Source organism: Monodelphis domestica, chromosome 6, assembly GCF_027887165.1.
Source record: "Monodelphis domestica isolate mMonDom1 chromosome 6, mMonDom1.pri, whole genome shotgun sequence".
NCBI lineage: Eukaryota > Metazoa > Chordata > Mammalia > Didelphimorphia > Didelphidae > Monodelphis > Monodelphis domestica.
Genome location: NC_077232.1, coordinates 191,936,332 through 192,080,510, shown reverse-complemented (window position 1 = coordinate 192,080,510; position 144,179 = coordinate 191,936,332). Strand labels below are relative to the sequence as shown.

General features: G+C 36.9%; 1 protein-coding gene across 1 annotated transcript; it reads left to right on the top strand.

Moving 5' to 3' along the window:
• Window positions 1-76,853: 76,853 nt before the first annotated feature.
• Window positions 76,854-138,823, top strand: CTSO (cathepsin O). Its single transcript, XM_001375224.3, has 8 exons — window positions 76,854-77,267; window positions 97,049-97,157; window positions 106,664-106,803; window positions 119,113-119,280; window positions 128,455-128,576; window positions 130,943-131,106; window positions 134,103-134,195; window positions 136,631-138,823. Exons 1-8 carry the CDS (start codon window positions 76,854-76,856, stop codon window positions 136,663-136,665), a joined length of 1,245 nt encoding a protein of 414 aa, XP_001375261.1. The 3' UTR covers window positions 136,666-138,823.
• Window positions 138,824-144,179: the final 5,356 nt, after the last annotated feature.

The window sequence follows — 144,179 nt, the reverse complement described above, 5'->3', positions numbered from 1 at the left end:
TTTCTCATTTTTTTTCATTCTTTTGATTTTGTTTTATAGTTTCCTGCTGCCTTGTGAAGTTGTCTGCTTCTAGTTGTTGGATTCTAGTTTTTAAAGACTGAATTTCATCCCTGGCTTTTTGATCATCCTTCTCCTTCTGATCTTTCATCTCCTTTGCCTCATTTTTAACCTTTTGGCTTTCATGACACTATTTTCTTTTCCAGATGATTTATTTTGCTTTTTAAGTTCTTTGCCCAGTTGTCTTCAGCCTTTCTTAATTGTTTTTTGAATTGTGTTTTGAGTTCTTCCAAAGCCTGTGTCCAATTCACTGGAGTTTCTATGTTTTTGCTTGGTGTTCCTTGATCTTCCTCTGATCCATTTGCTTTTTGTTTATTGCCTGGATAAAAGCTGTTGATTATAATTTCTTTTTTCTTTTTCTGTTGTTTGCTCATATTTGCCTCCTTTCTCCCCCTTGAAGTTGCCTGTAGAATTACTCCTCTCATATGTGCTGGATCTGTGGATTTGGGCTGTTCTGTACTGAAGGGGCTTCTTTTCTGTTCTGCTGATTGATCAGGTTATCATATATTCCCAGGCTGACAGCCGAAGTTAAAAAGGAGCTGGGCTTCCCATCCTGATATCAAGGTTGTTGCCTGTAGTTTGTTGAAGTCTTTGCCCTTGAAGCCTAGTCAGCAAGACTCTCAGATCAGTCTGTGGGGTAGGGATGTTGGAACTCCTGCTCTACAATTTTAAGGAAGATTCCAACTCTTTCTTGTCTAGGGACCAGTCTGAAATTAGGATGATTCACGTTCAAACCTTTTCTATGAGTAATCATGTTAACAGTAGGTAAGTCATTTATGTATTTGCCTCAGTTTACTCATCTATAAAATGTGAATAGCAATAGCACTTGCCACCCAGGGTTGTTGTGAAAATCAAATGAATTAGCTTTAAAGTGATTAGCAGAGTGCCTGACATATAATAGGTGCTTTATACATGTTAGTTATTATTATTATGTTTAAGTAGCTCTAGAAGAGATCATACAGACTCACTTTGAAACACAGCATCATGTTTGTAATTCTCTTATGCTTCACAGCTACATGGAAGATTTTTTAATTTTAACTTTTCAACTGTTACATAAGAAGACAATTCTGAAAATTTCAAAAACAAACTCAAAATCTAGTGATGAATAGAATTTAAATAACAATATGATATTGTATAAGTGATTTAACCTTGTAAGGCCTCATTTTTCTCATCTATTAAATGAAAGAGCTAGATGGTATCATCCACAAAGTTCTTTTTGTATAACATTTTAAAATTCTAGACTTCTAAATTCCATTGTATAAATCAATCAATTTGCACCAACAAAGATTTAGTAAACACATGTCAGGGCACTGTGAAAGGTATTGAATTCACAAAGACAAAAATTAAATATTTTCCCTCAAAGGAGTTTGCTTTCCAGTAATCATCTCCCTGATCCTCACACATACTTTTTTATTCCAAAATTTACCTCTAAATAATTGTACTTCTATTAACTATGAATGCAATTATCACTGAATCAAACCATTTGGGATGTGTAATACATATTCCTCAAAAATCTTATCATTGTATATTAGATAACTCTTGCTCCAGTTCTCCCTATAGACAAATGATGAAGTTCCTTTGCTAGAAAATAAGATTGAAACTCTAATTAACAATTTGCTTTAGGGGGTTTAGTGCTTTGAAACATCTCATACAGGTACCTTTCATTTTTTTTCAAAGCATGTTTTCAACTCTGTAGGGATTTATTTATGGGGGTGGGGGTCATAAATTGTAATATACCTCCCAAAGCAAGGAAAGTGAAGAATTAATTGTTTTTTTAACCATTTGCAAATTAAAAAGTGACATGAGGTACATTTATCTTAAAGAAGTCTTCTATTACATTACTGTCTTAGTTCATTGTGCATTGAATAACCTTTTCACTTATAGACTTCTGTAATTAGAATAATTTTGCATAACTATATGAAAGCATTTTTCAAATTATATGGCAAACACTAAGCAAGTAGCCAAAATGGTTATATTCAATTGGATTCATAGAGTTGGGAGAAGGAGATAGAAATCTTATAATTAAATGAAATAGCACAGCAAAAGTCTGTATACAAAACTGCATCTAGCTGATTAGATATTCATTTAAGTCAACATCATCAACTTTGGGTGCAAAAGGAGTCTAAATGATGACATTATATATATATATATATATACATATATATATATAATATGCATATTATATATATATACACTTAGTCTGTAACTGTAGAAGATAAATATTTTATCAGGAAATAAAACAAAGAGAAGTTGGGATGGACAATCATGTCTTAATGTCCAAAGTTCTCTCATGGTTCATCTTCTTTTTGTTTTTCCAAACCCTTACCTTCTGTCTTAGAATTAACACTATTAGTTCCAAGGCAGAAGAGTGGTAAGGGCTAGGCAGTACAGATCAAGTGACTTGTCCAGGGTCACACAGCTAAAAAGTGTCTGAGACCAGGTTTGAATACAAGACCCATTTTCTCTAGTCCTGGCTCTTTATCCACCTACCCACATCACTGCCCTCCATAGTTCAGCTTCACCTCTGTGCTCAGATACTTTTTTTAATGGTATAATTAGTTTAATTCTTTTTTCTATTGTGTGTCACTTCTTCTACTAAATTAAAAAAACCATGAGAACAGAGGTTATTTTACTTAATCTGTATTCCTTGCCCACTACCTAGCATTAAGTTATAGGCAAGATAAATATTTGTTCCATTTGTTGAACTGAAACCTAAAGAAGTTAGAGGAAAAAAGACCAACCTTTGATATGTTGTTAGAGGAAGAGGAAAACAGGCAAGATTCTAGGTTGTATTTGGTTTGGGGTTTTGTTTTTTTGTTTTTTTCAGAATTCTCTACCTAAAATAAGCATTGCTATTTTTCATAGTTATAAAAGGTTTCTTCTACTGAGAATGTTTCAATACATTAATAATATGGGCAGTTAGGTAACACATTAGATACAGTGCTGAGCCTAAGTCAGTAAGACTCATCTCCCTGAGTTCAAATCATTTGATCTACTTTTCCTCAGTTTTCTCATTTGTAAAATGAGCTGGAGAAGGAAATGGCAAATGACTCAAAAATCTTTGCCCAAAAAATCCCAAGTGAAATCACTAATAGTCAGACATGATTAAAACCTTATTTTGAATCTGGAATGAAAGAATTCCATCAAAACCTATAAGTCCCAGGTTAATTGGTTGCTCTTAGGGGAGGATATTGTTTGCATGCTTTGATTAATAAAGTCTGATTGCTTCTATTGAGAAGTGTAAGTCTAATTAGAGTTCTGTCTGTCTCAACTGTTAGCATAAGTAATGGTAAAAAGCTATATGTTGTAAGGAATTAAATTAAGGGTTTGTCTAAATATATGAGAATTCTAAATTAATGTTGTGGTCGCCAATTTAAAAATATTGCACCTCAAGTCAAATTGACTTTTAGAAGAAGTCTAGCCTATCATACTGAATGTTGCTCCGGTGTTTGATCCAGCTAGCAGGGTTCATTAACCCTCATCCAGAGGACCTGGTAGTGTTTTAAAACAGGGGTTCCACCCATGTGGCCTCCTCCAAGAAGTGAAGGCCTCTCTGGAGCTAATCTCTCCAGAAGGCATGAAAGGGAGTCAGCCACTCACTCACCCAAGTTGGGCTCCAAAGGAGAAGTTTCTCTTGCACAGGATGTTCATCATCTTTTATAGTCCTTTTTTTATGTCCCTTCCTGTCCCTTCCTCCACTTTATGGGGACCAATTGCAATTGTTAAATTTGCTTAGCACTGCCCAGGGGGTGGTCATTTGTTTCTGGAGTTGTCACTCACTTTAGTAAGTGGCTTACAGACCTCCCATATCTTCACAATGTGTACCATGCATTACACTGCTGAGATGAAGTTAAAATTCATCACAGTGTTTCTTGATCCCTTTTCCACATGGAAAAAAAAGCTCTAAACAGATTTACCTTAGTAGGATATATAGGGGAGGATCAGGAATGGAGCTGATAAATCCTAAAAATTTAAATGGGTATCTGACCATAAGTTAAGTCACAATTGAATTGAGACTAAGCAGAGTTAAATTAAAAGAAGTTTACTTTAGAAAAATTCAGAAGAAAGGAATCAGAGGTAAAAAGGCAGACCTGATAGCCTAGTTATCTGTAACTTCCAGAACAGCTTGTCTAAGAAGACAATTTCCTAGCCATTTTATGGAGAAAGATGGCTGAGGAAAACTTGGGCTCCTTCTGCTAGGGAAAGGATTGCTAATCCTAGGACCTTCATCAGAGGAAGGATTGAGTTGTAAGTGGTTCTGAAGATATTAGCTCAGCTGAGAACTATAACCATGGCACAGAAGAAGACTGGAAATCCTAACCAAAAGAGCTAGAGTCGTTTCTCTGCAGGAAAGGGTTATTAAATACGATATTATTCTGTGTATGGTGTATATGATTAGAACAACTTGAGAAATAGTTGCAAGCACAGCTTTTCTAGTGGATGGTGTATGTGACCTTAGTTGACCTTGATAATAACAGGAGTTGGACCACCAGCTGAATCAGAGAACAATGTCATTTGAAGAACAAAGAAAGCTATGCCTGATGGGGAGAAAATCCAACAGGAAGCAGCATCATGACATCAGTGGAAAATAGAAACTTTTCAGTATCCAAATTATGAATTGTCTTTTTATGTATATTCTATGGCCATGTGTTCTCTGTATTTTTTCCTCTCACACAGATGTCTATATCCCACAAATTATTCCTGTAAAATAATATAGACTCTTTCCACTGTATATATTTATTTTTGGGGAGTTTGCTCAATGTTTATGGAGAAAATGTTATATAAATACTTAATTTCATTGCTATTTAATTAAATGCCATAGTGATGAATTTAGAGCTAACTGGTAAAAGTAAAAAAGTAAAACATAGTGATTTTGTAGGGTTCATGAGATGTTTTACAAAGGCTAATGACTCCCAAAATATCTAATCTGGGAATCCTTAGTGAGGGATTGCAAAAGAATGGTCTATGGACTACAGAAGTATTTTTATTCCCCCACTCCCATCCGTGAAGAACTGACATCAATCAGAAAGGGGAAAATATATTTGAAAAGCCATTCTTGAGCCTATACTCAGAAATGGAAAAATACAACCCAGTCAACTAGAGCCATGTTAATGGTTCCATTTCCATATTATTCCTTCAATTTCAGGTGTTCAATCATGTACAATTCTTCATGACCCTATTTGAGGTTTTCTTAGCAGAGATCCTGAAATATTTTACTATTTTCTTCTCCATCTCATTTTACAGATGAATAATTGAGGCAAAAAGGGGAAAGTTACTTGCCCAGGATCACACAACTAATAAGTTAGTAAGTTGCTAAGGCAATTTATAATTTTTTTTTCTCAAAGATGTAGATGTGATCTTTGTAGTATATTTTCCTTTAAGGATCCCAGCATTCTCTTAAAGTCCCTGAATGAATTCCATAGCCAACTATAACTCATCTCGGAATATAGACAAGCTCTTTTCTGTTAAGAATAGAATTATAATCAAAATACATGTATAACCCAGATTGAATTGCTTGTCAGCTCCAGGAGGGGGTAGGGAAGAAGGGAGGGAAAAATATGGATCATATAACTTTGGAAAACGTATGTGGAAATTTGTTATTAAAATAAAAAGTCGAAATGGGAAAAAAAAATTTAACTATAATCAAAATGCATATACAGTTGGAGTCATAGCTTAATAAAACCTGGTATAAAAATAAATGTAACCTTAATAAAATATATAAATTAGGTGTTGATTATTGCCTATAACAAAAAGACTCTTTAATTCAGGATTTACTTATTCTTTTTCCCCTGGGGCATTTATTGTACAATGTAATTTTGAAAATTCTGATAAACAAAAATTTTTTAAGCATCGTGTTTATTACCAGATGAGATGTGCTGTGGTGATTTATGCCTCTCTAGATGGAAAATGGCTTTGGCTTTGCTGACTTCAACTAAGCAACAACTTACAAAATGAAATTCCCTTTTCTTTCTTGGCCCAAAGTGACAAAGTGGGGGTTGGGGGGTTATGATGCAGAGTCTCAGAGGATCTGTATTAGAACCTATTCTCTGCTATTTGTTGTCCTTAAATCTGTTTACCTCTCTAGTCCTCATTTTCTTCCTCTATTAGGTGAAGGTTTGGGGGGAGAATGGCTCTATGGAGTTTACAGACTGTTAGGATTGACAAATTCCCTTCTAGTTTTAAAGCCTGTTAGACATCGTATAAGTTTTTTTTAAACCCTTACCTTTTGTCTTAGAATTAATATTGTGTATTGATTCTAAGGCAGAAGAGCAGTAAGGGCTAGACAGTGGGGGTTAAGTGACTTGCCCAGGGTCTCACAGCTAAGAAGTGTCTGGGGCCAGATTTGAATACAAGACTCTAGGTTCTCAAACCACTGAACCACCCAGCTGCTCCCCCACCCAGACATCTTATATTCTGAAACATTTCAAGGTAATATCAGGAGGAACTTAACTTTATGTCAGAAACATAAATTACATTGGTCTTTGTGTGTTCAGAGCACTGAAGCAGCACCTTTTAAATACCAGCTCTTCTAACATCTTTTTTTTTTTTCACACATTCTGGTTGGTGGTTGCTGTCCTTCATACTAGAAGAGGACCAAAATGACACTACTGGTTGAAACCTGTATAAGGGGGATGGGGTGGGAGAAAGGGGGTTTGATATAAAAAGATGGGACTGGATTATTTAAGAATAGGGTCAATGGAATGTTAATTAATTCCAAGGGATTTATTTAACAATTTATTTACAAAATATAGAAAGAGTGAAAGTAAGCTCCAACCCCTGGCTCAAAAACAGGCAGGAGAGTTTAGTCCTTATCTGGAGAGGTCTCAGCTCTTATAGCCAAAGACCAGGGGATGCAAGGAGCCTCTCTCAAGAAGACAGGCCTCTCCTGAGGCTAGTCCTCCAGAAAATCCAGGAAAGGAGTCAGCTATTTTCACTCACCACATGTGAGTCCAGAGAGAGATTTAAGAACAGTCTCACAAAGTACAGGGTCTCCAGTACAGTCAGCAGATTCTTCACAAGTCTCCAACTCAAACTCAGAACTCTGAAGAAACCACCATCTCACTGAAGATCTCAAACTATTCTCCCAGACGAATCTCCCACAAATCACAGACAATTCTCCTCCACAGGAAGTTGTAACTCTCTTTTAAAGACACTTTCTTTTGCATCACTTCCTATACCTACCTCCAATTCTTATGTGGACAAATAATAGTCTAAAGCTTTGCTTAAGACTGTCCAGGGGGCAGTCAGTCAATTTTGATTCATCACCCACTATTGCACATGTGGGTCAGAGACCTCCCCCTACTCAATGATTAAGTGGGATGTTACACTTTTGGTGATTAAATCTAAAAACGGGCAGAAGAGTTAATTTCATTTTCACAGTCAGGAAGAGATCTAATTTAATCTTCACACATGTTGACTTGTGTAAAATGGGATTTAAGTAAGTCAGAATTGCACAAAGTTGTTGGTATCACTCTCTTCTCTCTTCCAGAGCATGTAAAGGCAAGACAAAAGTCACATGTTCTAGTTGTTTACAGAAGAGAGTTTTACATAGTATTTTGAGTTATGAGTATTATATGATGTTATCCAGCTTGTTGGGGTCACCTAAGTAATTTCATGGATTTCAGGAAGACCTGAGTTCAAATCTAGCCTCACACTCTCACTTAGCTGTGTGATGGAGAAAATCACTTACTCCTATTTTCCTCAGTTTCCTCATCTTTAAAATGTGCTGGAGAATAAAATAGACAAAGTACTGGTCAATCTAATTAAAAAAGAAAAGAAAACCAAATTGACAGTATCCAAGATGAAAAGGGAGACCTCACTTCTAATGAAGAGGAAATTAAAGCAATCATTTAAAATTATTATACCCAATTATATGGCAATAAATATAGCAATCTAGGTGATATGGATGAATATTTACAAAACTATAAATTGCCTAGACTAACAGAGGAAGAAATAAATTACCCAAACAACCCCATATCAGAAAAAGAAATTAAACAAGCCATCAAAGAACTCCCTAAGAAAAAATCCCCAGGTCCAAATGGATTCACAAATGAATTCTATCAAATATTCAAAGAACAACTAATCCCAATATTATACAAACTATTTGACAGAATAAGCAAAAAAGGAGTTCTACTAAATTCCTTTTAAGATACAACTATGGTGCTGATTCCAAAGCCATGCAGGTCTAAAAGTGAGAATGAAAACTATAGACCAATCTCCTTAATGAATATAGATGCAAAAATCTTAAATAGGATACTATCAAAAAGACTCCAGAAAGTCATCACAAGGGTTATTCACTATGATCAGGTAGGATTCATACCAGGAATGTAAGGATGGTTCAATATTAGGAAAACCATTCACATAATTGACCACATCAACAAGCACACCAACAAAAATCACGTGATTATCTCAGTAGATGCAGAAAAAGCCTTTGACAATATATAACATCCATTCCTATTGAAAACACTAGAAAGCATAGGAATATTAGGGCCTTTCCCAAAAATAATGAACAATATATATTTAAAACCATCAGCAAACATCATCTGCAGTGGGGATAAATTAGAAGCCTTCCTAATAAGATCAGGAGTAAAAGGATGCCCATTATCACCTTTATTATTTAACATTGTACTAGAAACACTAGCTGTAGTGATTAGAGAAGAAAAAGAAATTGAAGGAATTAAAATAGACAATGAGGAGACCAAGCTATCACTCTTTGCGGATGATATGATGGTTTACTTAAAGAATCCTAGAGAATCAATCAAAAAGCTAGTGGAAATAATCAACAACTTTAGCAAAGTTGTAGGATACAAAATAAACCCGCTTAAGTCATCAGCATTTCTTTGTATCTCCAACACATCTCAGCAGCAAGAATTAGAAAGAGAAATTCCATTTAAAATCACTCTAGACAATATAAAACACTTAGGAATCTATCTGCAGAGACAAACACAGGAAACTATAGGAACACAACTACAAAACACTCTCCACACAATTAAAACTAGATCTAAACAATTGGAAAAACATTGACTGCTCATGGGCAGGACGAGCTAACATAACAAAAATGGCAATACTACCCAAATTATTTTACTTATTTAGTACCATAGCCATTGAACTACCAAAAAAAATTTTACTGAATTAAAAAAAAATAAGATACTTCATTTGGAAGAATAAAAGATCAAGGATATCCAGGGAAATCATTAAAAAAAAAAAATGCGAAGAAAGGAGGCCTTGCAGTCCCAGATCTCAAACTATACTATAAAGCAGTGGTGTGGAAAGGAATTTAGACTGACAGTTTGTGACAGTGGTCATCAAAACAATATGGTACTGGCTGAGAGATAGAAAGGAGGATCAGTGGAATAGACTTTGGGTAAGTGACCTCAGCAAGACATTCTATGACAAGCCCAAAGATCCCAGCTTTTGGGACCAAAACCCAATGTTTGATAAAAACTGCTGGGAAAATTGGAAGACAGAATGGGAGAGATTAGGTTTGCATCAACATCTCATACCCTAAACCAAGATAAACTCAGAATGGGTGAATGACTGGAATATAAAGAAGGAAACTATAAGCAAATTAGGTGAACATAGAATAGTATGCTTGTCAGACCTTTCGGAAAGGAAAGACTTTAACACCAAGCAAGAGCTAGAAAAAAATCACAAAATGTAAAATCAATAATTTTGATTACATCAAATTAAAAAGTTTTTGTACAAACAAAACCAATACAACCAAAATTAGAAGGGAAGCAACAAATTGGGAAACAATCAAGTCTCACCTGTGAGGTATCACCTCACAGCTAGCAAATTGGCTAACATGACAGCGAAGGAAAGTAATGAATGCTGGAGGGAATGTGGCAAAGTAGGAACATTAATGCATTGCTGGTGGAGTTGTGAATTGATCCAACCATTCTGGAGGGCAATTTGGAACTATGCCCAAAGGGCACTAAAAGACTGTCTGCCCTTTGATCCAGCCATAACACTCTTGGGTTTGTACCCTAAAGTGATAATAAGGAAAAATACATGTACAAGAATATTCATAGCTGTGCTCTTTGTGGTGGCAAAAAAAAAAAGGAAAATGAGGGGATGGCCTTCAATTTGGGAATGGCTGAACAAATTGTGATATATGTTGGTGATGGAATATTATTGTGCTCAAAGGAGTAATAAAGTGGAGGAATTCCATGGGAACTTGAATGACCTCCAGGAATTGATGCAGAGCGAGAGGAGCAGAACCAGGAGAACATTGTACACAGAGACTGAGACACTGTGGTATAATAGAATGTAATGGACTTCTCCATTAGTGGCAATGCAGTGATCCTGAATAACTTGGAGGAAACTATAAGAAAAAAACATTATCCACATTCAGAGGAAAAACTGTGGGAGTAGAAACACAGAAGAAAAACAACTGCTTGAATACATGGGTCGAGAGGATATGGCTGGGGATGTAGATTCTAAATGAACATCAAACACCATGCAAACACCAACAACATAGAAATAGGTTCTGATCAAGGACACATGTAAAACCCAATGAAATTGTGCGTTGGCTTTGGGAAGGGTAGGGTGAGTGGAGGGAGGGAAATTATATAATTCTTGTAACCAAGGAATAATGTTCTAAATTTACTAAATAAATTAATTCAAAACAAAACCGAAAAAATAAATAAAATAAATAAAATGTGCTGGAGGAGGAAATAGCAAATAATTCCAGTATCTTTGCAAACAAACAAATCAAGTCATAAAGAGTCATGCACAATGGAAAGACAAAAACAATCCAACTCATATTCATAGCCTTTTTGGTTCTTCTTAAATTCAGTATAAGACTACTTGCCTTGATCAGGTCTTTATGACGAATCTAAATAAATTTCATAACTAACAAATTTGTTTAAACACATGGAATATTTAACTTATAAAAGCCTTACATTGTACTAATCAGTTCTGAGAGATCAATAAAGTAAAATTCAAAATGGCACGGCAATAAGCTATATTGAGTAATACAATCCAAATTCCCAACAAGTTAAATAGGTTTCATGTAGACTTTAAAAATGTAGAGCATACAGTTCAGCCTCATTAAATAGCACTTATTAATCTCTTAATGATCATAGGTAAAGAATTATTCACACCCCTTTCATTAGTGTTCACTACTTATATGTGAGCCATTTCTTCAGGGCCCAAGCCTGATATTGAATTGAAATAATGATTGTATATGGATAACTCAGTTTTAAAACTCAGTTTAATTTAGGTGAGCAACATTATGCTACTGATTATCTGTTAACCTTAGTTTTGCTTTGACTGTGGGATAACATTTTTATGTGACTTTATGATAGAATTATAACAAGAAAATTTTGTATCCAGGGCAAGGACTATTGACCAAAGCTCAGGCACCCAGAATGAAAAGGTATTCTAAGTTGAGCTGGGGTTGTGTAGTGGGGTGGGACAATCCTACTTCATTTGGGCTAGTAAGAGAACTAAAATCCCATTGGTCTCTATTTTCAGAACACCAAAGCAATTTTCAAACTCGAGCTCTTCTAACATCTGCTTTTTCACACATTCTAGTTGTTTATGAAAGAATTCTGAGCTTTGCATGATGTTATCTGACTTGTATTCATGTTCCTAGTTTCATGTCAGGACCTCTAAATCTAATGCTCTGGGGCGAACTGTTTACCCACACTTAGTTATTAGTCCTGCTTTATGGGAATTAAAAATAGTAAGCAAATGAAGTCATTCCTCCGCAATCTACTATTGGTCCTCATATTTCTTAAATGGATGCTTCAACCTCCTAGAAGTATGTGAATTATTTGTTCACTATACAAATTTGGTTCCTTTAAACAACAAATCTAATTTCTGACAGAACTGACTCCTCCTTCTCTTTGAATCCACCACAGTAAGAATTTAGATAAAGACTTTAAAAGATGACCTTCAAAATGACAGCTGTCCTCTTTGCTTCTGGGAAATGTTTTGAAGGACTTTGACCAGTCCCCCCTCCATAGCAAAGAATGCTGACAAAGTAAGCAAGAGACAAAAAAAAATGTTCCCCAAATTTTGAAAACAGAAGTACATTTGGAAATTCCAAGCTAGGAAGGAGAAACAAAAGAAAAAGAAATAGGTAAACAGTCTCAGTCTGTTGCTATGCAGTCTATGCCTCGTTATTTCCCTATGTGGCTTGTTGCCATGGTTTCGCTTGTATGTGCATTTGCAAATGATAGAGAACAGCCATCTTCCCAACTGTGGAGCTAAAAATAAGCAGTGTTTTCTAATGAATTAGAACTTTTGCAGTCCTTGAGCTGTAGTTACACCTGTCATCCTATTTCTTGGCTGCTCTCTGATATGATAAATAAAAGAGAGGATTATAAAGTATACAGAGCTTTCTCCTTAAAGTTTTCTGCCCCTCATAGCAGTCCTCAAGGGAAATCCCCCTTCCCTCACTCTCACTCCCTCTCCCAGCACCCCTATCTAGGACACCATAGACAGCCAATGAATGTTTCCAGGAGAAAGAAAGAAAGAAAGAAAGAAAGAAAGAAAGAGAGAGAGAGAGAGAGAGAGAGAGAGAGAGAGAGAGAGAGAGAGAGAGAGAGAGAGAGAGGGAGGGAGGGAGGGAGGGAGGGAGGGAGGGAGGGAGGGAGGGAGGAAGGAAGGAAGGAAGGAAGGAAGGAAGGAAGGAAGGAAGGAAGGAAGGAAGGAAGGAAGGAAGGAAGGAAGGAAGGAAGGAAGGAAGGAAGGAAGGAAACAGTATCTCTGGATATACCCCCTTCAAAATTGTTTGTCCATTTCTATCAATTTTATAGAGTTGGTTGTTTTGGGTGTTTTAATGCAAACAGCATAGAACTTTTAAAATCATTTGTAAGATGTCATCACATATAAAGGAAGGATGAAAGCAGAGCTTGGGGGAATGAATTATGGGAAGAGAGACAGGCAAAAAATGTTTTTATAACATATCCTTAGAATGGCAGTATCTTCATCATTAAATAAAATGGAGAAAATTCACATTTTCATACATAACTAAAATAATAGGTTTCTTTTTGTCATCCATTCATAGAGATGTGACCCCAAAACCAGGAAGACCTATCTTCAAGTCTTATATCTGTGATGCTTACACTGGCTACTCTTATCCACCAAGCAACAGCATGACATGGAATGAATGCTAAATGTGAAATCAGGAAAGACCTGTGTTGGAATCCTTCCACTGACACCTTTTCTGAGTCCGTTTCCTCATTTTCAAAATGGACACAATAATATAATTTTTATTTGCCTTGATAAGAGGATGAAATTATATTGTGTATTTTTTCAAATTTGTAAAGCAGTATGTAAGTATATTATTTTTGTTATTATTATCATTATTATCTTAGGACTGGACAATCTCTTCTAAATTCAGGATTGTATGGCTGGAATAGACCAAAGAAATTAGAATGCTAGTAGTGGAAGGAATCTTAGAAATCTTCTAGTCAAGGCACAAGATGCAGATTAAAAAAAAAAATGCATCTCCTAAGAACACTAAAGTGTCTTGCCTCTAGTTATAAAACCAGCTAGTGGATGAGTCAAGATCAGTATCTATGTGTCCCATCTCCCAGTCCAGAGCTCTTAACTCTTTGGGTCTGCCCCTTCCCACTAGACCATGGAAAGGAGCTCATCTGGGAGAAGTCTTGAAATGTAACTGTTGGACAGAAACATGGGGGCATTACAGCACAGCTGTAATGGTGCCAGGTGGGCTACTTATAGAAGATGGAGGAAATATTTAATCAATAAAAAATTAACATTTTTGATTCATTTTTAATTCACTGAAGTAGCAGTGAAGAGCATGAAATGACTCAAAATGGGTTTATCTGAGACATAACTACAAATTTTCTCAGTGCCTTCTAAACAAGATACAACAGTGTCTACTACCACAATGCTGACAAAAGAGGTATAAAGTGGAGCCAGCATTACATGTTTGGTGACACAAAGAAAGAAACCAAGTTCTTTGATCCTTGTCTGTTGCCCACATCACATGCTAGCATTTAACTGTAGTTGAGCAAAACAAATCAAAGTAAATTAGTGGTTTAACTAGGTGATTAATGGCATCTCTTTAAAAGCAAAGCCCTGTCCCTGTGAAAGAAAAACTCATTCTTTTTTAAAAGCTGGTTTCTATTTAATGACTCCATCTAAAAGGCAGATAAATGGAACTACCACGTATGAAACCCATTAGCTAGAACATTTTCATAGGGAACAAAATGGAATTTTGTATTGCATGTTGTTGGAAAGTAACAAAACAATACATTTATATAAAGGTTTTACTTGGAGAAGAATTAAATTGGCATGACAATGGGTATTATCAATTGCGTGACTAATTTGCTTCATTATAAAAAAAAACATTAGTGAGGGGATAGCACTATTAGTTGAAAAATCAATGAAAAATTCTAATTTTAAAAATATTCATTATTTCTTCTGCTAGATGAGAATCATGGGAATTTCTGATCCAATTCAGAATGTCAAAAACATGTCATTTATTTTCAGGAAAAAAACATCAGATCCTTTACCAAAAAAAAAAATCTGAATCTGTGATTTCATTAGGCACAATAGGTGGCACCACAGAGAGAGGCCTGGATCTGTAGTCAGCAATATCTGAATTCAAATGCAACATCAGACACTAACTGTGTCACACTGAGCAAGTCATTTGGCCTCTATTTGCCTGAGTTTTCTCATTATTAAAATGGGGGTAAAAATAGCAACCACTTCTTAAGGTTGTTGTAGCAAATGAGATATTTATAAAAAGCACTTAGCATGAGGCCTAGAACCATGTTAGCTTTCATTGTTATTATCCCCTCCATCAATATAAATAAGGTAACTTGTCTATAATAGTCTTTGCCTTAGGCTGGATATTAAGTGGCTTGACCAACCATTTACATAGCCACTAAGAATCAGAAGAATTTGAACTCAGATCTTTCTGACATTGAGTAAAATCTATTAGGATTAACTAATTCATTATCTAGATACTAGAAGAAATATATTTTTGCTTATGAGAATTACTATTGCATTGAGGTAGACATTCCCTCCACTAATGTAGAATCCAATCCCTCCATACCTTAGTATACAATCTCATGTCAAATTATGTTGATGATGCATTTCTCCAAATTTAGCAAGGTAGATATTCCAATTCAGGACACATATATCATATATATATATATATATATATATATATCATATATAGTTCAATATCAGATTTCTAAATCAAACTAGATAAAACCTGTAAGAATGTGTGTTCCACTAGAATGTCTTTGGGAAACTGGAACTAAATTTATACCACAGTGAGCCATCAATGGAAGAAAATAGTGGAGGTATTAGTAGAGTTGATAAAGATTTCAGAATTCTGACCATATTAATCTTTTGGTAAATAGCAGCATAACAAATTTGTGATGTAAATCTGAATTAATGCCATTTACAAATGAAATGTGTAATAGTGGATCAGCATAGCTGGAAAACATGAAATTTGCAAGTATAATACTTTCAGAAGTTTGATCAATTTCATCACAGAATTTCATGAGTACCCAAAATGAAAACATTATTTTTAATAAACAAAAATTGCAGTGTTTCAGGAAGTTCAACATTAGTGGACTGGCCAGTAGAGTTATAGTAGATTTGTCAAGTTTTTTAATTGAAAGATCTTTAAATAGTGAGGGAAATGGTCAGTACAATGGAAAGTATGATGTTGGCGATCCAATTAAAGAGTACAAATGATCTGGCAGCTGGGTGGCTCAGTAGATTGAGAGCCAGGCCTAGAGATTGGAGGTCCTAGGTTCAAATCTGGCCTTAGACACTTCCTACCTGTGTGACCCTGGGCAAGTCACTTAACCCCTATTGCCTAGCCCTTACTATTCTTCTGCCTTGGAGCCAATACACAGTATTGACTCCAAGACAGAAGGTAAGGGTTTAAAAAAAGAACAAAAAAATACAAATGATGAACTTAACCCCTGACAAATGGTAGCTAAATGGTAGTTCTGCACAACAATGTATACTTGGATGACAAAAACATAGTCTGGTTATTTGAATATTATTACAAAAAATAGCAATGATCAAGTTCGCATATATTGATTTCCATTTGACTGGCAAAATTTCAAGGTGACATTTACACATAATTCTATCAATCTAGGATTAAACTGTTCTCACAACAAAAGATCTCTCAGGGATAGGATCTGAACTTTGACTTAGTGATACCATTATTATGTCTATATCCCAAGACATCAAAAAAAGAAGTAAAAGATGTAATATGTCAAAAATATTCATAACACCTTTTCTGTGGTGTCCAAGAACTTGAAATTTAGTGGGTGTTCATCAAATGGAGAATGACTTAAGAGTATATGAATGTGATGGAATGTGATTGTACTTGAAGAAATGATGGAGGGAATGGCTTCAGAGAAACTTGGAAAGACTTGAATTGATGAAAAGTAAAGTAAGCAACACCAAGAGAACTTTATATAAGGACACAATTGTAAGAAAAACAATTTTGAAAGACTTAGGAACTGGTTAGTGTAATGATCTAGTAAAATTTCAGAGTAGTCTTGATGAAACATCCTACCCAGCTCCTTTATAGAGCAGTAAAGGACATAGTGCTGATTGAAACATATATAGCCCATGCAGAAATCTGTTTGCTTGACTATACACATTTGTTAAAAGAATTTAACTTTTTTCCTTTTTGTCCAAAGGAGGGAGTTGGAGAAGAAGAAGGAAGCAAAGAGACATTTGAGTTAATTTAAACAAATAAAATTTAAGTTGAAATAAAAATAAAAGAAAATTCAATTAGGTGAAATATTGCCAGGAAAATGCCAGTGGATAAAGTGAGATTAGAAGTTTAAAAAGAAGCAGGCAGAATGATAAATAGAGTAACATCCCAGAGGATTTTAAAGGTCATGGGTTCAAAATCATCAGTGAAGAGGTTATCCTAGGAAGGTTCCCTCTTTATCAGAGATTGGAGAAAAAGAGGAGAAGATGAGATAAGATGAAGAGAGACTTTGTGGTATGAAGTGAAAAAGAGGGAGTTTATAACCTCTTTAATCTCAGAAAAACAGGTGGTGAGATCCTATGCTAAGAGGGAAAAGGGAGGAGATAGTCCAGGTGGCCTGAGGTGAGAGGTGAGATTTGGAATAGATGCTATAGAGAGAAATAGTACATCAGAGAAAAACGAAAGGGCTAGTGGGCAGCAGAAGTCTCCAGTTGAGATAACAAAATATAAATTTGTAAGGAATCCAGTTCACTCAGTTGTATGCCTTATACATAAAAGCATCTAGCAATACATCTGTAGGAATAAAGAAGTCAGATGGTAGAAGTGCCCAATGGTTAAAGCATAGCAAAGAATGTCCATAAAACAAACCAAAAAAAAAATAAGATAAAAAGTTGGCTGATAATGTTGATAAACCAGCCAACCATCAATAGGTTCAAGGTCATGAAGGAATAACAGAGAAATAGGGGAAATGAACTAGAAGAGTACAGGGGAATAGAGTCTGGGGACGATAGTAAGGGGGAAGATTCCATTTCTAATGGGGGAAACAGAAAGATTTAATGATAGAAAACTGTGGTTAAAGAGAAGTCTTAATGCTTTACCACTGTGTATATATATTACATTATTTGTCAGCCAATTCTGAATAGCTTCAACCCAGGTGGTCTGTTTATTTGTAACCTACCTAATTAGTAGTTAATAACTGTAGCTTCAGTACTTCAAAATAGCTATGATTTCATCAATGAAGATAATTCTTCTGAAAACAAACTGCAACTTTTACATATTAACATATAGTTTTCATCAATTGCTATAACCAAAATCTATCACCTGATGGCCAACCTGTTTTTCATGATCCTTCAAGCACTGTGCTAAATACAGGAGATACAAATCCAAGCCAAGTCTGTCCCTGCCCTCAAGGAGATTATATTCTAATGGAGAAACACAACCCAGAATGGGTAGATAGAAAGCAAGAAAAGAGTAGCTAAGCTGCCTGACTTGGAACTGGTGGTTGGGAAGTGAGTTGAGACTGTAATTCCTTGGAAAAAGGGATTTTCTGTATCTTTATAGCAAGAAACTCATCATCATCATTATTATGACTGAATTTCTACATGAGATTCTGGTTTCAGAAAAATAGCATGAGATGAAAGAGCATCTATCAGATCCCAGGATGGTTTCATGGGTACTGTTCAAGGTTCCTGGTAGGAAAAGATGTGGATGACAGCCAGAGTGGGTTCAGTATTGTTTGGATCTACACAGATAGTATCTGTTGCCAGATCTATAGTCATAGCTTTTTTCAGGTTGGTAGGACCTTTTAGAAATTATTCTCTGCTAACACAGTCTTCAGAATCCAAGATCACTCAAGCACTACATGAAGCATCAAAGAAGGCTCATGAGACAATAGATTTAGAGCTGAAAATTACCTTAGAGATCATTTGATTCAAACCCCTCATTTTAGCAATAAAGACACTGAGTCCCCAGGGAATTGCAGAACTTCTTCAGGCACATAGTTAATAAATGGTAGAACTGTAGATTTGAACCCATGCTTTCTGACTCCAAAACCATTCTTCTTTCTACTCTGACATGCTAAGATAATGAGCTTTTTTCTTATAATTAAAGGAATCACCATTTTTTAGACAGACAGAGAGGCTTGCTTACAATAAGGCTATGAGACAATTAGGGTAATTCATTCATGGTTATTGGCATTCTGAAACATTTTGCAAGCATTCCACTTTGCACCTTAAACTAAATTCTGATCAAGAGTACACAAAATAATTGCCAATTCAGTGTTTAAGGTTCTGAAGTAGAATCTTTTCACTGAAAGCAAAGGAGAAAGGAGTGAAATTGGCTTATTAGTTTATTTAAAGGACAAATGGTTTAGTTCCAACATAATGTTAAAGAATGGTAGGTCTTAGTTTTCAAAATCCCATCTCCTAATAGGTTGATGACCTTAATGGGTGGAGAGGGAATATGACAAACATGAACTGTTATCCTAGGGAAAGGATACCAGACTGGAATATAAACATTGTTCATGGTAAATGGTCATTTCTCTATACCATTCATATTGCCATGCCTACAATTACTTCTCTGGACCTTTTAACCTTATTTCATAATTCTTAATCTTCCCTGACTCCATTTCTACTGAATTGACCACATTCTCTGGCTTGGCTTTGCTGTTTCCACACCTCTGCTTTGATTGGCCATCTGGCTTGATGTCCTTCTCTCCATCTTCTGTTTTTGTCTCCATTCAAAATGCTTCCCAACCTCCAGTCCATCTGTGCTTCCACTTCCAACTATTGAATCCCTCTCTGCCACAAACAGATGTGTGTCTCTGCCCTACCCCTCTCTTTGGTCTTGATGCAGCTAGCTGTTAATTCTGCACTTTCTGCCACCAATTTGGGGAGAGGCAATAGTGGTGACAGTTTGATTTTTAGTAGACAACTAGAGCTAATTTCCAAATCATCCTATATGCAGTTTTCTATCATTAGTGGCTACTTTCTATTTTTTTTAAACCACATGATTTTGAATTGAAACTGAGTCTCTTGAGAGCATAAATTATTTTATATCCATTTTCAATTTCTTCCATGATGCAACTACAATATAGAACCTGAAACCTATATTTATCCTGTACTTTCGTTTCCCCTGTGTTAATGGTTCAGAAATTCCAGTTTAATTAACATGCTAACTCTCTGAGATCATAAAAGTCTAGTGCAGAAATTCAGAGGCACAATAATAAAATGTGCTTTTGACTATAAAGTTACAGCTTGTTTCTTCTACAGAAAACCCAATTTTCCAAGGTGTATAAACAACATAATTTCTCAATAGATTACTTAGATGACTTTGACATAAATGCCTATTCCAAATGGGGAAAAAAGACTTTAAAATAAACACTTTGTTGTCTTTTTCAGTCTCTACTTTGTATAGAATGAGTAGACAAAACATAAAGGGAATGTTGGATTTTGAACATTAAAAGTTTACAAATACAAAAATAGGTAATCAGTAATACAATACCCCAAATACCACAAATAGTAAAAATATTTCTACTTTTGATGTTTACTTGGGCAAATATGTAGGGATCAATAGAAGAATAGAGCATGGCAAAAAGATTTAGTTTGGTTGAGTTTGCTACAGTACAAATATTGAATATCCTGCAGGCATAGATTCTAGCACTCCAAGAATACCAACTCTACTGTCAGGGGATTTTCTTAACAAGTGCCAAGACAAAAGGAATTGATGAGATCTTTTGCTCATAGATTCCATTACTGTGTATATGACAGACCAAACCAAATGCATGCAAAGGAAAGCTGGGGAACTAGAAAAATGCCTTGTGAAATTGATCAATGTCAACTAGAGAAATTGGGAGAAATTTTTCTCATTACCAGATTTTAGAGTAAAATTAAAGCACTATTTTCTCAAGTCTCTCTTACAATTTGTCTCTGAGTAACAGAAAGGTAAAGAATTATATAAAACTTTGATGAGGAAAACATAGAATCATAGAAGAGAGATGAAGAGCATAAAGCTTGGAATTCTGAACACCTGGGTTCAAATCCTACTTTATAACCAGTAGTTGTGTCTATTGAGTCACAGCAATAAAGGAGCTCCAGCAGTTAACAAATTCACAGTCCCTTCTTGGTAAAAGATCTTCTTACATCTGAAGATGACTCTGTCTTTAGCCCTGGAATTTTTCCCCCTGCTTTTCATGAAAGAATCTCATTTCAGAAATTTTAACTCTAACATTAATCTATTCATTTCATTTTCTTAAGAATATGTTGAACACCAATTGCTTGACATCATAACCTTTCTGAACTTGCTAGAGGCCACACTTTCAATACAATGAGGTTAATGATTCTTAATTTAAGATGTTTGATTAGTGTTTATTGACTTTTCTGAGTCCTAGAAATATCGACCTCCTAGAATTATCATGAATTTAAGCTGTAAATGTTCATGTTCTTAAAGGCATTTCTAAAATATAAAGCACAATATGAATGGAATTTATTATCATTACTCTCATTCTCCAATTGATGGGCATCCTTTCAATATCCAGTTCTTTGATGCCACAAAGAGTACTGAGATATAGATTGATAGATACAGAGAGAGAGAGAGAGAGAGAGAGAGAGAGAGAGAGAGAGAGAGAGAGAGAGAGAGAGAGAGATGAACACAAAAGTGTTTTTGTGTTCCTTTTTTCCTGATGACCTCAGGAAATAAACCTAATAGTGATTTATAATCCAGTAGACAATAGACTTAGATTGTCTATATCAAGAAGTGTGCTAGGATCCCCCAAAGTACAATATGAACCTCTCTCATAGAGTTAAGAGGACTGAAAATCAACTAGGGTGAGGCATAAATGGTCATATTGATCCTACCATAGCATGAGATTGTAACTAACAAATTTTTAAAATTTTTTCCATGATTCTTGTTATCATTCCCCTCCTTCCTCCCCTCTCCCAGAGTTGACAAGTAATTCCACTAGGTTCTACATATATTGTCACTCAAAACCTATTGATGGGCAGTCAAAAATAATGTTTTAGGGGGCAGCTGGGTAGCTCAATGGATTGAGAGCTAGGCCTACAGATGGGAGGTCCTAGGTTCAAATCTAGCCTCAGATACTTCCCAGCTGTGTGACCCTGGGCAAGTCACTTGACCCCCATTGCCTAGCCCTTACCACTCCTCTGCCTTGGAGCCAATACACAGTATTGACTCCAAGATGAAAGGTAAGGGTTTTTTATAAAAATAATAATAATAATAATGTTTTAGGGCAAGGTTTCTTAATCTTTCTGTGTGTCATGGACCACTTTGGCAATGCTGGTGGAATCTATGGACTCCACAAAATATCTTTTATCTACATTCATAATTAAGGGAAATATGAAATTTCAGTTTCAGGTTAGTGAAAAGAAAGATGTACTTTTTTTCTCATCCAAGTTCACAGACCCATCTGAAATCTATCCATGTACCCTTATGGGTTCATGTAAACCAGAGAGAGAAAGCACCTAGTCTAGGATGCTCTTTAGATGGTCATAGGCAACAGAATGCCTAACAAGGGTCCTGAAAGAAATATCAGAGACTTTCCTAAGATATTGACCATGCATTTGACTCCTAAGATACTCCCTTAAAATTATAAAGGATGTTAATCAGGATAATTCAATGTGTTTTTAAAGATTATTTTTAAATCACATGAACAGCCTTTTTCCAACTTTACAGATTCACTTAAGTATTTTCTCACCAGCAGTTATGGAATGTAAAATATTCAGATCAATACACTGAAATTTTGAGACAGCATACATTGAGAACTTTAGGCTAAATAGGTTAATAATTCATAAAAATTCATAAGATACATAGATGACTTTTCTCCAGAATACTCCAATCAGGTACATTGTGCAGGTATTAAAACACATACTTTTAAAATTAAGGAAACTGAGGCTGAGATCAAATGAGTTTACCAGGATATCATAGATGTATATTTCAGGGAACAAATTCAAATCCCCTTAATCCAGGTCTACTTTTCTTTCTCTGCTCTGATTGACGCATGTGGTACAAGAATGTCTATTCAAATGATCTGAACTTTCTAGCCTATAAAACTTTAGGTCAGCAGACTTGTTGTGATAGAATCAGAATACCTGAATTCAAATTTTGACTGACCTTTGACAACTTTGTGGTCTTGATCAAATTATTCAATTATTATTGCCCTCAGTTTCTTCATCTGTAAAGTGAAAATACTGAACCAGATGATCTCTAATGGACCTTCTATCTTTAGGTTCCAGGAACCTGATTTTGCATATCCTTTTAACAGAATAGATCTTAAACTATGTTCTATATTTTATAGCCTCGTGTTGACTCAAATGATCATTGATTGAGTCTGTGTAAACTACCAAAAAGGTCTGAGGAAACTTTAGAATTCTTCTTTTAGGAATAGTTTAATTTAAAAGTTAATTTGTGAGAATAATTGTGGGAGTAATTATGCTAATCCAGCCAAGCGATAAAGTAGATCGACCAAAGGAACATTCAATAAATACCTGCCTTTAGCTATCTTTCAAATTAATGGAATGTCCATATGGAGAGAGAAAGATATGACTACAAAAATTGGAACTTCTCAAAAAAGGAAATGGTGATTTAATCATTTCTTTTCATTCTATTCATCTGAATATTGATGTTGATGAAAGCAGGACATTAACAGGATATTGTAGTTCAGAGACCTCAAAGATGATCTAACCCAACTCCTTAATTTTATAAAGGAAGGATTTTAAGCCCTGGAAAGTGAGGTGACTTTTCTAAAGTCAGAAAAGTTTTGTTTTTTTAATTTATATCACATTATTTATTTAGATAGATGCACATATATGTCTAAATACACACTAATTCCAATGGAAAAGGAGCCTCATTTGGATCTAAGCTTAGACTTGCTAAAGTTAAAAGGGTTTTTATGTGGCAAACCATGATCTATCAAATTCAGTCTAATAAACATTTAATTAGGTCCCACTATGTGGTGAGCACTGTAATAAGAGCTGGTAATACAATTAATAAGAGACTGCCTTCAAGGAGTTTACAATCTAAAGGAGGAAATAAAAAGAAAAGGTAAGAAAACAATTAAGGGGGAATGGGATTCCAGAGTATAACCAGTATTGGAGCATTTTGTCCACACAGTTGGAACCAGGAAGGGTAGCAGACACAAAGCAGTAGAGGGAAGGGAAGAAGTTGGAAACTATGAGTCTAGTTTCAGCCCTCTATAAAGGAAGGCATTGGAAGGAGTTTGGTATTCCATCAGGGAGAATCAGGGGGCAAGAGGAGGTTGAGGGAAGGGATGTAAATCAAAAAGTTTGAGTTAGCAGAATAGTAGTGAGTTTAGAGGTGATAAGCTTATCCTGGAAGGAATATCTTGCTTTATAGAGTTGAAACCAGAAGATCCAAAGTAGACTGGAGGAGGTAAAAGTGATTTTGTTAATTATTACATGTTCTTAGATGTCCTAAACACCTAAAAACATAATAGTTACTTTTAGAGTATCGATAAAAAGAGATAAAAAGTTATCTCTGAATTTTCTATGGGTATTCCCACAAATTGTATACACATTGACAAAATTTCAAGAAATTTACAAAAATAAACAGTGAAACATTATCTTCAGTGACCTATTGTTCTGTGGTCAATCTGGTGATAACCATTGGACTTGGTAAGGATGGTTGTCAAATGTTACACATATAATTTTTCACCCCCTCCCAAATCCTTTCTAACTTAGTGGTAACTGTCAGAACATCCACTGGAATAATCCTGGATTTTCCATTTCCTCCATTTCTTATAAATGCAGTACTTTAGTAGAAATATATATATGTATATATGTATGTATGTATGTATGTATATAATTTATTTGGGACATCTAGCCCTCAATTAGTATACAAATCAACAGACAAGACTATTCCAATTCCACAAAACACTAATATCAGGTCTGCTTAAAACTATAAGCTCAATGAGCTCAATGAATCAATATAAATTTGATGAGTGAACCTGAGAATACAATTGGTTGAAAGAGAAAGTCATTTATTAAAATAACAAAGAAAGAAAAATATCAACAAAAAGTCCCACCTCAGCTCCCTTCATAACAGACTATGAAGCACACCAAATCATAAATACATACGTATATATATATATATATATATATATATATATATATATATATATATATATATATATACAACCAGTGGGGGGAAAAGAGCAATGGATACTGGACATGGATATGCAGGGAACATTCAGGGAAAATTTTTAGCAGTTTTTCCTCCCATGTGGAGATAAGGCAATTCTCTGGGCCCTGGCTAAAATGAGCATTTCCTATCTAGAAAATTATTCCTTGTCCCAAGAATCAAACTCATTTGAATGCAGAATAGTCACAATTTACTAATGCCCTCAGAATGAAATCTTTTTTTTTCCTCAATCTGTATCTTCTGTTCACTAAGGGTAAGATCTCTATCAGTAACCTTGCTCTGATTTAGAATTAGAAATTCCTCATGATTCTTTGTTTAAGTTTTAAACTATACTCAGATGTCATCATTTTAGAGACTACCCTTGCAACATATTGCTATATGTTCCTTGAATTAGAAATGGCTCTCCATTTCTTATTCAAAACACACTTTTGTCCTCTCAAGCAAATGAAAATAGAAGGAAAAGCAGGGGAGTAAACTAAGCAGGGGAGCCAAAGTCATTATCTCCCTGAAAATTTTACAGAGAGACAGAGACAGAGACAGAGTGATTCTCTCAACTCTTTCCAGCTTTGAACATTACCATTGTAATGTAGTAGATAGCTCAAAAGAATTAGGAAGATCATTTTGAATCCTACTACAGATATTTACAATTTTGTGGCATTAGGCAAGTCACTTAACCTCCCTAAGCCTCAATCCTCATTTGTAAAACTAAAGAATTAAACTTGGTAAGCTCTAAAGTTGCTTTGAAAATACCCCATCCTACAGATATGTATGCCATATATACATATTATTTATAATATCAATATGCTCATTGTGAAGCTAGGATTAACTCTCCCCTTGCCTATTTTTAGTTAATCAAATAAAGAACTTAAAGTACCCCTACTTGACACTGATTAAGAGAGTTTGTAAGTCACTTAATGGAGTAAGCTCACACCTCCAAAGGTCACAGCCCCCCTCCCTTGGGCAGTGCTAGGCAAATTGAAAGACTGTGGTTGGTTCTGTAAAAATTAAATTTATATCTCTAATAATAAAATGTTATTTTATGAGGTATTAAGGATCATTAGAAATCAAGGAATAAAGAGAACACAAAATAAAAACTACGTGCCCATGGCTGGTGAGCCCATTTAAAATCCCCACACTTAGCTTACCACCATACTTGCTACACCATGCAAGAAGAGAGAGGACGTGGGAGGCATTACTGCCAGTTAAATACCAATAACATGATCTCGCCAATGTGGAGACGCAGGAGAGATTATAGGGAATTCTGGGAAATACCAAGGACTTCTAGGGAATGAAGTCTAAGGTTCAAAATATTTCCCAGAATTCCCTTTATACAGTTTCCATAAAGTGAGGGAGCAACAGGAAGTGACATCGAGAAAACTGCTTTTAAAAGGCCAGTCTGAGAACTGATTCACTCTCTCTGCATTGCTGAGTCAGACTGGAAGAGGAGACTCTCTCCCTGGATCCTGTGTTGGTTTGTGGTGATGAGTGGAATGATTCCTTCCTTGGTTCTTCAGTGAGGAGACTCTCTCTGCTCTTGGTGCTTTGGTGGGACACTCCCTTCAGCATGAGTTCTGGTGATATTCTTGGTGGTCTTAGCCTCGTGTGCACTGAAGTTTCTCAGAGTATTCTTCAGCATCTCCTGGTTCTTTGGATTTCCACTTCCAAATTAGGACTTTGGATTCTGGTGAGATTCAATTTCAGATTCACATTTGCAGTCTGGAGACAGGATTAAACTTAGGGTATTTGTAGCTAGGCAGTATTTTCTGTCTCTTTATCTACATTTTTCCACTTTCATTATTCCATTTCTTTGTAAACAAAGCTGTAATATTTTAAATCAACTACCACAATATTACTTTAGAACTTTTATATTAGCATAAAAACCTAAATTTAAATTCTTACATCATGTTTACTATATACATACTAATGGGTATAGTTATAAGATATGCTCTCCTCTTTATCATATTACTTTCCTAATGTACCTGCATAGCTGAAGAAATATAGTAGTGACCACTGTAGTGATGATATTATTGATTATTTTTGGCTCTAGAATCAGAGGTCTTGGATTTGATTCCTGTCTCATCAACTTTCTAGCCATATGATCTTGGATAAATCATTGATACTTTCCGGACTTCAATTTCTTTATCCATAACATAAAGCACTCAGACTAAATGTTCAATAAAATCCCTTCCTACTCTAAATCTATGATCATATCATCTTGGGTCTTTAGGTACTATTTGTTGAGCCTTGTATTATTTCCAACCTGTCTTCCTTAGATTCACCAATCCAGGTTGATCTAAATATTCCTCTTTCCCCCCATAGTTCAATATTTTATATGAAATTAAACCCAAGTTTGTTCTTAAAATATTCATCCTGCAACTATTGTACTGGTCACTTACCTGGAAACCTAGCTAAATCTCTCAGAAATGAAGCTTGCCAATCCCTACAACTTAAAAAAAGAACTTTGAAAGTTGTTTTTAATATACATTGAAGGTTCATTCTTTCTATCTCAGTAAAAAATTAGAGCGCCAAAAAGGAAAATTGAGTCATTTGCTTCTCTATTCTTTCCCAGATCATCATAAAAAATGATCAGTTAAAAAATTTATGATATTACTTCAGAAGATGATTGGTAGGTTTGAATAGAGAGGAAAGAATGTGATATTTTCTACACTGTTCTTTACTTCAAGGTATAAAGCATCTATAATAAATCTAAGTATGAATTCTTTTATAAAGATTGGATGGTATTCTGGATAAATAGCTGGTCTCATAACCAGTAAAATATAATTCTAATCCCAACCTTAATTTACAATTTTTCTGTGATCCAGGACTATACCTCTCCCTGCTCTAGGGATCTCAGTAAGATTAGAAGTTGAAGAAAAGTTACTAACTAAATTTCACTGATAGAGAAAGTTCCTCCTTAACAGAACCCTAAATCAATGAAACCAGAGCTCTAGTTCCTACCAATTATAATTTTAAACTGATTTTTTTCTTTCAATTCTATTAAGCATGTTTTAAAGATTAATAAAATAACTTTACAGTGTACGAAGCACTTCTTTTAAAACAACCCTATGATTGTAGGTAGTGAAGGTTTTATTATCTCCTATGTGTAGCTGAGGAAACAAAGGCTTGGTGTGTATGGTTAAGTGACTTGATCATCATCACACAGCCAGGAAGCATCAGAACAACCTCTCACAACTACAAGTCCAAGACAGTATTACCCCACATTGCCTCTGTCTTTAATCTATTATTAAGATAGTGTTTCGAAATCACTACCTTCCAAATCTAATCAAGGTTGTGTTGGTAAATGTTTAACAAGGTCTAAAAATGGGGGGGGATAATGGAAAGATATACTTTTAAATTAATATTTTCCATAACTTTCTTAAGTATAGAAAATCAGCAGAATGATGAATCAAATTCTGATTTGTGTTGTTTTCCTATTCCCAAGGTATAAGGGATCACACTAAAGATTTAACTATCAGCTCTTTAGATCTTATACAAGCTGATTTCAGCAAACCATAACCAACTGTTGTCAGTTTAAGTGTGAAGCCTCCCATCAAAGAAAACAGAGGAGTGAAAAAGAGTAACATCAAGGCTTTCAAGATGACAGCATGACGACACAATTTAATTAGCACCGCAGCCAACATTCTCTATAAAATTAAAAATTAATTGTAGCCCTGTCAGAGCTGTTTATTTAATGTCTCTTTGAAATTTTGGTCCTTCCTCTTATCTCCCTTTGGCCACATGTCCCATTGTTGAAGTAAATAAGGGTACATAACTCTAGTACTAAATAAAGCTTCTATTTTAGCACCAGTTGAAAGTGAATGTCATGTTTACCAGCAGTTGGCTCAACAGTGCAATTAGGATGAATATATGAAAAATATCCTTTTCATTTTTTAGTTTCTGTAATGATATTTTTTTATTTTCCCTACTGCAGTAGTAATTTGTCCTGTTCCTTATGGATCTCATATGGGTTCATGGGTCTGATTATTACTTTCATGTAGGTGATTCCTAGATGTATATCTCCAGTCCTAATCTCACTTTTTGATTATAATCCTACAATACCAAGGATCTAGCTGACATTTTCTAACTGGTGATCCATAGTGTCATACGATATTCATTCAACAGCCATTAACCAGTTACTATATGCTAAGCGTTGTGTTAAATGCTGGGAGTAATAAGAAATACAAAAAAATAAATAAATAAAACAGTCTCTGCCCTCAAGGAGCATATAGTCTAGTGGGAGAGACAACATTTAAATAACTAGCTAGATAACAAGATTTACCTAAAGTATATAGGAGGTTAGCTTTAGAAGGAAGCGGTTGTAGCTGAGGAGAAGAAGGGACTGGCCTTCTTCAGAAGGTAGGCTTTTAACTGACTCTTGAAGGAAACAGAGAAGCATAAAGAAATAGATAATTTTAGGCATAAGTGATAGCTAGAGCAAAGGGAAATAGGAGACAGAGAGTGGTGTTCCTGAAGCTTCAAATAAGCTAAATGTCACTGGATCATAGAATATTAGGAGAGGAGTAATGTGTAAGAAGACTTGAAAGATAGGAAGGGGCTAGACTATGGAATGCTTCAAAAGTCAAAATGGTGGGGGAAGGAAGTAAAATAGGCATATTTAATTTGGAGGTAAAAGAGAATAAGTAGGGTGCATTTAACAGGAGGAAGATGTGGTTAATTAGACCTATGCCTTAGAAAAAGCACTTGGCCAGCTCAATGGAGGATGAATTAGAGTGGAAAGACACTCAAGATTGGGAGACCATTTAAGAAACTATTGCAGTAGTTCAAATGAGAAGTAATGAGGGCCTGAACTAGGGTTGTTCTAATACAGAAGAGATTTACACAGAAGATATAATGAAAGTAGAAACAACTAAGATTCAGCAATACATTAATTATGTGAGGTGAGTGCATGTGAAAAGTCGAGAATGGAGCATCTACATTGCTAGCCTTGGTGATGAAAAGATGATGGTACCCTCAACATCATCTTCCACTTTAGTGCTTTCTCATCTTCAATAAGGAAGTTCAGTGGGACGGCTAGTTGGCTCAGAGAAGAGAGAGAGAGAGAGAGAGAGAGAGAGAGAGAGAGAGAGAGAGAGAGAGAGAGAGAGAGAGAGGGAGGGAGGGAGAGAGAGGGAGGGAGAGAGAGAGAGAGAGAGAGAGAGAGAGAGAGAGAGAGAGAGAGAGAGAGAGAGAGAGAGAGAGAGAGAGAGAGAGAGGGAGAGAGACTATGCCTCAGATACTTCCTAGCTATGTGATCCTGGGCAAGTCACTTAACCCCAGTTGCCTAGCCTTTATCACTTTTTTGCCTTGGAACCAAAACAAAGTATTAATTCTAAGACCGAAGGTAAGGGTAATAGATAGATAGATAGATAGATAGATAGATAGATAGATAGATAGATAGATAGATAAAATACAAAAGTTCAGAATAGGGAATTTGGGGGAGAAAAGGTTCTGTTTTGGTCTGAGATACTACTGGACAAAACTAATGGAAACAAGAGGTCTTTGGGCTTGATCAAATAGCATTTATTAAGCATATGCCATGTATCAGGGACTGTGCTAAGCCCTAGGGGTACAAAGAAAGGAACAAAATAGGTCTTGCTCTCAAGAAATTCACAGTCTAAGAGAAGATACAACATACAAATCACTGTTATCTTATATGCTATGTTATATACAAGATAAATCACAAGTAGTCTCAGAAGTGAATCACCAAGATCAAGGACAAAAAAATGCTTTTGTAGATGGTTCAATTTTGGCTGATATCTAAAGGAAGCTAGAAACAGTGAAAAGAATGGAGAGAATTCCAGGGATGGAGTGAAAAAACTTAATTTGGGAGATGGAGTATCATGGGGATGGAGTGTCTTAAGGAAGCCAGTGTCATTGGATTGCAGAGTACATGGAGAAGAGTTCCTGAGTTCACACACACACACACACACACACACACACACACACACACAGTTTGCAAAAATTCATATAAACAAATACAAAATAAGAGAGTACAAGTTTTGCACCAAAGAACCAATAGGGCATGGGAAGGAGGGAAGCATTTAATAAATGCCTACTATATGCCAGGTACTATATTAAACATTTCACAAATATTTTATCATTTAATCTTCACAACCCTGAGACATAGATATTTCTATTATCTCCATTTTATATTTGACTAAATTGAGGCAAATAAAGGTTAAGTTACTTGCCCATGATCATACAGTTAGTGTCTTAGTTGAGATTTGAACTTGCATTTTCTGATTGTAGGCCCACCATGATACACTGAACCACCCAGCTGTCTATAGAATGAAAGGGAAAATATACTGAAGAATGAGAAAGCAAACTGGCAGATTTTCTCCTAAAAATGCAGAATCGTAAAAAGATTTTAAGGCTTGGTGTGTGGGGGGAAGGTATGTTTTCTCAGACAAATCTAAAAGCAATTTTTCCCCCTCCACAACAATACAAATCACAATAGAAGTGATGGAATAAAAAACTTTTTAAAAATGAGTAAAATTACAATTCTTCCTTCCCAATATGAGAAGTTAATAATAAAAAAATAAAACTTTATAAATGGGTAAAAAGACTTATGGATACTTGAAACTTTTTAATTTTCCATTCCTACATTAGATATATGACCTCTCCTCATCACCAAATCATAGTCCCTGAAACATGACATTTGCAAAGTACTTTTTATTTCAGACTTGAAGACTTTTCATTTCAAACATAGTAATCATGGATCTCTTAGGAATGGTGGATGCCTTCAGGATGGGGGAGGGAGGAGGGGTGGGAAAAATCATGAATCGTGTAACCATGGAAAAATATTCTAAAAAAAGAAGGAATGGGGGTTGCCAACTAAGCCTAACTCCATGTTCCTTGGATTCCTTTATTTTAACCCAATCACTTTCCCTTATCCTTTTATTTATGCTCATAAGGATTTAAAACCTCCAACTATACTCTAGCAAGATGGTTTTCATAGTAATCAAGAAAGAATTGGGAGTTTTCAAGTTTTGGTCTTCCATTTAGGCAGAGTTCTTTTTTTTTTTTACCTTTACCTTCTGTCTTGGAATCAAAAATGTATTTTGGTTCTAAGTCAGAACAGCAAGAAGGGCTAGGCAATGGAGGTTATGACTTGCCCATATACAACTAGAAAGTGTCTAAGTTCATATTAGAACCCAGGACCTTCCTTCTCTAAGCCTGGCTCTCCACTGAGATACCCAGCTATTCCCTGGGTGAAGAGTTCTAAGAAAAGATTTGGTTTTGAGAACAGACAGAACAGAAAGTGACACCTAGGGCTAGCTATTACTACAGAGAGAGGAGGACGGTACAACTGAGTAGATTGAAGTTACACTTAAAAATGGAGCCCAGGGGGGAAAAGAAACAAAAATCAATCCTTTTAGATGGAAAAATAACATGCTGACAATCATAGACAGTTTTCTATCTTTCATTCGAGAGGTTCAAAACATAGGTAACCAAATTCTCAGAATCTGGCTAGGTGATAGAATCTGGAGAATGCAGAACTTAAGAATTAGAAAGAGCTCAATTCAAATCTTACCTTATATACTTAATAGCTATAAATATAATAATTTATTATGTCTAATCATTATTATCATATTATTACTATCAGATATTTTATATAATAACCATTTAATAATAGAATTATATTTTATGAATGGCATTATTTTGAGCTGAATGATTATTATCTATGGAGCTCAGCATCATAATTAGGATGATAAGCCAACATTTATTCAGTGCCTACTGTATGTAGGGCAATGGAAGCAAAAACAGTGTCAATTTTATTCATTTATTTATTATAATATTTATCAGTCTTTTATGTTCAAATGGAAAATCTTGAAGGGAACCGGAAAATCACAAGTATTTGTACCTTGTTTGACAGAGCCATAACTAATCAAAACTGGGTATTATATAAATGGAGATTTTGAACCCTAGACTTCAATCCCCAGAAATCCATGGTATTTCCCAGAATTCCCTATAATCTCACATGAATTTCCACCTGGGTGAGATCACAATTAGTATTTAACTGGCAGTAACAACTCCCGTGCTCTCTCTGCCATTTCAATGATGTTGGAAGTATAGTGGTAAGCTAAGCTAAGCACGGGGATTTTGAATGGGCTAATCAGCCATGGGCATGTGGTTTTTTATTTGTATCTTCTTTATTCTTATAATCCTTAATAAGTCTCTTAAAATAATATATTTTTATTATTGGATACATAATTTAATTTTTACATTATGGGGCAAATTCAATTGTAGTAGGGAGAGCGGAGATGGTATATAATAAAGATCAGACTCATGCTCTCGGTGTGACTTGAAGGCACAGAATGACTTCTTCTTTTTTAACTCTACTGAAAAGAGGGGAGGTATCCCCCAGAGCATCCTGTGAAGTTTGTTATACCCTGTCTTTCCAGAGGACCACAAAGTAAGGTACCCAAACACAGTGGTCACCAAAGGGAAGAAGTTATGAGACAGAATCATAGCCTACTCAAGGTATTAGTACATAGAATAGAATTTTTTTCCTCACATTATCACTCTGCCATTTTATTTATTTTTTTTATATAAAGATATGTGACCCAAATAAACTCTCCTCAAAACATCAGAAAAAAATTTCTTTCTTATCTTCCTTTATTTTTTTCCTCTCCCTTTTTAAGTATTTCTTTTTACTTTTTCAAATCCATCATTGTTTCGGTTCAATTTGTGCTTTAGATATTTACTAGCTACCTGAGAAAATCACTTTTCTCTCTCTCAGTTTATCTGTAAAATGAAAGTATTATTAGTACCTACTTTATAAGGTTGTTGTGAGAATTTATTAAGGAACACTGATTTTGAGTTTAATTTGAACCTAAATTATATTCCTTAGACTAACAATATTTAAAGGAAAAAGTAGATATAATTGTAGCCTGCTAACTCCTCTTTTTCTGATGAAAGCAGAATGGCTAGCCTCTGACTCCAACTTTCTGCTTCTCCATTTGGCAGGAATCAGTGTCCCTTGGAGAGAGGGAGGGAGGAAATGCTAGAGATGCCTATTCTTGCCTCCTTGCAAGCCACGTCCAGATAGACCCCTGTGGACATACAAAACAAAACTCCATGCCACATCCTATTATAGATATATAGTTTTCTTTTCTTATTCAACTCCTTATTTTCCTCCACCCATTCTATCTTCCCCACTTTCAGTCCCCCATCAATGCTTAAGACTTAGAAAGCTGATACTTGTTGGATGGATGGGCAGGTAAGTAGATAGATGGATGAATAGATATTATAAATGATGGACAGGGAGGACATAGTTAATTAAATTTATTTCCTTATTATGTTCTATTTTTTCAGGTCTAAAAATCCATTTCACAGAGTAACATAATCTGATGAGAGCTTTGTTTCCTTTACCTTACCCAGATCACTTTCCACTAGAACAACTCATTTCAATACCTTGGTGTTGGATCCATATCAGTACTTCCTCCACTGAGTCAGCCCAAGCCCAGCCTCACTTCCCTTTCTTTCTCCTCCTATCCCTTTCCTTCCCTTCCTTTTTGCAGTTCTTGACCATATATAGAGAGAAAGATCACTAACAAGTTGCATTTATTCAACATTCTTCAGGCCTCCTTTTGGCCCTTTTAGGGAGACACAAGTGCTGGAAAAGGGAAAATAGAAGGTTTAAATGCTTATGTGGAAGTTCTTAGGAACATAATTTGTGGTCAATCATATTTCCACAAATTGTTAACATGTAGAAGGGCTTTGAATTGTGAAAATGGCCTTGTTCTTACAAACCATATACTTTTATTAAACTTATTGTTGCCATTATTATTTTCAGATTCCTGCCAATATGATCCAAGCAAATGGTAGTTCAGCTATTGCTCCTTGCCCCTGCCACTCAGAAAGGAACGATAGAATATATCAAAGTTGTGGCTATTCTGCTCATAAATAGCAAAAGCACAACTTTTTCCAAATAGCACTTTTAGCCCTTAAATCTCTCTATGTTGGCCAGGTAAGCATGCAAAAGTGGTATGACTAGTCCTAGGTTCAAATCTGATCTCAGATACTTCCTAACTTTGTGATCCTGAGCAAGTCATTTAACTCCCATTACCTAGCCCTTACTGCTCTTACTACTGATTTGTGACTAATACACAGTATTGATTCTAAGACAGAAGATAAAGGCTTTAAAAAAAGTAGCGTGACCACAGAAAGAACATGAGATCAAAATGTCAGACACCAATATTTGTCTCAACATGATGAGATTGCTTTTTTGTCCGGGCATTTATATAAAGATACTGATTATGCAGAGGGACTCATCTGATTGCCTATCTAAGATCAATGGGAAGAATTGGGGGAGAAGCCTTTCTGAAGGTAAGCTCAGGGCTAAAAGAGGAGACTCCCATCTGTTTGACCATGTGTTTGAATATTACACTTGTGAGTTAACATAATGGCATGCTGCAGGGGCAGCTGGGTAGCTCAGTGGATTGAGAGCCAGGCCTAGAAACAGGAGGTCCTAGGTTCAAATCTGGCCTCAGACACTTCCTAGCTGTGTGACCCTGGGCAAGTCACTTGACCCCCACTGCCTTACCACTCTTCCACCTTGGAACCAATACACAGTACTGATTCCAAGACGGAAGGTAAGAGTTTAAAATAATAATAATAATAATATCCTGTACACACTGGCAATTCTGGGACAAAAAGTTTTACCAAAGAGCAAAACAGGATTAAAATAAATCAAAGCCCCTCGAAATTTTTCATGGTCTATGTCAGTATTTATGTAGTAGGTACTGATATTTTTTTCTTTTCTTTATCAATAAAAAATGTGTGGTACTTGAAGAAGATATTGATTTAACTTTTGTGTAGATGGTTAATTTGTTAATATGGAAAAGAAACAAATATCTCTAAAGATGAGCCAAAGTAGGAAATGATAAGAGAGCAAATGAATACTTCTAATAGAGCCCTACTTTGGGAAAGTAGTGAGTGATAATATTGTTGGATACATTTTGCAAATAAATGTAATTTTTTTAAAATATTAAAGTACAATAATCATGATAGAGCTTAAAGCATGCTTGCTTGCTTACTATCTTGTCTCCTTCCCCACTAAAGTGGGCTTGAAGTTGGGTTCTTACTCTCCTCCTGTCCTCTGCCCTCCCTGTCTCTCACTTTTCATAGATAATCTCAGAGATTCACTTAAACAGTCAGGTTGTAAAGGTTGGACCTAAAGTTAGGAAGACATATTCAAATCTATGCTGAGACATTTACTAATTGTTTGATCCTAGACAAATCACTAAAACCTCTGTATGCCTCAGTTTCTTCAACTGTAAAATGGGAATCATGATAGTTCCTACCTCATAGAGTTCTTTTGAAGACCAAATGGGCTGATATGTTTACACATATTAGTTAGTTATTGCTGGGTTCAGAATGGACTTATTTGCTCTCAAAAATCCCTTCCAATTCTGAGATTTTGTGATTCAGTGAAATTATCAGATTTCTTTTATGCATTTTTTTAGTGCATGGTCCACTATCTGGACATAATGGAATCAAATGACTTAGTTTCAAATCTTCCCTGTGTTGCTTCCCTGATCCTCCATTGCCTCTTCTATTATTGAGAGGGTTGGCCCAAGTGTTATCTGAGGTCCCTTTCGATCTATAATCCAATGATACTTGGTCCTTCTCTCCATATTTAGAAAGAAAAATGCTAGAACCCTCTTAGTCCCAAAAGGAAGATCAACTTTAACTTTTCCCTATAGCATATCCATGCTTCTTTAAGGCAAATTCTCAGGGTCACCTTTAACAACTGAGGGACCTTGCTCCTGTTTTGCAGAAATGAAATTCTAAAAGCTACACAGTGCAACATTCAATTAGTGAACATCTATCGAGTTTCATTTAAACCAGAACACTCTGATGTAAGGGGCCTGCTGTGACAGTTTTATAATATGAATGTTCTAATGGCTCTAAAATGTGGTTATGCAGCTGTTATTAGGAATGTGAGAATATACTCACGTTCAAATGCATTTATTGGCCTTTATACAGTAAATAGACACCTAGCATGGCTCAAATGAATCCCAAATAAATTTATGCTAAGATTGTATTATGAATCAAGGGGCTAATTGAATTTGGACCATAATGGTAATGTCCAGCAAGGATCTTGAAACATCTGCCTTCTCCCCGGGCAATAATCCTGTGCCAATAGCTCCAGGGTAGCACAGTGTTAATAGCATTCCCAAGAGTCAGGAAAGGCAGAACTCATCCTAGCCTACAGTTTGGGCAGGAAAATTCAGCTTAATTAAATTCAATAAGCATTTATCCAATGCCTGCTACATGCAGTTGTCTTGTCTGCCTGTACCTGCTTGGAAAAGAGAAAACCTTGCTAGACTACCTGAGCAGTTGTTCCATCTCATTTCAATTTTCTTATAGTTTACTTCCCTTCTATCATATACAATCTGATGACACTAACTGTCTTGCTGTACGTCACACAAGATATTCTATCTCCCTACTCTTGCATTTTTCCTGGCTTTCCCTCATGCCTGGAATTGACTCCCTCTTTTTGCCTTTGTCTCCCTATTTTCAGATATTCCTTTGAAGTTATCCTTAAATACCACCTTCTCTGTAATGATATCTGAGATTATCTTCAATTTTATATGTATGTGTGAATGTCTAAATATACATATATACATATACATATGATATATATGCACACATCAGGATTGCTGGGTTGCACAGTGAATGAAACAACAGGAATGGAGTTAGTCAGGAAGATTCATCTTCCTGAGTTCAAATCTAGCCTCAGACACTAACTAGCTTTGTGACTCTGGGGAAGTCACTGAATGCTCTTTGCCTCAGTTTCCTCATATGTAAAATGAACTGGAGAAGAAAATGAAAAACCACTCCACTATCCTTGCCAAGAAAACCCAAAATGGTGTTATAAAGAGTTGAACATGGGGGCAGCTGGCTAGCTCAATGAATTGAGAGCCAGACCTAGAGATGGAAGATCCTAGGTTCAAATCTGGCCTCAGACACTTCCCAGCTGTGTGACCCTGGGCAAATCACTTAACTCCCATTGCCTAGCCCTTACCATTGTTCTGCCTTGGAACACATACACAGTATTGATTCTAAGACAGAAGGTAAGGTTAAAAAAAAGAGTTGAACATGACTGAAAATGACTGAACAAGGACCTACATATACACATACATATATGTAATATGTATATATATATATATATAATATTGTATACACAAAGTTTTTTGCATATTGTTAACCTCCAATAGTGGGAACCTAACTGAGGGCAGGGACTATTTTATTTTTGCCTTTCTTTCCATCCCCAGCACTTAACACAATACCTATTATATATACATGCTTAAATAATTTTTCATTGACTCACTCACTAACAATAGCCTGCCACTGCACCTAGACTGGGGCCAAACCACCATTCAATTGGAACAAAGCCTCCAATGGTTCCTAACTTGGGAAATGTGAACTTATTTTACACATGGCTTTGTTTGTGATCCCATATTTTTTTATTTTATTCATTTTAAAATATTATCCTACAAAAAACTTATTCTAAGAAAGGTTTATTCTAAGAAAGGATCTGCAGGCCTTCCATCAGACTGAAAGAGGGGATCATGGCACAACAAAAGATTAAGAATCATAGTTCTAGACAACTGGTTAGCAGAATGTTTTGTTCTTTTTACTAGAGTAAAACCTATGTTATTGTATTGATCGTGATTTTATGTATGGGTTTGGCTAGATATTTGGTCTTTCTAGGATGCAATTGATTCCTCTGATAACATCTAGCACCTCTTGGGTCTCTTTGGATGTTTTTATAAGACTATGGATTTTGTAGAAGTATAAGCTAATACCTGAAAATTTCTTAGCAAGGAAGATGGAATTATTTGATGAAGCATGTTGGCCATAGGACCTTGGAGTATAGGCTAACAATCTGCAATCAAGCTTTTACAGCATGCAATGAGCGTTATGCTTCAGGAGACTTAAAATGTAAATCTGCATCACAGTGAGCATGTTGTAATGGCTCAAATGGCCTGGCTCTAATTTTATATGATGTGCTCTCCCCATCTGTCCCCTGTGTAGCTGCCATATTTGAAGCATATCTAAGTGACTAAGGGCAGGATTGTGGGCATCCAGCTTTCCTAATGTAGATGCTGCATAAAACTAAGGTCAGGTAGGCACTTAAGGAAAGCCTTTTAATGATGGTGACCATTAAGAATCTGAATATTATAGACATTCTTACACAGGGTTAAAAAATCAAAACATAGACACCCATTCATCCTCTGTCTAACCAAGCAGACTCTACAGTCTTTCTCAGACTCAAAGCAGCTGCAGAGGTCTGGCAGTCACTTTGTTCTCCTGCCTTCTGGGCTATTGTGACTAACAATGCTGCCTCCTCTAGTGCTCTCATGTCCATCATCTCTTTACTATTCCTTCTCCCTATATGTCTAAGCTGTAAAGGTCAGAAAGCCATCAGGGCTGACCTCTGGTGCCCCTTACAATGGCAGTATTCTGACTCAGAAGTAGTGTCCAACCTTGCTGCTTTCTCCAGTGAGGGCAGCCAGGACAGAGAACAAAATGATTACTGAAGGGTTACATGGTGTAGTAAAAAGAACACCAGCTCTGAGGTCAGAGGAAATCTCTCCCCATCCCATCCTATCCCACTGTGGGACCTTGAATAAATCATTTCCCCCTCCCTAGGTCTCATTTTCCTCATCTGTAAAATAGTCAGGGTAGAACTTTTTTTAAAAATTTTATTTAATTAGTCAATTTAGAACATTTTTCCTTGGTTACAAGAAAAATATTCTTTCCCTCCTCTCCCCCACCGCTTCCTGTAGCCTTCACGCAATTCCACTGGGTTTTACATGTGTCCTTGATCAAAACCTATTTCCATGTTGTTGATGTTTGTACTAGGGTGATCATTTAGAGTCTACATCCCCAATTATATCCCTGTGGACCCATGTGAGAAAGCAGTTGTTTTTCCTCTGCATGTGGATAGTGTTTTTTTCTCGCAGATCCCTCCAAAATTGTTCCGGATCACTGCATTGCTACTAATAGAGAAGTCCATTACATTCAATTGTACCACAGTGTATCAGTCTCTGTATATAATGTTCTCCTGGTTCTGCTCCTCTCAGCGGGGTAGAACTTTGAAAGACTTGAGAACTGATCAAGGAAGTGACTGACCAGGATCCCAGAGAACTGATGATCAAATATTCTTCCCATCTCTCTACAGAAAGGTGATGGACTCAGGGTGAAGAATAAGACTTACATTTTGGACTCAATCTGGGAATTTGTTTCACTTGACCTTTCATATTGTTACATATTTTACAAGGAAGGAAGGAAGGGTAATTGAGACATCTTTTTTTCTTAAATTAGTTCAGAACAGAAAAAGGCCAAGAAGCGTGAAGCAATAAGAAATATTTTAAAGCTATATACTGAATATTTTAATAGGTAGCATTAAAAAGCTATCATACTTAAAAAGAAAAGTAAGTTGTACAAAATAAATATTTGCAATTTCATATGCAATCCTCCTTTTTCTGTTCTACTATGTATATGGAAATCATCACTTAATTTGGTATTTAAATTCAGAATAAAAATAAAGGAAAAAATGAAATGAAGGGGCTGGACAACATAGATACTGGGATCCCATCTGGCTCTAGATCTGTGATGCTAAGATTATATTTTTATACTGCTTAGTCCCACTGTTCTGGATTTTAATTCCCACTTTAATTCCCTGTGCATACTGCAAGTGGAAAAAGTAAGGCAGAGAGGAAACAAAAATCTAGATGTGTTTCTGTTCCCCTCTTTCCTCAGCTTAAGCCAAGGCCAAGTTTGTGTCTAGAGTTAGGCTTGTGCCAGGCTAAGTAAGGAGCCAGAAGGAAAATAGTGACTACCAGATGAAGCTCTCTTCAAACAAAGTTCTGAAATGCCTGGTCACTAATATTCGATGCCTGGGAAATAGTTGCATTATTTGAATTTTCACTGCATATTTCCACTGGGCTGAAACCATTATTTTATGTAATTATAGCTTTGAATTGTGTGAATCTGAATGAATTGGACCACTCAGGAGATTCATTATTATAATCAGGCAGGTTATCCTCTCTGTCTCTGTCTCTCTCTCTCTCTCTCTCTCTCTCTCTCTATATATATATATATATATATATATATGCATATTCATTTAAATTCTTGGGAATTTCCATCCTGATCAGCAGCAATCCCTCTTTAGCATCCATACATAGCTCCTTCATAACCTCAAGGAGGCTAAATGAATCCAAATATAATAAATATGCATAGGTTAATTATAAAATGTATTAGGGAGAAGAAGTTAGGGAAAGGGCACTGGTAATTGTAGGGGAATTAAGGAAGGCTTCATGGAAAAGGTGGTGCTTGAGCTCATCTTAAAAAAGGGGAAGGATTCTGTGGGACAGAGTTAAGAAGATAATGCATTCCAGGCATGGAATATTACAACAGTGCATTGTTGTTAATATGCTAACTCTATGGGAATAAAGTTTTATGAAGAATATCTCTGTGCATAATTGGAGTTAGAAAAAAAATCAAGCTATTACAAAGACAAAAACAAACCAGAAACATAAAGTGGACTCTATCCATGTGGCTGTTAGATATTTTTCATAGTAGCTATATATGGATAGCACTAGTCCTTAAACAAAATAAGTTACAACAAAACCTTATAAGTTAGAAAATGGCATGGCATGAGTTACTGTGTGAGCATCTGCCATCCAGACAATGAAATATATCTGAATCATTAGGTTTAGATTGTCAGACTGAATTAGTATTGAGGAGTGAAAAAGTGGATTGGGCTTTCCGATGTTCTCAATGAACTCACGTGAAAATACATTAAAAATATAATGCATGGAGATTTGCCAATAACCATTTTATGAATATGTACATTCCATTTGGATAAAAAGGTTCATAAGACTATTGACTCATTCAATTTACTCATTATTCTATAAGTATATATGCTGTTTCCTATATGCCAGGCACTGTGCTAGGTGCTAGGGAAACAAAGGCAAAAAAAAAATTCCTTCCTTCAAGGATATTGCATTGTAAACATACTAATAATTAGAATAATTAGAAATGTAAAAGTTAGGGGAAGCTAGTGGCTCAGTGGATAGACTGCTAAGCATGTAGTCAGGAGAACCCAGGTTCAAATTTAGCTTCAGGCACTTTGTAACTGTAACCCTGGGCAAGTCATTTAATCCCAGCTGCCTAGCCATTATCCTCCTTCTGCCTTAGAACTGATACTTAATATTGATTCTAAAATGGAAAGAAAAAGAAAGAAAGAGAGAAAGAAAGAGAGAAAGAAAGAAAGAAAGAAAGAAAGAAAGAAAGAAAGAAAGAAAGAAAGAAAGAAAGAAAGAAAGAAAGAAAGAAAGAAAGAAAGAAAGAAAGAAAGAAAGAAAGAAAGAAAGAAAGAAAGAAAGAAAGAAAGAAAGAAAGAAAGAAAGAAAGAAAGAAAGAAAGAGAGAGAGAAAGAGAGGAAGAGAGAAAGAGAGGAAGAGAGAAAGAGAGGAAGAGAGAAAGAGAGAAAGAAAGAAAGAAAGAAAGAAAGAAAGAAAGAAAGAAAGAAAGAAAGAAAGAAAGAAAGAAAGAAAGAAAGAAAGAAAGAAAGAAAGAAAGAAAGAAAGAAAGAAAGAAAGAAAGAAAGAAAGAAAGAAAGAAAGAAAGAAAGAAAGAAAGAAAGAAAGAAAGAAAGAAAGAAAGAAAGAAAGAAAGAAAGAAAATGATCAGAGGTAACTGAAGTTGATTCTTATCATCCTCTTTGAAATGAACCCATCTCTCCCAGTGTTGGGGGCTTTGACCCGATGTTGTCTAAGACCTCTTCCATCTCTAAATCCAATACTTCTTGAAAACTAGGACCAATTGTTAGAAATCATAATGAAGCAAAAAGACCTTCCTAACTATTAGAGATGTCCAGAAATGAAATGAGCATGAGAGTGATGAATGTGGAGCCTAAGGATTTGAGTCTAAATTCTGATTCTGCCACATACCAGCTGTGTGACTTTGAAGAAGTCACCTAACCCCTTTGAGTCTCAGTTTCTTCATCCATAAAAGGAAGAGATTGAATTACATGCCCTCTAGGGTTCCCAACAATCCAAAATCTGTAATTTTAAAATCCTATGGATTACCTTCACAGATTTTGGAATTGTACTTGTAAAGTCCTCTGGCATCTACCAGTAGAGCAAAGCATGGTCTAATGAGTTCCTTTTCATTGCACATATTTAAGTGGAGATAGAATGCCCACTTTTTGGGGAGGTTGTTAGAGAGGATTTATATTGCCGAGTTGGATTAAATGACCTCTACAATGTCTTCCAACTTGGGAAGTCTATGGCTGTATAGACCTTGTACTTAGAAACATTTCATAAATCTTGGCTGAATTATATTAGCTTTAAAAACTTAAAACCTAAAAGAAAATTACTTTTATACTCAATACATAAGACTAGCTCCAAAATTCTAATTACTAAGATATCTACAGTCACATTTTCTATACTCTAAGTCTACACTATTTAAGGTAACCTTGATCCATCGTCTTTATTGATTAGTATTTTTGAACACTCGCTTTTGTGGCTCTGTGGATTGGAGAAATATTTTCTTCTTGCCCAAATGCCATCAGAAGACTAGAAGGAAGAAAGGGGAAAAAATAAAAGGCTGGCATTTCCAGGCCTTTTACTATAATGATTAACTCCTAGATATGTCTGTTTATCTATATGCCTTCTTTCAAAAGAAAGTGGTTTAGGACGACAGGGTTTTCATAATTATTGTTGGTGAAAAGAATCTCTTGGGTTTCTACCTTCTTTCTGTTTCCTTGAAAAAATTGTGAATGCTCAAAATTCCACATAACAGTTTGCATATCCTAGACTATGGAACATCCAGGAAATAAAGGAGTGGTGTCAACTCTACTGTAGATATTCTTTATATCCCTCTGTTCCTTAGTAGTTCAAATCTGAGTCACACAATAGAAACTTCATTAGTTCAGGAGTTATTAACCTTCATATCCCTTATCCCTGGACAATATTTCCATTGCTCAGGTTACAACACACACCTTTGTATAAAGAACCTATAAAGTTTGTCCAACAATAGGGTACACACAGTACAAATGCATGATGAATTAAACAAGAAAAGAGAAGTAAGCGAAATTGCCTTTAGGAAATTGCAGAGATTCTTTAAGGGCCCAAAGCTTCGCATGAAGGCAAGGGGCCATCTTTGTAATAATATGCACCTAATATGCATGTTGGTATATGGCAGCAAAGTATGGATTATAATAGTCTCTGAAGAATTAAAAATGAATATCACAGAGATGATGATATAGATATATATAATACATGTAAGCAAACTATGACATCCAACCAATGAAGAATTTCAAAGGCAAAACCTAGTAAAAGATGTCATTAAAGAATTGTATAATATATAGGGGGCAGCTGGGTGGCTCAGTGGATTGAGAGCCAGGCCTAGAGATGGGAGGTCCTGGGTTCAAATCTAGCCTCAGATACTTCCCAGCTGTGTGACCCTGGGCAAGTCACTTGACCCCCATTGCCTAGCCCTTACCACTCTTCTGCCTTGGAGCCAATACACAGTATTGACTCCAAGATGGAAGGTAAGGGTTTTAAAAAAAATAAAATAAAATTTTTAAAATTTAAAAAAAGAATTGTATAATATAGAAAGAAAAGATGGGCCATTCTTGTGGCAAATGGACAGCCAGAATGTTCTTCTACTACTCATGCCATGTCAAGAGACAGTAAAAAAAAATCTGGTAAATGGACTGGACCTTAGGGGACACACTTATGGAAGAACATGTGCAAGAGTAGCATGAGATGGGCAAGCATAGATGGGCTGTGGTATGCATCATGGGAGAAAATTTGCAATTCAGTAAGATTATAGATTTATTTTAGTATCTCTCCATCATGTAGCACAATGTTCTTAACATTATATGCCTCTCTAATTGATATTTTCTGAATAAGCAGGATTAAGTGCTTGTTAAGTTAAATTCTGATGCCATTGTCTTATTTAGCCAAATTTCCTAAATTCCAAGCTCATCTACTTTGCCTCCTTCCCACTTCTACTTGGAGCTCCTGGTTGGAAATAGATATATCTCTTTTCTCTGTCTCCTAGCACCTCAACCTTGGGACAAAGGTACATTGGGTGCCCTAGTCCTTATTTTAACTTCCTTAGTTTCTAATATTAGAATAATAGTCCCATCAACCAATCCCTTGGCCTTCTGAGTCATTGGCTTGATCTTTTGCCTTTCATACTCTTAGTTTATTTCATTTCCACTTGATAAATGGACAGTTACTGAAATGGCTCCTGGACCAAAACCTTGACTCAACACTTTAATGGTCCTAGCTATCTACTCAACAAACCTGCCCCCTATGATTCCTTTCTATTAAGGTAATCATCTTTATCAATAAAAAGTTAAGCACTCGTACAACTTAAACTCTGTTTGAGTGTCTATGGATACACCAAATCACATAAGTCTAGGGATGACAACAGTGAGCAAACATGTCATAATGGAAAGGCTCCTAGATTAGGAGTCAGAAGATCTGAGTTCTAGTTCTGAATGAGCCACAAAAATATCTGTGTGACCTTGAGCAAATCATTTTATTTCTCTGAGCTTTCATCTTCCCAGCTGCAAAATAATGCAATTAGACTTTTTTTTTAATTTCTAAGATCTCTTTCAACTTTAATTGTTTTGAGAGTCTATGACTCTGTCTCTCTCTCTAGGTAGAGGAAAATATCATCTTTAACTGAAAAAACAATCTCAATGTCTACAGAATTCCCATAGGGTGTACACAGTAGCTACTTCAGACACATATTTCCATGAGCTGATGAAAGGTTATGATTGGGCAATGTAGGGCCAACTGGATAGAATGACTTTCATCTCTGCAGATTTATCTCTACAGTTTGGAAGAAATCAACTCTAGGGTCAAAAAAAAATGGTTAAGGTTAAAGCATATGTGGATTATAAAGATCAAACTGAACCTGAGGGAAGAGATATGAGAAAATTCCCTAACTCATTGCTGTGTGAAGGTGGGAAGATCACAGGTGTTGTACATAATACACGTTTTGGGGCTTTTTCAATGTATTGATCGGTTTTGCTCATTTTTTTCCTCTTAAAAAAATTGCAGGTGTTAGATGAGATAGCTCCATGGGAGGGAAAGAAACAGATATTGGGGATAACTAATTAATGTAAAAAACAGAAGATATATATATATATATATATATATATATATATAAAGTATGTATAGGAGGCAGCTAGGTGGCTCAGTGGAATGACAGCCAAGCCTAGAGATGGGTGATCCTGGATTCAAATCTGGCCTTAGATACTTCCTAGCTGTGTGACCCTGGGCAAGTCACTTAACCCCCATTGCCTAGCCCTTGCTTAGAACCAATACACAGTATTGAGTCTAAGACAGAAGGTAAGGGTTTTTTGTTTTGTTTTTTTAAAAATGTGAGGAGCAATTAGGTTACTCAGTGGAATGAGAACCAGGCCTGGAGACGGAGGTCCTAGGTTCAAATCTAGGCTCAGACACTTCCTACAAGAGTGATCTTGGGCAAGTCACTTAACTCCAGTTGCCTAGTTCTTGCCACTCTTCTGCCTTGCTACCAATACTTAATATTGACTCTAAGATGGATAATAAGACTTTTTAAAAAGCATATGTAGACTTAAGTTTTGAAAACTAAAATTCTATAGAATTCTGTTTTATGCAATAATAAAACCTTAGGGTTTCAATTACACAATGACAAGTGGGAATATGCTTCAATTCAATTCTTGCTATCCTGATAAAATTAATTACTTTGAGTAAGCTTGCACTGCCACATGAAGGTGCTCATAGGAGTTAATCAAATAAGAAGCTTAAAGCCAAATTATGAATTATCATAATGGAATAGTCTGATTGTTTTGGATAGCCATGGAAGTCAATGGGTGGATTTTTAAAATCAATCCATATTCTGTGTCTTCTATTTCTCAAAATGAGCCGCTATACTAAACCACCCAGTTTCAGAGTTGTTCTTGCAAAGTCACCTTGCACCTAACGTGAGAGAAAGATGTAGTCACTTTGCTGCATCTAGGATTTTAGACAGTCCCCTGGCTAATTTACCTTTCACCCTGGGAAACTGACAGTGAAATCGTAACCAAAGAAATTTAAGGCTAGACCCAAAAACATGGGGAAAAGAAGGTAGTCATTCAAAAAGTAACTTGTCAACAAAGCAGAGAAAGTTTGAGCTGGATCCAGATGACTACATACCATGAAAAATGATCAGAACACTTCATTTTAGCAGAGAACCAGAATGTACAATGCTTATAATGACGTGTTAACATCTGTCTGTGAAAATCATGCCTATGGTACCACAACATACCATATAAAGTAAAATTCTTCTTAAGCAAAACTATACATTATCATAGTAAGGAATTATCATTTGATTTATCTACAGAGTTGACAGAACCAATTATTAAATCTCTAAAGATTTACTTTCCCACTAGATTAGAGACGAGGGAGAAAAAACACTAGAAATACTTAATATAGAGTAGACATTTATGGTCAGCTGGCCACTGGAGAATCATTTCCATTAGCTCACTCCAAAATAATTCACAATTATTCATTATTAGCATCACATAAATACATGAACAAGGTTATTTATTTTCCTATTGATCAGCATTATAAAAAATTATGAGTAATTATTGAAAATTGAATAAATGGAAACAGGGCATTTAGGTGGCACAGTGGGTAAAGTGCTGGTCCTGGAATCAAAAAGACTTCATCTACTACTATGTGACTTCATATACTAGCTATATGACCCTGGGCAAGTCACTTTATCTTGTTTGCCTCAGTTTCTTCATCTGTAAAATGAGCTAATAAAGGAAATAACAAACCACCTCAGTATCTTTGTCAAGAAAACCCCAGGGGGCAGCTGGGTAGCTCAGTGGATTGAGAGCTAGCCCTAGAGATGGGAGGTCCTAGGTTCAAATCTGGCCTCAGACACTTCCCAGCTGTGTGACCCTGGGCAAGTCACACTCTTCTGCCTTGGAGCCAATACACAGTATTGACTCCAAGATGGAAGGTAAGAGTTTAAAAAAAAAAGAAAGAAAACCCCAAATGGTGTCACAATGAATCAGATGCCACTGAAAAACGACTGAACAACAACAACAACTAGAAATCTTCATTCCACTGAATATATAAATGAGCAATCAGTTAAATTCTTCCCCTTAGTCTTGGGAGGGTTCACAGCCATGAAAGATAAAAGGAAAGAAAGTCACCCTTTCAATAATTATACAAAATATGATAATACATGTAAAATGCTTTGCAAAACCTTAAAACACTATATAATTTTAGCTATTATTATCATTTGGGGTCCTCAGCTTACAAGTAGGTGCCATTATTATCCCCATTTTATAAATGAAGAAACTAAGATTGAGCAAGGTTATGTGACTTTCCCAGAGTCACACAGCTAGTAAGTAATAGAAATAGGACTTAAGAACAGGTCTTCTTACTTCCAAGTCCAGCACTTTATACACTGTACTATCTTTGACGCCCACTTGATTCTCAATTTAATTTAATTTAAATTTAATTCACCCACTTGATTCTCTATTTAAGCCTAGATTCCTCCACCCCTAAACTTCCTTCATACTTTTTCGAGCAGCAGAAACTTCTTTTTTTTCCCCTTCACACACATATATTTTGAACCTTTTGACCAAGAGAGAAGATAGAAGGGTAGGAGGAAAAACAGACAAACATTAAATTTCTAATTTCCTTCATGTCAAACTATTTCGGAGGTTTTTCTGTCCATATGTGGTTTATTAACAGAGTCTCTTTGATCCCTGTCTAATTGCTAGTGTCCCATTTTTCTCTTTCCCCCCAAGCCCTAGATATTGACCCACCTGATTTCTTGGTACTCCTCATACTCTTCCTTTCTTTCCCTGGGGCTCCTCTTCACCTCTAATCTCTGTAGAAAAGGACATATAGGTTTCTAACTTCTTCCTTAACCTGTTGTGTCTAAGATAAATACACAGCCTCTCCTAGGTTTTCTCAGGGATTTTACAGTTAGTAACTACAGGGAAACAGATGACATTTAAAATTACAAACAAAAGGGGAAAGTTTACAAGATCATAATTTAACCCATGTGTTAAAAGCTCCCTCCTGACATGAGGGCTCTCTTGTATTTGAGGGAGCTTTCACTTCTCTGGCTCGTTGCCCTCATCCAAATAATCTTTGAGCTTCAGTATCTGACACCTTACCCCCATTATTTTGTAAAATAACCAACTCTCTACATAAGCACCTGGATTCACAAGACAAAATAAATAGGTTAAAATATATTTATAAGTTAAGGTAAATAAATGTAATGTATATCAGAAACCATAGAAAAGAATAAAACTCCTCTAAGAAGCAACCCATCCCCATAGTCCTACGGAGCCGCAGGCTGGTGATGGGTAGAGTTCTGAAGAGAAATACTTCCTATGAAACCTATGGATGTCTCCCTGACAGCCATAATGGATCTACCATATTGGTAAGTCTTCACTTCCCCTTAATCCCCAGAAGGTGGTACATACTTTCTTCATCTACTTGATCCCTGATAGCATACTCTTCAAGTTCTGGTTGTAATCAAGGACCACCTCATTAGCAGTGCTGGCATGAACAACTTAGCCTGAATCCAATAACTGATCATGGTCAGATACCATCTTGACTCACTTACTCATGATCAATGGCTCACTTAAATAACCTTTCTTCTCAAAGGACTGACTTCACCAAAGTCCTAACGCCACAGATTTACAATAAAAAAAAATGTTAAATACATCTTAATAATAACAAGTAATCATATTTCTACCAACAGCATGAAAAGGGTTGTTCCCATACCTTTTCCTTTTTCTGAAACACAAATTCCTATTAAAGTGCTAAGATTTCTGTTGTCTCTTACAAAATAGACTTGACCTATTCTGCCATCTGTTTTCTTCTCACTTTTTTCTTGTACATGAAAAGTTTAGAAAACTGAGTTCAACAATGATGAATAGTAAATGAAAGAAGAAATAAAATTGAAGATAAAATTATATTAAGGACACTAATAGAAGTTGGAAGATGGGGTAAGAAGGGGAAGCAGTATATCCCAGGTCACTCCAAATTTGCCAATAAAGATCAAGAAAGAGCACCAATCCAATTCATACAAGGAAACTAATAAAATTTTAACTTTAAATGATCGGATTAGGACTGCATAGTTTGTATAGGCTTATATAATATTTAATGGAAGAAGATAGTGAATGTGGTCGTCTCATGGGTATTTTATATATTTGCGTTTGAAAGTCTAAAAAAATGAAGACCCCTGTTCAAAGGAGATTGAATTGCTAATAATTGAACAGAAAATTTAAGTTCCAGAAATCCTATCAGAGAAGTTATCAAATAAAGAAACTCTTTCTTTGCTATTCTTAGGAGCTCCAGCTTAATGTGAACAGAAGAATATTAAAATGCTTTAAAATGAAAGTCATATTCTCCTTGGAGAGTAAAATGATGAAAAATGGCCACAAATCATCGAAAAGTTGGCAGAAATGTTTTCTTTCACTATTTTAAGAAGCATAGCTGTAATGTATTTCTTATGAGAACCTACCTAGAGGCTAAATATGGCCTATAAAAAACACCCAAAAATATGGAAATGCAGAAAGTAAACATCCCTTAGTGATATATATAATTTTGCTTTTTTGTGAAAGGGATGCATAACATAATCTGAGTTTTTCAAATGGATGTAGTATAAGTTGATATCCTGGGAAATAATAATTTCCAACAGCATCTAGGAAATGGCACAGACAAACTGAAAATGTTTTGTGCAAGGAATTCTATTGCCTAATAATTAAAAATAAAAATAAAACAAAATTAGTTTTTTTCAGTTGCTCTAATACTACAATATAAACTCTATTGTTTATAACCTTGGGAAAGGGTATGGACTCATTACTTCAAAGTTTCCCTTGAAGTACTTTTTAAAAAGTGTTTTTATATCCAAAAACATCTACCAAAATAGGTTTATGATGATTTAATTGGCTTATTTTTACTGTTGCTAAAAATCACCTAGCCTTGAGTTATGTTTGCTACTTTGAAAATAAAAATTTTCAGATTCTGATGTGGGAAATGACTACATTTGGTGTGGTGAAGGAAAAAATGCCTCTGAACCTCTGGGCTTTTTGCCTTTTGGGACAATAAAATAATTTGGCCTTTAATCCCGGTCCTGAGTTAATTAGTGTAATAACATGAAGTTTTATTTAATATGTGGTGCACATTTATTACTTGTTTTAAAGTTATAGTCACTTCTTCCAAGTTCAAAACAAAGATGGCATTCATTTGAAGAAAAAGGCTCTGGCCAAGTCTACAGTAGCAAAATAAAGTGAAGAATTGAAGCAATTATCAACATTTATTGAGTGCCCGCTGTGAGCAGAGGATGGCCAATGGGCTCTGAAGGAGCTTCAATATAAATGATCAACAGCTTTTGACTTCATGAAGTTTAAAGTTGAATGGTGGGCACTATATATATAAATATAGTATGTGTGTGTACATGTTTCTATATAGGTACAAATATGCATATACACATTTATGTTGTTATTCATTCATTTCAGTCACATCTGACTTTCTGAGACCCCATCTGGGGTTTTCTTCGCAGAAATTCTAGAGTGGTTCACCATTCCCTTCTCGAGCTCATTTTATAGATGAAGAAACTGAGGCAGACAGGGTTAAGTGACTTAGCTAGGTCACACAGCTAGCAACTGAGGATGGATTTGAACTCAGAGAGATGAGTTCTTGACTTCAAACCAGCACTGCCTCCACTGCACTACATAAAATGTGTGTGTGTGTGTGTGTGTGCGTGTGTGTGTGTGTGTGTATAGCATGGATCACCCAATACAGACACACACACACACACACACACACATCCATCCATCCATCCATCTATCCATCCATCCTAAAAAAGCTACTCTAGGTTCAAGGCACAACAGAGGTCTTAAAAACATATTCATGACCCATGATTTATATATTTCTTTAACTAGAACATCAGAAGAAACAATTCAAAGCCACAAACATTTAATTCAATAGAGAAGCAAAAAAATTGACAAGAATCAGCTTTCCTGCAACCAGAAGCACACAATGCCAGAGCATAGCCTACCACCATGAGGAAGGAGCACATATGGGGACCCTCTATTTCCAAAGATCTACACACTCTGGCAGTTCATGTTACTGACCCTACAGAGCCACCAATGTCCTCTGGTGACATTGAACTCTACTTTTTCCCTCTAGATTTCAATATGTCTTCTTTTCCATTGGGCTGAAGAAAGGGGGCAAAAGGATGTCTGTCAGTTCTGTCAGTTCTTTAACTCTTTTATGATCTAGATGTCATCAACTGAAGCTAGCCAGCAGGCTATAAAAGCTCTTAAGTATGTTAAAGCCTAGTTTCTTTTTTTTTTCAACTCTTTTGCTCCTACTGCCTCTTGGGGCTTCTCATTCTTATTTGACTTGGAGTGAAAAAATCCCTTTCATTTTTTTACCCACTCCCATGCTGCCAATTGTGCTATAGGCAAATCATAGAGACAGTGGAAAAGACTGAAAAGGGCTGGTTATTTATCTTATTTCACACATTCTTCAGCAACTACGTCATTATACTCTATACTTATATAAAAATATAAATGAAAGAAGCAGAGAAAAACATAAATAAGTTTGGTGGCAATTACATGGACCTACTGTTATTAGAATTACTAAATTCAAGGAGGTGGGATGATTTTGCTAACTCCTCACTTCACTTTGCCAGAAGCAAACCTAACTTTTGATCAATGCCCTCCAAAATAAAATAGAATCCCAATGGAGGAGAGGGATAAGAAGGAGCTGGCAGCCTTTCCCATTAACCTTGGGAAAAGAAGATTGGAGGAAGACAGAGTAGATAAAGTACAGGGCAGGCTTACAAGCTACATGATCTTGAGCAAGTCAACTTGACCTCAGTCTGCCTCAGTTTCTTCAACCATAACATGAAGAAAATAGCACCTACCTCCCAGATTTGCTTTGAAAATCAAATGAGATAACATGTATAAAGCACTTAGTGAAGTTTCTGGTGCATAGTAGGCACTTAATAATTGTTTCCTTCCCCCTTAAAAAAAGTAAACTTGTTTCAGACATGTGGATTTACTAAGTGCAACAATTAACAGCAAGTTTTTCCTCTAGAATTTGTCTCAAGCCATTTCATTAGAATGGTCTCATTTAAGATTCTATTTCAAAGGAACTAATGCCCTTGGCCAACTTAACCAGTCTTCCTACTTGAAAGAGAATAGCCCAAAGCTGTTATTCATCCTTTATTTCAAAAGGGACCAGTGGCATCATGGATGATGCCTTGACTTCATGAATGATGCATGACATGGATGATGTCTAGGGCTTCAAATGGATTTAAGTGAGGCAGAGTTGCACAAAATCATCAGCCTCACTCTTTCTTAAAATTCCAGTGGCAAGTCAAAAGTCAGGACAACCTGTGATGGCCCAGGGTGCAGTGGATGATCTTGGTGTCTTTGATGTCTGATCAAGCTCTAAGTGCTGCACAATGCCTACTTCATCTAGAAGGCTTCTTGGCAGTTAGAACAAATTGTTCTCATTCACTCCTTCAGGGAGGAAGTCTTCATATGCTTGGGTAGACCCCAACCCTTACAGGCTAAAGCATTAATAATAATAGAAGCTTATGTCCTACTAACATTTTTCTACAAAGCCTTAAATTTGTTTTGCTAATTCTGATTTACTAATGTGGGTCTAGGGGTGGGAGGTGGGAGGTGAGAAGTAAGGTAAAGACCAATCAAAAAGAAAATAAGAAACTTAACAGAAAATAGAGTCCAGTCTTCCTTATTCTCCTTATGCATTTGTGATTATAAACCTCTCTTTTAGAAATATGTGTATTTTGTCCAAAATGCTAAAATTATAAGTCAATAGAAGTATGCTATAAAAATGGATATACATTTAATCAATAAGGTTAAAAGAAAAAAGGACATTATTAGAGGACTTTACATTGTATTTGTTCTTCATATAAATGGTCGACTTTGTTGAGTCTTTTAAATAAAGTACCTCAGAGAAAATAAGCTATATAAATCCATTGACAATTGCTTCCTGTGCATCTGTTTATGACAAAACTACATTTTATAAAACCTTCTTCGTTGAGTTAGACTTCTGAGTCATCTCATTTTAACTCTGGGGATGTCAAATCCCGGTTCTTAGTGTAAATCTATCAGATAAGGGTTACTCAATATTCAGCATGGCTCTGAATTGTAATTAAATCATTAATTCTGTAGATACATAGATTTTATTCAAATCTCTCTCTCGCACACACACATACATACACATACACATAATACAAACACACAAACTGTAATTACATTAGTATGTCTATTGGTGAATTAATTGAAACAATTTTAAGTGCTATGCAGTCAAAGATTTTGAAAGAAATATGAAAAAAATCTTCACTTATTTTCTTTTTTACCTTCTGAATCATATATATTTTAATGCTCCTTCATATGTTATGTATTCAACAAATATCATAATTTCAATATATAAAGAACAGAAAAGAGGATCTATAGAAAGCCATCGATCTATTTTACATATAACTCTCTTTTAAGATATATGGTTAATTTAGCACTAAAGGAACAACATTTCCTACTTCTATGTGTTCCCTTTGGAACCTTTGTATATTTGTTAATGTTTCATTGAAATTTTTTGTCTTTTCTTCATTTTGGGGGGCGAGCATCACTATCATTGCCATCCATGTTCTCTTCTAACAACTCCCCTCTCCTACCAAATTAATAGGTTTCCTTATAATAAATAGGCATAGTCAAGCAAAACAAATTCACACATTAGCCATGTCTGAAAAAGTATTGCTCATTCTGTACCTCTGGTCCATCACCTCATTTAATGCAATTTTTAGCATTCAGTAGGTGCTTAATAAATGCCAGTTCCATGATTGAAAGAGTCACGCTTCTCCACCAGGCATCTAGAGTTGTGACTGGTACTTCCATTGATCAGAGTTCTTATGTTTTTTAAAGTTATTTTTCTTTATATTAATGTAATTAATACATAAATTGATCTGGTTCTGTTCACTTTGCATCACTTCATACAAGTCTTCCCATGTTTCTTTGAATCCATTCCTTCATTCATTTCTTATATTTTCATAATATTCCTTTACTTTGATATACCATAATTTGTTCAGCTATTCTTCAATTGATGGACCCCCATGTGTGGTTACAAATTTTTTTTTTGTTTTGGTTTCCCTCTGTCTTTAGTATATGCCAAGTAAAACATTTAGGGTATTGTCCTCTGTATGAATGTGATGAGTTTAAGCTAGAAACTTAGGAGTTCTTTAAAATTTAATTAGTGACTGGAGCATTTATTTGCTTGCTGATAGCTTGCCTTACTTCTTATTAATATCACTTGGCCATTTTTCTCCTAGGGAATGGCTCTTATTCTTATATAATAGCATTAATCCCTATTTATCTTGTATATGTGATCTTCATGGGAATATTTTGCTACAAAGATATTGTTTCCCATTTTTTACTATTTCCCTTCTAGTGACTCTGGTTTGATTATGCAAAAACTTTTCAGTTTTAAATAAACAAAATTGTCCACTTTATCATTTTCGCATTAGTCACACATTCTTCCTCTATTCATAGTTCTTATACATATGCTTACTTTCTTTTATGCTGAATTGGATTTCAAACTACTATTTCAATATATGATTTATCACTTGTTAATATAGGTATGTGATTTATGGTTTTGGTTTTAAAGGATTGCTCTTTTACAAACATGAATAATATAGGGAGAAGATGGGTTGCTCAGTGGATTGAGAGCCAGGCCTAAAGATGGGAGGTCGGAGGTTCAAATCTGGCCTCAGACACTTCCCAGCTGTGTGACCCTGGGCAAGACACTGAACCCCCATTGCCTAGCCTTACCACTCTTCTGCCTTGGAACACCAATACTTAGTATTGATTCTAAGATGGAAGTTAAGGGTTTAAAAAAATTTAATAAAAAAATGAATAATATGGAAATGAGTTTGAGTGATAAAGTGTGTGTGTAACCCCCAAAAAACCTCTACTATTTTATAGCATTTTGGAAAAATAGAACTCTGGTTCTATGGAAATTAGTATTCCAATCAACTAATTCTCTTTTTTTGTGTCAAATTTTCTTCTCATCTTAATTTAACTTAATTTAGTTCACCAAAATATTTATTAACCACCTACTACATACAAACTGGAGCAGCTAGATGATTCAGTGGATAGAGTACTAGGTCTGGCATCAGGAAGACCTGAATTTAAATCTGGCCTCAGACATTTACTAGCTTGTGATCTTGGGTGAGTCACTTAGTCTTTATCCACTGGAGAAGGAAATGGCAAACCACTCCAGCGTCTTTACCAAGAAAACCCCACAGATGATACAATTGACAATAGATGTTGTTAATGAAATACAAGGAGAAATGCAAAAAAATAAGTGAAAAGGCTACATACATTTCCACAGCAGTAACTCTAGATGTTTGGGTGATTATAGAGTGATCATTTCATAATGAGAAAAAATATCAAAATATTCTTTTTTTAAATAGTCTTTATTTTCCATATTAGAATCAATATTGTGTATTGGTTCCAAGGCAGGGGAGCAGTTAGGACTAGGCAGTGGGGATTAAGTGACTTGCTTCAGGGTCACACAGCTAGGAAGTGTCTGAGGTCAAATTGGAACCTAGAACCTCCTATCTCCAGGTCTGGTTCTCAATCCACTGAGCCACCCAGCTACCCCTAAAATATTCTTAACAACCTGCTCAGTCTCTTGCTCTCTCTGTGTCTCTGTCTCTCTGTCTCTGTGTGTCTCTCTCTGTGTCTGTTTATCTTTCTCTGTCTGTCTCTCTGTCTCTTTCTTTCTTCCTCTTATGCACACACAGAAACTATGGCATAGTATATAAAAGGCCAACCTTGCAGTCAGAAATCCCTGGGCTCAGATCCTGCCTCTGATGCATTTTAGTTGTGTGATCCTGGTCAAGTCCCAAGAACATCATATCTCAGTGCTTTAGACAATTCTCTAAGACTAGAAGTTAGAGAAAGGTATTGACCTGCAGTGGGAGAGAAAATTTCCTTGAATGAGATTTTACCTCTACTAGTTCAGTCAAAGGCCCAAACTGTCCATATACCTTTTGCCTAGGATTTAATCTTCCCAAACCTAAATTAGAGATGCTTGCTGTCCCTCAGTTTAATTGGCTCTCACCTCTCCTTTCTCTGCATCAAGTGGTTTCCTAGCAACCTGGAGGAATTAACTCTGCTAAGCATTTTGTGAGCACAACATGAAAAACCCTGTGGTTAATCTAAGTTAATGGAGAGAATATTGAGCAAGACCTGGTAATAGGTCTGAAACGTTGAAGAATCTTCCTCCATTCCCTACACAAACACCTCAAGGATTCAAACATTCCATGCAGATCCCCACACATCTGACCTCTCTGCTCACAGAGGTAGGATCAGTATAAACACATAGAATTTAATTATCCAAGGTTCTGGGTTGAGATTTTCTTCAGAGAGATGGATTGGAAGGAAAATCATCTAGCAGCATCAGCAGCAAAAATTACCTGGGGGGTGAGGGTGGAAGAGTTAGGTGGCTCGGTGGACAGATAGTCAGATCCCTGGAGATGGGAGGTCTTGTGTTCATAGATGGCCTCAGACACTTCCTATCTGGGTGACCCTGGACAAAGGATCACTTGAGCCCCGTTGTCTGGCCCTTACCATTCTTCTGCCTTGGAAACAATTCTTAGTACTGATTCTAAGACAGAAGGTAAGGATAATTTAGATAGATAGATAGATAGATAGATAGATAGATAGATAGATAGATAGATAGATAAATGAATGAATGGATAGATAAATAAATTAATTGATGATTGAATAAATAAATAAAAGCCATTACCTGGGTGCAAAACTTCTTAGCAAAGCAACCAAAACCTCCCTGATTTAGAGTGGGCTCTAAAAGAAAGCAGAGATCAAACATCAGAGATATTGAGGGTGAAAAGGGCAAGACTTGGCAACTGAATGTATACATGATGTGGGGAAGAATTTTTTCATAAATGGATTAGAGGGTCTGTCCAGCCCTTTCTATCCAATGCCTTATTGATCCATTAAATTTTTCTTGGTCTTCACAAGCTCTGCTAATGGGGGCCAGGCTTTCAAGAGTTCTACCATCCTTAAAAAAAAAAAGGCATCAGTCTCAGATATGACTATAAACTCTTACTTCTGTCCTTGGATCAGATTGGCTGAGTACAGAGAAACTCATTACCAACTGGTTGATCACCAGGGGCACCATTGTGAGGCCATGATGAAATTACTCAATAAATTCTTTATGAGAATGGGTCTGTGTCCACACCAGGGTACCCAGGACCAGGACTTCATAAGGGATCAGGCAGGATCTACAAATATTGTTATTCATTCCACCCCAGGAAAATCATTTAACCACTCTCAGAGCCAGTTTCCTCACCTTGTTATCAAGGTCAAATGAGATTAGCAGAGGCACACTTGAATACAGTGTATAAATGCCCACTATTGCTGTTGTCTGGTTTGTTTGTTTTTTTGTTGTTGTTATACCATTGATATGAAGTTTTGATAAGACTTGCTTTGTTATTGGCTCTTTTTTTTTTTAAAGAAGCAACTTGATGCAGAGGCAGCATTATAGAGTAGGAAGAAAACCAGCCTGACAATCATATAGACCTCCAGGCCCACCTTGCAAGGGTATCACTGGACAAGTCCCTTAAATTTTCTTTCCCTCAGTCTCCTCAACTATAAAATGACATCATAATGACACCTATCTCTCAAGGTTGTTGTGATAATATTTGTAAAGCTCTTAGCACAATACTAAACCCATTTTGTAAGTGGCCTTGAAGCAAAGCAATGACCTATTCTAGTTTTTCATCTGGTTCCTGATCTGCTTGCAATATGCTCCTATTTCAAGTTCTTCTGAATTAATGGTTTCTCCAAGCAGAAATGTGAATATTGTTGATAGAATTAAGTTTTTGTGTGTAGAGGAAGCTGCAGGGGGAAGGAGGTAGAATGAATGTCCTATTCCGTTTTCTGGGAGATGCAAATGTTGAGCTATTCTCTTTGTAGAAAGAAGAGATCCTGTTGTTTGGAGGGTTTTCCTAAGATTGATGGCCTAGGCCCTAGGTGGAACAGACATATCTGATCTATAGAAAGGGGGATGAGAGGATGTAAGCGAGGGCTTAAAAGGGTGAAACCTTGTGTCTAACCCTTCCTGACATGTTTTATCACCTGTAAAATGAGGGATTTGGTCTGGATGATTTTTCAGATTTTTTAGCCCCAAAGCCTTTGATCTTGGTAGAAGGAAGTCCTTGAGAGTAGAGACTTTTTTTTTCTTTTCTCCCTTTAAATCTCTAGGATTTAGTAATGTAGACACTTGATAAATGTTTGTTGATTGTTCTATTGGATGCAAGGGACTAAGGTTCCACTTGAAAAATCCATCTGCAGTTCAGTTTCCTCTATATCTGATCAAAATAATGGGTTAAATTTACTGTAAAAAGGAGAGCAGTCAGGCCTTCATGAATTTGAAAGTCATCCAGTTCATAACTTTTCCTTTAAATAGGAATAGCTTTGAACTAGGCCAGATAGATGAGATTCAATCCTGTTAAAAGAATTTTTTAAGGAATTATCCCTTTGTTTAAGTTCCCTCTAGTGTTAGATAATAATCAGAGGTATATTTTCCTTCTAAAGACATTCAAGTTTATTGAACATTCTCTTAAAGACCTTAAATTGTACTGTGACAATTACTGTTGCCTAAATTACTTGTTAAATAGATTAGGTACAGTGTCTTTTTATGTGTGGTTGCATACCTAGCACTAGAATCTAGCACTTAGTAGGTATTTACTTAAAAGCTGGTATTCCAAAATATCAAATGGAAAATTTCCATAAACTAAAATTAAACTAAAATTGCTTGAAAGGCAGCAGTACAATTTAAAAGGTCCTATGCTGCCCTCAAGTGTCCAATATGGATATTCTTTTAGTCTGTCCTTATCAAATGGGCTTTGAGGAAATTAAATACACTAAATCAAATGAAAATCAATGAATTCCAAACCACTAATGTCAATTTACATAATTTTAACTGCTTTTGTGTTGTGAGAAAGTTTGTTTTGTCAACCCCTCCCTGAAACAAAGACCCAGCTTTCAAACACCAATAGTCCTTCCGTGTTGGTCATCTATAGTTCTCTTTGGTGGTTTATTTTCTTCCTTTTGGTTCAGTTTTTTCTTCGTTTTCTCTGAAGAATTGAAGTTGAAGATTGCACAGAGGGAAAGTTAGAGGTTTGTGGGGAGGATGAGCAGACTATAACACTTTACAAATGATTAATAACTCTGGAGAAGTTACCATCAGAGAATTGGAGGTCTGGTTTAAAAGAATGGGGTGGCTGCACAGAATGGGGTCATCCTGTTGTGGGGGGCTTGAGGTGAACCCCCTGGTTTGGGAAGGGTATCCTTTGAAAGAATGCAAGACTCCATCATTTAACTTGGAAATAAAAAGAGAAATGTATTCATTTAGAACTCATGTTGAATTTGACTGGGCGGACAGCATAGATGGAAAGCTGCCTCGTAGAGAATAACAATTCTGGGGTCTTTATACTCTTTACAACAATGAAGATATGACTCTAGAGTGATATGCGCTAAGGCATGGAGTTGGGGGGTTGGGGGTTATCTATGACCAGGGTCAGCCTGAAGACATGGAGGGTGACCCACATAGTTTAAGGGACAGATAGATGTCATAGATACAACGCAATGTTATCAAGGCATAGCATGAAGGTCTATCTCTATGTCCATCTCAAATCTAAAGGGCAATCCAATGAGGGTCTTATCAGGAGTCATGAGGATGTAAGGGAACAAAGGAATTTTCCTGCTTACAGTTTGCCTGAAATACTTCTATAATTTGGGGGTACAATGTCCCATTCCAATTCAATAGACAGAATTACACAACAAAAGAGCTCTAAGCTCCTCCTTAGTCTAGGATTTATATGAGAAGACTGCCAAAACACCAAGGAGCTTAGACAAATCAAGTTAGTTGGAGGATCCAAGAAGCTCTGCAATACCAAGCAGGAGGCAAGCGCAAAACAATACCTAGGCAGCACAGAGCCCAGAAAGCCTTTTAGAATCCCAACAGAAAAGACAGGACCAGATCAATACCTTGCCAGCCAAGTGCCTAAATTGAGTGTATGTCAGGGCAAAGCAAAAACCTTAGAGTCTAGGTGGCCCCAGTCAAAACCGTAGCAGGAGATGAGGCTAACCCAGCAGCCAGGTAGCCCAAACTGAAGCCATAGCAAGAGTAATGGTGGAATCAAAGTCCAAGACAGCATCTTAGAAGCAAAATACCTGCGGTTTTACAGGAAACAATATCAGTGCAATTAACAACAGTTGGTTGGATCCTGCCAGGGTCATAGGACAGCACAAAGCCAAAGAAGAGACAGAATAAGTCAAGGCTAAAACTTAAATCAAGGCTAAAACTTGAGTCAAACCACTACGAGATGGAGCAGAACCCAGGAATTCTTGGAGAGAGGAGAACTTAGTCTTTGCCATCATATCCTCCATTCAAAAGCATAACAAGGAAAATTCTGGTAAAAGCACAAATTCAAATCCAGAAAAAGATATATAAGTAAACAGAAGACATTAATGAACACAAGGAAGAAATGCTATCGATAGAAATATCAAAGGTAAGCCCAGAAGAGAAGAACTCCATAGATTCAAATAAGACTGTAGAGAAGAGACTGGTCTGGTCACAAGAATTACAAAAGTACCTGAAAGAAATAAAGAAAGAGGGGACAGCTAAGTGGCTCAGTGGATGGAGAGTCAGGCCTAGAGATCAGATGCTATGCCCTAGGTTCAAGTCTGACCTCAGGCACTGCCTCACTATGTGATCCCAGGCAAGTCACTTAACCCCCATTGTCTAGCCCTTACCACTCTTCTCCCTTGGAACCAATACACAGTATTGATTCTGAGACAGAAGGTAAGGGTTTAAAAAAAGAAGAAGAAGAAATGAAGCAAGAATTACAAAATGTTTGGTAAGTAAATTAAGGGAACATAGAATACTTTACCTTTCAGATCTTTGGAGAAGGGAAGAATTTTTGACCAAACAAGAGAGAGAACATTATAAGATAAAACATGATTAATTTTTATCATATTATATTTGAAGATTTTTATACAAACAAAACCAATGCAATCAAGATTAGAAAAGAAGATACAAAATAGAAAAAAAATAACAAATTTCTCTGATAAAAGTCTCATTTCTCAAAATAAAGAACTAAATCAAATTTATAAGAAAACAAGTCATTTCCCAATTGACAAATGGTTAAGGCATATGAATAAGCAGTTTTCAGCTGAAGAAATCCAAGCTATCAATAATCATATGAAAAAAAATGTTCCAAATCTCTTGTTTAGAGAAATACAAATTAAAACAACTCTGAGTTACCACCTCACTCCTATAAAATTAGACAATATGACAGTAAAGGGAAATGATAAATATTGGAGGGAATGTGGCAAATTGGGGACACAAATGCATTGCTGCTGGAGTTGTGAACTGATCCAACTATTCTGGAGGGAAATTATGCTCAAAGGGCTATAAAATAATGCATACCCTTTAATCCAGTAATACCACTACTAGATCTGTATCCCAGAGAGATTTAAAAAATAAAAGGCAAGGAGAGACCTATTTGTACTAAAATATTTGTAGCTGCTCTTTTTGTGGTGGTAAAAAAATGGATGTCCATCAACTGCGGAATGACTGGACAAATTGTGGTATATGATGGTGATGGAATATTATTGTGCTATAAGGAATGATGAACCAGATGATTTCAGAAAGAGCTGAAATTGATTTCATGAATTGATGCAGAGTGAAATAAACAAAACCAAGAAAAGATTATACATAGTAACAGCCATATTGTGGAATGATCAACTGTGATAGACTTGTCTATTATTGGCAATACAATGATAAATGTCAGTTCTGAGGGACTTAGGACAAAGAATGCTCTCCAACTCCAGAGAAAAAATTGTTGGAGTCAGAATACAGATGAAAGCGTGAAATTTTTCAATTTGGGGGCAGGGTCTATGTTTTGGGGTTTTGGTTTTATAAGATTACTCACAAAAATGAACAGTATAGAAATGTGTTTTACAAATTAATTTATGTATAACCCAGATCAAATCACCTGCCTGCACTGGGAAGAGAAAAGGAAGAGAGTAGGGGAGATAAGTTCCATCATATAACATAGGAAAACTTGTGTGAAAATTTGTTATTACATGTAATTGGTAAAAAAAAATTGAATTTCAAAATGTAATGTTAAATGAAATAACTAAGAAGTAGCTTAAAAGAGGGATTGGCAAACTATTGTTTGCATGTAACTAATGTTTACATTTAAATGCAAAAACCATACATAACTAATTCAAGGGCCATATAAAAACAGAAACAAGAGAGTTTGAGTCCATGGGCCATAAAGCAAGTGCTACTCCTACCACAGATCTTAGTCATATCCTAGGCTAAACAGCAAATACAGTAGAGCATATACATTAGCCTCTTTTCTAATTGTCTTATGAATTGGTCTGTTTGTTATAAAAGTATTTCTGTAAATTTTTAACCTACTTATTGTATTCTTTTAGGTGAGAAAGTATTCATCTTCCCATTCCTACCTTGGGGTAATGAGCTTTGGCTTCTGTTAACACATTATGGATTTTTATTTAATTATTTCTTAATTATATTGTCATCCATGACAATGATGAATTGTCATCCATTTCACCATGTCAAAAGTATATCTTAGGACTGATATTCCATGGATATAAATTAATATAAATGCTTCCTGTTCAACTTTGACATCAGGAATCCTATTAATCTTAAAACAATCTCAATTTATTTACAAAATATAGAAAGAGTGGAAGTAAGAAAATCAGAGAGAGAAGGGGGTAAGATAACTAGCCTAAGCACTAAGTATTTTGCTCCGACCCCTGGCTCAAACAGGCAGGAGAGTTTAATTCTTATCTGGAGAGGCCTCAGTCCTTATAGCTGAGGACCTGGGGATACAGGGAGCCTCTCTCAAGAGGATAGGTCTCTCCTGAGGCTAGTCTCTTCAGAAAATCCAGGAAAGGAGTCAGTTCTTTCACTCACCACATCAGTCCAAAGGGAGAGATTCAAGGACAGTCTCACTAAGTCTAAGGTCTCAGGTCCAGTCAGCAGATTCTTCATTCGCCTCCAACTCAAACTCAGAACTCCAAAGAATGAGAGCACTCAGAAGTCCCAAGCACAAAGAACTCCCTCTCACAGGAAGTTGTAACTCCTTTTAAAGATGCTTCTTTGCATCACTTCCTGTGCCTTCCTCTACTTTAAATGGACAAATCATAGTCTAAAGCTTTGCTTAGGACTGCCCAGGGGGCAGTCAGTTGATTCTGATTCGTCACCCACTGTTGCACGCGTGGGTCATAGACCTCCCCCACTCAAGTGTGAGTGGGGTATTTATACTTTTGGTAATTAAATCTAACAATGGGCCGGGAGAGTTAATTTAATCTTCACAATACATAAGTAGGTAACCTATTTTTGGAGGGGTTACTGGTATTCTTATCTATTGTTTTTATCATTATCTCATTCTTATCTTCTTCAGTAGAGTTCAATAAGAAGTTACAAGACAATTTATTACTATTATTCTACTATATTTCATGTTCTTTTTACTATTTTTTAAAAATCTTTATTTTCCATATTAGAATTCATCCTAAGTATTTTTTTCAAGACACAAAAATAGTAAGGGCTGGGCAATTAGGGCTAAGTAACTTGCCCTGGGTCATAAAGCTAGGAAGCATCTGAGACCATCTTTGAACCTAAGACCTCCCATCTCTAGACCTGGCATTCTATCCACTGAGTCACCTAACTGTCCCTATGTTCTTTGTACTGTTTCACATATGGATCAAATAATTATTTTTTATAGTTGAAGAAAAATACTAGGGCATAAGCTCTGTAAGCTCATCAAAAGGATGCTTAGTACAATTCCAGTAGCAGATTGTACACAGATTATTATCATTGTCATCATTATTATTAGTCCAAACCTGTGACTTCTCTAATGTAAGGAACTCATGATATGTAAACACCATTAGTAGATGCAGATTGTCAACCTATATGTAACTTAGTTTTAGAGGGTTGGCTCAAAGACTTCTGGGGGCCGAACCAAGATGGCAGAGTAAACCAGAGAAGCTCCAGAGTCACCATGAGAATCTGCTCCAACCAATATTTAAATATTGCCACAAAATGAATACAGGAGTGAGAGTTGGCTGGAATGCCAAGAATTTAAGTAACTTGTCCAGGGTAACAAAGCTAGTATGGGTCAGAGCCAGAATGTGAACACAGGTCTTTCTGACTTGTGGCCAATTCTCTGTTCACTATTCCATGCTGATAATTATCATTATCTTCTTTATCTTCTTTCATTGTTGTCATTACCATCATTATTTAATGCCACATTCAAGAAAAATGCACTAGACCTTTGTTTTCATAGCTACAAATCATGACGTCAAATTTCTGCTCTAAAATAACTGGATCACAGCAAAATTAGTTTCTTGGCTGCTACTAAGTTAATGTGGAAATTATAGTGTTAAATTAATGTCTAGGGTTTTCTCAGGCTCTTCAGACTTTGGTTTGTATAAGGCTATGAATTTGGTCCAAGTAGTTAATAATGATTCTAAAACACACACATTAGTTGTGCCTTCATGGTAGATGAACACTGCAGGGCTTAAATGTTAGCTCATTCACATTTATTCAAATGTCACCAGAAAAGAAATGGATTGAGATTACCATAGAAACCACTCAACAGTTCAGGTGTTTCTCCATGCATTTTGTTCTATAAACTGTGCAGATAATGAAGCTATATTTTATGGCTTTTCATTAATTCCACTGTCTTGCCTCACTATTAGCAGTTTGTCTGCAAAGTTACAACATTCTTTTTTGTTTTGCCTTCATTTTCTGGCAGCTATGATCCCAGCACTTCACCTCCAGCTGGGAAACTGGAACAAGAAATGTCTTCTTAGTCTTAAATAAATTTTGGACACTAGCAAGGCCATGTGGGTAGCATGTCACCTCCTTTGGCCAAGAAAGGAAATTTATAAGTCTCTTACAAGGCAATTTAAAAAGCACAATTACTCATTCTTGATTTAAATAGGCATTCATGGAGTTCTAATACCACACATGGTTAAAGACAAATACCAGAATGGTTATGCTTTTTAATTATATTTTATTGGGGTTTGTTTTTAACCAGAAAAAATTCAACTTATCCCTCTCAACTCGCCCACCAAATGACTGACTAAGAACAACAAAAACCAAAACCCTTTTTACCAATGTACAGAGTCAAGCAAGCAAAATTTAAAAATCTCCACTGAGCATGTCATATATATTCATTTATAATGTCTGGGTGTCATTGAGTCTTTACCTCTCCTTCAAGAGGTGGGAAGCATGCCTTATCACAAATCCTCAGGAATTGTAACCAATTACCAGGCTGATCAGATATTCTAATTCTTCTAAAGTCATTTGTCTTTACCATATTGTTGTTTAAGTACAAATTGTTCCTTTATTTCCCTCAATCATGCATTTTATTATTGTTATTATTATTTAAAGCATACATCCATATTGGTCGTTGTTATAAGAGCACACTCATACAAAACCAAAACCCCCGATATAAAACCATAAATACACTGATGTGAAAGATAGTCTGCTTTGATCCCAATCCATCCAACTCCAACAATTCTTTCTCTGTAGGTAGATAGTATTCCCCATCATAAGTCTTTCAGGATTGTCCCTAATCATTGCTCAATGAATTCTTCAACATTTCCTAGGGGTCTTCCCAGGTCTCCCTGTTCATTCTCTCATTCTCCCTTCCCTCATATTTCTCAAAGAATGATAATATTCCATCACAAATGTACCATAATTTATTCACCTATTTCCCATTTCATGGACAACTAACTCCTCCTCCTTTTCCAGATTCCCATTCCCTGATACCACAAAAAGAGCCACAAATATTTTTGTACATCCTTAGGGTTTGTTTTGCTTAATCTCTCTCCTAATCTACTTTTCCTTGAGTTTCCCCACATTTTTCCCAATTTTTCTGTTGAATAAAAATGTATTGTTGTATGGATATGTGTGTTTATGTGTATGTATATTCTGTCCTCCCCTAACCAGTTCAGATGTAAGTGAAGCTTAACTGTCAGTCATCCTCCACCCTCTCCTCTGCATCTATATAGGTATCTACTTATTTGCCCTTATTATATGAGATTATCATCCCCCAAATTCCTTTCCTCCATGCCCTTTGGTGTGCACTTCTTCCCTTGTCTTTTCTTTCTTCTCTTATCATCAAGATATAACCATTCCCATTCCCAGACCTTCTCTCTAATAAGCCTCTGTCTCTGACCCTTGATGATTCTGGGGTTTGTGAATTTTAAATTTATGCAAGAATCTGAAACTAAAATACAGAAAGTTATAAAAAAAAAACATGCAAGATAAAGCACAGGAAAATATAAAAAAATATTGAGGCTAAAATGCAGGAGAATATACAAGTCCAATTGGATAATTTAAAATATTTCTTACAGGATCAATTGGCAAACATCCACCCTACCAGAAACAGGTCTAGACAAGACAGACCTATTTCTGAACCTCTAAATGAGGAAATTTCCTTCTCCGAAATAGAGATGGAAAACACCTTCCCTATAGCTCAGATAACAGACTGGCTCTCTCCTAGTCTGCAAATCTCAACTGAACTTAATCCCCAAAACCTTTCCCCTGCAATCCCAGTTTCTCATGTTCCTTCTCCTACACAAAACCAAATTCCAGCCCAAAGGAAAACTCGTCCTTCTAAAGAAACTCGCCTTAGTCAAACTGACCCACAGGTACCAAACTCAATTACAGGTCTGTTTCCTCTAAGAAGAAGTACCTGAAATAGGACAGAATGGGGATGTGGTGACTTTAAGGCACAATATACTGTTTACTCCCCAAGAAATAAATGAATTTACATGAAATATCATCACATATGAACAAAGAACTTAAAACTATGGTTGGCAAATTATGCACTGAGACAGATTTAAAATGGCCTGAAATTCTCCCACTGGCCCTATTTTATCTTAGAAGCAGGCCTAGAGGAGACCTACACAGATCACCATTTGAGATGCTTTTTGGACATTCACCTCACAGGCTAACCCTTTTTCCCCTGCATATACATCATTATTAGGGGGAGATACTACTATTGCTTCCTATATACAGGAATTTCAGCACAAACTGCATGAACTCCATAAATCCAGAGCTGCAGTACTAGCTGGATCACTAGATTTTTCACTTCTCGACCTGAACCCAAGAGACAAGGTATATATTAAGAATTTCCAGCATACTAGAGCAACTCAGCCTTCCTGGGAAGGGCCATTCCAAATATTATTAACTACTCCAACATCTATAAAGATTGGAGAAAAGGACTCTTGGATTCATTGTTCACATGTAAAGAGAGCATCTTCTGTTGAGACTGATTGTATCTGTATCCATACTGACTGTATCCTATCACATGCATTGGAGATAATAATCCATGGACAAGTGGATACTGTTTTCAGGAACATAATGAATTCTTGATTTCCCCCCTTATTTTTATTATTGCTTTCCTTTTATTTTGATTAGAATATTTTATTTTTCCCCTTTTCTCATTTCTATGTACTCAAAGTACATACAATGAATATTAATTTTTATTCTACAATAATACATGTTTAAGTATATATATATATATATATATATATGCTTGCTAATATATTAATACATAACCAAACAGCTTTGGACTGTAGGAACCTGCTGTTTATTGATAATTGTTATGGGACTGTGATTAATGTTTGTGTCTGATTCTAGGAAACAGGATCAAAAAAGAGCATAGACTTAACCTGAATAGTGCCAAAAGAGCACACAGGTCAAAATAAAAGAAACCAATCCAGGTAGGATTGATGCACTTCTAAGCTGATACAAAGGACTTGAACCTAGTGTGAGACTCGAGGTTGTGAAGCTTGACATATGTTAAGACATAGGCCTTCCCTGTATCCATACTTTTTGTGAAAATACTTACAGATAAGCACCAAATTTTCACAATCATCCTGGCTCCCTCTATCCCGGAGAATGAAGGAAAAATAAGACAAGGGAATGACACTTCCCTATCAAAATAAAATTCTAGTTCCTTTTCTTCTTATAGTATAGCAACTTCCTGTAGCCTTGGCTGCAAATCAGTAAGTGAAATATTACTGCATTCTGTCCTACATACTGGTGGGATAGAAATTACTTTAACTTGGACCTGTACAAGGACCTATTATGAATTTATTCTTGCTTACTCAATATTTTATAAACATAGATTTTGGTATTTTGATTCTGATTTTAATTTTTTTTCTTTCTCCCAAAAGTTTAACTTTTTCCATTTTTTCCCTTTATATATATATTTTTTTTATTTGTTTTTCAATTCTTTTAATAATTGACTCATACACCCCCATAACTCAACCATGCATCCTGAGCTGAACTGGATGTTTAACACTCACTTCAGGGACGGGGACTGTATTTTAATTAAAATCCAAGATTTTGAAATTTTTTGTTCAAGAAAGATCTTCAAGGAAGAAGCTTGATAACTCTTAAATCCAGAGAATCAATTGTTGCAGAAAGATGCCAGAAAATCTAAACTACATCAAGAAGATCAAGAATGAACTTTGGGTATGGTTGATTGAACTGAAGTTTGATTGAACATTTATTGTAAATGGACACTTTTATGCCAAATGGGGACTGCCCCTAATTTGGCTTTTTGTCAATGCGCCTAGCAAAACATTGATTTTGCTTTCTCTTTTTTCTATTCCTCCCTAACTATTATAACTTCCTCTTAGAAACTGAATATTGTATACATCTGTAGTTAGAAGTGCTTTAGGACTACAAGATGATTATGTTAAATGATCAATGGAGAGATTAGTCTCCCAATAATCATCAGGGGGGGATTGTGAATTTTAAAACTACTCCACCCTACTCAGACCGTACTTCAGAAGATTTGATTTAGCTATTTCTTGATTTGTAACAATGGAGATACTTAGTCTAACCGAATCAGGTCTTGGGAGCTCTACATTGCTCCACCCTATTTAGTTTAATGAGGACAGGAATGTCTGCACCCTTACGCAAGGATTAAGTATCTAAGAAGATGGCCTTCAACAGACATGTGCAGAAACAGCTGGCAGACCCCTGGGCTGTCCTAAATCAAGTTAAGCTAACATTGGTACAGATGAGATGCAGAAAAGTGATGTAAAACCGTCTATATAGGGCACGTCACTTCCTCTCTTCGTCCCTTTACCCCGGAGAGTCAGCTCTGGCTGGCAGCGTGCTAAGCGTTCCGACATCTTGGCATGGTGGCAGCTATTTGTCTGGGTCTTGGAAGTGAGTTTGCCCTTGAGCTAATTCAGGTTCAGGCATCTTGGCTAAGCCCTCTTGGAGTTCAGGCTGGTTCCTTCCTCTTTTACTCTCCAAAACCTTACCTTCCTAAAGCCTCTAATCTTCCCCCTGGCACAAGACAGGTGGGAGAATTCCTACACCCTTTCCTTCTCCCTTCTTCTTAATTTCTTTCCACTATATTAATTAAATCACCATAAATTTCCAGCTGACTTGGGTAATTTTTTTTATTTGGGATATCCATGGAGACCAATAATTAATATAGTTTAGGTCAAAATGCTAAAATTATCCTTTACAGGTTCATGGAAGATATATATAGATATAGATATAGATATAGATATAGATATAGATATAGATATAGATGATATAGATATAGATATAGATATAGATAGATATATACATACTATCTCCATATATTAAAATGGAAGCAATTTATCTTTGTTTAATTCTTTATTATTGTGATTCCTTTTTAAGTATATTTTAATTCCTGTGTTTGAATCCCAGAGTCTCTACTGTAAAAATAATAAGCAAAAAAAAACAAACTACTTATTGAAAATATAAGGATAAAAAAGGATTTCTAACTCTAAGAGATTCTAACTCCACCCAAATAAAACTCCCTGGTTCTGCAAGGAACCACTTCTTCTGTTTCCACAGGCTACACTGATACTTCCTAATCTGACTAACCCAAATTTTCACTATTCTACAATAAACTAAACACTATTATCCTTATAAGAAGCATATAACTCTTAACTTTGCCTCCAAATTATAAAAATAACAAAGGCTAGCTGGCTGAGCCTCAGCAAGAACCAAGTTAAGACTCTGAGCCTTAGCAAACTCAGAGTCCAAACCAAAGACCAGTTCTTTCTTTGGTCTTCTCAGATATAAAAACAATTTATGAAACAGAAATATACATTCACTAGTGTTTCCAAAGTTGGAAAAAGAAAATCACTTTGCTCCTTCAGGTTTTTCCCTCCTTTTCTTTTACCTCACACAGTGAAGAGAAAGAGAAAAGAAGATGCTAGGACTCTGAGAGAAAGAGTGTAACTGCCAGATACCAACTAACACAGAAAAACCATTATCCCTCCCCCACACACTGTCAACATTTGAAACTGACACTGTCTCAAATCTGTTTCAGATTCCAATTCTTTTTCAAGCCAGCTTCTTCACTTCTTATAGTTCAGGTCTTTTCATCAGGAATGCTGGGGAGTTCTCTACCTCATCAAAAATCCATTTTCCCCCTGTAGGATTATATTCAGTTTTTCTGGGTAATTCTTGCCTGTAAGCCTATATCCTTTGCCTTCTGGAATGAGGTATTCTAAGCTTCCTATTCCTATATAATGATGACTGCCAAAGCATTTTTTTAAAAAGATAATTGCATAATGGTAAAATTGTCAGCTATAAAAGTCTAGACTTAAGATATATACAGTTGTACCTGTCAATGAATATAAAAATCATTTAATTGCCTGAGAGAACCATGGCCTATATGAAATAAAAAGAAAGTATATATATATATATATATATATATATATTTCTAGTCCACTGGGAATATATGCAATTGATCAAGTATTGTCAAGATTTGATGGCATTCACAAAGTCAGAGATTTAGTGTTTTAAAAATACCCTTGCCTTCTGTCTTAGAATCAATATTGTATATAGATTCTGAGGCATAAGAGTGGTAAGGGCTAGGCAATGGGGGTTAGGGGTTAAGTGACTTGCTCTGAGTCACACAGCTAGAAAGTGTCTAAGACCAGATTTGTCCCCAGGACCTCTTGTATCTAGGACTAGCTCTCAAGCCACTGAGCCCCAAGTATTTAATGTTTTTAAGAAAACAAAGATGCACAGAAGTTTTTTTTAATATTAAATTTTAATGATATTCAACAAAGGTCTAGATTTTTAGGAAGTATAGAGATTGACATGGACCCTATCCAGTGAATTTATAATCTAAATTAAATTTAGATTCAATATAGGAAGACAAATGTTTTTCTCATGTTTAAGAGAGTAAGAACAATGATGAAACTGTATACCTAACATTTTGAAAGGTCTAAGATTTTACTATTAACATACAAAGTTGCCAGAGGTTTCATTATTACACATGACTCTCAGTAATACATTCTTCATTCCCAAAGCAATAGCTTAAGGAAAACTTACTTAATATTAGAGCTTGATATCAGCAGGCCTGGCCTGCTAATTTTAGAAATAAGGGAACTGAAGCACAGGGAATTTAATGTTTTTTTGCCCAAAGAAAAAGGTAAAGATTCTGTGTATACAACATTTTATATAGCGTTTTTGGAATAACAAATGATTACTCATTGAATGGCTAGATAAATTTTGGTACATGAACATCATAAGGTATGATTGTTCCATAAGAAACACTGTAAAGAATTTAGAGAAATTTGGGGAAAAATTTTTTAAACTATAACATGAGATATAAAGTAGAATCAGGAGAATAATGTACATGATGACTGAAATAATGCCAAAGAGAACAATATTTCAACTAAGAATGTTACCTCCAGAAAGAGAACAGAAAAATAAAACATGAAAGACTTAATTTATATGAACATGTTGACTTCAATGACAATATTCTGTGTGAGGTGTAGGGTCAGGGAGAAGTTGAGCTTGTGGACACAATATATTATGTAGATATAAAGAAAAGTAAGTTCAACACATAGAAGATTTCATTTGTGTAATATCTTCTTTTTTCTTTATATATAGAAATGCTTGTTTTGTTCAGATTTGTAAACATTTGGAATGATAATTTAAAAAAAAACACAATATTGAAAAACTTCAGAATTCTGACTAATGTAGAGGCAAGGCAAGATATCAGATGATAGTGCAGCATGCTTCCTTCCTTTGGCAGAAAGGTGGTCACATATAAGGATAGACTAAGGCATGCATTATTTTAAAGGACCAATGTTGTTGACTTATTTTGCTTAGATATATTTCTTTGTTAAAAGAGGGGTTAAAAGGAAGGGAAAGGAAAGGGAATTAGAAACAAGTTAATGTGTTTTAAAAGTACCAAGAAAACACATTAAAATGTGTTATATTAAAATGGGGGTGGGGGTGGGAGAAGGATCTGATTCACTATGGACAATAGAGACAGCATCATTTCAGATAACAGTCTCCAATAGAAATGGACAGTCTAAGTTCCCCCCAAGAGCAATGGAATTTTTTCTATGCTCTCAGAGAATCCTTCATACTTTTAAATTTTTCCCAATGGAAAGGGATAGATAGGAATCAATAGGCACCTATTTTATGTCAAATTCTATCTCATACAAAAAAATTTGTTTGGTCTGCCCTAGAAATTAGAGGATTAGCTAAACTAACCCCATAGATAATTTATTTTCATAAACAACTCTTTATCAAAGGTACTAACACTGAGCAAGGCTGATTTATTTGAGTGGTGAAGAGACCAATATGAAAGAGATTGGTAGGAAAAACTCCATACAACCCACAGAAGTCATAGAATCAATCATAATTGGATAAGGTCTCTTAGAGGTGATAATGTGGAAAAAATCTAGAATGTAGACAGAAGGAAAATCTAAAATGAGTTAGTCACATGCACATGCTGTCAAATACAAGATAATGTCATCTGTGTTAAGAGAAATGAAGTATACAGAACAAAGGATATCATCAATCCCAATGTTCACCCTAGTCAGCCTGAATCTGGATTATTATGTTCATTTATGGAGACAATTTATGAGGGAAACTAACAAAACCTGAGAATGTTCAGAGGAGCGTTACCATGACTGTGAAAGAAATTGAAGCCACATCCTGTAAGGAATGGTTGAAGTAATTGAAGTTGGGTAGTTGGTTGAAGTAGGGTAACAGTAATTCTTTAGAAAAAATTATTATTTTGGTCTAGTGAAAAGATAAGAAATGAACAAAAGAGCTTTCTTCAAATATTTTAAGTTTATTATGTGGAAGATGTATTATGCTAAACACAACAACCAATAAGGTGAGGGATTTTTGTTATATTCATAAAAATTATTGAACCTTATATTTTTAACTGATATAAAGTATTATCCATTGTTTTAATGGGAATCAATGTATATACATATACATGTATATGCATACATATAAAGATTGTGCACACAGTATGTGCATATGTGTACATGAATACACAGATACATAAAATCATTTCATATTAAAGAAAACTTATGCCTATTTAATTCCCCTAAAAATATACCCATTAGTAACTTTCTGTTGTATTTCACCTATGGATCATTCCCTCTCAATAACCAGTAGTATAGAATGGATTTACTTGGACTCCTCCTTGCCCTCATGCTATTTTTCCATTGATGGAAATCCTCACTATGCCCATCATACATAACACTAGATTTTTCTGGAAAAGTCCAAATGTGAATCTAAGAAATGCATCTTGAATGACCTGTACAATGTCATTACTTATAGGCTTTGAGAAAAATCATTGCCATTTTCTTGGTAACTATTTTGTTTCTCTCAAAAAGGTTTTGGTCACTTAACAATTATTTCCACAGAACTTCAATTGTTTCTTCAGAATTTTCATCTCATCACTCCTTTTTTTTTTTTTTCAGAATCCAGCCACAAATATCCCCACTTCAAATTTAGCTTCATTAATTCTTGGAAATTTATTCCCCAGAAAAAGAGAATCTATATATCATTTCAATATATCATCTGGACAAATTTTTTAATTAAACCAAGTCTAACATTTGCCAATGAAAAGAACTTCTGGAACTAACCTTGTCTTGCCACATTTTTTTCTATTTCAGATTCATTCTTTTCTTTGAGACTATTTTTAATTTTCCCTTTCTCTATGGTCTCATTCACGAAAAAAGATGCATTTTTTTTTTTACACCTAGTAAAACCTAGTATGCAAACACATACCATAGATACACAGAGACTGGAGTAGTTTATGTGTGCATGTACTTACTGCTTCTCAATAGAAGCTTTGTGTTTTGAATTATTTGTTGCCGTCTAATATGAGATTCAATGTTTTTAGTGTACATTAAAAACTAAAAGCTAAGCTTGATCTTTTTAATAAGTTAAGCTCACAACACAGTAATTTATTTCTTCTTTGGTTATTACACAAGTAGCATGTTGCATTGGCACTGATGTTGAGGTCAGAGTATTTGAATTCAAGTTCTCATTCTCATATTTATTATTAGGCAGTAAGGTGGTGCGGTGGAGAGGGCACCAGACTTGGAATTAGAAATATCTGAATTTAAATCAGAACTCAGACACTGGCTATGTAACCTATGCAGGTCACATCAATAATCTCTATTTATCTCAATTCTACACCTGTAAAATGGGGACACTAGACTAGAGTAGGAAACAACAAATCACTCCAGTATCTTTGCCAAGAAAACACCATGTACAAAAATCCATGGGGTAATGTAGAGTTGGACAGGATTAAAGAGCAAATCACATAACCTTAGTGGTACTCAGCTTAGTCATTTTCCAAATGAGGGAGTTCCATTATATATTCTCATGGGTCCCTTCTAGCAAGTGATGTAGTATGAGTGCTCACTTTGAAAACTTAATGATTAGAGGTTCCCTAAACTAGACTGGCTAAGGCAACAGATTCGTCTTTTCCAAAAGCCTTTTCCTCATGGGGCCTTAATAGAATCAGTAGTTTTATTTTGTTTTGTCTCAAAAGTAGAATTTTATTTCTTAGATTTTTAGATTTATGGCTACCTAACAAAAACTCTTTTGATGATTAACAGACAAGGCAAACTGAGAATTTAAGTAATGACAATCATCATCTACAGAATGCAAAACTTGCAAAAAACAGAATTAGAAAAAAATAATCATGTTTATAAATGATCCTTAATACTCACAGTCTGCTATGTATTGAGAGTTTAATTGCATGACTGAATGAACATGAATACTTCCAGGTAGGGTTCTGATAAACTTTTAAGAAGACTCTCTGGAAGGGAAATAAAATATGCAGAATACATAATATTAATACATAATAATTAACATTTTCACCATCATTTTCTTAGTGTAGAAAATCAACAAAATAATAAATCAGGCCCTCATTTATAATATTAGCCTGTTTGCAAGGAGTAAGTGCTAAACATTTAACAATTAGCTTTAATAAGCTACTTCAAGCTTATTGCTATATAATATTTATAATGTTATATTAATGTGCAAACATTATTGCTTATTATATGTAGCATTATATTCTATAAACATTACATGCTATTTTTTATTACATTTATGGTTCCTATCTTTGCATTATTATAAATGTTTATGTTCATAAATTCCTCTTATGTGGTGAAATCACTTTATATTATAGTTTTTATTAAAGAATAAATAATATGTAAATCTATATTTTTAAATAAGTATTATATAAAATATAAATTCTATGTTTATATTGTTGATAAATTATAAATTGCATATGTATTTAAATAAAATATGTAGAATATACTTATTTATCTTATACACATTAAAGTTTTAGGTTTTTAAATTTATGTGCATATATACATTTTTATTTTATTTTGACTGACCAAATTTATTTTTAAAGAAATACACTTATAAATGATTCACTATTAGTTATTTATTTAATTTATTTCATATATATTAAATAATTAATTGGATGTGTTTACTTAGATTACCTTTAAATATATCAATGTATAAAATAGAAATATGTTCACTTAACATATAAATTAGATTCAATTTAGGATTAAATTAGATTTCATTTATGTGACAGGGGTCGGGATCAGGAAACCAGAACCCCAAGAATTTGCAGTAGTGTCTAGCAAATGAGTCTGAAGCTACAGGAAAAATTCATAGGGGGCGCCCCACCAGGCCGAAGTGGCGGGGCCTTGCGCCCTACGCAGCGGCAGCAGCCATGTTCACCAGCGCAATCTTGCGCCGGGCTCCGTAAAGGCCGTCCCTGCAGCCCATCCCCCGTCCACAGCTGGAGAGGGAGGAACCTCCAAATCGAAAGAGAAAGCAGGCCCGACGAGCCGGGAGGAAGCCCTCCTCTGAACCCCATGAAGCCGCCGGGGCTGCAGTGGCTTTGGCTTTTCTGGAGCTGCAGCTGCTCCCTGGGCTCCGGTCACCCATCGCTCTCCAGGGGAGCCGTCTCGGGCGCAGCAGCTGCAGCAGCGAATAGGAGCCACTCCAGTCAGACCCCCCCGGAGCGCAGCGAGAACCGCTCCACAGCCTTCCGGGTACCGATCCTTCCCCTCCTCTCTCCCTCCTCCTCTTTTTTTTCTTTCTCCTCTGCCCACTCCTAGCTCAACTTTATTTGGGCAGCAGGCTAGGGCGGGAGAGACGCCTTGGGGAGAGTTAGAGCTGAAGGAAATAAGCAGGGATGGAGAAGGGCGGGGGGCGGGCGCCGAGAGGACACACTTCCCAGGAAGCGCGACTTTTTCTTTCTTCGAAGGATAATGTGATTCTCTCCGTCTCTCCCTGTCTGCCTCTCTCTCCCTCTCTCCCCTCACTTGTTCTCTCGTTCTCTCGCTCTCTGTCACTGCTTCTGTCTCTACCCCCCCCCCTTAAGTTTTCAGCCCCCTTGCTCTCTGTCTCTCCCCCATCTCACTCACTCTCTCTTTGGCTCTGTCTCTGTCTCTCTCCCTTTCTTCCTCGCCCCCACTGTCCCTTGTTTCTCCAGGCCTCCATGTCTCTAGTCACTGCCTTTGCTTCTCTCCCACTCTCCATTCTTGACTGTCTCTAACTCTTGTTTCCTTTGAACACACAGCTGGGCAAACCCCCCTACTTCTCTCTGGGTGTCTATGTACATCTCGCCCCTTTTCCTTCCTCCCCTCTATCCCCATGGAAGAATGTTATTTTTATTTTAATATTGTTATTATTTTAATAACCTACCCCTTCCATCTGAGCATCAATATTGAGTATTGGTTCCAAGACAGATGATTGGGTGTGGGCTAGGCAATGGGGGTCAAATGACTTGCCCAGGGTCACACAGCCTGAAAGTATCTGAGGCCAGATTGGAACCCAGGATCTCCTGTCTCCAGACCTGACTCTCCAAACACTGAGCCACCTTTTTATATTATGTTATTGTCTTTAAATGTTTTCAGGAGCCCACCGGTATTAGCAATCACTTCATTCAAAACCTTGACAGGAAACTAAAAGTAATGCAATTTGCCCTGGGTCACATGGATTTTACTCTTTGCTTTTCTGGCACCAAGTTGTGAGTCTCTGAAATTTTAAAATGTTAATCGGGGAATTATAAATATGTCACAAAAGCCAAAAGTGGGCTTGTAGAAATAGAACTTCCCCTTGAGGAGTCTCCCCGCTGTTATATTTTTAAAGAAGGAGATAATACTGGATCTTGGAACAGGACTACAATTAGAAGCCTTCCCAGCTTTTCTTAGAGAAAACATTGAGCTTCTCAGAAATTGTTAGGAGGGTGATTTAAGGGATGGGACCAGATGGATAGGTTTGGGCCAGTATCAGAAGATTAACAGGTTTGGGAAGGCCAATAAACCCAGCCAGGCAGAGCCTGACTCTAAGATGACACACACAGACTACTCAAATAAAATGGGAAGTAGGTTTAATAAAAGAAATAAGATAGGGTATAGGATAACTTATAGCTAATTTTCCTAACTAATAACCCAGGATCTAATATCTCTTCACAGGGATTTTTCACAATGATTTTTCCTACACTAATCCTCTCTTAACTGCCTAAATCCCCATTCCCTGATCTTGGCTAAACTACAACTAAATCCCCCTTAGCAGCTTTTAAGGAAAGGGTCTGTGTAAGCCTGATAGGGCCCAGAGAAGGACCTAGATGCAAAAGGGCCCAGGCCTGGTCTCACAATCAGATGCCAGATGGTTCAGGATCACCAAAAACTACAGTAGATAAAACCAATCAGCAAAGCAGGCAGGGCTGCAGGACAGCAAAACAGGATAGGGAGTTCAGGGTAATATAGGGTAGTATCAGCCACTAAGGAAAAGCAGCCTGTTTCTCCAGGTCAAAACCAGAGAAAGACTCCTAAACCTCAGCTAATTGCCTCTCCCTTACTTCCCCATTGTAGAATTCTCTCCCTGTTAGTCTCATGCCCCTGCAAAGTTGCTCTAACCCTCTCTTCCTTATAACAAAAAGTAAAAGATCTTAGATTTTAAAGGAGTTCAATAGCAATAGCTGTTATTCAGTCATGACCCCATTTGGGGTTTTCTTGGCAAAGATAATAGACGGGGTTCATCATTTCCTTCTATAGCCTATTATACAGATGAGGAAACTGAGGCAAACAAGGCAAAGTGATTTGCCCAGAGTCACAGAGCTTAGATTTTGAACTCAGGTCTTCCTGACTTCAGGCCAGACACTATCCACTGAGCCACCTAACTGCCCTTCCACAGCAACAGCCCACTTCTTCCCCAGAATTGTAAAAGGATTTAGTTCTGTGAGCCCTGACCACTTGTCTGATTTCCTAGGACTGGGCCGCTTGACACTGGTCCTCCATCTCAGAAGCCTTTTCTTCTTTGATTTTGGTTTTAAAGTCTGTACAAATAATCACATCACCATTATATCAAGGTAATCGGGCTTTTAGGCAAAAGTTAGATTTTCTAAGAGCCTCGAAGAGTAGCAGGGAAGGAAATTGCATCAGATAGAGGAAAAAGTGATGGCAAGAGTAAAGAAGGATAAGGGGAAGGAGTCAGAGTGGACTTAAGTGTGCTTGACATCTCTTGTAGTAAGTGGTAGTGTAACACCACAGTGACTTCCAGATTCCTTATGATTAAATTACCATCACAGAACATGAGGATGCCCTGCTGTCAGTTGTTAACTGATAAGAATATTTGGCAGAATTGTGTTTCTTGACATTTTGATAACTTATCAGAGCCTTCTCATGAACAATCAGGGCCTTATTTTACTTTTTTAATAATTTACTATATTATTAAATATATAATTAAAGAATATATCATGATATAACAAAATATATGCAATGTGATATTTTTCATATATAATGTATATTTATAACATGTAATAAAATGTATTGTTTTATATAATATTATAATATAATTACAATACTTATATATCATTACATTATAATAATTATATTTTATACAATTACATTATAATTATATAATGCTATATAGTGTAAACCTTGAAATTTCTTAGACTTGTGAATGTTGGAAATTTCACCATTGGAAAGTTTCATACTTGGAAAAAATTTCCTACTGATATTAAGAACTCTATTGGAATGTGAACCCCTTTGGCATGGAAGGATCCTTCTCCTCCCTACCTAAGACTACTTTAGGACAGAAAACGGCTTGCTAAACAATGAAAGTACTTTGATCCATGCTTATGGAAGGGACAGGAAGTTCTTTGAGTCATGATTGATTTTAGAATTGATACAATAGAGATACTTGGAATGACAGAACCAGGTCAAGGTTTACAATAGCAATCATAATTATAATAATATATAATACAATTGTATAATGTGTTGCATAATTCCATTTATTATAATTGTTACATCATTGTATTATATATTTTATTGCTCTATACTAACTATTATTGTATAATTTTATCATATATTATATATTTTATTCTGTTATATAAAAGTATATTTTATTATAAAACAAATTATATTTTATTATCTATTACTATATGTAATATTAATACATAGTATATATTTTTATTACTATTATAGACCCAAAACCTACTGACCCATTCTCAGAATGTTTTTTAAATATTTGAAGGAAATGCTAATGAAGAAAAAATTTCTTCCCCAGGACTTCTGAGAGAAAGGATCTTATTTTTTCAATGGCCAAGAAAACCTATAGGCACAGAACCCTTTGAACACTTTGGTCTCTCTCTGGTAGATTTTACAAAAAAAAAAAAAGTTGATTAAATCACATTGCATTGGAATCTTCTTTAAAATATGTAGTTTAATTTCAGCCCCAAACTCTCTTACTATTTGGAAACCAAAGTTCCTTGCTGCTACTTCCTCTCTTTCCCAGAGCTGTTTGATCAGTTTCCACTAATACAAATTCATCTGTCTCAATGTAGATCTCTCAATTCTAAATCTTAAGGTTTTCAGGGAATATTTAACTATATCAAGGATCTGGGATTGTGTTGGGGTGAGTTTTTCCTTCATTGATGCAGATTGCCACCCCACTAGGGTGAAGTATGCAGCTTGTCTGTCTTTGAGAGTTTCTGTAGCTGAAAAATCCCATGACAAAGAAGCTGATGATAACGCAAAAGGATAGAAACATCTCCCCCATCTTTATCTTAGTCTAGAAGGAGAGAGGATTACAATCATAGCCTTAAAAATAAAAGGCTTTGAGGACAGCTGGTGGTTCAGTGAATTGAGAGCCAAGTCTAGAGACACAAGGTCCTGGGTTCAGATACTTCCTAACTAAATGTCACTGGCAAGTCACTTCATCCCTTTGCCTAGCCCTTACTGCCTTGGAACCAAAACACAATACTGATTATAAGATGGAAGGTAAGGGTTAAAAGAAAAAAGAAAGACTAAGCCTTTTTTTTTTAAATGACACAATTTCAGTCCCCTCAGATATATTTAATCTTATCTTGTTAGCAATAAAACCATTAGACAAAATGAAACAATAAATTATTTGAGATATTCTTCCCTTATACCACTGTACTAAGAAAAAAAAGCCCTATATTTCATCATCTATCTTTCAGGAGCATTGAAGGCCATTGCAACTAGTTCAGCTAGTGGAATTTATCTGAATTCAGCTGACATAGAGTGTTGCATTTGCTTGTATAATTATTTTATATGTATATTATTCTTTTCTTTCTGTCTTTATCTCTCAGTATCAGTCTAGTTCATAAATATTTTCCCCAGTTTTTTTATATTCATCATTTGTCTCTGTTTTGTGCAGCCTTTCTACAACTGATAGACATCCAGCTGTTTCTAGTTTTTCACTAATATGAAAAGATGGCTTCTCAGATTTTGTAGACAAACTTTTGAGTAAGACAGACCATAATTCAACAGCTAAACCCTACATCATGTTCCTTTATGACATAACAGACCTATCGCACCTCTCTGCAACGTGGGAAGCAGCCCCAATGTAGATGGGCAATGCCTCCTTGTCCCTGGACCCCAGGAGTGCCCACGTTCCCCCCCCCCCAAATACTCCTGCCCTTCAATGAGAATGGAAACCATTATTCCCTTAATCCAACAGCAGCCATATATTAAAGAGAACACTTTAATAGGGACAAATGATACAGGTTTAGGGGAATTAGAGATGCCATAAAAAATGTTAATTTAATGATTCTGATCTTACCCATAATCTCAGCAAGCCCCATGGGGAGGGTGTCATGCTCGGTGTTAAAGGGCTCCCTGCCCCTTCTCCTGCACAGGTCTGCAACATGTAGAGACTTGAGTGTTGCCCTAAGACATCTCTTGATCAGAAAAAGTTGGGAGCAACTTTTGGGGGGGCCTTATTACTCACCAGAACACTGATCTGATCTGATAGCCAGGGATCAGAGAACACCAGAGAAAGAAGAGGATGTACAATTTTTTAAAAATTGTAGAAATATAGGAAGCAAAACCAAAGTAATGATTTGATACAGGAAACTTTTACTTCATGAAGTATTTCTGATAGAATATTACTCTGTTTCAAAGCATACTCAATAGAAATCATTCCCCAAGCCTGAATGTTGACTTCATGTCCAGCATTTGATGTGGTAGAAAGAGTATCAACTCTGGAGTTCATTTTCCTCCTAGTCAGAATGCATTGGGAGGGCTGAGATTGGGTGGCCTCTTCCATTCTGTCATGGTAGCATCCTTCAGGTAATCGACAGAGGCCATCGGCCTTATTTTTTCTTAGCTACCAAAATATAAACTGTTCAGTAGACATTCAAAGAGTGAGATTTTAAGTTTATGTCCACACCAATGGATATGTAGCATTTGCAGCTAATAAAGCAAAAGTAAATAGACTAGCAGAAAAAAAAATGCTATTGCAAAATCATTTCCAGGAGGGAGAAAGAAAATTACAAAACATCCAGAACATTTTGTTTTTTTCAAATTCTTCTTCTTTGTTAACAAAAACCTGCACCTGAATATTCTTCATTCAGTTTAGTTCTTTCAGATCACTCTTCTCGTACCTGTATACTTTTTTTCTGGTGTCTTCCAGGGTTACCAGAATTTGATAAATAAGTGAGGATTCAGAATAACAGAGAAGACAAAAAGAAAGAAGGGAATGTTAACAATAATCTTTGTTAAGACTATTCCAAGAACAAAGTAAGTGCTGATAGATGATAGTGTCGTAGAGAGTGTAAAAATAATAATTGGCAAGTTACATAAAAATAGATGGGAAAACTCGCCAATACAGGTTCAGAACTGTTCAGATATTTTTATAGATGTAATCAAAAGTATCCAGTGATAAAGTGAAGTGAAGCTCAAATGGGCCAGGTGCAAGGACAATAAAGAGACTCTTATTATAAAAATAAAATATTTATTGAAATATATAAGGATAACAAGGATTTCTAATTATAAAAGAATTCTAAATCCACCCAATATAACTCCCTGGTTCTGCACGGAACTGCTTCTCCTGTGTTTCACAGGCTACACTAATCTTTCCTGATCTGACTAATCCAAATTTATCCTATTCTAAATAAAACTACCACTATTATCCTTATAATTCTTAACTTCATCTTCAAATTATAAAATAACAAAGGCTAGCTGGATGAGTCTCAACAAGAATCAAGTTAGGACTGAGCCTTAACAGACTCAAAAGTCCAAACCAAAGACCCGGTTTTTCTTTGATCTTGTCAGAGTTAAATCAATCGATAAAAACTGCAATAGATAGTCAGTAGTGTTTCCCAAGTTGGGAAAGGAAAACACTGAGCTCCTTCAGGTCTTTCCCTCAGACACAGATCAAAGCAAAGATGCTACCTCATCCAGCCCTGAGAGAGAATCTACTGTCAGCAACTCCCAACTGCCAGAGAAAGTAATTGACACAGAAAAACAATTATAACTGTCAACAATTGAAATCGGCATACTCTCTCAGCCTGCTTCAAACTCTTAATTCTCTCTCAAGCCAGCCACTCCACATTTTATCTTTAAACTAATAAAACAATACTTATTTTCTAATTTCATCCTTACAAGAGGGAAATAGGGAATAAAAAAGGAGACATTTTTGTCTGTTAGGATTGGTTGGTGTTGAATTAGTTCAATTAACCCCGAGGCTCCTCCAAAAAGGAATTATAGGCCATCACATATTAATTTCTTAACCCTGTAAAGCATTATCTTTATATCCTTTTTTATAAAAGAGCCATTAAAGGGGAATTGAAAGAATACAAAGCTCTCTTGGGAACAATTTCTTCTTTATTCAAATTAAGAATTCAGTTTCTTAAAAATTCTCAAGGGAAATGAGCATCAAAGAATCAACTACCCATCTCTATGAATGAGCATTTTGCCTTTCTAGAAATAACCTCCCTGAAAACTCTTCTAAACTGATATTTACCTAGCACTTTAAAGTTTGCAAAGTACTTCATATCTCTTATCTCTTTTGAGCCTTACAATAATCCTGTGAATTAGGTACCAGTATTATTATCTTTTCTTTACGCCTGAAGATACCAAGGTTTCCAGTAATTAAATTAGTTACCTACAGTCATACTGCAAATAAAATATCAGAAGTACTATTTGAACCTAGATCTTCCTGATGCCAAATCTATCACTCTAGCCTCCAGTCCCATTATTATTTCATATCTATTTCTTTCTAATGAACTTGAGACAAGAAGGAGCCTCATTGATCATTAAATCTATCCTTTACATGTTACAGAATCACTTTTACAACTTTTTTTACACATCCAACTTTTTTTACACATCCATCCTCTTAGAGATAGAGAAGCAAAACAATCCATGCCATTTTGGGTCATTTGTAGTTGTTAGAATTCTTTCCTTATATTCAACTAGAATCTGATTATCTGTAAATTCCATGCGTTGGTCCTGCCAAGTTCTATACCCAAGAACCTGGCAGATAAATGGTATTTTTAACCACCTATTTTCAAATCAAATACTGTACATTTTACTCCCATTCCCTTACTTTATTTCTTATTTATTCATGTTGTGAGTATGTGTTTCAGAACCTCAGTCTTAGCAATATCAGTACATGAAGCAATGTTATGTGATGAGAATCACCATCTTACAAGTTTTGAGGTCTGGTTTTACCTCAAGTCTTGACCGTGATTACCTGTCACTCTTCAGGCCTGGTTATCCTACTTCAAGTTATTTTTCCATCCTCACCTCTGCCTTCCCAAGAAACATATTCATATCTCCCTGAAGTGGAATGTAGTCCTTGGAAGCTCAGAAAAGATAATCTGTTTTGCCCACTATACCCAGATGAAACCAATGACAAGATCCTTTTCCCTTGTATATTGTAAACATATATGTCTCATCCCCATGTGGACCTTCTTTAAAATGACACCCATTAATTTCCCCTTATAAGATGAGATCTGTCTTCTATTCTCATCCGATGCTTTTTTCTCCATTCCTATTCTTTCACATTCCTTCAGCCTTGTTGGGGATCCCCCCCAAAATTGATGTCCTTTAACCTCTACACAAAGTGGAAGTATATCTTTGGGTACCTTCTGTTTCTTGCCTCACTTCTTCCTATGTCTGACTTTTCACTATAACATCCTTCTCAGAAAAAATATTGATTCATTTATAGAGGAGCCTGGGATTAAATCAATGTATATTGAATCAGCTTTTTCTCTGCCCCTTATTTATTAGCATCCCTTTACTTTTACCTCACTAGATCTTTTCCTCCCATGACTATTCCCCTTTTTCTCCCTTTTTACATCACAATCCCATTTCCTTTTGTTTAAAATCAAGATCCTATAAAATGAGAGAATTGACTTTTTTGCTTAGTCTTCTTCTTATCTCTAGCACTCAATCTAGTACCAGGATATTAGGTGCTTAATAAATGCTTACTGAGGAGGGGCAACAGGGTGACTCAATATATTGAGAGCCAAGCTTAGAGATGGGAGATCTTGGGTCACATCTGGCCTCAGACACTTCCTAGCTGTGTCACCCTGGATAAGTCACTTAATCCCCTTGTCTAACCCTTAATGCTCTTCTGCTTTGGAAACAATATACAGTATTGATTCTAAGATGAAAAGTAAGGGTTTAAAAAATAAATAAATAAATGCTTACTGGTTGGCATTTTTATCCTATTCCATTCTTTTCTCTGATGTCTCATGACTATGGAGTGATCCTGTGTTATTCTAATTGATTTTCATAACTCGAGTTTTTTCTCCTATATTTTCAAAATTTGTCAAAATTATAAAAGTAAACAACATATGCCTTGGAGTTTCAACCATAGGCTTTTCCTTTGTCAGTGATATTTCAATTTGATCAATTAGTATTTTGTTGTCTGACTTAGAAAGTTGAGGCATTTTTTCATATTATTTGTTGTATATTTCTTAGGTTTTCAAATTTATCTAATTTGGGGAATCTGTTTTCAAGTTATCTATATACTTTCTGTCTTCAAGATCAATCTCTTTGGCTTGTACAAAATGTGTATGTTCTTTAAAAGTTATTTTCTTTTGTTTCTCTTCTACCAACATTTTTCTCCTTATGCATTTTTTGAGTTTCAATTCTCTCATTGTCCTTTGTTTTAGAGTCTCTACATCCTTGGAGAGATTTCCCATCCTATATAACTGTTAGGTAATCTACTTGGGAGCTAGGTTAGGGGACTGACTCATGCTAGTTTTCTCTCGTCCCTTTAAGCTGGAGCATGGGTAACTTGGCAGAGTCTGTGCCTTTTAGCTTTGGGAATGGAGGTCAGGGTGATGATAGAGCCGGATTGAATTGCTGCTGTCAGGACAGCCAAGAGGCAAAGTAGATAGAGGGCCCCGCCTAGAGTCAGGAGGACCTGGGTTCAGCTATGACCTCAGACACTAACTAGCTGTGTGACCCTGGGCAAGTCACTTAACCCCATTTGCCAAGTCCTTACCCGTCTATCTTAAATTTGTTATGAAGAAAGAAAATAAGGGTTAAAAAAAAGAATTATTGCCATGTGAATAGTAGGTCAAAATGATCATCTTGTACAAGCAAGAGTCTGATTCTGTAGTTTATTGCTCAAAAACCTTCTTGATCTCCTTTTTACCTCTGACAAAATATAGACTCCTTAACTTCACAATTCAGTTCATTCACAATTTGTCTTCACTCTAGTATTTAGTTTCTAATATCAAACTGGCCTCCCTGTTATTACCCAACCCCAAGTTCCCATCATCTACCTCCTTTTTCACAACCTTTTCTTCCTGTTGGGAATGCAGTGCCTATTATCCTCCAGCTCTTAGAATTCCTAGCTCTCTTCAGGGCTCAGCTCAGGTGCCACCATCTTTAGGAAGCCTCTCCAAGTCTACATTGTTGTTCTGGGACTACATATATCCCTGAACTTTGAAGAGTTTTCTCATTTTTGTGCATTTTGAATCTTCATTCTCCCAGGAGAATGTTAGCTTCCTGAGGACAATGATCATTTTTCCCTTTGTATTTCCAGTGCATAACAGTATTTTGCACAGAGTAGACACAACAGATAAATTCTTGTTGAAAGTAAAATGTTGCATCTTAAATCCCAATTCATACTGCTCAATTGAGGTCAGTATTTGCTTTGAAATAGGTGGTTAAAAATATTTTAACTGAATGTTATTAAATGATTATCATATTTGACTCCAAAGAAGAGGTATGATTGTACTTCCCTATTTTCTTTGCAGAGGTGGAGGATTATGGTGTGGTACATAATATATAATTTTAAATTTGGGTGATTTGTTAGATGTCTGAACTTTTAAAATTCTTTTTTATAAGGGATTGTTTCTTGAGAAGATTAGGAGGAAAAGATATATTTGGAAATGAAGGTAATGGAAAAACAAAAATGCTAATAAAGATGCAAATGATTGGTAAACTATCAGATTGTTGAAGATGGCAAAAAAAGAACGTGACATAAGAGGAGATTCTACTTAAAACAAGAAAATTAATGTTTCATTGGTGAAGCTGTGAATTTGTCAAGCCATTCCAGAAAGCATTTCTTAACTAACTCAAAGTCATATGTATAGCCTTTGACCTACTGATAATACTGCTATTAGGTCTATCAACCAAAGAAATTTTTTTTAAAAGAAGGAAAAATACTAATTTGTAATATAATACATACACTATACATGTGAATATAAACACATATACATTGTATACATATAACATATTACATATATTGATATACATATATAAACTCTTTTTGTAGCATAAAAAAACTGGAAATCAAGGGGATGCCCATCAGTTAAAGAATGACTGAACACATTATTGTATATAAGTCTAATGGAATGCTTTTGTTCTATAAGAAATGAAGAAAGGAATGATTTCAAAGAAAGCTGAGAAGAATTGTGTGAACTGATACAAAAACAGGAAATCAATTTATACAATGAAGACAAACTACTTGAAAGATTTATGAATTCTGACCAATATAAATCAACCACAATTCCAGAGGACTAATCATAAAGCATGCTGCCCCCTTCTTGAAGTGATGAGTTGATGATTTATGTAGAATCAGATAAATACTTTTAGGAGAAAATGGCTAATGTGGGAATTAGTTTTATTTGGCTATAAACTATCACAAGGGCTTTGTTTTTCTTTTTTTTTAATGGAGAAGTGGAGGAAATAAATGCATCTTAATTGAAAGAATATTTTTTTAAATTAAATGAAGTGAAGTGTTGGGACATGCCTGAATGTAGGTGGTATTGAAGACTATAGTTCTGGAGAAGCGGGCCAGTTAACATGAATGGGTCAGCTTTATAGCACCACTTTTGTAACAATCCCTTCCACTCATGCTTCTATATACCCTTCCCCTAAACCTTCTAAGCAGTGAGGGCAGTGAGGATGAGAATACTGTACTGAAGAAACAGGAAACCACTCAACCCCTATAGTTCTTGGGGAAGTTTCAGAAAGTTGACACATCAGAAACAGTCTACACTTCCTCAATAAGGCTCATAATCAAATTTACCCAATAGTGGGAAGCTGATCTCCATCCAAGAGGAAAGTAGCAGATAACCAGAATATGCAAAACATCCCTAGCTGGATGCAAAGGGAAGAAGATAGCATCTGCATGACTCCGTTGGCTGCTTTCTCAAAGGTCATTGAAAGGCATAGAGAAACATACCTACCTTAGGAAGACCTGTGAATTCTGATACTGCAGCCAACATAAAATACAGTGTGGGGAGGGGTAGAAAGTAGGGATAGGAAGTGTTTCTGTCTCTTTCCAAAAAGCAGCTGTTCCAAAAGAATGGCAAATCGTAAGTTACATTACAGCCTTAGGTTAGTCTCCTTCCTCTTTATGCCTCCCACTGCATGCCTCTGCCCATACACCCATCAGGGCAGTGTACCCCAGCTCAGATGGGAGGAATTGGCTCACTGTCCTTACTTTCTCTGATGTCCTTGACCATGGTACTGAAAACTTAGAGCTCACTAATTTCTGTTTGATTTGTCCATCACAACTTGAAATTTTGTATAGAGAAATGGGAGGAAAATGGAAGTAGTGTCTTTATACATACATACATACATACATATATATATATATATATATATATATATATATATTTTCTTGGGCTCCAAGGTCACTGAAGATGGTGACTATTAGCTGTGAAATTTTAAAAACCTCATACTCCTTGGAACGAAAACTATATCAAATTTGAACAGCAGTCTAAAAATCAGAGACATCACCTTGCTGACAAAGTCCCTGTAGTTGAAACCTGATCATTGCAGAATCAACACTTTTGAATTGTGGTGTTGGGAGAAGACTTTTGAGAGTCTCTTGAAAGCTCAGAGATCAAATCAGTCAATACTTGAAGAAATTAATTCAGATTATGGACTTTAGAAGTCACCTTCTGAAGCCGAAGCTTAAATACTTTGGCCACATGATGAGAAGTCAGGATTCATTGCTAAAGACCCTGATTTGGGGAAAGATTGAAGACAATAGGAGGCAGAGGTTGAGGTACATAAATTGGGCCTTAGAAATAAACATCAACTGGACAGACTTCAAGAGAGTGGAGGATAAAAAGTCCTGGCATGCTAGGGTCCATGGGTTTATGAAGAAAAAGACACAACTGAACAATAACAACATAGGTAAACTCCTATGCATGTGTGAGAGTCTGGAGCCTGACTATGTAATTATAACCATACGGAACAATCTGGTCTTTAGAACTGCATAGTGAATAAATTTTTTTTGAGGGAATGGAAGATTGAAATCTAAGAAGGAGCAAAGAAAACTAGCCTCAGAAAGTCTCTCTCTCTCTCTCTCTGTATCTCTCTCTCTCTCTCTCTCTCACACTCACACACACACACACACACACACACACACAAACACTTTAAGTCTTACTAGGGTGAGATGTTTAACCTTTCAATGCCTCCAGGCAATTCTCTATGCTATAGGTTACAACTTAGTTGCAATATGTATTGTTGGAAAGACCTGCATTCACATTCTGCCTCAGGCACTTGATACTGATATGATCCTGGCTCATTTGCTTGGTCTCACTGTGCCTCATCTGTAAAACAGGGATAATAACACCTACCTTACAGGATAAAGTACTTTGGAAACCTTCAAGTGCTATATAAATATTATCTATTATTACTATCAACTCCCCAAAAAAGCTTTTTGGTTTTTAGATTAAAATTTGAATACCACCTTTTCACTCTCTTCATCCATCTTTCATACAGGGCTTAAATATAACCCATAAAGCTGGACTCGCAACAAATGAATAGGGCAGTCATACAGTCTTAAGCAGTAGTCAGTGAAACTGCCACCCTCTGTGACTCATAGTGCTTCACACTCTCTGCACATAGGTGGGCCCATGCACTTGAAGGGTTCACACATTCACACACTGAGGCGCTATAGGCAGAACACCAAGTCCAATGTTTATTGATGCAATCAGGATTATGAAGTCTGAGGTTGGAGTTCTTTTAAGAAGTCACCTCCCCCAGGCATTTTGCCACTCAATTTAAAAGCTAATTAAACCAAAGGTTCAAGTGAGGCCTTATAAGTGAAACAGTAACCAGCAGCTCAACAATTTGCTTCCAGTATTTTACAGGGTTTGCTGATTCCTGGGAGTGGTCCATGCATCTGGTCAGATTATCTGTGTTCTCTCTGGCCATACCTGCCTCCGTTGTGTTGTTGTTGTTTAAACCAGTGCTATCAAGTATAGCGGATAGAGTGCCTGGCCTAGTGTTAGGAAGAACTGAATTCAAATCAGGTCTTAGATACTTAATAGATATGTGAGCTTGGTCAAGTTACTTAACTCTGTTTGCCTCAGTTCCTCATCTGTAAAACACAGCAGTGGATACAGCGACTTCCAGAGTTCCTTTCTACTCTATAATCTTTGATATAAAAGGGACGCTTCTGCTAAGCCTGAGGATGATGATCTTGAATTAAAATTAATGGTTTGCACTTAATGGTCATAATCCTTTTCAGAGATATATCCCAATACACCTTTCCCTGAAACAGTCTCTTGTTTTTCTTGTTTCTCTCTGTATGAATCTAAAACATACCACTTTAATAGAGCTTTTTTGGTGAAAAGGCTCAAATTTAGATTTAGTAACAAATATCAATTGACACTGAATTAAGGCATAGCTAATAAAGTATACTTATCACGGAATATATCCCTAATTATTTTTGTCACCCCCCCAGTTCTCCCTCCTTTCATTTACCCCCAGCTTCCCTTGTCTTGTTCCCCTTCTACTTCTCTGTAGTGTAAGATAGATTTCTATGCCCCACTGAGTATACTTGTTTTTCTCTTTCTGAGCCAGTTACAAAGAGAGTAAAGTTTAAGCATTGCCCATCACCACCCATATTTTCCTATCCTCTCTGTATTGATTTTTCTCTCATCTTTATGTTATATAATTTACCCCATTCTTTCCCTTCCCTTTTCTCTCAGTGCAACCCTCTCAGCTCTTGATTGATTTTTACATGTCATTCATATGCATACATATCATACATACATAACATTCCATATCATCACATTTATATATATCATATCATCATATATTCTCATATACATCATATTATTATAATTAGCTTACTTTTCCACCCTTTCTGAGTAAGTTCCTTCTATCTTCTCTACTCCTGAGAGTAGCAAAATACTGGTGAGGAGGAATAGAGTAAAAGGGAATAGAGCAGGATCCAGAATAGATAATACAATGGAGGGCAATACACAGTTAGTAATCATAACACTTAATGTGAATGGGATGGACTTGCCCATTATATAGAAGCAGAAAGCAGAGTGGAATAAAAAACAATCCTACTGTATGTTATTTACAAGAAACACATTGGAGGCAAAGTGACACACACATAGATTCAAGGTAAAAGACTGGTGTAGAATATATTATGCATCTTCTAAAGCAAAAAAAAAAAGCAGGAGTAGCAATCCTGATACCAGACAAAGCCAAAGTAGAAATTGATCTGACTTAAAGAGATAAGGAAGGAGCTCAAGGAGGAAATAAATAGTAAAACCATACTAGTGGGGGATCTTAATCTTCCCCTTTCAGAACTAGATAAATCAGACCAAAAAATAAATAAGCAGGGAAGTAAATTAAATGCAAGAAAAATTAGACTTAATAGATATCTGGAGAAAACTGAACAGGGATAAAAAGGAATATACCTTCTCAGCAGTACATGGTACATATAGTTCAACCATGTACTAGGGCATAGAAATATTGCAAACAAATGCCGAAAAGGAGAAATAATAAATGCCACTTTTTCATATCACGATGAGGTAAAAATCATAATTAACAAGGGCCCAGGGAAAGGCAAATTTAAAATTAATTGGAAACTAAATAATCTAATTCTTCAAAACAGGTGGGTCAGAGAAGAAATCATAGAAACAATTACAGACTTCATTAAAGAGAATGACAATGAGAAGACATCATACTAAAACCTATGGAATACAGCCAAAGCAGTACTCAAGGAATTTTATATCGCTGAGTGCCTATACCAAGAAAATAGAGAGGGAGGAGATCAATGAATTGGGGTGGCAAGTCAAAAAATTAGAAAAAGAACAAATTAAAAAAACCCCAGATAAAAACTAAATTGGAAATCCTAAAAATTATAGGAGAGGGGGCAGCTGTGTGGCTCAGTGGATTGAGAGCCAGGCCTAGAGATGGGAGGTCCTAGGTTCAAATCTGGCCTCAGACACTTCCCAGCTGTGTGACCCTGGGCAAGTCACTTGACCCCCATTGCCTAGCCCTTACCACTCTTCTGCCTTGGAGCCAATACACAGTACTGACTCCAAGATGGAAGGTAAGGGTTAAAAAAAAATAAAAATAAATTACAGGAGAAATTAATCAAATTGATAGTAAAAAGATTTATTGATCTAATAAATAAGGCTAGGAGCTGGTACTTTGAAAAAACAAATAAAATAAAGTACTGGTCAATCTAATTAAAAAAGAAGAGATTCAAATTAACAGTATCAAAGATAAAAGGGGCAATCACTTCTAATGGAGAGGAAATTAAGGCAAATTTTAAAAACAACTTTGTTCAATTATGTGACAATAAATATGACAATCTAGGTGAACTGGGTGAATATTTTAAAAAATATAAATTGCTTAGATTAATAAAAGAGGAAAGAGAATTCTAAAACAATCTCATCTCAGAAAAAGAAATTGAACAAGCCATCAAGGAACTTCCTAAGAAAAAATCCCCAGGGCCAGATGGATTCACAAGTAAATTCTATCATACCTTTAAAGAACAACTAATCCAAATATTATACAAATTATTTGACAAAATAAGCAAAGAAGGAGTTTTATCAAATTCCTTTCATGACACAAATATGGTACTGATTCCAAAGCCAGGCAGACCAAAAACCAAGAAAGCAAACTACAGACCAATCCCCTTAATAAATAAGATACAACAATCTTAAATAGAATACTAGCAAAACAACTCCAGCAAGTGATCATGAGGATTATCCACTATGATCAGGTAGCATTTATACCAGGAATGCAAGGATGGCTTAATATTAGGAAAACCATCTACATAATTGACCATATCAACAAGCAAACCAACAGGAATCACATGATTATCTCAATAGATGCAGAAAAAGCCTTTGACAAAATACAACACCCATTTCTGTTGAAAACACTAGAAAGTATAGAAATAGAAGGACCATTCCTCAAAATAATAAGCAGTATATATTTAAAACCATTAGCAAGTATCATCTGCAATGGGGATAAGTCAGAAGCCTTCCCAATAAGATCAGAAGTGAAGCAAGGATGCCCATTATCACCTCTTTTATTCAATATTGTACTAGAGACACTAGCAGTAGCAAATTGGGAAGAAGAAAAATTGAAGGGATTAAAGTAGGCAATGAAGAGTCCAAGCTATCACTCTTTGCAGAGGATATGATGGTAAATTTAAAGAACCCCAGAAAATCAACTAAAAGGTTAGTGGAAATAATTAACAACTTCAGCAAAGTTGCAGGGTACAAAATAAACACGTAAATCATCAGCATTTCTATATATTTCCAACAAAATTCAGCAGCAGGAATTAGAAAGAGAAACTCCATTTAACATCCCTCTAGACAATATAAAATATTTAGGAATCTATCTGCCAAGACAAACAGTAATTATATGAACACAATTACAAAACACTTTTTATACAATAAATACTAGATCTAAACATTTGGAAAAACATTAATTGCTCAAAGGTAGGATGAAGTAACATCATAAAAATAACAGTCCTACCCAAATTAATCTACTTATTCAGTATATCTATTAAACTACCAAAAAACTTTCTTATAGAATTAGAAAAAACTATAACAAAGTTCATCTGAAAAAAGAAATGATCAAGAATATCAAGAGAAATAATGGAAAAAAATGTGAAGAATGGGGGTCTAGCAGTACCAGATCTTCAACCGAACTATAAAGCAGTGGTCATCAAAATAATATGGTACTGACTAAGAGAAGGGAGGATCAATGGAATAGACATGGGTTAAATGACCTCAGTAAGCTAGTGTTCAATAAACCTAAGACCCCAGCTTTTGGGACAAGAACTCACTATATGACAAGAACTGCTGGGAAAATTACAAAACAGTATGGGGAAAATTAGGTTTAGTTCAACATCTTACACGCTATACTGAGATAAATTCAAAATGGGTAAATGACTTAAATATAAAGAGCGAAATCATAAATAAATTAGGTGAACGTAGAGTAGGGTACCTGTCAGATCTGTGGAAAAAGAAGGAATTTAAGACCAAGGAAGAGAAAGAGAACATTGTAAAATGTAAAATGAATGACTTTGATTATATTGTAAGGATTAGTTTTTGCTAAAGGCAAGCAAGAGATTCCACAGGGCAAAGACTGGATCTACATTCCAAAGCACTGAAGAGCTAAGAGGCAGTTGAGACTGACAGTTCGCTCTCTGGAAAGAAGATAGAAAGGGAATGGAGTTGGATCTCTTTGAAGGGAAAAAACTTTTGAAACTGCCAGGAAATTGGACCATCTTTAAGGAGTGGTTGAGTGAATGATTACCTTACACTGGTGGACAGTGTGTATGTTAATCTTCATCCCCTCCTGAATCCTGTGAGGACCTGCAGAGCTATTCTTCATCCTGAGACTTCTGATTGACTGACCCAAAAGGACTCCAGTGTGTGCGATTAACTTTGGCCCTTGTCCTTGTTTCTACCATGACCCCCTAACCTTAATTACTACTTTAAGCTTTAATTTAATATAGTTATAGTAATTTATAAAGGTTTTGTTCTCTGTTTGGGCTAAGAGTTAGTTATTCCCTTATCCCCACTCCCTTCCCTTTTTTAGCCAAATAAACCTTTTATGTATATAGCTGGTTTGATCACTTCTTTTAATCCTCCCATTATAATATCAAATTAAAAAGGTTTTGTACAAACAAAACCAATGCAACCAAAATTAGAAGGAAAGCAACAAACTGGAAGAGCATTTTTGTAACAAAACTCTGACAAAGGTTTAATTTCCCAAATATATAAGGAACATCTTTACAAAAAATCAAGGCATTCCCCAATCAACAAATGGTCAAGCGACATGAATAGGCAGTTTCCACATAATGGAATCAAAACTATCAATAAGCACATGAAAAAGAGTTCTAAATCCCTCCTGATTAGAGAAATTCAAATTAAAACTCTGCACCTTGCAGATTGGACAATAAGGCAGCAAAGGAAAGTAATAAATATTGTATGGGATTTGGCAAAATTGGGACACTAATGCTTTGCTGGTAGTGGTGTGAATTGGTCCAACTATTCTGGAGGGCAATTTGGAACTGTGCCCAAAGGTCTTCAAATGAATGCCTGCCCTTTGACCCAGCCATACCACTGCTGGCTTTATACACCAAAAAGATAATAAGGAAAAAGACTTATACAAAAATATTTGTAGCCATGTTCTTTGTGGTGCGAAAAAATTGGAAAATGAGATGTCTTTCAATTGGGGAATGGCTGAACAAATTGTGGTATCTTTTGGTGATGGAATACTATTATGCTCAAAGGAATAATAAAGTGGAGGAATTCCATGTGAACTGGAATGACCTTCAGGAATTGATGTAGTAAAAGGAGCAGAACCAGGAGAACATTGTACATAGAGACTGATACACTGTGGTACAATCGAATGTAATGGACTTCTCTACTAGCAGCAATGCAATGATCTAGGACAATCCAGAGAAACTTGTGAGAAAGATACTATCCACGACCAGAGAAAGAACTGTAGAGCTAGAAGTGTATTAGTAAAAGATATTCTCGATTATGTGCTGTGATAGGGATCTGATTGGAGTTTTGATGTTAAAGGATCTCTACTGCAAATATGAATAAGAGAAATATATTTTGAACAATGATACATGTATAACTCAGTGGAACTGCTTGTCAGCTTTGGGATGGGGGAGGGGATTATGAATCATGTAACCATAGGAAAATATTCTAAATAAAAATTAAAAAAGAAAAGAAAGGCAAGGGCTGTGTTTATTTTTTAATGTAAATTTAATCTTTAGTTTTACTCATTTTTGTTTCTTCTCATCTCCCAACTTCTAGGAAAGTCTTAAAAGACACCACTACTTGAATTCATTTTCGTCCAGTGACAATACCTCTGCCATATATGGAATAAATCAATTTTCTTATTTGTTTCCTGAAGAATTTAAAGGTATAGTCTGATTATCCTATTCACTTGTTAACTATGATGAATTTTCATTGTCTTTGTGGATTATTTCAATCACAGATTTATGAAATGGCATTAAGTAGAAAATTTCCATTATCTTTCAATTCAATTCAAGAAGCATTTCATAAGGGCCTTGTATGAACCAGATACTGTTAAAGCCAGTGACACAAAAACAAAAATCAAGTGATGCCTGACCTCAAGGATTTTACTTTCTACCAAGAAGGACAGTGGTAGAATTATCTTTGTCACTTATACATTGACTACTATGATAAATATAGTTCTAAACTCTAAACCAGAGATTCTTTTTTTTCATCCTTTTCTTTTTTAATTTGTTTATTTATTGAGTCAATTTATAACATTATTCCTTGGTTACAAGAATCATATTATTTCCCTCCCCTAACCCCACCCTTCCTGTAGCTGACGCGCAATTTCATTGGGTTTTATGTGTGTCCTTGATCAGAACCTATTTCCATGTTGTTGGTGTTTGCATTAGAATGTTCATTTAGAGTCTACATCCCCAGCCATATCCCCTCAACCCATGTATTCAAGCAGTTGTTTTTCTTCTGTGTTTCTACTCCCACAGTTTTTCCTCTGGTTGTGGATAGTGTTCTTTCTCCTAGATCCCTCCAAGTTGTTCAGGATCACTGCATTGTAATGGAGAAGTCCATTACATTAGATTGTACCACAGTGTATCAGTCTCTGTGTACAATGTTCTCCTGGTTCTGCTCCTTTCGCTCTGCATCACTTCGTGGAGGTTGTTCCAGTCCCCATGGAATTCCTCCACTTTATTATTCCTTTGAGCACAATAGTATTCCATCACCAACATATACCACAATTTGTTCATCCATTCTCCTATTGAAGGGCATCCCCTCATTTTCCAATTTTTGGCCACCACAAAGAGCACAGCTATGAATATTCTTGTACAAGTCTTTTTCCTTATGATCTCTTTGGGGTACAAACCCAGCAGTGCTATGGCTGGATCGAAGGGCAGATAGTCTTTTAGCACCCTTTGGGCGTAGTTCCAAATTGAACTCCAGAATGGTTGGATCAATTCACAACTCCACCAGCAATGCATTAATGTCCCAACTTTGCCACATCCCCTCCAACATTCATTACTTTCCATTGCTGTCATGTTAACCAGTCTGCTAGGTGTGAGGTGATACCTCAGAGTTCTTTTGATTTACATTTCTCTGAATATAAGAGATTTAGAACACTTTTTTCATGTGCTTATTAATAGTTTTGATTTCTTTAACTGAAAATTGCCTATTCGTGTCCCTTGCCCATTTATCAATTGGAAAATGGCTTGATTTTTTTGTACAATTGGTTTAGTTCTTTATAGATTTGAGTAATTAGACCTTTGTCAGAGGTTTTTGTTATGAAGATTGTTTCCCAATTTGTTGCTTCCCTTCTGATTTTGGTTCATTGATTTTGTTTGTACAAAAAGTTTTTAATTTGACGTAATCAAAATTATTGATTTTACATTTTGTGATTTTTTTCTAGCTCTTCCTTGGTTTTAAAGTCTTACCTTTCCCAAAGGTCTGACATATATACTATTCTGTGTTCACCTAATTTGCTTATAGTTTCCTTCTTTATATTCAAGTCATTCACCCATTCTGAGTTTATCTTGGTGTAGGGTTTGAGGTGTTGATCCAAACCTAATCTCTTCCATAGTGCCTTCCAATTTTCCCAGCAGTTTTTATCACATATTGGGTTTTGGTCCCCAAATCTGGGATCTTTGGGCTTATCATAGACTGTCTTGCTGAGGTCAATTACCCAAGGTCTATTCCAGTGATCCTCCTTTCTGTCTCTTAGCCAGTACCAAATTGTTTTGATGACCACTGCTTTATAGTATGGTATCAGATCTGGGACTACAAGACCTCATGCCTTCACAATTCTTTTCATGATTTCCCTGAATATCCTTGATCTTTTTTTCTTCCAAATGAACTTTGTTATAGTTTTTTCTAATTCAGTAAAAAAGTTTTTTGGTAGTTCAAAAATGGCTATGGCACTAAAAAAGTAAATTAATTTGGGTAGGATTGTCATTTTGATTATGTTAGCCGGTCCTACCCATTAGCAGTCAATGTTTTTTCCAATTGTTTAGATCTAGTTTTAATTGTGTGGAAAGTGTTTGTAGTTGTGTTCCTATTGTTCCTGTGTTTGTCTTGGCAGATAGATTCCTAAGTATTTTATATTGTCTAGGGTGATTTTAAATGGAATTTCTCTTTCTAATTCTTGCTGCTGAGATGTGTTGGAGATATATATAAATGCTGATGACTTATGTGGGTTTATTTTGTATCCTGCAATTTTGCTAAAGTTGTTGATTATTGTAAAAGAGAGAATATATATGCATGCAAAGGACATCATCTGTAAATGAAAAGGTAGCATTCTACTTGGAATGTTACTGAGAAAAACAGTTGAAGCCAACCCAGGCTGAACTGGGCTGAGAAGCTTCTGAACTGGACCCCTTTGGGCTTTTGACAGAGTGGGGGAAGAAGAAGTTAAGTTGTTGACTGCTGGTGGCTGAGTGTGGTGACCCTGAAGCTGAAGGCTGAAAGATTTTTGTATCTCTGAAGCTACCTGTCTGATTAGCAGAAGAGGAAAGACAGACATTTGTCCTCACACCTCCCTGACTGACTGTCACAGTTGTGAAAGAACTGCCATTTCCCCAATATCCTCAAAACCAAGGCTCCTTGTATAGACTAGGGAAAACCCCATCCCTCTTACCTTATCCTCCTCCCTTTCCTGTCTTCCCCAATAAACCCTTACTTGAGAAAAGAGAGAAAACAGTATCTTCTCTAAATCTTATAGTTCATATTGAGTGAATTGAAGAAGAAGGGGGAGGGGAAGTTGAGGCTTGTGAAGAGGGAGGTAAAGGGAGGAGGGCAGGAAAACCTTTGATCCATTAGTCATCTAGAGAATCAATAGGTACCCCAGAAATATATCTATTACATTATTTCGACTAGCTTTTTGGTTGATTCTCTAGGATTCTTTAAGTAGACCATCATATCATCTGCAAAGAGTGATAGCTTGGTCTCCTCATTGCCAATTTTAATACCTTCAATTTCTTTTTCTTCTCTAATTGCTACAGCTAATGTTTCTAGTACAATGTTAAATAATAGAGGTGATAATGGGCATCCTTGTTTCATTCCTGATCTTATTGGGAAGGCTTCTAGTTTATCCCCATTGCAGATTATGTTTGCTGATGTAAATCAGAGATTCTTAAATGTATGTGTGTGCGACATTCCTTTGGCAATCTGAAGAAATCTATTAACCTCTTCACAGAATGACATTTGTTACCTAAATTTACAATTAAGAGAAATTATAAATTTCATTTAGAAGTTACTAAAAAGAAAGATAATTGTTTTCTTTCCAAGTTCACATATCTCCTAAAATCTAGAACCTTAGCTCTTGATACCCTGAGAAAAATGCAAAATATTTGTGTGACCAGCATTGTAATTAAAGAAACAAAACTATCTCCTCCACTTTTAGTTTGCATTTGGGAATATTTGTCTGACTTTGTTTCTCCAAATCTACAAGAATTCAGAGAATTCTAGATCTAGAACTGACCTTAGAAATCATCTACTTCAATGCTTTCATTTTATATAAATAGAAACAGATTCTAGAAAAATAAAATGCTTTAACCAATGGTTACTCATTGTTTGTACACTATAAAATACAAATGAAGTCCTAGGGAAGAAAATAAACCCATGCTAGACAGAATAAATCAGTGATCAAACCATAAACATTTTTCAAATACCTCATATCTGCAAGGCACTATGCAAAGGGATGGGAATTCAAAGGGGGGAAAATGTAGGCACTTTCCTCAAAGAGCTTCATTCTAAGGTGATTAAAGTGGTGTTTTCCCTCTCTACTTTTTCCCTTCAAAGAACTAACAATTCTTTTTTTTTGCTATTATCTTTTTTAAATTTTTTAAAATTTATAATATTTTTCCATGTTTACATGATTCATAATTCCACCCCACCTACCACCCTCCTATCCTCTAGAGCTCACAGACAGTTCCACTGGGTTATACATGTATCATTTTCAAAACCTATTTACATCTGATTCATATTTGTAGTAAAGTGGTCCTTTAATATCAAAACCCCAATCATATCTCCATCAAGCTATGTGATTGATCATTTGCTTTTCTTCTGCATTTCTGCTCCCACAGAAGAACTAACAATTCTTACTGTTTCACTTCCACAAATCCCTTGCCAATAAAGGTGTGCTCACCATTTATGCCCAGTTGCCTTCAAACACATTCTAAAATGCTGCATGTTCCTTTGCTTAAAGAACTTGAAAGGTTAAATGGCATGATGGAAAGAACACTGACCAGTTCAGCAAGGCAATCAGGGTTCTCATTCTGGTCCTGCCCTACCCAGTTTGTGTTCTCGTAACCCTTTGTTGCCTTCTTATTCCTTCTGTCTTTTGACATTTTACATCTCTGGGCCTCATGTTCTCCTCTATAAAATGAAAGAGTTTGTTTAGATTATTCCTGTGATAACAAACTTAATTACCCTTACATACATCTTTATATGGGTTTCTGCTTTCTCATCAATAATGAGGATAACAGAACCTTAGATATGTTATAAAAGGAAATACCAGAGCCTGAAAAGTCACTGGTTCTTGATGAAGTTGGAGTCCATTGAAGTTATTCAGCTTTTTCATTATATAAACAAACCACCCTCCACCAACATCCAGTGAAGAATTCTATATCATTAAATTGCCATTTTGTCTTTAAGCCACCCAGAAGGTATTTGCAGCTTGTTAAATTTTTACTTTTAAAATTGGTAGATACCTTTGTTTTGACACAGTTTCTCAACAATCAAAGGTCTCTTGCAAAGCCCATTTCCCCCTTCCCCAAAGAGTTAGTCTATTGATTCATAAAAAAGTACATCTTTTGATTTTGAAAGTGTGAACCAACATTGATCATACAATTAGGGTTGTGGCTTCTCAAAAATGACTATTTACATTGTTTTAGTAGCCATGTCTGTTCTTTCACATATTTTCCTCATCCTGTATTACTTCATAGAAGACTTTTTCTGTTTCTCAGAATTTTTTTGATGTATCATTCCTTCCAATTCCATTATATTTATGTACATTTTCTTCATAGTCCAGTTATTGTACATGAGTTTTAGAGTTTAACAAGGTGCAGAAAGTAAAAGTTTTAGGAGCCTCAGTGAAATTCTTCTAGTGTCTCAATATATGGAGAGTATGCCATCTTCCACTGTATTTCCTTCAAGAAACCTCTATTGTATGTGTGATCTGTGCCTTGTAATGTTAAAAACTGTAAATGCCAAACTCAGTAAAGGTTTTGGCCAAACTGTAAAGGATAATTTTTAGTGTTTTGACTTAAAATCGAATATAAGTGGTCGCCATGGGAAATTCCCAAAATATGAAAATATACCCAAGTCAGCTGGGGATTTTATGGAGATTTTAATTAATGTAAATGAAGGAATTAAGGGAAGGAGAGAGAGAGAGAGAGAGAGAGAGAGAGAGAGAGAGAGAGAGAGAGAGAGAGAGAGAGAGAGAGAGAGAGAGAGAGAGAGAGAGAGAGAAAATAGCCAAGCAGTAGAAAAGGGCCTAGGCCAAAATGACCTAGGCCTGAGCCTAAGGAAGAGTCAGTCAGCCTTTATCACTCACCACAAGATCGTCTTCAAGCAAGCTCCAGTCCTCACTTCAACTCCAAACTCCAACCAACCTCCTGAACTGACTTCCAATCCAAAATTACCCAATTACCTGAACTGACTTCTCCTTTTAAAGAAATTTTCTCTTATGTCACCCCCCCTAAATTTTCACGTCTACCAATCACAGTAGATGCTTTTTCCCAGAACTGCCCATTCTTAGTTCATATCTTCTTTTGTTCTCACCTTCTCTGGTTAGATTAAATCCTCTGAGTACTTCACACCTCTTTTGTTAAGCTTGCCTTTTGTACGTTGCTTGACCTTTTAGTGATTAATTTAACTTTTATAGGTACTTAGCACCCTTTTTGTTTTAGATCTAAAAATAGACCTAGCTTAAGGTTCTAGCTTTACTATGAGTTAGGAACTTTTCATTGTTCAGTCAGGAGTTTGCAACTTTATCTTCCCCTAAGGCACTGTCTGAGTAGGGTGGAGTAATTTTAAAAATTCTCAATACATTCCTGATCAAGTGCCTCCATTATTAAAAATGGGGAATAGCTTAATCAAATCTTCTGAAGTAGAGTCTGAGTAGTTTTAAGATTCACAGCTTTCTGTGGTGACTTGGGCAACATGGAAATGTGTATTACATGAAAGTATGGCTCTCACCTATATATCAGGCTTTTCCCTGGCTCAGGGAGTCATGGGGGAGGATAGGGAGGGAGAAGATTTGAATTCTAAAATGTCAAAAATTATTTCTACGTATAACTGAAAAAAACATTCTAAACGGTAGAAAAAATAAAATAGAAGTAAAAAAGACAGGAAATAAGGGTTTTTAAAAAAATTAATTAGTATATATATTTTCTCACATACCTCTCGCATTTGTCATTTCCTTTATTTGTCATCTTAGGCAATCTGATGGTTGTCAGGTGGCACCTCAGAGTTGTTTTCATTTGCTTTTGTCTAATTATTCGTGATTTAGAGAATTTTTTTATACAGATTTTAAAAGCTTGGATTTCTTCCTCTGAAAACTGCCAATTTATCTCCTTTGACCAATTATCAATTGGGGAATGGCTTTTTTCTTATAAATTTGACTCATTCTCTTATTAGAAATGAGATCTTTAATACTATACAAACTATTTGACATAATAAGCAAAGAGGGAGTTCTACCAAATTCCTTTCATGACACAAACATGTTACTAATTCCAAAGCCAGGCAGGCCAAAAACAGAGAAAGAAAATTATAGACCAATCTCCCTAATGAATATAGATGCAAAAATCTTAAATAGGATACTAGCAAAAAGACTCCAGCAAATGATCAGAAGAGTCATTCACCATGATCAAGTAGGATTTATACCAGGGATGCAGGGCTGGTTCAATATTAGAAAAACCATCCACATAATTGACCACATCAACAAGCAAACCAACAAAAATCACATGATTATTTCAATAGACGCAGAAAAAGCCTTTGATAAAATACAACACCCATTCCTATTAAAAACACTAGAAAGCATAGGAATAGAAGGGTCGTTCCTAAAAATAACAAACAGTATATATCTAAAACCATCAACTAATATCATCTGCAATGGGGATAAACTAGAGGCATTCCCATTAAGATCAGGAGTGAAACAAGGATGCACATTATCACCTCTACTATTTGACATTGTACTAGAAACACTATCAGTAGCAATTAGAGAAGATAAAGGAATTGAAGGCATCAAAATAGGCAAGGAGGAGACCAAGTTATCACTCTTTGCGGATGACATGATGGTCTACTTAAAGAATCCTAGAGATTCAACCAAAAAGCTAATTGAAATAATCAACAACTTTAGCAAAGTTGCAGGATACAAAATAAACCCACATAGATCATCAGCTTTTCTATATATCTCCAACACAGCTCAGCAGCAAAAACTAGAAAGAGAAATCCCATTCAAAATTACCTTAGACAAAATAAAATACTTAGGAATCTATCTCCTGAGACGAACACAGGAACTTTATGAACACAACTACAAAACACTCTCCACACAACTAAAACTAGACTTGAACAATTGGAGGAACATTAACTGCTCATGGGTAGGATGAGCCAGTATAATAAAAATGACCATCCTCCCCAAACTCATCTATCTATTTAGTGCCATACCCATGGAAGTTGCAAAAAAATTTTTTACTGATCTAGAAAAAACCATAACAAAGTTCATTTGGAAGAACAAAAGATCAAGGATATCCAGGGAAATAATGAAAAAAATACAAAGGAAGGGGGACTTGCAGTCCCAGATCTCAGACTATATTATAAAGCAGCAGTCATCAAAACAATTTGGTACTGGCTAAGAGACAGAAAGGAAGATCAGTGGAATAGACTCGGGGTAAGTGACCTCAGCAAGACAGTATACAACAAACCCAAAGATCCCAGCTTTTGGGACAAAAATCCACTATTTCATAAAAACTGCTGGGAAAATTGGAGGACAGTGTGGGAAAGATTAGGTTTAGATCAACACCTCACACCCTACACCAAGATAAATTCAAAATGCACTGACTTGAACATAAAGAAGGAAACTATAAGAAAATTAGGTGAACACAGAATAGTATATATGTCAGACCTTTGGGAAAGGTAAGACTTTAAAACCAAGCAAGACTTTAATAGAGTCACAAAATGCAAAATAAATAATCTGGAATACATCAAATTAAAAAGTTTTTGTACAAACAAAACCAATGTAACCAAAATCAGAAGGGTAGCAACAAATTGGGAAACAATCTTCATAAAAACCTCTGACAAAGGTTTAATTACTCAAATTTACAAAGAGCTACAGCAATTGTACAAAAAATCAAGCCATTCTCCAATTGATAAATGGGCAAGGGACATGAACAGGCAGTTTTCAGATAAAGAAATCAAAACTATTAATAAGCACATGAAAAAGTGTTCTACATCTCTTATAATCAGAGAGATGCAAATCAAAACAACTCTGAGGTATCACCTCACACCTAGCAGATTGGCTAACATGACAGCTATGGAAAGTAATGAATGCTGGAGGGGATGTGGCAAAGTAGGGACATTAATTCATTGCTGGTGGAGTTGTGAATTGATCCAACCATTCTGGAGGGCAATTTGGAACTATGCCCAAAGGGTGATAAAAGACTGTCTGCCCTTTGATCCAGCCATAGCACTGCTGGGTTTATACCCCAGACAATAAGTAAAAAGACATGTACAAGAATGTTCATAGCTGCGCTCTTTGTGGTGACCAAAAATTGGAAAATGAGGGGATGCCCATCAATTGGGGAATGGCTGAACAAATTGTGGTATATGTTGGTGATGAAATACTATTGTGCTAAAAGGAATAATAAAGTGGAGAAGTTCCATGGAGACTGGAACAACCTCCAGGAAGTGATGCAGAGCGAGAGGAGCAGAACCAGGAGAACATTGTACACAGAGACTGATACATTGTGGTACAATCGAAGGTAATGGACTTCTCCATTAGGGTCAATGCAATGTCCTTGAACAATCTGTAGGGATCTAAAAAACACTATCCACAAGCAGAGGATAAACTGTGAGAGTAAAAACACCGATGAAAAGCAACTGCTTGACTACAGGGGTTGAGGGGATATGACTGAGGAGAGAGTCTAAATGAACACTCTAGTGCAAATACCAACAACATGGAAATGGGTTCGAACCAAGAACACATGTGATACCCAGTGGAACCGTGCGTTGGCTAAGGGAGAGGTGGTGGGAAGGGGGTGGGAGGGGGGAGAAAATAATCTTTGTTTCCAATGAATAATGTTTGGAAATGACCAAATAAAATAATGTTTAAAGTGGAAAAAAAAAGAAATGAGAAATTTATTACAAAGATTTTTCTCCTCATTTCCTGTTTATCTTCTATAGATATCTATTTGAGAAGCAAACCCTCTGTCCTTCCTCTCTACTCTGAAGCACTAAAGATGCCAACCACACACATGCCTTTGCCAGTGAGATTTGACTGGAGGGATAAACATGTTGTAACAAAAGTAAGAAACCAACAGATGGTGAGTATTAGCTTCTGCTTTCCTTTGGCATATTTATTATTATGGAATAATTTTAAATACTGAACCACCAAGTAGGCATTGTGATTAGCTTCATAGGATCATTCCCAGATCTTAGATTTAGAGCACAAAGGGGCCGTGGGGGCCTCTCATCCAGTCCTCTCATTTTACTGCTAAGGTGACTGAGGCCCATAGAGATGCTGGGCAAGGTGCCTGGCCCACAGTCACACGGATAGTAAGTGATGGAAACAGGACCTGAACACAAGTTTTAGGATTACCTTCAATGGTCTTTCTTGTGTTCTGTCCTTCGAGTTATCACATTCAACCTAAAGGTTCTCACCAATTACCAGCTCTGTTAATGTGAGTCATTTTGGCCTCTAAAGAGAGACCTATTGATGAGCTCAGGAAAACCTGGAAAGACTTCTATGAGCTGATGCAGTGAAGGGAGCAGAAGCAGGAGAACACTGCAAGCAGTGACAGAAAGGCTGGGTGATGATGGGCTGTGGAGGACCACGTCATTAGCAGCAGAGGGAGGCTCCAAGACATCCCCAAGAGACTCCCGATGACAGGGCTGAGGAGGGACGTCCGAGGGAGCGCAGAGCACACGCACCATCTTCCCCTGGGCTTCCCCCCCGAGATCTCTGTCCTGTGTGGGATCTGGGCCTTCGCCATGTGGAAGTGTGTTTCACATGAAAGTAACCTGTATCAGATGATTCACCATCTCAGGGAGGGGCGGAAATCTGAATTTTAAAATGTCAAAAATAATTGCCAAAAATTGTTTCTCCATGAAACTGAAAAAAAATTTAGAAAAGGAGGCAGAGGGAGAGAGAAACAAACAAAAAACAACAACAACAGTGAGACCCATTCTTGTTTCACAGGGGCTGAGAGTTCCTAATGATTCTCATGGAAACGTTAAGTCTGACCATGTAACCGCCACTGCTTCCCCTTTACCCCAGGATCAAGCAGAAAATCCTGTCTGGCTTTGAAAGCCCTTCAGAGTAACCATCTCCTTCCTAGCTTTCCAGTCTTCTCACACCCCCTTCTCCTCCATACCCTCCCCCTCCAGTGGCTCGCGGCCTCCTTGTGCATCTAATGGGGCACTGTCACGGGCCGTCTGCCCCCCTGGAGAAGCTCTGGCCTTTTTTCTGCTCGGGCCTTCCTCTAAGGATGCTTCCAGGATGGCATGTATGTGTGTGAGAGCGGGTATGGATAGCATGCACACATGTGTACTTGCGTGTGTAGATAGGTAGTATGTGGGCATATGTTTTATGTGTATATGTTGTGTATGTGTATACATACATATTTTGTGTGTATACATATATTTTTGTGTGTATTTTTGCCTGTATATATTTTTTGTGTGTATATATTTTTTGTGTGTATATATCTTTTGTGTGTAAGTATATTTATATATACACATATATATACTATATATGTATAGTGTATATATTTAATGTGTACATATGGTATATATATTTTTATGTGTATGTGTGTGTGTGTGTATATATATGTGTGTGTGTGTGTGTGTATATAGTGTGGCTTTTTTGTTTGCGCATAGTAGTTTGATTGTTGGACTTCAAGTTTCTTGAGGTCTGGGACTGTTTTATTTTTGCCTTTACTTGCCCTTAGCCCGATTCCTAGCATGCAGTAAGCACTTAATAAATACCTGTTGACATGTTGATTTCTTTTTTTATATACTTGACTATAAGCAGTTTCTGTGGTTCAGTTGTTTCAGTCGTGTTCAACTCTTCCTTTGGGGTTTTCTTGGCAGAGACACGGAAGTGTTTTGCCATTTCTTTCTCTAGCTCTTTGTACAAATGAGGAAAGTCAGGTAAACAGGGTGAAGGGACAGAGTCACCCAGCTATTAAATGTCTGAGGCCAGATTGGAACTCGGGACGATGAGCCTTCCCGCCTCCAGGTCCAGCGCTCAGTCCATGGCACTCCCAGCTGCCAACTAGAAGCAGCACCCGGATAGATACTTAATGGGCTGCCAGGATTCTAGATAAGCACTGGATGTGGTAAATCCACAGAAGTGAGGATTCTATGGTTCCTCTGTCTCTCCCTAATGTATAATACATAAGTGCTTATCAGATTTATAGCTAGAAAAGAAACTTAGAAGTGAAGGAATGGACTTCAGTGGAAGAACTGAGCTACAGCCCCAAGATTCCTGTGTCCAAATCAAAAACCATAGCCATTGTTTTGAATTCAGAATATTCCTCCCAAAATAGGATGGCAGTAATAATACCACATTTCTTAAGGACTTAAAAGCTATTTTCCTCACAACCATTTTTTGACTTACCATAAATGTCATCCCTTTTCCTTAGATGTGAGAAGCTAGGCTCCAAGGGCTAAAGTTCTTTGCCTAAGGCCTCATCACTAGTTAGCATCAGAGTAGAATTAGAATATTGGTCTCAGAGAAAAGGCTGAGCCAGAGATCTGGGTTCAAATCCAGCCTGTAATGCCTACTTAACTGTGTGACCTCAAGGAAGTCACTTAAACTCTCAGCCTCAATTTCCTCACCTGTGAAAAATGGGAAATGAATTTGTGCCCTTGTCATAGTACCATAGTAACAAAAATGCTATGCAAACCTTAAGGTGATATATAAATGTTAGTTACAATGCTAGTTATGCTAGCTAATTATTGCTAGTATTTATGGGTTTCTTTGAGGTTTGTAAAGCACTTTTACAAATATCTCCTTTAATCCGCACTATCCCTATGAGGTAGATGCTATTATTAACTCCATTTTATAAATTAGAAAACTGAGTCTGGCAGAGGTTAAGAGACTTGCCCAGAGTCACAAGGCTAGTAAGGGTCTTGAGGCAGGATTCTAACTCAGATGTTCCTTCTTTCAAGTCTACGGCACAATTTAAGGATAACAACTCCAATGCCATTTTATCACATGACCTCTGCCAGAATGCCTTTTCTAATGTGGGGAGGAAGGGAGGGAATTAACTGGGTATTTTAATGTTACAAATAAATAAATAAATTTAAATTTAAAAAGTAAAAGAATAACCCACTAAAGCCTTTTTGAATCAATGATGTAACTGAATTACAATGTAATAATAGTTTGAGAAAATCTAACCACCATATGTAACAATGGCTTTGTGCTACCAAAAATTGTATTCAGAGTTCCAATTGCCTCATCTGCTGTGGGAGTGAGCTTTTTCCCTCAATCTACCAAGTGGAAGGTAGTAGGATTCAAGAATGGGAATGCCCAGGGTTCCAAACCACTGGTGTTAGCTGTATGCTCTGGGGGTAGGGGATCCTTCATTGTGGGGAAAAGGAAATCAAGGCTGAGATCCAGTGGAATGAGAGATTGGACTAGGAAGCCAGGCTTCTGTCACTGAAGTAGACATAGCCTATTTTGTACTTCCCTAAGGAGATGGGAAACAGGAAGGATGAAAAGTCTTCCTCCTTTTCTGCCCAACATCTCTTCCACCTGTTCCCACCCCCTGTGCCTACCCCACCCAACCTCTCTCCCCCTTACACATCACATGGAGGGCAGATCTTGGGATCATTGAAAATATAGCTTCTAGATCAATTGCATATAATAGTCTGGAAAACAAAAAATCTCTGTTTGATTTTGCCTTGGTGGATAACTAGTGCTAACTCTGCAGAGAATATAGATCTCCTTCTAGAGTTTCTGCAGTGATTTGAGTCTTGATACAGCCAGCAAAATGTGATTTATCAAACAAGAGTATGCAGAGGATGGGACTATATAAGAATCTTCCATTTGGATTCTACACTGGGCTTTATAATGGTACACAAGCAGCTTTGTGGAGCATGTTTTAAGCTTGTGATACTTGCTTTCTAACTTTGTGACAATGATTATTAAGTCATCTAATTTCTCTAAGCCTCACCTTCCTCAACTGTTAAATGAAGGTAAAATAATGCCTGTGTTCTACCAATCTTACAAAGTTGTCGAGAAACTCAAATGAGATCATATATAAAGAGCTTTGCAAACTTTAAAACATTATGTAAAAACCAATTAGTATTATTTTCTTAAAATAAGTATAGACGGTACCTTATTGGATGGGAGCCTTTAAAGCAGCATTCAACTTTGCCAAGTCTTTTTTTTAATATTAAACAAATATTAATATAATGGGATTTTTTTCTTTTAATCCACTCAATGGTTTTATAAAAAACAAAGTCTGCTGTAAAATACTGTTTTGCAGAATCCTGCCTGATTCTTTTTCCTACTTTCCTTGAGGATACCTTCAACATATGTATGTTATTTTCATAAAGATGATGATATAAGGGCAAAGGATGGTTAATATCAACTCAATGTCCTTTTTATTATAATAGTCTCATTTATTTATCCAAGTGTTGTTCTGAGACTTAAGTGAGATAATGTCGATAAAGAGCCCTGATAAATTTGTGAGCTACATAATTGTCACAAACTATTATTTTGGGGATGATCTGAATCAATTAAGTCAAAGGCAGAATTTATAGAAACATCCTTTTTTTCTCTACTGCTTCACATTGTTTCTATGAAGTAATGTGAAGCTCTTCCATTATCATCTCTCTAAGAATTTGTAAATGAGTTTATATTCTAAATAAACATCATCTCTGGCTAATATCTCTTACCTTGGCAGGAGTAGCAAAAGACTTTATGAACTCTTAGCTTTCTCATTTTTTCTGTTTCTTCACATTAGTTAAATAGTCTGTGTAGATGATAAAGAGACAGAGATAGAGAGATGTATACCCACACACACAAGCACATTATATTTGTGTATTTATATATATATATACTCCCCTACACATTTCATATTTTCCAGCATCAAAAAATTGGTTACTTAAATTGATTAGAGCTATTTTGATTGTATACATAGCATCTTCTTTATATTTTTAATTTATTTCTAATTTAGTATTGATTTTGATCTCTGATCTAACAAACTGAAAATTTGGCTATAGTTAGCTCACTCAGAATCGATTCCAATATCAATGATAGTAGACATTTACTAAATTCTTATTGACTGCCTGACTGACTTTGAACATCAAACAAAGAATTTTTTGTTTGATCCTGGTTGTAGTGGGGATAGAATTGACTGAGTAGATGAGGAGCCAGCATCTTGGAGTAGAAGCAGGGAAGTTCAAAACCACCATTAGAATCCCATCCAACCAATCTTAAAATAACACCTCAAAACAAATATAGCAGTGAAAGAACCAATAAGGAGACAGAGTGAAGCAACTTTCATGCAGAGAAAACTTGAAAGGTAGGCAGAGAGCCTGAGACACTCAGGTGAGAGGGGAGCAGAGTAGGAGGCTACAGTGAAGAGTAAGGAGCAAGCCAAGAGCAGCCCACACACACACTTCACATCTACTGTGCCAGGTTCTAACCTTGGCCCAAGCCAAAATCCAGATTCTGACATCCTGCCTGGGCCAATAATGACCCAAACCAACATACACCCCTTAAGGTTCTAAGAGCCTGCAGTGAGATCTGAAATTCAAGCCCAGGGCAGTCCATGCTGCACAGCCCAATGTGTATAGGCCAGATTCTGAAAGAGCTCACAAAAGAATTTTGAAAATCAATTAAGAGGGAAAATGGTGCAGAAAATTGAAAGCAGACCAAGAAGAAATGGGCCAAATGAAAAAGGAGGCTCAAAAGCCCAAGGAAGAAAATCACTTCTTAACAATTGAAATTAGGCAACCAGAAGCGAATGACTTCATGAGACATCATGCAAGAAATTATCAAAGAAAACTGCCCAGATATTCTTGAACAAGAGAATAAAATAGAAATTGAAAGAATCTACAGATCAGTTCCAGAAAGAAATCCCCAAATGGCAACTCTCAGGAATATATAGTAGCTAACTTCAAGAACCCTAAAGTTAAAAAGAAAATATTGCAAGTAGCCAGAAAGAAACAATTCAAATAACATAGAGCCACATTCAGGATTACATAGGATGTAGCAGCTTCCACATTAAAGTTTTAGAAAGCAAGGAATATAATGTTCCAGAAGGTGAAAGATCTAGGTTTACAATCCAGAGTCACCTATCAGCAAAACTTGAGTATATTCTTTCAGGGGGAAAAATGGCCATTCAATAAAATAGAAGATTTCCAAGCATTCTTGATAAAAAGAGCAAACCTAAACAAAAAAAAATTTGAAGTCCAAACACAAGACCAAAGATGAGCCTAAAAAGGGTAACTAAGAAAGAAAAAATTTAAGGGACTCAAGTTCAAACTGTATTCCAACATGGAAACAGAATTTTGTACTTCTTTTTTAAAAAAATTCTTTTTAGTAGTGGAGCAGTTAGAAGGACTATATGTAGATAGTGGGTGGGGAAGTAAGCTGATTAGAATGATATGATATGTAAAAAAAATTAAAGGGGTGAAAAAGAGGATTGCATTGAGAGAAAAGAAGAGGAAGAGATGGAATAGGGTAAATTTGCCTAAAGAGGCATGAAAAACTCTTACAGTGCAAAGGAGGAGAAGGATGGTGACAAGCAATGCTTAAACTTTACTCTCATCATAATGCTCAGAGAGGGAATAATAATCATACTTATTAGAGTATAGAATGCTATCTTTTACCCTATGGAGAAGAAGGAGGAGAACAAGACAAGAGAAGGGGATGGTAAAAGGAGGAAGGGGAAAGTGGGGTGGATGAAAAAAAGCAAAACATTGGTGAGGAGGAACAGAGTGAAAGGAAAAAGCAGGATCAAAAGGGGAAAATAAGATGTGGGGATACACAGCTGGTAATCATAACTATAAATGTGAATGACATGTACTCACCCATAAAACATAAGCAGATAGCAGAGTAGATTAAAAACCAGAATCCTACTATATATTGTTTACAAGAAACACATTTGAGGCAAGATAACACACACAGAGTAAAGGTAAGGGGCTGGAACCGAATTTATTGTTCATCATCCAAAGTAAAAAAAGCAAGAGTAGCAATCAAGATCTCAAACAAACCTAAGCAAAGAAAGATCTGGTTAAAAGAGATAAGAAAGGAAATTACAACTTGCTAAAAGGGACTATGAAATAATATCAATACTAAACACATATGCACCAAATGGGATAACCTCTAAATTTTTAAAGGAGAAATTAAATGAATTTCAGGAAGAAATTGACATTAAAACTATACTAAAGGGGGACCTCAACTTCCCCCTTTCAGATCTAGATAAATCAAACCAAAAAATAAACAAGAAAGAAGTAAAGGAAGTAAATGAAATCTTAGAAAAGTTAGAACTAATAGCTCTCTGGAGAGAATTGAATGGCAATAGAAAGGAATATACCTTTTTTTCAGTAGTACATGGTTCCTACACAAAAATTGACCATGTATTAGGGTATAAAAACTTTACAGCCAAATACAGAAAAACAAAAATAATAAATGAATCCTTTTCAGATCATAATGCAATAATAATAATTAAAATCAATAAAGCTTCATGGAAAGACATTTAATTAGATACTAAATAATCTAATGCTAAATTTAAAAAGTATCAAAGAACAAATTATAGAAATAAACAATAATTTTATTTTTTTAAATTTTTTTTATTATTTAGTCAATTTAGAACATTATTCCTTGGTTACAAGAATCATATTCTTTCCCTCCCTCCACTCCCCCACCCTTCCCGTAGCCAATGCTCAATTTCACTGGGTATTACATGTGTCTTTGATCAGAACCTATTTCCATATTGTTGATGTTTGCATTAGGATGTTCACCCAGAGTCTATATCTCCAATCACATCCCCCTTGACCCATGTTATCAAGCAGTTGTTTTACCTTGGTGTTTCTACTCCCACGGTTTTTCCTCTGAATGTGGATAGTGTTCTTTCTCATAGATCCCTCTGAGTTGTTCAGGATCACTGCATTGCCACTAATGGAGAAATTCATTATATTCGATTGTACCACAGTGTATCAGTCTCTGTGTACAATGTACTCCTGGTTCTGTTCCTTTCACTCTGTATCAATTCCTGGATGTCATTCCAGTTCAGATGAAATTCCTGCAGTTCATTATTCCTTTGAGCACAATAGTATTCCATCACCAACATATACCACAATTTGTTCAACCATTCCCCAATTGAAGGGCATCCCCTCATTTTCCAATTTTTTTGCCAAATAATTTTATTAACAAGAATGACAATGAGTAGATAATATATCAAAATTTATGGGATATAGCCAAAGCAGTACTTAGGGGAAATTTTATATCTCTTAATGTTTACATCAGTAAATAGAGAAAATACAAATCAGTGACTAGTTAAAAGAGAAATTAATAAAATTGAAAGTTAGAGAACCATTGAACTAATAAATAAGATTAGCAGTTGGTTTTATGAGAGAGAAAAAACAAATAAAATAGACAGTGCTGTTTAATTTGATTTAAAAAAGAAAAGAAGAAAATCAAATAATCAATATCAAAAATGAAAAAGGTGAATTTACCACCAATGGAGAAGAAATTTAAAGCAATCATTAGGAGCTATTTTGCCCAATTGTATGCCAAATAAATCTGAAAATCTAAGTGAAATGGATGAATATTTACAAAAATACAAATTGCTCAATTTAACAAAAGAGGAAATAGAATCCTTAAATAATCCCATCTCAGAAAAAGAAATTGAACAAGCCATCAATGAACTCCCTAAGTAAAAAATCCGAGGGCCAGATGGATGCACAAGTGAATTCTATCAAACATTTAAAACACAATTAATCCCAATACTACATAAACTGTTTGGGGAAATAGAGAAGGAATCCTTCCAAATTCTTTTTATGAAATGAATATGGTACTGTTACCTAAGCTAGGACGTGCAAAAACAGAGAAAGAAAATTATAGGCCAATTTCATTAATGAATATAGTTACAAAAATTTTAAAGAAGATATCAGCAAGGAGACTACAGCAATATATCACAAGATTCATTCACTATGACCAGATGAGATTTACACCAAGTATGCAGGGATGGTTTAACATTAGAAAAACTATCCACATAACCACATGATTATCTCAATAGATACCGAAAAAGCCTTTGACAAAACACAACACCCATTCCTATTAAAAAACACTGGAAAGCCTAGGAATTGACTGAGTAATTGTGAGGAATATGGGCGTGGGTGTGACAAAACGGTCGGAGCTGAACTTATCAGGATCTAAGGCTGCTAAGTAGCCTCCTCTATAGATGGTCAAAAAATTGTCATTCTTAGCATCTTTTAACCCTTTTGCTACCAAACTGCAATTGTTTTTTGGAAAAATCGTAGAGGACCTCCTCATAGGATAGAGGAACGTTTTTATTTTTATTTTTTTGTTTCTTGGATTGCTGTGGATTAAATAGTTCAGCATTTAGGGGACAAGCTATTGGTGATGAGCCTTTCTTTATTTGGGAACATAGTCCTGGAAAAACAGTCCTTGTTCCTACCTCCTCTGTGTGTGTGTGTGTGTGTGTGTGTGTGTGTGTGTGTGTGTGTGTGTGTGTTTATAGATGCAGATATCTCACACAGGCTGCTGTGGACCACAGCACACCAGAGACACTGAAGTGGTTTGCCATTTCCTTTTCCAGTGAATTCAGGCATACAAAGGCTCGCTGAGTTGCCCAGGATCACACAGCTAATTAGTGTCTGAAGCCAGCCTTCCTCCTGGGCCTAGCACCCTGCTCAGTGAGCCCCCTAGTGACCTTCTAGCCGTGCACACACCCAGGGGAGAGAGGGGGAGAATATGTGTATATTCATATACATCATAGGGGGAAGGGGAATGTGCCAACATCAGTGGCATCTTGGTGACTTTGAAGCATTTGGGATAGACTGTCTATACAAAGACTGACATAAAACTCCAGAACTGAAATCGTTTAGCTTTAACAGAGTTGAGATCAGCACTACCAGAAGCTCCCCCAGTAGCTCCTTGTACCACAGACAGGTAGTGATCCAGACCTGGAAGAGACTGCTGAGGCTCCAGAGCTCAGGGCCCTGAAGCCCAGGACGTTAAGTAATTTGCTCCTGATTAGACAGGTAGTAAGTGGTGGAGGTAGAATTTGAACTTGGTCCTTTTGACTTGGGAGTCAATGCTCTTTCCACCGGACCCTCCCTTTTTATCGAGCCAGAACCTTCATCATCCATCTCCACCCCGAAGTCAGTGATGAAGAAAGAAAGGAGGACATTTCTAATGAGTTCCACAGCTCCTCTTAGCTGAAAGCGAGAGCTGAAAGCTACCTGCGTATGACTTCAGGGACAGTGAGAAGGACCACTTCCTCTTTGTCAGACACGTGCTTGAGGTCCTCTAATGAACAAAACACTACAGGATTGGGGGTGCAGCCAAGTGGCCCAGGGGACAGGGAGCCAGGTCTGGAGCTAGAAGGATCTAGGTCCAAAACTTGCCTCAGATACTAATAACTAATAATTAACTGAAATAATGTATCTAGAAAGACACCTGATGGTAATGGGATTTTAGTGGGTCAAGGAATGATTGTTTAGGACCAGTATCAGAAGGACACAGGGTTTGGGAAGGCCAACAAGAAAAGTTTACAGAATACCAAATGCTATTAAACAGGGTTTATTTAAGATAAGGGAAGGGAATTGGGACGATCTATCTAAAGAATATAAACCTCCCACCAAATCTAGTTGGTAGTTTCAGAGAGATGGTGTCTGCACTGTCAGTTACCTCTCTACCTAAGAGTCCCAGTTCCTGTAATACGATACATGTCACTAACCCAAATCCCCACTTCAATGCTGATAGAGGCAGTGAGGTAGGAAGGTAAGCAGGAACAGGGCTCAAAGGGAAGTCTCACGGACAGATAGCTTTAGGTGTCACAAGCAGCTCGTAGAAATATCTCTCAATCAGCATTAACAGGATCCACAAGCACAGGTAGCTGGTAAGATGGATCCCAAGGAAGCTATAGGAGAGAGAATAGCTAGTTCACCAGGTCCACCCTAGGAGACTAGACAAAACTCAACCTCCTGCTTCACTGTTAGAAGAAGACAGTCCTGTCACTTCTCCAGGATTCTGGAACCTTCCTGCTTCTGCCTTTTCAGCAGCTCCTGCTCATTTCCTTATAACACTGCATGACCCAGAGTACACCCCTTCACCCCCATTGCCTAGCCCTAACCGCCCTGTGCCTTGGGACCTCCTTAGTATCGATTCTAAGACAGCAGGATGATGTTTTTATTTTATTTTTTTTATTTTATTTAGTCAATTTAGAACACTATTCCTTGGTTACAAGAATCATATTCTTTTCCTCCCTCCCCTCCCCCCACCCCTTCCCATAGCTCTTGCGCAATTCCACTGGGTATTACCTGTGTCCTTGATCCGAACCTATTTCCATGTTGTTGGTGTTTGCATTAGGATGTTCATTTAGAGTCTACATCCCCAGTCATACAGGATGGGGTTTTTAAAAATGAGAGGATTAGATTAGGTCATCTCTAAGACTTGTAATTCTCTGGTTTGTGTGTGGTGTGACTATATGAATGCACAATGAGTTGACTGCCTGTTCTCTCCTCGCACTTGTGGGTTACGTGTAATTGGTCTGTTCTCTGGAAGAGGCTAATCTTACTTGTTCTGTGCCTCGAGGCTGCAGGGAAGAAGGTTTTCTGTAAGCCTCCCGCGAGTCATTCTGAGGGACGTGTGCCTCTCTGATGGCTCAGTCACACCTTCTTATGCAACATGCCAAACACTTGCCTTCCTATTTGGGGTCTCCCTTGCTCAGAGATTCACAATGCCCCCCCTATATGGAGCCTCTTCAGTACTTCAGGACTGATCTGGGAGGAGCTGCTGCCGCCTCAGATCATCTTCCATAGATGCCTTAGTCCACTATTTCATGAGCTGTGGGGAGCAGAGAAAGGAAAAAAATGATGGCCAGATGGCCACCCGTTGGGGGTTGCAAGGCCTTTGTGAGGCCAGCAAAAATGTTCCATGACTAAGCTCCTGCTCAGAACTCCTCCAGCGGGGGGAGGATCGGTCTGAGTTTTTACTCAGCCAGCAGGGCCTTGCAGAGGGCCGGCGTCCTCCCCACCACACTGAGGAGTAGGGGAGGGCTCTAATGGAAGATCAGCTATTTTTTCCTGAATTTTCACATTTTTCAGTTCTCGTTTGCCAACCCTGTGACAATCAGGGGGCCAACATGATCGCCATTTTATAGCCCAAAAGACGCCAGGCAGCTCTCCTAAGGTCACATAAGTAGTAGTTAAACTAAACCCATCCTGAATACTAGCCCAACTGCCTTCCCATTGGCACACATTGTCTCTCTGAGCTGTGCTGGTGATCTGAAAATAAGTTATTCCTGTGACTAAAACTTGAGGTAAATTTGTGTAGGTCAATGTGAACATGACTTGCTCAGAAAGTATGTAGAACAAACTGATCGTAACTATTTCTCTTTTTTATTTTTCTTTCTTTTTTGTAATAGTGTGGAGGATGTTGGGCCTTCAGTGTTGTGGGTAGCATTGAATCTGCCTATGCCATCAAAGGCGAATCTTTGGAAGACTTAAGCGTCCAACAGGTCATTGACTGTTCATACAACAATTTTGGCTGCAGTGGTGGTTCTACTGTTAATGCTTTGAATTGGCTAAATAAGGTATTTCCATTTTTAACTTCCTCCTGATTATTTCCTGCTATCTTACTTTAAATTGTTGCACATACCAAAAATATATACACTTTGCACAGTCTCTTTATTAATATAATTTACTCAGTTTGCATATTGCCTTTGGGGCCAAGTCCTCCTGACCTATTCTCTGATCAGATTATATCTGAATTGGGACCTCAGGCCAGGCCTGCCTGTTTCAATTCCTACCACATTTTAGGAGGGATGGATACAATTGGATACTGTCCAAAAGAATGTGACTAATTTAGTAAAGGGTCTCTTTGTAATATCAGAAAATGGATAGAGTGCTGGACATTGAGTCAATAAGACTTGAATTGATTCTCATCACAGACACTCGTTGTACCTGGAAAATCACTTAATATCTGTCTTCCTCAGTTTTCTGATGTATAAAATAAGGGTGTTAGAATCAATAATGATTTTCAAGGTCCTTTCTAGTTCTAAATTTATGACCTGAAAATTTACAGAAATAAATAAGAAAAAATTGTTGGGAGTGAAGATTGGGGAGAATTACTAGTTGGTCTTCAGCTACCTGAAAGTCTGTCTGTGTGAAGAGGGAAGATTTGGCCTATGGGACCCCAGGCCAGAGGCAAACCCAGGGGGCAAGAGAGTAGAAGTGCTTGAATGGGAGTTGCTGAGAGACATATTCAGGCTGGATGAAAGGAAAGACTTCCCACAATGAGAGCTATGGATTGCTTTGGAAGATACAGATCTGACTAGGTGTCCTCTGAGGTCCCTTCCATTTCTAAGTTTCTGTGATTGAGCTAGTTTTGGGGTTTTTTCTTTGAGTTCTCAAGCAGAGATGTGTTAATTGCTATATTAATTAAGTAATAAATAAGGGGACAACTAGATGACTCAGTGGATTGAGAGCCAGGTCCTGGGTTTAAATCTGATCTCAGATGCTTCCTAGCCCTTACCATTCTTCTCTGTTGGAACCAATATATAGTACTGATTCTAAGACAGAACTCTTTTTTTTTTTAAGAGTTATAAATAAATATTGCCTCTAGATATGGCAGAGTAAAGAATAGGGGACAATAAAGAGGACATTCTCATCTGGAAGTAATGAATGCTGATTTCCAACTAGTAAGATGCTTCTTTTAGAGATACTTCAGCTACAGTACAACCCAAAGCCAAGGATTCAGAGTCAAACATTCAAGAGCACATTTATAGAACTGTAGAATATTCACATTTATAAAACAAATAGAATATTGAAGCAAAATATACCTAGAACCAAATATCCAGGTTCTGTGTCTCATGCCCTTTCTCCTTCTCTAATGGGTCACCCATTTTCTTAAAATATTTCCATAGAGCCTACATAATTCTAATCTGAAATAAAGAATCCCCTCAACCTAGAAGTGTGCTGGTTAATGTTTAACAATTGACTCCCCAAAAAAGAAAAGGTACTCATAACACACTCTTAAGTTTAATCTGTATTATCAACATCTTTCTCCATAACTTTCTTAAAAGTAGACTACTCAAAAAACAGTAAAATCAAGCCCTGATTTGTAGCATTTGCCTATTGCCAAAGTGGGAATGTTATGCCATTAGAGCTGACTCTAGAATACCTCTGCATCAACCCCAAGAATGAGGTCTATTGGTTTTCAGTACATTTCAAGACCATCTGTACAAAGTTGCTAAAGCCAGAATGTCTCTCTTCATTCATTCATTTATCAGCTCATGATAGAGCCTTTGTAGAACCAAGGAGGTCCTGCTAGGTTCCGTGGGAGACATGAATAGATGTAAAATGCCTGAGAATTAGGACAAGTATTCTTAGCCCCACTTTACTTACGAGGAGCTTAGACTTCAGAGAGGTAAACAGGATTCAAATAGGTATCCCATATACATGTAAAGATTAAATTTTAGGGAATATGGGGAGACTGAGGCATCTGAAGCAGGTAGAAATTAGTTTCTCTCTGCAAGGAGTATTATATTTTTTTAGAGGTTTATTGAAGATTAAGGATTAAAGAAAATACAGGATAAGAAACACGTGTCCAGACCATAGAGTGGCCTAGACACAACCTCACCTACTTTATGAAAAAAAGCCACATCTGCTCCAAAATGGAAGTCCAAAAAAGTGAGCCCCTCAAAAGCCTTTGGATCAGCTTAAATACCTTCTTGATCTCGGCCCAGGTGAGATTACAAGGCATTTTAGGGAAGTGGAGCAAAGGTTCATGGGGATTGTAGTCCTGTATTCGAGTCTATTTTTTACATTCCCTCGTTTGATCGTTTGAAAAAAATTAATTTTTTTCCAAAGGATCATGAAAACATAATCAATTTAAAGATTACAATAATTTGAGGATAAGAGAGAGAGAAAAAAAAGAATAAAACCAATAATTGCCGAACGCATTGACAAAAAGCCAGTTAGGGGGCAGTCCCCTTTGGCATGAAAGTATACATGCAAATAAATGTTCAATCAACCACACCCAAAGTTCAATTTGATCTTGTGCAGCTTGTGGTCTGGAGACTTCTTCACAGTGGCTTCTCCAACAGTTCAGTTTCTGGATTCAGAGACGTAGCATCTTCTTTACCTAAAATTCTTCTCAAAAGGAATTTAAACTTTGCAATTTAAATAATGATATTTTTTTACATTCCCCCCGTTAAGAGGGTGATATTAAAAAAAAAAGGATCACTTAGGGATGCATGGCTGAGGTATGAGGTATATGAATCAATTGGCAAGAGATATTAAAAAGAAATCAGAAAAATCAAAAAGAAAAGAAAAATTTTCTGGATGAAAATATAGACTATCAAAGTCTTATGTGTAAAAATTCCAAGTAAAAAGAAAAATAAATGTATAACAGGTCCTTGAATCAGGGCCCAATCAAAATGATCTAAGCAATGAGGCATTTACCCAGTCAGTAGCCAGGACTACAGAAAGTTACCACACTATGAGAGGCAGAAAAGGGGACCAGAGTATATAAGCCAAGGTTCCGGGAGCCAAGTTTGAGGTACTTGGTAGAATGTAGAACAAGGAAGACCTGCTTTTAACACATGTTAAACAGCCGCAATCTCGAACCCCAAACACGTTCAAGTCCTCTTTGTCTAGGCTCAAAGTGACATCAATTTCATCAGGATTGGTTGGTCTCTTTGATCTTATGCTCTATTGGCACTATGCAGTGGCTCTTTTGTGTATATCTTGTCCTAGAATCAGACAGAATCATTAAGCAAAGTCACATAATTTATTTAAATAATTAGTGGCATCGTTTTTATAGTCTCTAGCTTTTTAGGGCATGCATTAGCAAATGTATTTCAAACTTGTAGCACTGAAAAATAAAAAATTTAAAGAAAATCTTAATGCTGGTGACATGTGCTTCAAATATAAAAAGGAGAGAAAAAATAATAAAAAAAACTGAAAAAGTATATTGCACATGCAAGAAAATATAATAATAAAGGAGCTTTAAAAAATTCAAAAATATAGCTTATAATCATTGACACTCTGTGTCAGCTAAGAAAGTAAAGATTACAAGACTTTCTCCCCAAAAATGAGATCCATTTCCTCTTAATATCTGGCCATGATCACTGTGAGTAGAAGGCAAATGAATTGAACAAGGTTAACAATTTTTTCATTTTTAAAAATACAGTAGTACAACTATGTAGTTACCAAAATCCCCAAAATTCTCAATAGCCCAATTAATTACAATAGCAAACAAACACACTTTCATATTTCATATAAGTTGCTGTATGACATTTTTAAAACCTATGATTTGATGGACATTTGTCACAATTTTTACAAACATAGCAATCTTTCAACCTTGGTAATAAACATATTTTTTTTAAACAAAGTAAAACTCATCTAGGGTTAAAAACATAATCAAGAAATCTATATATCATTCTGGTGCAAGTAAAATAGTGAGCTGAAGAGTATGAATAAAGGGGTGCTCCTTTTTCTTGGAGGCATTTAGGGATACAAATGCCCTGAGATTAACTGCCCAACTTCCATTCACATATTTAGAAATGTGGGAAGGTTGGGGGTTATAAAATGTATTTCACTTCAGCTACTATTGGCTAGGGACAGGCAAAAATAACCAGATTGTTTAAAAAAAATTCCAAAAATCATATTTTAAAAAACCCTTAAAATAATTTGAGATATTTAGCACATTAAATTAAATTTCCAAGATTGTTAATACAATTATAACCAGTTCTGAAGTCCATCTATGTGATAATTTACAAAGTCAAAATAGAAAGGCTATTTTTTCATATATCGGCTTATTCACAACAATATTTTCAGCACAGTTATAGGGGAAAAACAACAGAATTTCAAAACTCAGTACATTCAAAATAAATTCAATCAACCTTCAGTTCAAGCAGAATAATATTGAATCCAGTAATATATGAACTTGAAATCACAAAGTTAAACCATAACAAAAAATGCAATAGAATACAGAGATTTTTATAAACCATTGGAGTCTGAAATGCCTCAAAATATAGCCTTTAGTCTCTTTAAAGTTCCTTGGGTTTTTTTTTTTGTTTGTTTGTTTGTTTGTTTTTAATTATCCATTTAAATGTCTATTGCCTGAAGGCAGAGTGGTAATGGCTATCGATCTGCTCGGAGCCCCACAGCTGGGGAGAATCTGAGGCCAGATTTTAACCCAGGACCGAATGTCTTTATGTCTGGCTATCAGGTCGCTGAGCCACCCATTTGCCTCCCCAAAGTTAAAGTTGAATCTTTGGGCTGAGTCTGCTCCCTGACAGGCAGGTAAAATAAATGAAATTACCAGAACAGTCAAAAATCCTTTTAAACAGCCCATTGCTTTTTAAGTTTCTGTTTGAAAAAATCTGTTTCTCCTCTCTAGTCTCTCTTTCCCCTCTCCCCTGATATGATCCCTCCTCTTGCCCCAGTCCACATGGAGCCCACGTGGAGTCAATACCCCGTTTGCTCAGAGGCTTAGCCTAAGGGAAAATTGCCCGTTCTTTCCCTCTCCTATCTCCCCTCCGCCCACGTGGCCAATACTGTTACCAGCTGGTCGCAATGAGTCCTGAGCGATGAGTGAATCTGCTCCAAGGATCTGGGTGATGAGCAGGCGGTTGTCGAGCTCCTGGGTTTGGGGCGCAGAAACAGGCAGGCAGGGCCAGAGGGCCAGGAGATGGGGAACCAGGTGATTGCAATCTTGGTTGAATCAGGTCTGGATCGGGGGGCTGAACGCCCGCAGGCAAAAGCGGCTGAGCCGGGTGGGGTGGGGTGGGCGGCAAACACAACAAGTCTGGATCGAGCAGCAGCTTGCGAGGGTAAAAAAAATCACCTTGACCAGAGAGATGTGGCTCAAAAAAAATTTTTTTAGGTACTATCTATTAAAACTGAATTTAAGATCAGAAAAGAAATCAGAAGATTGAAAGTTTTTTTTCCCCATTAGGTCGCCAACTGTAAAGATTAAATTTTAGGGCATATGGGGAGACTGAGGCATCTGAAGCAGGTAGAAATTAGTTTCTCTCTGCAAGGAGTATTATATTTTTTAGACGTTTATTGAAGATTAAGGATTAAAGAAAATACAGGATGAGAAACACGTGTCCAGGCCATAGAGTGGCCTAGACACAACCTCACCTACTTTATGAAAAAAAGCCACATCTGCTCCAAAATGGAAGTCCAAAAAAGTGAGCCCCTCAAAAGCCTTTGGATCAGCTTAAATACCTTCTCGATCTCGGCCCAGGTGAGATTACAAGGCATTTTGGGGAAGTGGAGCAAAGGCTCATGGGGATTGTAGTCCTGTATTCGAGTCTATTTTTTACACACATCACCACCCTGGTGAAATGGTCCTTATCACCTCTCAGTCAGTCACCAGCCCACTACGAATAAGATAAAAGGCTGAAGCTTAGTCCCTGCCCTCCTCTAAAAGCTCCTGTCCTGAGAGAGGACATGCAAATAACAAGAACTCATGGAGAAGAAATGTAAAAAGAGTGTTTAGATGTAGCTCTGAAGCCAGCACCCCCTAAGTACAAGCTAAATATTGGCCAGGAAGGAGGCCCTGGGGAATCGCTGAACAGCCAGAAGAGCCAGACTAGAGAGACTCTTAGTCTGGAGCCCTCTCTTCCATCTCCATGGGGGGCCATCAGAGCATGGTGAGGCACTCACTGTGGGCTTCTAGGACCTTTAGGACCCCAGACAAGGGAGCTCTTGAGAGAAGAATTCAAAGAATTCATAGAACTCTGAGACACTCGATCAAGGAAATGCTGGAACAGCAAATACACCAGGATTCTTAGATTGTAGTATTTACAGGGATATAGGATATAAAGCAGGGATCCCCAAACTACAGCCCATGGGCCACATGTGGCCCCCTGAGGCCATTTATCCAGCCCCCACTGCACTTCTGGATGGGGCACCTCTTTCATTTGTGGTCAGTGAGAGGAGCTCTGTATGTGGCTGGGCCACAAAGTGTAGCGTTGTTCAGGTACAGTACTACTTCCAGTGATATAATCCTTTGCGTGGCTCCTTGTTCTGAGAGTAACTGAAGGAGAACAAGGAGCCGCACAAAGGATTATGTGGCTGCACAATGGAAGACATCAGCATGGTAAGTGGGGATCTGGGAGAGGGGATTCCGCACTTTGTATACTGCTGCCTGGTATAGTGATGGTGGTGATGGGCCTGTGCAAGGTGTGATGGTCCCATCACAGCTATCCCAGACAGCGGTATACAGATTTGTTCGTAGTTTTTTTTTATAGTCCGGCCCTCCAAAGGTCTGAGGGAACAGTGAACTGGTGCCCTGTGTAAAAAGTTTGGGGACCCCTGTTATAAAGTATAAGAAAATTAGAAAGATATGTTAAGGGGGCAGTAAGGTAGTTCAGTGGCTAGAGAGATAGGCCTAGGGATGGGAGGTCCTGGGTTCAAATCTGGATTCAGATACTTCCTAGCTGTGTGACCCTGAACAAGTCACTAAATGCCTACTACCCACTACCCTTACCACTCTTCTGTCTTGGAACCAATACATGAACTAAGGGCAGAAAAACAACAAGAAATGCAAATAACAAAGTTGAGAGTCAATTATTTTGACAAATGGAATTGACCAATGTTAAATTTATTTGTGGTTGGATTCTGAAATATATTAACTAGGTGATCGCCAGGGATTTAATTTCTAAATCCCAAAATGAATTTCTAAAGTAAATGGAATTTATGGTAGTTTATTTATAATATTTACAATAGAAGGAAGATATTAAGGAATGAGAGAGAGAGAGAGAGAGAGAGAGAGAGAGAGAGAGAGAGAGAGAGAGAGAAACAGAAACTCTGACTTCTTCTGATATCAGTTAGAATTTCTAAGCCCCAACCAGGGGAAGAGAGTCTCAAGATGATGGGCCTTTCCTGGAGGCTTTATGCCTCCAGAAAGGCAGGGTCACTATGTCAGCTTTTCACTCACCGAGGGTGACAGTCTAAAAGAAGTTTGGGTGTCTGCCTTCCAGTCGCTCCTCCAAGTCAGTGCCCAAATGAATGCTCCTCCAAGTCTTTTGGTCCTCTTTTTAAAGATCTTTTTCTCTTGTATCACCTCCCCTAATTTTTCACGTCTACCAATCACAGAACTTTTCTCCAGGACTGTCTATTCTTTAGTTCTTACCTTCTTTGGTTAGATTTTCTCCAGGGCTGCCCACTCTTAGTTTTCACCTTCTCTGATTAGATTATATCTTTTTGGGTTACTTAACACCTCTTTTGTTAAGTTTACCTTTTGTAATTACTTAACACCTTTTTGTAGTTAAATCTAAAAATGGATTATAGCTTACAATTCTAGCTTCACTATAAAGGAAGAGCTAAGTACCTTCATTGTTACAATCAGGAGATAGCTAAATCCAATCTTCACAATCCCCCTTGATGATCATTGGGAGACTAGTTCCTCCCCCCCATTGATCATTTAACATAATCATCTTGTAGTCCTAAAGCACTTCTAACTACAGATGTATACAATATTTCACTTTTTAAGAGGAAATTACAATAGTTAGAGAGAAATATAAAAGAGAAAAAGCAAAACCAATGTTTTGCTAGCCGCATTGACAAAAAGCCAAAATTAGGGGGCAGTCTCCTTTGGCATAAAAGTGTACATTTACAAGAAATGTTCAATCCCCTTTTGTTCAATCGATTGCACCCAAAAGTTCATTCTGGATCTTCTTGATTCAGTGTAGGTTTCTGTAAGCATTTTCCTTCAAAGAGTTCATTCTCTGGGTTCAAGGAGTTAGCAAACTTCTTTTCCTGAAATTCTTCTCAAACAAAATTTTAAATATTGGATTTTTTTATAAAAATACAATACACTAAAATTTGAGAGACAATATTAAATTTAGAGTCCAGTTCTGTGTATCGATATCTGTGTGACCTTAGTCAACTCATTCTCTTGATTTGTTTCCACATCTTTAAAATGAAGAGGTTGGATGAAGTCACCTCTAAATTCCCTTCTAGCTCTAAAACTTGTAGGTATAGTCAAAGTTCAAATCTATTGTGATGAATATTTTCAGCCTATATATAAATAGAGGCAAAGCTAAAAGCCAATAACAGGTTTATTGAGTGAGACCAGTGTCTCTCAGCAAAGGTGGGTCATTAGGTTTTCCTCCCAACCTAAAACAATTGAATGAAGATTTTTTTTCCTTCTTTATATATCCTGCAATGTCTCTTAGTATCTCATCATAACTTCTCTTCAATCAGAAATCAGATATCTCTTCTATCAAGTCCAGATAATTTCCTATCTTTGGGTGGTTCAGATGCCCTTTCTCTCTCAATTTCTTGATTGGTCCTAAGAGGTCTGAGATCACTACTGCTCCTCCCTGTGTGCCCTGTATGGTATTAACCCATGGTCTGCAGGTCAGCAAAGACCCACCACTCATCATCTAGACATGCATTATGTGGTTAATAGGCTTTCCACTTACTTGATGAATCACAGTCTATTACAAAATGCTAGCTTATAGGGAGTTACAGTAACAAAAAGATATATAGCTAAATTTACTCCACTAGTTTAAACTTTTCCTTTATATAGTTACTAGAATTCTGTTATTCTTACTGTCATTCTGTTAATAACTAATTAATAATTAACCTAGATTAATCCCTTCCTTTGACTCTCTACTGATTGATTGTGATAATTGAGGTCTTATTTAAAAAGAGTCAGGGGGTTAGGGATTCTTATTCTCTTCACTTTATAGGTTTCCAGACAATCATTTATTGTGATCCTTTTTTTTTCTTTTTCCTTTTAGACACAGGTAAGACTTGTAAAAGATTCAGAATACTCTTTTAAAGCCCAAACTGGATTATGTCATTACTTTTCTGGATCACATGCTGGTGTTTCAATTAAAGATTACTCTTCCTATGACTTCAGGTAAATATCACTGATTATATTTTGTGTTTTTGTTCCTTATAATCAACCAAAGTACTTTAAATTATTACCTTTGATACATTGATTCTCCAAAACAAATAACTGCATTAGACATATCCAGGACACTTTAATGTTTAAGATCTTTCTCCAAGAAAAGTTCCTGCTCATACATTACTATTTCTGGCATTGATGCCACCATTCACTCAGCCTCCAATATGCAAAATTTTGGAGTTATCTTTGACTATTTCTTTCCCCCTTTTTTAAAAGAAAACCCTTACCTTCCACATTAGAATCAAAACTGCATCGTGGTTTCAAGGCAGAAGTGTGGAAAGGCAATGGGTTTTAGGTGATTTGTCCTGGGTCACACAGCTAGGAAGTGTCTGAATTCACTTTTGAACCCAGGACCTCTCATCTGTAGACCTGCTCTTAAATCACTAAGCCACCTAGATGCCCCATCTTTCACTTCTTTATATACAATTAGTTATCTAGTTCATTCTATGGTAGCACCTGGAATTTTAACCAATGAAAAAAATAAAGCCATTTCTCTGAATATAATGTTATTTATTAATAGGGGCATGTGATCTCTCAATAAAAGGCAGATCAGGCCTCAGCCACTTCCTAGCTGTGTGACCCTGGGCAAGTCACTTGACCCCCATTGCCTACCCCTTACCACTCTTCTGCCTTGGAGCCAATACACAGTATTGACTCCAAGACGGAAGGTAAGGGTTTAAAAAAAATAAAATAAAATAAAAGGCAGATCGATGGAGTGCCCCCATTTGCATCCAGTCACTGATTGAGAGATTGCAAGGTCTTTTATACCCCAATGGGTAGTCTTCCTTCTGATTATCTTGACAATAACATCATCTGGAGCTCCCCTGGCAGTCCTGCTGGGTGAATATTTTATCAAGGAAGTGGACTTAGGGTTCTGAGCTCCTCCCCCATTGCTTTGTTTTTGGGAGAGGACACTTTAAGTGAGTGGATTCCACTGTCTTCACTATTCTGGGGAAATGACTGAGATGCCCCTCTATGGCATTTAAGACACCCAGCTTCCCCTCGCCACCTTTGGCTAGAAGAACAGGCTATTGCAGGCAGGGTTTGATGGATTCTTTCCCCTATTGAAGACCAGGTCACCCCAAGTCTTGGTAGGGGGAGGAGCAAGTACAAAAGTGCATGTGTCTGTCTAGATGCCTCTACCCCTGAGGAACTGTATGACCGTTAGAGTCAGAATCTGATAACAAAGTAATTCATATAAAAATATTCAAATACAGAAATATTCAGATGAAGTATCCATTTTTGAGTCTGATTTAAGATGTTCAACTAAACCTAATTTCTCCTGAACTTCTTTCCAGTTTTCCTAGAAGTTCTTTTCAAGTAAAGAGTTTTTCCCACAAGTCATTTATGTTCTAAAAAGAATGCTAACATAGAGACTTTGTTTCAGAAATTTCTTTACCTAATCTGTTTGACTGAAGTACAGGTATCCCTTCAATATCTCAACTTTTCCCATCACCATTTTGATATACCATGTATTAGCATAAGAAATTAAATGAAAATTTGGGGGGAGTTCTGTGGAAGCTGCTTGTAATACCCTAAAGACCAGCAAATGACACAGAAAAAAATGACACAGAAACTCAGAATGCAAAAATATGTGTATAATATTATATATCATCAACACAGTTTATCTTTTAATACCATAAATATACATAAGTTCTTTTTTAAAGTTTAAATAAGTAAAAAGTTAACATTTATAGAAAAGAATGCGAAAGTTAGCACATAACACACAAAGGCTAGAAATGTTAACATTTTTCAGATCACGAGGTGCTTCATCCCAGCCATGGTGCCCCTAACAACCTTAATATAGAAAGGATATCTATATTCTACTTTTTAACTAAATAGTTTTGATAACTGCTACTCTATAGTATAATTGGAAGACTAAAAGTGCTTTTCCCCCATCATTCATACTCACCTATTCTCTGAGATTCTTTTTGTTACCCCCAATACATGAATTTTATTATTATTTTGTCTGTTTTTTTCTACAGTCCCCTTGTTAAATCGGTATAGCATAAAATATGTTGATTCATTTATGTATTATCATCTTTATTATATGAATATGGCCCAACCCCAATAAGAGTCTCTCCTCTTATTTGTAATTTCTTTCAAGAGACTTTATATCTATAGGTTTTGAGTCTAGCTTTGTAGTTTGACACTCCTATCTTAAGCATTTGGTGATCATTTTAAATGGAAATTTCCTTTTTGTTATGTCTTAGAATTTTATTATTCCTTTTATAGAAATGCTACTCTTTTGTCAATTTATTTTCTATCCTTTTAAGTTATCAAATTGGCTAATTGTCTGAGTTTCTTTTCTGATTCAGTGGTAAGGAGAATGAGATGGCCAACGTCCTCCTTGCTTTCGGCCCCCTAGCAGTGATCGTGGATGCTGTGAGCTGGCAGGACTACCTGGGAGGCATCATCCAGCACCACTGCTCCAGTGGAGAGGCCAATCATGCAGTCCTCATAACAGGCTTTGACAGGACAGGTACATGTCGTGGAGGCTCGCTGGCAGACACGTGTGTTCTCAGGGGCTGAAGTTGCCCCATCGGGCTCCAGCTGCTTCTCGTGGGGGTCCCCTCTTTACATTGATGGTGAACTTAACAGCATCCCTTATAAAAACATGTGCTCCCAATAACTCATTCCTCAGAGAAATATGAGAATATCTTCTCATCTCTACCGCAGCGTTGTGTGGTGTATAACTGAGCACCTGATTTGTCCCTTCCCTGATTCTCTTTAGTTTTCTCCCCCCAACCCCATTCCACCTCCAGTAGATGACTAGATGGCATAATGAATAGAGTGCTGGACTTGGAGTTAGGAAGATCAGAATTTGAATGTTACTAGCTATGGAAGCCTGAGGAAATCACTTGAACCCTTAATCTCTTCATCTGTAAAATGGGGATAAAAAGAATACCTATAGGGTCATCTAGGTGGCAAAGTGGATAGAGAGCCGGGCCTGGAGACAGGAGGCCCTGGGATCAAATATGACCTTGGACACTTCCTAGTGGTGTGACCCTGGGCAAGTCACTTAATCCCAATTGGCTAGCCTTGTAATAGAGAGATATTTCTGTAATAGATAGATACTAGAGGGTATCTATTGATCAATACTGGATGACTAATGGATCAGAGATTTTCATACTCTCCACCCTTCACCTCCTGGTTTCCTCCCTTTTCTGAAGCCTTTAGCTTCTCCTTCCCCATCTCCAGTTTCACTCAGGGTGCACATTATGAGAAATACTCTTTTCTATTGATTTCTCAAGTAGGGGGTTTATTTAGGGAAGGCAAAACAAGGGTAGAGGATGAGGTATGAGGGATAGGGTTCCCTAGTTTATACAAGGAGGGTTAGGAGGATATTGTGGAAATGGCAGTTCTGTCACAACTGTGACACAAAGTCTGTCAGGGAAGTATGAGGACAACTGTATGTCTTCTTTTCTTCTAACCAGCCGGGTAAATATCAGTCAGTCAGCAAAAGCTTCAGGGTCTTCACCATCAGCCACAAGCAGCCAAACTTAGTTCAGAAACCAGAAGCCCCAGCTTCTTTTCCACCACTCTGTCAGAAGCCCCAAGGGTCTCTCAGCCTAGGTCAGAAGTAAGCCCAGCCCAGTTCAGCTGCTGGTTTGGCTCCAACTGCTTCTCCTGGGAACATTCCAAAGGAACTGTCACTTGACTGACAGCTCTTCTGTCCTCAGCTTTCTGTCTTACATGCATGCAAATTCTCTCTTACACAGCCCTTACTGTTCTTCTCCCTTGAAACTAATACTTCATATAGATTCTAAATGGAAGGTAAGAGTTTAAAAAAAAAAAAGAACACCTACCTCACAATGTTGTTGTTAAGATCAAATAAAGTTGCATATTGTGAAAGAGGAATTCGGAAAGCATGCAAAAGCTAGAGGGAAAGCAAGCAGCAAGACAAGAAGCAGTGGATGAGTGGTGACCTGACTGTCAATCAAATGAAAATTCTGATTTGGAATGTTACTGGGAAGACAGTTTGGAGCCAAACCAACTGCTGGCTGAATTCTGGTGTCTTGGCTGATATTATCTATTACAATATATAAAGTGCTTTGCAAATATTAAAGTGTCATCAGCTATTATTATTATTAACAACTCAAAATATTCTACATTTTCTTTTGCATCAGGGCTAATTTGGAAATGTTTTACGAAACTGCACACATACAACCTATATCAATTTGTTTGCCTTCTCAAGGAAAGGGGAACAGATAGAGGGAGAGAATTCAGAACTGAAAAAAATTTTAAACAATTTGTTTACATTTAATTGATAAATAAATGAAATTTTTAAAAATTTAAGACATTTAGTAAACATTTACTATTGTGGTAGAGGCATGGAGAGAGAGAGGACTTGTAAATCAAGATGCAAGAAACTGGGGACCTGACCTGCCTGCCAATCAAGAGGAAGGTTCCAAATGGAATGTCAGTTGGGGGTTTCTGACTACACAGAGAAAAGAAGAAGCAAAACTTGGCTTTGACTTTGGCTCTGTCTCTCTGATTCTGGGCAGTTGAGAAAGACCCTGGTGGGACTGACTTGGTTTTGGGGAGCTCTCTGACCAAGAGAGAAACCTCTGTTCTTTCTGAGATTTTGACTGACCAAGAATTGGAGGAAAGCCAGGCTGAAGGAGAGATTTTGGACTTTGTTTCTCTTTGGGGTTAAGGTGAGAGACCTTGCTGACTTTGTGAAGAAGAAGAAAGAAGATTTTTAAACAGCTGGTATCTTCCATCTCTGACTGTCTCTCTGTCACAGTTAGTGACAAGACTGATTATTTCCATAACCCTCCTAAATTCTCCTAGTAGTTTAGGGAAATCCTCATCCCTCTTACCTCAGCTTCCCATCCTATTATCACAATAAACCCCTTACCTGAGAAAGAAAGCTAGAGTATTTTATAGTCCATTTGGGGGGTGGGGGGAAGGGGTAGGAAGCCAAAGGCTTCCAGAAGAGGGTGGTTAAGGGAAGGAGGGAAGGAGGAAGGAGGTTAGGAAATAGATTGATCTATCAGCCATCAATAGGGATTAGTAGGCAAACCCCAGAGCAGTTCCCTTGTGTAGCAGTTCCCCTGTGTGGCAGCATCCTTGTACGTGCATCCCTCAGCATTCCTCATTTCTTACCTCCATTACAAATAAGCAGTTTCAGGGTTCCCTGTAGCAGCTCTCTAGTCACAAGCCAGAGGACAACAGTCATTGCAACAAGAAACAGTTTCCCCTCAGTTTACCTATTCTCTATTTCACTATTAAAGCACTTAACATTATAAAGTACATTCTTGTCTTCAGTGTCATATTAAGTCTAGGAGAGGCTTGTTGTTTGGTTTAAAATAACATTCAATCATTTATGTCTCCCAAGTCTTATTCTTACATGTATGTATTTATTTAGTATATTTGGCTTTAGTAGATTAATAAGTAAATAATTATTCATCCTTATTAAACATTTACTTACTAAATGGTCATCTTAAGTTGACTTTCCTCTCGTTTTTATAGGAAACACTCCTTATTGGATAGTACGAAACTCATGGGGTACTTCCTGGGGAGTAGATGGTTATGCCTTTGTTAAAATGGGAGCAAATGTTTGCGGTAAGTCTCATGTTTATGCCCCCAAATCCAGACTAAATGGCAGGACAGAGTCTCTGCATCTGTTAAAGATATGAGCCAATGAATTGGAAGAGTTCTCAGAGATCATCTCATCTAGCCAATATCTAGACTCTTCCCTCTTTCCCAACTGGGCACCAGAATTCCGAGATAGGTTCTGGTCCATCCCATATATGAAAAAAGTTCCCTTTGCATCCCATTCCATATTTGGACAGTTCTAATTATTGAGAGACAGCTGGGTGGCACGGTGATAGAGTGCTAGACCTGGAGTCAGGAAAACCTGAGTTTATATCCGTCTTCAGACACTTACTGGCTCTGTAATCCTGAGCAAGTCTCTTAACCCCTGCTTGCCTTAATTCACTGGGGAAGAAAATGGCAGACCATCCCAGTGTCCTTGCCTAGAAAATCCCATGGACAGTAGGATCCACAGTCACGAAGACGTGGACACGAGTAAACAATAGCAAAATAATCAAAATGTTTTTCAGTGTAGCATGTCTAATTAGGCATCTACCACAAAACTGCAATCTTTTATCAAACTTTGGTTAACAGAGTAGGTTCTGTCTATTAGGCTTTAAAGAATGGTAGTTTGTATCTGTTAATCAAAAGATTAAGAGATAAGAGTTGGCCTTTAGAAAAAGAGTGAGACTGTAGGAAGAAAGAACCTACCCAAGTAGGTCTGCCATAGAAATATTAAAGCTAAATATAGAAAGGAATTGTTACATTTTTTGTTTTGATCCAGACCTGTAATCATACTGGACTAAAAAACTCCTAGTAAGGAAGTTCCCTCCTTTTCCAGTGTAGATGCAGAGCCTCAAAGTCTATTTCTTTTGCTTTCAAAGTGAGTTGGCCACCTCACTGGCTTTCTCTCTCTCTGTCTCTCTCTGTCTCTGTCTCTTTCTCTGTGTCTGTCTCTCTGTCCCCCTGTCTCTCCCTCTCTCTGACTCTGTCTCTCTCTCTCTTTTTATCTGTCTCTGGAGATATAAAATTACTATATATGTATATGTGAGTATACACACATACATACATGCATGTATGTATAAATTATTACTAGTTTGTTCCTTGCCTAAATATACACATTTGTATAATATGTAATAGATGTATGTTATATGCACTATATATCTACATGTACATAGCACTAGCTAATTTTTTTCCTTTCCATTTAAGACAATTTAACCTTTTGCATGTGTGTGTCATAGAGCCCTTGGACAGTCTGAGGGAAGCCTCTGGAACAACCCTAACCCTCCTCAGAATAAAGTTTTTACTTGCAAAAAATTAAATAGATAGAATAATATATATATATATGTATATATAATGAGGTATATATATGTATACCTCATTGCAAACCATTTATATTTATATCATATATTATTTCTAAATATATTTAATTGCAAACCACATATATAATCATACATTTTTCATTTTAAGTCATATATATGTTTAATCTACAAGTATATAAATATATATATATATATATTAATTGGTTGTGGATTCTTCAGATTATGTTGAGTTCAGTGCTGTTAGTAGTTGAGGAGTACAGTAGTCATATATTATAAAAATTTACTTCATTTTAAATTTAAAAGTATTATGTCAGAATTTCATTAAAAGTTCAAATCTGGCCTCAGGCAATTCCTAAATAGCTGTGTGACCCTGGGCAAGTCAATTAACCCCAATTGTTTTGCCCTTGTCCCTTCTGTCTTAGAGTTGATACTTTATGTATTAATTCCAAAATAGCAGGGTAGAGTTTTTTTAAAAACCATTAAAAAGACAACCCACTAATAATAATGGCACTTAGATAATGATTTAAGGTTTGCAAAGCTCTTTACAAATTTCTTTTTTATCATCACAGTAGCCCTGGAGAAATAGAGCCTATTATTCTCATTTTATAGGTGAGGAAACTGAGACTAAAAGTGCCCAAGGTCCCAGGGCTACCCAGCTGACTGAGGTCAGATTTGAAAAGAGGTCTTCCTAGCTAACTTTAAGTTGTTTTCTTTTGTCCGATTGTCTTAAACAAAAGATAGGGACAAAGTACATCTCAGAGAGTCAAACCTATACATTTGAGGAATTTGTTGGATGGAAAAAAAAATTCAATCTCACCAAATAACATCAACTATAACAACAACAACAAAAAGGCCCTCTCAGTGTTCCTTGTTTTGTCTTCACTGTTCCCCAAAGTTATGCCCACTTCACTTCAACACTTAGATTTGTCAAAAAGTTAGATTAGGCCATGACATTTTTCTTAACATAACAGTAGTTAATCATATGTGCGTGAGTCAGTTAGAGGCCTGTGTGGGTTGGCATAAAAAGGGTTAGATCTCGTTTTTTAAAAATCGTCAAGTAAACACTGAATGCCATAGGTTAGGTCAGAAGCAAAATTGTTTTAATCAGCAGGTTTGTCTAATGCGACTCCCCCCCTTCCCCAGGTATTGCCGATTTGGTGTCTGCCGTGTTCGTGTGATGGCTGGCAGGGACACAAACATGAATTCTTCTCTCCCCAACATTTCTGTCTTCAGACCCCCTCATAGACCTGATTGCCAGCATCCTGTGGACCTGGACAGACTGCTTCTTAAATGTCCTGCTCTTCCAGGGATTGTTTTTCTAAAAAGCAGAACTGAAATGGAGAAGAAAACAGGCTCCTTAACACATGCAGATACTCTGGTTGCTACAGTCCCTGGGAGGTTGAACCAGGTGGACTTCAGTCTCTTAAAACATAGATTCTATGAATCTAATCACTCCATTCAGCAAATTTTTATTCTGTGGCTTCTGTTTTGCAGAGGTGAGTGTTCAGTATTGGGGCACAGGGAGGAGGAGCGGCCAGGCCTCCCCCCAGGCCCGATAGGGCAGAGGAGCTCCTGGCAGAAGTATGAGGAGAAGCAGGCTGGGACAGGCCACAGGCGCAGGCCATTAGGAATGAGGAAGGAGCCACGCAGTGAGGCAGTTGTGTCTTTCTGTCCCTTCCTGCTGACATCCGTGACCCCGGGAAATCCCAGCCTTCCCCGGGGCCCTCTGTAGCTCACACAGTGCCCTCACCCTTCTCCCCCAGCGCTGGTGTTTGTCCTGGCTCTGTCCTCAGCTGGCTGGACTGGTGTTACTTCCCTGCGGACTTCCATAACAGTGCCACTCACCCTCTCCCGACTCCTCAGTTAGTCTTTGCTTCACTAGTTATCTTCCTTAAAAAAAAAAATAAATGAAGTCATGCCTCATGGGAAGGGCCTCGAGTATCCTTCTACAAATCCACATCAGTCTTTAATATGGAAGAACTTTCTGAAATGAGACTTTCTAATTAGCAAAACTCCCACCACCAGCCCACTATTGTGGGACATTCCATCATTCCCCATTTCATTTCCTTAGAAATATTTTCTTCCTTAAATTCATCAGGATTAGGCAACTGTCCTTTTCTTGCATTAGCAAAAAAGGGCCTCAGGAGAATGGGAGTGTTTGTTTATTGGTCTGCTCTCATCTCTCCAGGGAGATGGGGTAGAGGCCCTGCCAGGAAAGAACCATGACTTGTGAGCAAGTCACTTCACTTCTCAGATCTGTCTTCTCTCCTGTAAATTGAAGGGTTTGGATGAGCCTGAGGGTCTCCAGAGCAGCCTAAGGACCTCCCACAGTGTCTGTTATTACCTAGCTGGAGAGTGGGACCCCAGTGTTCCCCAAATCTTCTGTCCCCTGCCTCTCCTCCTGGCCATGCCGCAGCCTGTGGGGTTTCTCCAGGGAGTAAGAGCCTCCCCCCCAGTCTCCTTGTTTCATTTTCAGTGAGGTGCAGACAGTGATGGGTTACCCTCCACACTGCAAGTCACATTTCAGTATTTCCTTCCTCTAGTCACATCCAGTCCTCTCCTGCAGTCCCTCCCGTCCTCCCCAAGACTTGCAGGCTCGGTGTCTCGCCCTCCTTCCTCTCCTTGGCTGAATCTCATCGCATCTCTGACTTCTGTGTCCTGCTCTCCACTTATGTAGTGACTGCCTCGATTCAGGCCATCATTACCTCCTACCTCTTGCCTGGCCTATCACAGCAGTTTCCCAAGAGCTCTTTCTCTCTCATCTCTCTCCTCTGTAGAGCTGCAAAAGTGATTTTCCTAAAGCACAGACATGGCCATATCATTCCTCCTACCCAAAAAATTCCAGTGGCTCCCTATTGACCCTAGAATCCAATTTTTAAAAATCTTTATTTCATATTCTTAAATTTTCTGGTTTTGTTTAAGTTTTATAGTATACATAATTAGTACAACAATACACTTTGGGGATTTGTGCTCAATTTTTTTATACTCAAAGGGGTACAGTATCCAAAACATCTGGGAGCCTCTGGCCTAAATGATCTCCAAGGACCCTTCCTCCTCTAAAATTCTGGGATTCTTTGAAAGTTATCGTTTACACTTCAGGTATGCAAGGAAAACATTTCCTACTTTGTGATTCAGCTCTACAAATATTTATTAGGATGGATGCACTGACTTGTTAATGGTTTATTTCTGTCACTTTTCTTGGTTTTTTGGACATTTGTAAAGTTTTGGATCTTTAAAATTTTGGAAATAACTATTTTTAAGTAAGGAAATATTTGAGAATTTCTTGGACTCAATTTTTATTATCTTTATAATAAAAGCTAAAATATAATCATCTTATTTTAATGACTGGTTTCTGTTCTAAGGTAAAGGTATATAAAGGTTTGCATTATGATGATTTAGTCATTTCTGTACCTACCTGGCTTCCTGGAAAGCAGCCCACTGCAAAACATGATCACAATGAGCATTTATATTGATCATGGTGGCGCCTAACCTTTGCAATCTATTTCAAATAAGCATTTTTGGCATATTGTGAATCATGCTCTTGCAGAGCAATTCAAAAGCAAATTTCCACCTTCTACTACTCCAAGCTATTTACAGCAGTTCTTAGAGTAAGCCTGAAAGGAAAACAACAGTGTGGATGTGACTGACAATGTAATCAAAGGTATTTTGCCCACTGAGAGACATCTTCCAGTAGATCAAGAATGGCTTGGCTGGGTTAGAGATTTTAATAGATGCTTCATGTGATGGCACGATAAACTCTGACAGATTGGTAAAACTAAGGCTTCTAAAACCCCAGAGACAGAATGGGCATGGCCAAAGGGAGATTGGTGAAAGGCAAAAATCAAAAAGGACCCCAAATAAAGGGTGAGAATCCCAGTTTTCTGACCACTAATCAAAACTACCTTACAGTCTATTTCAAGGAAGTGAACCTCTAAACTGGACATATTTAATAATGAGCCTTGTGGCTGTTTGAGGTATTTTGGAAAAGGTTTCTTTATTACTGAAAGGCTAGACTAGTCGTTCGAAGTCCTAATTCTAAAATTTGATGGTTCTATGATGGAAAATTATAGTCTTCAATAGAGAGATATGACTAATATAAGTTCTTTTAGTTCTGTTTCATATGACAAATGAATTAGTGTATGCAGTTTCAAAAGGGTAAAGAGAGAGCCATAGAGTCAGAAGGAATTGAGTTCAAGATCTTTTTTTGCCAAGATGCTCTCTAAGATGATAGATAAGTTACAGTAATTTGCCACTCTACATGTGGAATGGGCTTCCACACTGATGAAGGTCTGGTTCTAGACTGGAAAAAAAAAAGACAAAGAAACCCAGAAAAATCATGTAATAAAGCTATGGGGAAAAGTGCCTGACATTGATACTAATTAATTTCTGATTGCTTTAATCATATTAGCTGTATTATTAGGTCAGGTTTGCTTACACAAACTAGATTGAAAAAACTGATAGGGACAGGTAGGTGGTTCAATGGTTAAAGTGTCAGGCCTAGTGACAGGAAGTCTTGGGTTCAAATACAGACTCAGACACTTCCTTGGATAAGTCACTTAACCTCAGTTGCTTCACTCTTATACCACTATTCTGCCTTGGAACTGATGCTTAGCTCCTTCTCTTCACTTAAATAGCAACCACCTAAATTCAATCCATAATTACCTCTTGCCTGGATTATTACAGTAGGTTGCTAATAGTTCTCCCTTTCTCAAGTACCTTCCATAAAGCTGCAAAGGCGATTTTCCTAAAGCACAAATGTTACCATATCACTCTTTCTATCCAAGAAAAGTAAGTGTACAAAGAGAAGAAAAGAAAAAATATCGATATTCAAATGACTGCTTACTTAGAAAATTCAGCAGTTGAATTTTGTCACAAATGTGACTCATAAACTCTTTTGTTAGTTTTATTTTTTCCTTCTAATGGGTGTATAATCCAGATAAACATGGTCCCTTGCTCAAAATCACTCTGAGGATAAGTAGAGACAAGTTTTTTTTTTTTAAATTCAGGTCATCTGAATACAAGTCTACCGTAAAAAAATAAGTATAAGAAAATTTAAGGTACACAGAAACATTGTTTGGCTCAGGAGGATTAAAATACATGATGTTCTCTAAATTTACTGCCACAAAACTTGAGAGAATAAGAATTAATCAGGATACTTCTAATGGATTGATTTCCCCCAAAACCAAGTGTGGCAAATAACAGACAATGAAGTGCCGAGTTCCACTGTTAAGAAGTCTCTAACTCTGTTAACTCTTCACCAAGTGGGAAGAGGCTCTTCAGTTAAGTTTGATGGAATTAGAGGGCAATGAGCAGAGTGAAGAACCAGCCATTTCCTTGGTGGTCTTTCACAAAGGAAGCCAAGTTTTAGGGGGTGGCTAGTGCAAGGGAAATCACTCGCCCTAGAAGAGAAGGGGCTGTGGAAAAAGAACCAAGCCCTAGGAAGAGAATCACTCCTTCCCTCAAGGAAGGGTAGGGGATTTTTTTTCTCTTCCCAATCCCCATGAGTCATGGTATCTTGTACTGGCACTACTAGCCCAATGGAAGATTCTGCTCCCAGCAATCAGTGTCAGTGGACAGTGGCAGATGTTGCATCTAGGAGAAGCGATGTGAGGACTTCACAAGAAGGAATGGACATCGGTGTCCTGCAGTGCCAGAAGCACAAGTTTCTTGGGTCATATGTGTTCCCTATATATCTCTCTTCAACGTGTATCCTGCTTCTTCCCATGAATGTTGTTTGCAGTGGTGTGAGAATGTGCCCAAGGCATGTAGGGGCAAGGGTGGGGAGGAGAAGTTTTGTTCATTCCATCCAGTAAATGCCTTTGTTTTGACCTATTGATATAGTAGCTAAGTGGTGCCATGGATGGAATGCCCAGCCTGAAGTTAGAAAAACTCTTCTTTCTGAGTTCAAATATGACCTCAGATACTTTCTAACTATGTGACCCTGGGCAAGGAACTTAACCATCTTTAAAATGAACTAGAGGGGGCAGTTGTGTGGCTCCAGGCAAGTCACTTGCCATTGCCTAGCCCTTACCACTCTTCTACCTTGGAACCAATACACAGTATTGATTCTAAGACAGAAGGTAAAGGTTTAAAAAAAAGTAAAAGTAAAATGAACTAGAGAAGGAAATGGAAAACCACTCCAGTATCTCTGCCAAGAAAACCTCAAATGGGGTCAAGAAGGTTGGATACCACAAAATGACTAAGCCACCTAAGGGAGCTCATACATTCTTTATCTCCATTGGAGATGAGTGCCTTGACCATGGGCATGATCATCCCCTTGAAGAAAAACCCTGAAAGTGGGAGAAGGGAGGAGGGATAGAACCCTAGAGAGAGTACTTGCTTGAAGTTCAGATATATAATGAGCCCCTCTCGAAGGGATTGGGGTGGGTCTGGGCTCGCTGCCAGTGGCACCAACCCTGCCCCAAGCAGTGTTCCCTTAAGTGTGGCCATTTAACCACTTAATGATCACATGAGCTTTTACAAAGAAATACAAAAATATAGTCACAAATATACAAATTTACTCCCCAGAAGTAGAACTTCATCCCCTTTTCTCCTTGTTTCACCTCAGTGTTTTCTGAAGGGGAACAGGATTACATTCCAAGTTTAGCTCAGTTCCTATAAAAGTTTCAGGTACAAAAATCCCCTGTTGGGCTTGATTCTCAAACAGCCTCGTTTCTCAGGGCTTCTCTACCAGGTCAGCAGGCTATGGTGCTCATCTGCAATCTTGGCTCCATGGTGGTGTGATAGAGGCTGGCACTACAGAAAAGTGCCAGACTGAAGAGTATATGAAATTGATCACCTCGAGGGGAGAGGGGCCCCAGGAGTGAATTTCCTGAGGAGAGAAGACTCTGACTGGAGAGCAGTGAGGGTCTCTTGGTTTTGAGATGTTGAAGAGAGAAGGTGGAAAAAGACTTTCTCCTGAGGGTTACCCATTTTTCCTGCTGGCGACTGGAAATCTTTCCCCCCAACACTTCCCAGTTGAAGAGACTTTCTGAAGAGAAACCTGAGCAGACCTTACCTCAGCTCCTGTGCCCAGGGGTGAGTCAACCTGACTTTCTCTCAGGGGGCTCAGGCTTCCAAGGCCTGAGTTCCCCCCAAACTCAAGGAGGGAGGAAAAGGGTTTATTTAGAGAGAGACAGGGACCCCCTTTTCCCATTTTCCTTTTCCCATTCTTCCCTGCCTGTTATTCTTTTGTATTACCTAATTGAGTTAACATTAAAAGTTATCTGTTCCCCAAGCTGAGTGTGAGTGAATGGACTCAAGGGGAGACCTTTTGGTCTCAAGTAGTGGAGGGGGGACAAAAGGGACAAGAGTGAACTGGGGAGATCAGCTTTAGCTAAGGAGGAAAGGCAGAAGGGGGAAAATCTTCAAAACCCCTCTACTCTCTCTGAGCCAACCTGTTACAGCTGCTGTCTCCCCTGAACCCCACTTTGTGGAAAGGGGGGTTTCTCCTCTCTTTCCCTCTCTCCATACCTCAGGGTCCAAGCCTTCCCTCTAGACTATATCCCTTCCTTTTTTATATTTTTTTTAAAAACAGTGGCCATGTCTCAAACTCCCAGAGTCAATGGGGAGGACTACAGACACCTAAAACTGAGATGGCAAATGAAAATCAACAGAAACAAGTGTTCCCAGGCTCATTTTTCAGAGCTGGGATAAAAGAGAGAGGAGGAAGGAATCATCCAGGTTCAGTTCAAGGTGCCCCTGCTGTAATTAAGCCGCCATCTTTGCCCACTGACTTTAGCTGAGGAGGAAATGGCGAACCACTCCAGAGCTTTATAAGAGGAGAGCTTGGCATGGACTGGTTAATTTTAAAGATGCAGCCTGTTTGGCCACACAGCTAGTCAAAGAAGGCTTCTTGCACTCACATGGTAAGAGTTCTAGGGCATCGGGATACCTCTGTGTTAGGCAATCTGGGTATGAGTCAAGTCCCCTTACATGTTCAAGAGATACACAAAATAAATTTTAAAATGATTTAATTAGGAGAAGAAACTAGCAATTGAACAAAGTAACTAGGAAAAACTATGTAGAGGATGAATTTTAAGCTGAACTTTGAAAGATACCAGGACAGGGGTAAGAAGGAAAATACTCTAGCAATGGCATATGACTCATACAAAGGATAGAGAATAGTGTATTTGGGGAGAAACAGCAGGAAGGGTCGTTTCATAGATTGCATGAAAAAGATCAACGTATATTAATTATGGAAAGGAAACCTTAGAGCTATTCATACATTGCTTTAAGTGCCAAGCAGAGGCATTTATATCGATGCCAAAGGTGTTTGGATGCCACTGAAGAGTCTTGGGTAGCGGAGTGAAATGGCCATAACTGGGCTTTTGGAATATCACTTTGGCAATTAGGTGGGGGAATATATTAGAGAAGGGAGAATGCAGATCAAATAGGAGGCTGTTTTAATGGTCCAAGTGAGAGGGCCCAAACCAGGGTAGTTGGATTTAAGAAGTGTTACAGAATTAAAATCAATGAAACTGATTGAATATATGATGTAAGGGAGAGTGTGGATGTCTCTATGGTTATACATGTGAGTAACTAGAACAGGGGTCCCCAAACTACAGCCCGTGGGCCACATGCAGCCCCTGGAGGCCATTTATCAGGCCTCCACCGCACTTCTGGAAGGGGCACCTCTTTCATTGATGGTCAGTGAGAGGAGTACTGTATGTGGCTATGCTGCAAAGCATAG

What these genes read in the sequence shown, in the direction of transcription:
- CTSO (XM_001375224.3), top strand. Translation starts at nt 76,854, where the DNA reads ATGAGTCTGAAGCTACAGGAAAAATTCATAGGGGGCGCCCCACCAGGC. An exon ending in CTTTGAATTGGCTAAATAAG is followed by an intron (nt 119,281 to 128,454) that starts GTATTTCCATTT and finishes TTTTCCTTTTAG; the next exon opens with ACACAGGTAAGACTTGTAAA. An exon ending in AACAGGCTTTGACAGGACAG is followed by an intron (nt 131,107 to 134,102) that starts GTACATGTCGTG and finishes TCGTTTTTATAG; the next exon opens with GAAACACTCCTTATTGGATA.